At 37.8% G+C, this 140,005-nt stretch overlaps 3 protein-coding genes and 1 long non-coding RNA gene across 10 annotated transcripts; 3 read left to right on the forward strand and 1 right to left on the reverse strand.

Annotated features, from left to right (window-relative positions):
* The first annotated feature begins 657 nt into the window (after positions 1-657).
* Positions 658-7,001, forward strand: MLANA (melan-A). The gene is made up of 5 exons (XM_074855860.1): positions 658-708; positions 1,471-1,569; positions 4,121-4,217; positions 5,676-5,777; positions 6,727-7,001. The coding sequence occupies exons 2-5, from the start codon at positions 1,496-1,498 to the stop codon at positions 6,793-6,795; spliced, it is 342 nt and encodes a 113-aa protein (XP_074711961.1). The 5' UTR covers positions 658-708; positions 1,471-1,495; the 3' UTR covers positions 6,796-7,001.
* An 11,943-nt stretch (positions 7,002-18,944) lies between these two features.
* On the reverse strand, positions 18,945-74,587 carry BRD10 (bromodomain containing 10). Of its 3 annotated transcripts, XM_074855857.1 has the most exons (9): positions 74,523-74,587; positions 73,233-73,863; positions 70,592-70,792; positions 62,624-64,050; positions 48,451-48,527; positions 42,560-42,649; positions 29,301-29,416; positions 25,517-25,704; positions 18,945-23,317 (listed from the first exon to the last, which is right to left on the reverse strand). In XM_074855857.1, the coding sequence occupies exons 2-9, from the start codon at positions 73,814-73,816 to the stop codon at positions 19,674-19,676; spliced, it is 6,327 nt and encodes a 2,108-aa protein (XP_074711958.1). In that variant the 5' UTR covers positions 73,817-73,863; positions 74,523-74,587; the 3' UTR covers positions 18,945-19,673. The 3 variants fall into 3 exon arrangements, with proteins under 3 accessions (XP_074711958.1, XP_074711959.1, XP_074711960.1); XM_074855858.1 differs by lacking the exons at positions 73,233-73,863; positions 74,523-74,587 and adding an exon at positions 71,351-71,399; XM_074855859.1 differs by lacking the exons at positions 70,592-70,792; positions 73,233-73,863; positions 74,523-74,587 and adding an exon at positions 64,688-64,722.
* A 7,334-nt stretch (positions 74,588-81,921) lies between these two features.
* On the forward strand, positions 81,922-121,909 carry LOC141937591 (uncharacterized). 5 transcript variants are annotated; one of them, XR_012627012.1, is made up of 9 exons: positions 86,816-86,860; positions 90,058-90,222; positions 92,069-92,191; positions 94,255-94,302; positions 96,666-96,754; positions 98,275-98,367; positions 110,507-110,575; positions 119,731-119,854; positions 121,745-121,909. XR_012627012.1 is itself a non-coding variant. In XM_074855503.1 (7 exons), exons 2-7 carry the CDS (start codon positions 90,111-90,113, stop codon positions 105,803-105,805), a joined length of 654 nt encoding a protein of 217 aa, XP_074711604.1. In that variant the 5' UTR covers positions 81,922-83,929; positions 90,058-90,110; the 3' UTR covers positions 105,806-113,372. The 5 variants fall into 5 exon arrangements, 4 of the variants coding, with proteins under 4 accessions (XP_074711604.1, XP_074711603.1, XP_074711606.1 ...); XM_074855503.1 differs by lacking the exons at positions 86,816-86,860; positions 119,731-119,854; positions 121,745-121,909 and adding an exon at positions 81,922-83,929 and having other exon boundaries at positions 105,617-113,372; XM_074855502.1 differs by lacking the exons at positions 119,731-119,854; positions 121,745-121,909 and having other exon boundaries at positions 105,617-113,372.
* Positions 121,910-128,417: 6,508 nt separating this feature from the next.
* On the forward strand, positions 128,418-132,966 carry LOC141937725 (uncharacterized). The gene is made up of 3 exons (XR_012627037.1): positions 128,418-128,495; positions 131,456-131,643; positions 132,873-132,966. It is a non-coding gene; the product is annotated as an uncharacterized LOC141937725 (long non-coding RNA).
* The last annotated feature ends 7,039 nt before the right edge of the window (positions 132,967-140,005 follow it).

Below are 140,005 nucleotides of genomic sequence, written 5' to 3' on the forward strand. Positions count from 1 at the left end.
ACTAACACTGCTGGCCCATCATAGTACCCAGACTTCTGAATTAATCACAGACTGCCATTTCTTGCCTGGTGTTGGAATTACTGCAGCGTGACCACAGGCAATTCACACAAATCCATAGGAAAACAGGCTTCATTAGTTCTGCAGCCCATGGACAGACTCTCTTTTTGTTGCAGCATTTGCTTACCAGTACAAAATTAAACTGTACTTGCCCTAAGAAACTTTTATCATGGTATAACAGCATCTGTCTGTGAGTTTTACTAGTTGCCACAGTGTTACAATGGTGCAAAAAATGTGCATAAGCAAAGCTATAGTTGAACATATGCAAAACCATCAGCTGTTACAAAATTATCAGTCCTAAATCAAAACAGGTTTGAATTTAGAAGCAGTCTGCCACTCTAGGAGGTTGTAGGTAAAGGCAGGTAAAACGGTCTTGAGCCATTTCTCAGAGGGTATGTAATAAATGAAGAAGTAACAGATTTTTGAGCTGCTTATTAGGAGGGAAGGATCCGGACTGTAAGAAGAAAATGAAAAGTTGTCTCCTTGCCTCTTTCATGCTAATTAATGCATTCAGAAGCTGTACTGAAAGGAATTTAAACTCGTGATAGTCATAAGAGAACAGATCAAAGAAGAAAAAAAACCAGATCAAGTCGAGGAAAAGAAAGCTGTACATGCCTTTCAGTTAACAGACAGAATACAGGTCTGAAGGAGGTAAGATCTGTATTTTTTTATTCTACCCAAAATTTTCTATGTTGCTTCAGAATTATGCTTCAGAAGGGGCTTGACTGTCTCTAAGTGAACTCTGAAAATGTTTTATTTCCTTGGCTAGAATTCTTTTCAGTGAAGTCATTGGGTTTTATTACCTGTGTAAGGTAGGTAGATTAGCTGGATACTATCAAGTAGGATCTGTTGTGCTGTTTAAAAGACAGGAACATGATTACTTGTGGATTACTTCTTTACTATATTTGATCAATTAGATTTTTAACTGTTTAGACTACTTTTAACTGGATGATTATTCATTTAAGACTGGAAATTAAGATTAAATTCTCTGCACATCTAAGTATAGATTGTCAGCAGACATAAATTAGTATAACTATCTGAAAATCAACAGATCCCTGAGAGTTTATACTGATTGAAAACCTGTCCCTTGGGTGTTTACGGGAAATAACAGAAGAAACAACTACTTGTAAGGGCAGTATAAGTTCTTCTTCTTCTGAATAGTTTTTCGTGTCCAGGTAAATTGCCTTTCTTTCTATACTCCTAAGAAATTTTAAGTCAGAAGTCTGCCATCACTTAGTACCTAAAGAGACCATGTCAAATCCTTCTCTGTTGCACTAAGGTGCAAATACCTTGATGTCAGTGGAGCTACTCAAATGTAGACTATAGTTATAGTTTTGAGTTTTGCCTTAAGTTGGGACAGTTGCATATGTATATTCTATATATGTGTATGCATATGTATATTCTATCCTGTAGGTTTGAGCAGGACCAAGCTCACAAAATGCCCAGAAGAAACCACTATTCGGATGGCAACTTTTTCAGACGGAAAGGACACAGCTATCTTGCAGCAGAAGAGTAAGCATAAACCAAAACCTCTGTTAGCATGTAAGCTGGTGAAAAAAATTTACATTGAAATAAATGTACAACATAGTATCAGAAGAAGTCACCGTTGTATAGAGTGCATTTTAGCTATCCTGTAGTTGTCTCTAATGTTTGTCACTGCAGAATCCTAGAGCCCTCGATGGTTAAGAAGATCATATGATCAGAAGTCATTAACCTTTATAATAAAATTACCAGGTTTATTGAGGCTTATTTAGAAAATTCTTTTGAGGCTGTTGCAAGGTGATCGTTACATTAAGTTTTATCTCCAGATCCACATACATCTCTTCAGAACCTCAAAGGGACATAGTATCACCCTAAATAATTTAAGGAAAGCCCCTCCAAAATGGTAAAATACGTTCAAAAAGCAAATGGAGACATCAATGCCATACAAATGTGACTCTCAATAAATTGTTTCTGGGTGAGACTCCACTTAAGCAGAACTAATTCAAGCTAACATTTTGTTAGTTTTGGCTTACAATAAAATATGTTTGGTCTTGGATTACTAGAGATGCTATCCCACTGGTGATGTGTTATTACTTTAGACAAATACTTGGGATATCTGTATGTGGAATGTGTTTCTGGTACTGGTTTATTATTGGCCCCCAAACTTGGTGACTTGTCCTCCCCGCCCCCCCCCCCCCCCCCCCCCCCCGACCCACTGCAAGGTATTTCTTTCTCTGTCTTCATCCCTGGGCAGAGAGAATAAGCAAAGGGGAAGGCTCTCTCATAGTTCTTTCAAAGCATTTCAGTTCTCCGAAAGAAAAAGCTGGATAGTCATGTCTCAGCACCAGGAACTAAACACACTTACCTCCAATGCCACAAACTGCATTGGTAAGCAGTTTTCTAGATATGCGAGGGAAAAGTGACTCTCTCCTTCCAGTATCAGAAGTAGCATTCAAGATATAAGCACAGATTTCTAATAGGACAGCTGCAACTTTAACTGGAATTGCAAGAAATTGTGTATACACTTCTCATACCAGCCTCTTGCATAGGAAGGGAAGGAGTTAGATGGCAAAGACACAGTTAAAATCACCAACTCCAGAAATGACATACATTCTGTGGGCAATATAGGCTAATGGATGGTTAAAACTACAGAGCATGTGAAAAGCAGAAAGCAGTCTCAAAATGTAGAAAAGGCAGCAGTTGTTTGGAGAAGTAGTCTCTCCAAGTTTTAACTGTGCTGGGGACAGTAACAAAACCAGTGGAGCCATCTTGTAATTTTGAAGATCAGCTGCAACACAGCAGCACCAGGAAGCAGTGAATGCCGTGAACTGTGTTCCTTGGGTCAAACAGATCTCCAGCCAACACAGGTTTGAACGGGCAGGAGCAACTTGCAAGATTCAGGTACTTGTGTAAAAGAAAATCCCTTTGGCTCCAGGGGGGTTCATGCTTCAAAGAGCACACAGGCAGTTCAGACAAAAAGACAGCCTGTTCTGCCACACAAATCTGCACGCATCTTCTTTCAGGCTTCACAGGTCACAAGGAAACACTCCTTCATGAGACTCTGAGTCACTGAAAATGATAGCAAATAGATATAAAAGGTCTCTGGTAAGTCACATACTCTACTCCTCAGTCCCAATGGAAAAGCCTGATGGTAATTATTGCAGGGTAACTGGATATAAGACATATAAAAGTATGTTAGAATGAGTTTATCCTGACTCATGTGGTCATTTTTTTCCCTTTAAGCATGTTACAGACTCTTCTGTCCTTGAACAGGCAAAGAGCAGGCAAAAAAAAAAAAAATGGGGAGTGAATTCTGTATGTCTTAACAGAGAGGATATTAGCATAGAAGGAAGGGTTTTTGTTACTAGGAAACTTGCAATTACTTTGTCAGCTTGCTTTCTGACAGACAGTGGAACTGTGCTATTTCTCCCAAGTGCCTGGTAAGCAGTAGGAAAGATGTCTTGCAGCACAGTTTGCAAAGCCTATGTTCCCTAAATTGACCCAGTGACACCAATTCAGTGCCTAACATGTCATAAAACAAGAACTAAAGAATATAGAGCTCTTTCTGAATAATTCAAAGTTTGTTACTCGGGTTTTGAGGTTGTGTAGTGTTTTATGTACCCAAAAAAACCTTCTGTCATCAGCAGTTGTTGCTATATGATAAAGTTAGGACGCATTTCTCAATACGTGCCGCGTAAAGTAATTTAACAAATAAACATGAGCTGTGTCTCTGCAGGTGTGGCATTTATTTCACATTCTCTTGCAGAATTGCAATGCTGCTTGCTGGATTTACAGGCAGGGATTTTTTTAGAAGAAGTAGTCACTGGTAGATTATTGTCTTCAAAGCAATATATTCCTCATTTTTAAATGCTTAAGAATTTGGCAGAGAATTTAGCTAACTTCTTAATCTACAGAGACTGGCTGAAGTTATTGATACTTTGTCTATTTTCTGAAGTTAAATCTGCTCCATGCTTTTCTCTGATAATAGGATATTGATACAAATTTTTTCTCTAATCATTCTTGCTCCCAGAAGAATGCATCAAGTTCTGGTGTTAATTATTTTGTTTTGCTTTCCCAACAGAGCTCTGGGTATTGGACTCTTCATTCTGGTGCTGGCAATTTTACTTATCTTTGGCTGCTGGTATTACAAAAGACGCAGTGGCTATAAAAGTCTGCGGGTAAGCATGGCAGCTTACTTTCTAGCATGCTGTTATTTTGACAACATATTATCATTATTTGCATTACATTAATACAGAGTACATCGAATCTGTAGTAGGAGGTCATTAACTCAGGCAATATTTACACTGACATATACACAGGGAATACCACACAATATGAAACACACCTTGCATTGAAGAACTCAGGCGAAGAGGTAAAGAGGAAGCAGAAGCATAGGGAGATGGAGTCAGTTGCCCAACTTTGCACAACACATCAGTAAAAAAACTGATCTCAAGGAAGCATTATATTCCATATTTATGCAAACCCAAGATGTGTTCAGTGTATTTTCATTTAAATAAGATATTCACTACTCCTATGACTTACCCCTAAATAAGGACAGATATGATTAGAGTAAATCTAGGAAGAGGAGAAGAAAAATAACTGTTACAAGTAACTAAGTAAATATTACGTTCATGTATGAGTGATGCATGATTTATTTGTATAAAAGTTGACTTGTAGTTTTAAGATTTACAAAAAAGCACGGCAGATTTGAGATTTGCTTTCTAAATACTACTTTTAAAAAACTCTACTTTGTGTCTTCTTAAAACTATATAAAAAAAGCTACAATCCTTCTCATAACATCTGTTGTTAGAAGTCTCAAAGCTTTGTCTTTGAAGTTCTGCTCTCTCCTATGAAAGGTAGGCCACTTTTAACCCTTTAAAGTGACAGCTTTATCCAATTATATGTTTTACAGTATCTTTTGGTTATCCTAACATTTCAAAAAAGATGTAACCATCTGGAATTAAAAAAACATACCTCTCACCTCAGTCAGCAAAGCCATTTCCTTGCTGTTTCCGATAACTTTCTCCTGTTACCTTTCCAGTGATCTATCTTCATAGTGAAATGCTGCAAAAATGAAGGTAATACTCAAAAAAACCTTCAAAAAAGCAAACCAGAATTCTTTCATTTCTGCTTTCTACATCATTGCAAGAAGCACACACTTTTTTAATTCCTTCTCATTGCTGATTGCTGCTTTCTGGTTTTGAAAATCAAATTTTTGTTAAGCTTTTTGGCTAGGGGAGAACAGGTACAGAATGTATACAAAAGAAATGGTGGAAAACTGGGAAAAAAAAAGGTTGGAGATTAAAGAAAGAAATGGGTGGGATAAAAAGGAGGAGGCATTCAGGTATGTGAGGAGGTGTCAGTTCCTGCAGCAGTCCTGGACCTAAAAAATGTGATCCTCTTTTTCTGGCAGTGTAATTAGATAATACAGGAGGGATAGTATCTCTCAGCAGAGATGGCAGAAAGTGATAGGTAGATTAACTCTCTTACTTGCTGGCATTGTGTCTGGCCCTAATCCCAGTCTCTAATACATACTGTAAATGTGCTGTCAAATATTAAATGTTGCATAATTTTCTCCAACTTCACATTCTCTTTTTCCTTTCTTCTTCCCCATACTTCTTTACGATCTGTCACAGAGCAAAAACTCCAGTGTGGGCACAATACGAACCATGGTAGGTGAGGGAACAATACTGGACTGCAAAATGGCTCTGCAGGAGCACAGAAACTTTAATTCTGTGGTAAGTTGTAACTCAAGGTTTCATTTACTCACAACATAGTAAGATGTGCTGAGACAATCTTGGTAAACAGCTACTTGTTGATGATTTCTTTCTTGGGGTGTACTCTCTAGATTGGGTCTTCAATGCCTCTACATTAACTTAAAAAGTAGTATTTTGCCCCTTTTTACTGTGAAAAGGGTTTTTAAAATCTACTATTAAGAATTATTCTTTAAAAAAATTCTCTTCTTTCACCTACTTTTATTCTTAAATTGTACAATCATTATGCAATCTGTTAGAATGATGTAACACCTGAATGCTGAAATATACTGAATAAACAAACATCTCCCTAGTAGATGTTCCACCATTCTGACAAACAACAAATGGACTGTGTCTGGTATACTATACCCTGACAAGGATTATCAGGAAACATTGTAAAATTTCAAGGTTTTAGCTTCTCAAATCATTATGGAAAGATGAACGTTCAAACCTATAATTTTAAAAAAATTCAAATAACTTAATTGATAAATATGTATGTCAAGTTATGGGTGTGTTCAAATAGTTTTAGAATAGGGAAAAGGCTAATTTACAACCAATTTTAAATAAACTGCCCAAATTGTTAACATGGAAATCAGACAACATACCTGCATCAAGACTCTTAAAGTTTCAATATCAGTCTGAACTCTCAGTATAAAAAAAAATTGCTTTTTAAAAAAATTCCTGTCCTTATAACACTGAAACTTCTCTCTTTAGATGAGTGATACAAACAGAATATATTTAACCTGATGCAAAACCAAAAAACTTATTAGCAAAAACTAACCTTAAAAAAACCCCACATAATGAACAAGCTTAGCTATTTTAAGCTGTAGTACCATACCTGATATTAAGGTAGATAGCTTGCTGCATCCTTAATGTAATTTTCTTGTACCTCCATTGTTTTTTCACTCTTTCATACCTATTTTCCTTACCATAGGTGCCTGATGCTCCGCCAGCTTATGACAAAATTGCTGCAGATCAGTCACCACCACCTTATTCACCATGATAACAAGGAAACTTAAACTCTAAACATACCGATTCAATTTCCTCATGCTCTCTCTTAATTTCCTGTACATGCTTAACTTTCTTAAAGCTAAAATAATTTTTAAAAAAATCACATGCTTTCATTAGCAGTTGCTGAAATATTCCTGCTTAATTTACAGAACTGGTTCTTGAAATGCCTCAATAAATCTGAACATGCTTTTATTTTAAGTTTTTCATTTCCTGTGGTCAGATTAATACACTATACTCAAGTCTGGGCATCTTGCATCCTCCATAGTTCTACCAACAGTAAGTACACAGCAGTAAGTACTCTACTAGAGTAGAAAGTGTCAGCACCTTTACTTTCGTCTTTCCCATTTAGTCTCCCTTTCTTTAAAAAAGAAATAAACTATTCCCTAGAATGCAATGTACAAGAATCTGTCATAAAATGGACAAAGACTAACCATTCTCACCACCAGCAGTTCTACCAGTAGTTCTAAAACTAACCTGCAAAAAGTGACTATGCTTTACAACAGGCTTTTACCTCACATCACTTGTTTATGTGCCTGTAGTGAAATAATTCCTGTAAAACATGATCTAGGCAACCTAGGAATTTCTGCTTAGAGTCAATTTTATTTCATAACAATCAATGGGTATAATGATGATCACCTTTAGTTTCCTTCTGGCAGTCTTGTGAGAAAGCAAAAGAATTTGGTAGATATAGAGTTTTACGTGTTCTAACATGTTTTACGTGTTTTTAACATGATGAAACAATATGAGAAAATGTGTAAAGTCCATATTCCTTGACGAATACAGAAGACAGCAGACTAATTTTTCCAGGTTGCCAGAACGCTAGCAGTAATAGAAAAGAAAGAATTTTGATACACATAAATTAGGCTACATAGGCAGTTATTGTTTACTTAGACTTTTTTGGTTATTGTTTACTTGTCAGATACTTAAGATTATATGCAGATCAACAAATTTATACACAAGGCCTGATATCTCACAGCAGGAGACAGCTAAAACTGTACAACATTTGTTAAAATGAAAAGTAGTTACAGAAGAAAAGTATTTTCATAAAACAATTTTTAACTACTATTAATAAAGAATCCAGTCCTTTGCCATGAAATATGCAAACACCATAAAACAAAAAACCATTTTAAATACAAGGTAGATTTACTTGTGTAACATAAACTCCATATATGGTGATAAATAATAAGACATACATTTTTAGAAGTGTTTCTTTTGTAATAAAAATGTTTATATAGATAAAATTATATAGTAAAATTCCATACTTAATGGAAGGTCATAAATACCTGTATTTGCTGTGAAAGGTTATAATCAATATGTTTTTATAAATTTAATTGATGCATAAATTTAGTTGATATTTGTATTTAGAAATTTAGAGAGATACTTTAACCTAAAAAGCTGTCTTACATGTGTCACTTCCAATATACACCTTTAAGGAAAAAATTCTGTGGACTCGTTTAGTGACAGGAAGAAGACACAGGAAAATATACAAAATGCCACCTTATAGATACTAAATGCCAGAAGTGTAGAACATGATGGCTGCCTAATTGTTTTTGCAGAACTGGTAAGCTAAAGCTTGAGGCTAATGATCTTTAGCAACTCTGTACTCTGCAACTCTCTACCCTGGGGCAACATCCTTTCAAAAGACTGTGTGGTGCTACAGTTGAATGGAACTGACATACACATTCGTGGCTGAGAAAAAAAGTAATTTCTATAAAGATTGACTACTATAAAGAAGTGAAGTGCTTAGAGTTCAAAAATCTTTACTTGATCCCACACATTTTTCAGTAGTATCAGCATTAAATATGTTACTAGCCATGTGAAAATCTCTTGAGGAAGTGACACTGACTAAGTAGAAACATTAATTTATTTCCAGAACTACATAAGGCCACATTGTTGGAATTGCTCAGCAGCCAGACCTGGAACTATTGAACATTGACACTAATTTATAGATACTTAAAGGACAGATAAACCCTCTTGGAAACTTATGCTTAGTTTTCAGAAAGTATTCCCATTTTTTCTCCCTGTGAAAGCAGTATTCTTTCTTTATAGACACAGTTAGACAGTGGTCTCAGATTTTAATTAGTGCATGAAAATAAGAGCAAGAAATAGAGGTTCATAGAGTACTATATTACATAGGTGGATGCCTCATCACTCATGCTAAATATCCTCACAAATTTAATTTCTCAAATCTGGATCTATACCCAACGAGGGTACACTGGAGAAGCTGGCTGCTGATCCATTGAAAAACAGAAATACAGGAAAGGTCAGAACTTGAAAGCAAGACCTGTAATTGCCAAAGCTGTGTGCTGTAAGAACTGGCTATGTTATGTACTTTTTGTATTACACTCAGTCACACTGCACTTGACTAAAGACAAGCTAAAACTTTCTAGGATGCCTGTCCCCTTAAAAAGAAAGAGAAATGAATAGAAATTTCTCAGCTACCACACATGGAGAATAAGGGACAGAGTTTTTAAATTTCCGGGAAAGGCTCTCACATTACACAGTCATATGACCCCAGAGAAATAAATGGTCACCAAAATTTAGATTTATAGTTTCTCTGGTCATGTATGTACAGGGAAGATGTAAAAGTCAAAGATCTCCTGCTCCTCTTTTTCTACCCTCTTTGCCATCAGGCTGCAATCCGATGCCTTGTATTACAACCATAATTCTCAACAAACATGATCTTTGCACTTTATTTCCTCCCACCAAATGAGCAAATGAAGAAACCCATGGGCAACCTGAGTTCTTCCCCAGGATGCTGGTGAAGAGAGGTGGCTGGTCATAGATGGAAAAGGAAGCTCTGCTTGTTACTGGTCTGCATGAAACTGCTTCCACCAGAGAAGTAGACACACTATTATTAAAGCTTATTTGCACAAGAGGATCTTAGCAACATCTCTATAGCTATGCATACAAACCTTGCATAGATTAAATGAACAACTTGAAAACCAGGCCTTTCATTAATAGCATGTTTTGGTCAGATTGGTAAATTATAACAGCAGTAGCAGTTGTGCCATCTGTGTTTGGAATCATGGTATGATCCTCCTGGATCATCTACTTCCTAATGAGGTTACGAGCCTCAGTATGGCCTTAAAAGACTCCAGAATATTGGTCAGCCACCCCAGCCATTTCACAAAGGTGAAATGTACCAGGTCCTGATGAGTGCAATCTTCCCGGCACATTGAGCCACGTAGCAAAATGCTGACTGGGCCAAGAGCCATAAGGTATATACCACATACCTCAGAGATCTATGATAAAAGAAAGTACGAGGGGCTTTTCACAGGAAGAACTTCGTTTCTTAGAGTATCACCAGTCCAGTGTAACCAGACTGGCATATGCAGATGGTTGCCAGGACAATCCAGTGACATTCACCTCTGCAATCTCTGTTGGTTTAATACCTGCTGCAGCTGGGGATGTAGACAGATTATCTTGGCCTCACGAACTGTATTAGTATTATCCAGAATTCTTGTAATTTTTCAGTTAAATAAAACCTTGACAACATATTTTGATTCATGTTTATGTCTAATACTGGTAAAATATTCATTACTTTGTTCGTGTATGTCCATGTATTTATGTGACATAAGAGTACACTTTCCTGCCTTTAAAAGCAAAATTATTTTCTCTTCTTATGTAAAGGAAAAAGGTTACAGAGTTCCTCTGTGCTTTGGAGAAGTAGCATTTATTAATTTGTACTTTTCTGTTGACTGCATATTAAACTGTGCAACAAACCCAAAAGACTGTTGTGTATTCATGCCATTTCATTAAATGTATTTTGTTGTCCATTAGATCTGAAAAGTGCTTGAAAGTTTCCGGTGTTGTCTTTTGGCCACACATCTGCACTGAACGTTCCATGTAGTAAGAAAGGTAAACTAGTAGCAGTATAAAGTTAAGAAAGCTATGTATAGCTACTATCTACACATCCCATACATGCTGACAGCTAAAAACCCGCCCTTGTGCACTTTTTGGAATTGACTCTCCATATTCTGCATCCTTACACAATCCTGATTTTTACTTTACTCCTTTCCCCAGAAAATCCTTGGCTCAAAGGCAGCTTGGTTTCCAATAAACAGAAAGAACTAGTACTTCTCTTCCTGCAAAAATCTAGCTCTTCAAGACGTTTTGTCCACATAGGTTCTACTCTTGGCCCAATGCAAAAAAACCACATTTTTGGGGGTAGCAGTGTTCCTAAATGCTTGTGTTCATGGGAATACGAAGGACAGACCCTTGACCGTCTCATCCTCATCCACCCTGAACCACCTCTCAAATTTACTCATCAAAAGAGAACCAGAGACCACTGGGCCATATTTTACCAGGAAAAAAAGGGCAGAATGTAGAATCCACTGTGACACTACTGACACCTAAGCTACAAGCCACAGTTACTGCCTTCTCTAGTTCCCTGAGAAAACTCTTGCCATGTGATAGTGGTAAACCCCACTCTCGCGGGACTCACATGGGTCAAAACCTAAACAAAGACTGAGCAGCAGTGTGCCTTCACATTTCCAAACCATTTTAGTATAGTCTCAATTACATGTTTGGACCACATGCTTTATTTCCTCCTTCTCTGAGAGGTACACCACATGAGTCGAGTACAAGTCAATACAAGGCAAAGAGTGATGGACTAATATAAATACTTTGGTCTTTCAATACTAATTTTGTAAGGTCTTTTCAACTCTGCTAGCTTCCATTTCTGGATGGGAGAAACAGAATTTTTTGCTGCACATTCACTATGTTCTCTGCTTAGACAGAGAAGCAGCCTTCCTTCTTTCCCATTCTTTTTTGAATTTACCTTATCATCAGCTGTATTATTGTAGCTATTAGGGAAAAGAACTGACTCATTTTTGTGGAAGAGTATTTTCTAAGAAAAAGGTCTAATCTTTCAATTTATATCAGTTTGTCCTTTCCCATTTATCTTGGCAGAAGTAATTGATTTCTGTTTCTGCATACCATCACTTACACCTCAAGTAACTCTTTACTGACACTCAGGACCAAAACAGCTGCCCCTTTTAGACACTGTTCAGCACTAGATTTGCTGTCTGCAGTTTTCTGCAGGAGGAACTTTAGGCTTATCATCTGGTAAGCATATTCAGAAAAATCTTGGAACTGCTTCAGAATTTGCAGTAGAACAACAAAAATCATATAGTAAGTGTGAATATTCCCTGAACATTAATCTCCTGTAGAGGCATCCTTGCAAGGATTAAAAGGTATCAGATGTCTACCTTGTAATAAATTACTCCTGTTTCTGTTTCTCCAGAAATCTCTTCCTGAACATTTTTGGTGTTGACACAGATTTAAAAAGTCTGGCTTTCTTACATTTGTAATCTCCAGGATATGCAGTCCACATGCTCTACACCTCTTAGTTTTTGGCCTTACCAACAGGGAGAAAACCAATGATATTTCATAGCCAATTACTCATTCAACATTTCTGCTTTTCAGCAGGATTCAGGCATCTCTCCTACCACTTCTTAAACTGGAGAAGAAATTTTATGCTTTTATGTCCATTGTTTTTTCTGCTCAGCTTCTCTGAATTACCTCTTACCTTTTTCCAGTACCCAATTCTCTGGCTGCAAAATCTGTTCTTTCATGTCATAGACAAGTTCAGGCAGAGTTCACACAATTCTCCTGAAACTACTGTTGGAGGCTGTATATATATACTGGGGAAAATTAACTCATACTTGATCTATTTCTTGTTCTTTCCACTAAGCATTCTCTATTGGCTACTACAGTGAGATAAATGCCCAGTCCAAGGTGCAGCTCATACAAGACTGGACTGCTGTACCAGCCATATCACTTGCATTCCATGTGCCAAAGTCAGAAACTCACTTTTAAATATGGGCTGTTTTTTAACAAAAGGTTATGTTTTCGCATCAATTTCTTAGGCCATGGAAGGAGGAAAATACCTCAGGACAGGCCTCCTCCATTTTTTATGTTTGTCTATCAAAGGCTCTTCTATCGTCACCTTGCAGAAAAGCACCCTATAGGCAAGAACAGTATTTTGAAAGCATAATATATAGTTGAACTGTAGCATACTGGCCAGACAAGCCTCAAACAAACTATTGTGATTTTAATATTGGCATGTTGCTAATATGAATTGACAAGGTTTTTTACAAATAGATGTAAGCAATTCCTCCTCCCCAGTAGTTGAATATAATGCTAAAAATACCTGATTTTTATACTGCATAAATTGATTACATCATAATTCCACTCTTTATTATAACAAAGACACCCTGTAACCCAATCACTAATCTCTCTGAAATTTTATTTTACTGCTGCACGTGATTAAAAAAAAAGGAGTGAAGAATGATTCTACAAATACCAGTATGTTATGTGGACAGGATCTCAATGTATATGCCTGTACTAGGTGCCCATGACCTATAAATAGGCAAAATAGTCTGATCTTGTACATTTACTAGAAACAATCAATATGAACAACTAATTAAAGAAGTATATTGTCTCCTTTTTATGACATCAATATTGACAAGCAAAGTTCTAAAGCCTGAAGGCAATCACAAAAATCATTCATAGTGGTTGCCTTCCTATCTTGTTTTCCCATTGTATTTAATTTTTATAAATGCTACCTCTCAGTGCCACTAACTAATTGAAAACAATTTCATTTTCTAATTATTTTTTCTTCTTTGTAAAAAGCAAGAACAGGGGGAAATGAAGAAGTAATCTAGTTGTCTAACCTTTAGTTATGCATGGGATGCTGGAAGAGGAGTCGGGGGACCCAGGATCCTATTCCCTGTTCTTCCATGTTGCTATGAAAACTCTGTATTTCAGTGTCTTCATCTGAAAAAGGTGGAAAATCATATTTATGCACATTTTAATACACTGTGAAATAAACTTAATTTCAAGAAATATTATAAGCAATCAATTACATTTCCTTTATTTTGCTTTTACATACCATTTCCATTTAATGTGTTTAGTTCAGCTGAGATTGAAATAAAAGATATTTTAAGAAGAGCAACTTTCTGCAGAACTTCTGGACTAATCATATATGAAATAACAAAGTATCCTGGTTTTCAAGATTACACCAGACATCCAGGTATGACTATTGATCAGGAAATTCAGTATTTTGAGAAAAGAAGAAGAGACATGTTTATCAAGATCTTAAAGTGTGTTTTATGCCAATGTGGTTTCAAGGAAAATATTTAAAATACAACATAATCTGTGTCATATTTGCAAAAGTGGCCTCTTCAACAACTCAAAAAATTTTATTTGGGTGCTAATGCAAATAAAATGATCATGCACCTAATATACAGACTTAAGCTTGTATCCTATGCACAAAAATGAGAGCTAAAAAATCATCATGTTCAAAATCTTTACAGCAGTTTGTCCTTCTACAATTTCAAGAGAGCTAAAACAAACAAAAGTAAAAATCAGAGAGATGAGAGTGTCAGACTTGCACTGGTTTCAATAATTTGGTTTAAAGATCATGTCTTTACAGCCATGATGTTCTGCAAGTGGTATAGTCTTACAGGATGAATTGAATTTATTTTGACACTGATGTGTATTTTGTTTACAACCGATATTTCTACTAAAAAGTTAGCACAAAGCTAAATAATAGTCAGAAACCCACCTCAAAAATTGGAAATAATTATTAGGAGAGAAAAATCATCATCACACTGCTAAATAGATTCATAGTGCTTTTAGAACATGCACTATTCTGATCCCACATCTCAAGGATATAGTAAAACTGAAAAATGTACACACAGCAATGACAGTAACTAATTACTTCCATATAAGAAATAATTGAATTGACTATGTCTCTTTATTCTGGAAAAGAGACAACCATCATAGCAGAGGTCTACATAGGCCACATGGAAAAATGAATAAAGAGCAAAGGCTTATTGTATCTTACAATATAAATATTGTTTGCATCAAATGAAACTAGCAGGTGCAAGGTCCAGAAACAAAGAGATTTATTTACACACTGTGTGAAAAACTCTTTACCACAGTGTGATGGTCTGATGAAACCATAGTTATCCAATACAGAACTCTGGTAAAGGAAGCAGTTTTTGTGGAAATGCCAGGAGTGTGCAGGTAACATCAGGAAGACACAGTGAGAGAAGAGGGTCCCAGGGAGGTAGGGTCACACTTCTCTGGGACTGAACGTCCCTATCTTGAGCGACTCTGTAAAGAGCCAACAGAGAAGCCATTTTCATGACACATGCACTGAAAGGTCAGACAACGGTCACACCTGCAGGGAGTGGGGACTAACTCCCCAATGACCCCCAAGCCTCCTGACCCATTTCTAGAAGAATCTGAAGGTATAAACTATGTATGCACCAAAGCAAATAGAATTTGAGAAGCACAGACTGCGCATGATGCCTAATTAGCCTAATGAGTCTAAGTGCCCACCTGAAGGAGGGGCAAGGAATTATAAAAGGACACGAGACAAAGCCCTGGGTGGTGCCCCTCTGGAACTGGATCCCTAGGCTGTCTGGACCAATGCTGGAACCAGGACTGGTGAAATCTTTCTTTTTTGTCTTTCTTTCTCTCCTTTTCTCTTTCATTCTTTATCCCTGCGTATAAGGCAAGGCTTGTCAGGCCATGTTTAAGGCTTATTGAGGCATGTTACAAGATTTGCTGCTAGTAGGTGTATGTTGTAAGGTTTGAGATTTGTCTGTGTATGTTATGAAATTTGTCGCTTGTTGCAGAGGTTGCAAGGCTTATTGACAAAGTTTCATGCCAATATCTGTTGTGATTGAATAAAAAATGAGTTTTGTGAATTGAAGAATCCCTTGTGTCGTTTCACCTTAATCCTGATGTGGGAATTGGTGAATCTGAGTCACTGTCCCGAGAAACTGGGACATGACACACAGGACACCGTGGATGGTAATAGTTTACATGTGTTCAGCAATAGTTCACATGTGTTCAAGAATTCTAGAAAGGATTGGTCAATTTCATCAAAAATACACTGAGGGCTATTAAATTGAAAAAAAATCACAGCCGTCTGAGGAAGAGTCTGGCTCACAGATCGTGAATACTGGAAGAGTATTCAGGCCTGTTATGCTCTTTTGGACTGCTACTGTTGACTGCTCCAGAGACATGATGCTAGGATAGATGGAGCTTCAATCTGATACAGCATTACTAATCTTGAGTCAGTAAACTCACTTCAGGTGCAGCTTACAGAGAACAGGCTACATGAATTTACCTCTTTGTGAGCACCTCCTGCAGTTCTTTTTAAAGGAAACAGCCTCATCAGAACATTTATTTTAATAAAAATGATTAAAGACAATTTGAGCTACTAAAATTCTGTACTACTACAAAATACAAGAAAAAACAACTATGAAACAAACTCTGTGATGAGGCTATGGACTCCCTTCAAATGTCAGCTTTTAGTAGTCTTCTGACCTACATACACGAGACATTTTAAATAAGTTTCTCTTATTTATGAAATTTTGCTTCAGTTTTCACATTGTACTCTGCTATGTCACACAGTGAAATCGGAGTGGGTTTGAATGACTTGACAGGAACACACTTGGTTTGAACAGGTGCTTTTGACTCCTAATACTTCTGAAGTTTAACTGCTTCTAGTATGGTAGAGGCAGAATCCCTGGAAGAAAATGGCAGCACACACACATGGGTTTGCACAGTGAGGCAAAATGAGTGTAATTTTCTACTCAAAGTAAAGCAAAATTATTTTCCAGAATATGTCCATTTAGGTAAATACCAAAGATACCATCCAGAATGTTGAAAGTCGTTAATAAACCCAAAGTTTTGTATATAATATAGTGTCTGAATATCTATATATAATATCTGAAAGGGTCTAAAAACAAGGCATTTTACAAGCTTTGAAAAGTTGAACATGTTTTCTTCAAAGATTGATTTATATATATTTGTTTGTATGTGTAATTAAATGTCTTTTTAACTTGAAGTAAAGATGCAGGTAGTTCTGCTTTTTCATTGCATCTATGAATATAACCTACTTTTTGACAGTCCTTTTTGTGCTATAGGTAGCACGATATATTTGGTACAGAGAACAAAAGATATGTAGCAAATTGTCAATGGCTATTTACTTTCACTTGAAAGAAAGTCTTACTCCAACTGACATTTATATTATCAGTGACAAAATAGGAATTTTATTAACAAAATCCCTAAAATTTGTTCATACAAAATAATGAATCATGCAAACCCATCACATAGCAGTTTCAAGCCTTTCTCCAATAGGATTTGGGATTTGCACATGTGTCCACCAGAGAATAAAAGTCCATGAAAATTCTAATCGAACTGAATCAAACTTTGCATGTTGCAAAGTTTATGCCTGCCAAATTTTAAAATATTTATAAAACAATTATAAAATATCATACTAATTCGTAAAATTTATAAGAAATCATTCCGGTAAGTAGCTTGAGTTCTATTCTATTAGAATTAATTATAGCAGAAATCTTTACTATTTTGCACACAGAAAAATGTCACGCAAGACTTTTTTCTTCATCCAGGCTACCTGCAATAGTAGAACCTAGTCTTAAGCTTTCCAAACAATGTAGATACTCACTCTGCAACAAACAAAAATAAAAATTAAAAAGGAAAGACAGCCATTGAGAAAGAAGAGAAAAATCCAAGAAAGTCAGTCCCAAGGTTCCACCAGTGAAATGGAAATAAAATGAGTTGCTGTTATATATGGTTTTAGAGTACATACAATGTCCATGAAGAAACTGCCGTTCTCTGCCATCTTCCTCTGTTTGAAAAGTCACCTGCAGCATTCAACTGCAAAATGCAGGCAGATTTTAAAAGCCTTAGTATTGTAAACTCTGGCAGGCAGACATGACTTACTACTAAATGTCTTCAAAATCAATTACATAACACCTTCAGTGAAAAGTGTACTAGGTAGCTTTTTCTAAAATAAAAACAAACCTCCTCTCACCCCAAAACTGACAGCTTCCATCTTTTCTAGCTCAGAGATAAGATGGAGGTTGCTGATCCAGCAAGAGGCAATTTCCCAATTCAGATTTTTTTAGTTAGGGCAGAAAGGGAAGGTACCTATGGAAGGCACAAACCTTTCTTCGCCCCGCTTTCCCAGAACTCTAGCTAACTAGTTACCAGACTGTTTTTCAGAACAATATGAAGGGCAGCCAACACAGAGGGAGTAAGCTGTGGTCTTATTCTGCAACCCAAGTTCCAAACTGCCAAACTGTGCGTAGCAAATAGAGAAGGAGAAAAATCAACAGGATGAGGAACAAAAGCTTAGGCTTCATCTTGATGAAAATCAGTCTAAGACTGCTCCTAAATATAGATCTGTAAGCTTTTATCCCCCTTTGAAGTCATAGATATTAAAAAGGCAAATAACATTCATGAATTCTTCTGAGATCTTCCCTTCCAGTTTCTAAAAAAAACCCCCAAAAAACGGCAGACATACAAAAGTTTTAACCTAAGACTGGATCTTCCAAGCAACTAACAGAGATTATGATTTCATATTTTAAACCCCCGCTTCTAAAATCATCACCTTTCATCAAATATGAGCTGCTAGGTAGGCACCCTTTCTTTATGTGTTAAGTCTCAAAAGATACCAAAAACTCAGCTGGTTCTATGAACACTGCAGCAGGCACCTGTGAACTCAGCTGATAATCCAAGGGTTTTATGAGATCAAAAGATGAACCTAAGCCAACATATATTGAATACACTGCATAAAAAGGGAAGATTTATATAATATGTGTATTATTCCCACTCAAAGCACTAATAAGGCCTCCTTTAATACTGTGAGATGTTTTAGCACTATCCTTCCAGATAGACCATTTAAAAGCTAAAGAAAAAAGTACAGATCTAGGAAGCATGACTGGTGAAAAAAATGGGTAACTTGTTATAGCTAGACAGAAGATTAAAGAGTGACCTTGTTACAGTTATCAGATATGTAAAAATGCATACAAGGCTATAAAAGAGAGAATAATGAACTGTTCCAACAGATCTATGGCTTTATGACAAAACATGGTGGTCCTGATCAGCAACCAGTGTGACTTAGACTGGTGCCTGGGAAACCCATTTCTAGCCTTACCACATCACTGGAGATTTTAGGCAATATAACAAAAGATTTATTAAGAATGGATGAAGTATGGGTTATCCCACCCTGTACTAGGATGATCAACAAGATGGCCTTCCTTCCAACTCCTATCAAATCATGTGAAATGTAAACCACAAAGAAAAGCAGAAGATATTAAATATTTTCATTCTACTATATTCCAAAAGCTGAGATGCATTAAGTAGGAAGACGTATATATATGTATTGTGACACGGTGTAACAGATATACATATTTTTAAACTACTAGCAAGACAAAGCAGTACAGCAACTTGATTTATTATATGCAGATTCTTCTGCATTGTTGCTAAACAGTACACTGGTCCAAAGTTACTAAAATACTTAAAAAACTATACATTATGTAAACAAAACATAAATAAGACAGCATAGTTCTTTGTACATATAGTTTAGTACAGATTGTTAGGAATTCATCAATATGTACAATTCGATACCATAGATTGCATTTTTACAATGCATAAATATTTTTTATTTTACAGAAACAAATCAAAAATAAATTTGACAAATAAAAAGGAGATATATACTGTCATAAACACACTGGCAAACAGTCCATACTCTAAGATGGAACATGTGCAAAAGGCTAGATTTCTCCAAACTAAAATGTTTAATGAATTCATTGGTAATTTCTGACCTTTTTACTAAAGAATTCTCTGAAAACCTCTGACGAACTAAATAATTTTTTCTTCCTCCTAAGCCCCACAGGTAAACAGGAAAGAACTGCAATCTTAAGTAGTTTTGAGTAAATCAACTGTTTCAAACAACATAAGAAATTATTCAATAGTTACAACTTCTAAAGTCAGAAGAATGCCCCAAAATTTCAAAGTGGCTCAGTTGTGGTAAATTCAGGATGCAGCTTTGTCAGGTTTGTCAAGGCAAGATGACTGAGATGCAGGGAAGACAGTGGCAGGATTTTTGCTTGTGGACACAACAACAGGAGGCAGTGATGAAGACAGGGAAGAAACTTTTGATGCTGGAGTATTTATAGCATTCAGAATGGCTCCCTCTGGACTGACTAACAGTTTTTTCACAGAAGTGTCTAAGTGAAACACTGAAGTGTTGCTTGGTAAATGAGAGTTCAGAAGATGAACAGCAGAAACCACAGATGATGTAGTTACAACATTAACAGGAGATTTTATCACTGAAGACACAGATAGTGTTGCTGCAGACAGTGGAGTACATGAGCTAGCTGGAGCACTAAAGATCTGCTGTGTTGCATGTACGATGGGTAAAGCATCTGCAGAACCAAAAGAGTTCACAGTTTTTGTAGAGCTTTTCAAAGGATGTTTTGATAATTGCCAGTTTAATGAATTACTTGGTGCTAGCACGATTTTTGAGGTTATGGGATTAACAGTTGGTACACCTTGAGCCTCCTGACCATGGTTAATAATTGAAGGAGGAGTCTGTTTTGTATTACAAGAGAGAAGAAGAACATGGCTGCCAGCTCCAAGGCCTTGTGGCGGAACAACAAAACAAGTACCATTAATCATTATCTGAGTTCCAGGTGCCAAAGGCATACAGGTGTTAATGACTATTTTTTGTTGTATGCAAGGTTCATTCAACTGACCTCCTGCCTTGCTTGTTAAAGTTGGTGAAGCTGCAAACGTCTGAATGGTAGAAGCACAAGTGTAAGCATGACTTTGTTTCTCTGTACCAGGAGGCACCTGCTGGCCTCGTAGGGAAGAAGAACTGGGAAAACTAATGACTTTACCTGTACTTGGTGATGAAGGGGGCAACACACTCTGAGGTTTGTGAATACCTGCATTACTTGGCATAGCAGCTGAAACTGCTGGTGACTGAAACTGAAGCAGTGCAGGCAACTGGCTTTTTGGTACTGGAGGAGGAGCTGGAACTGCTGACAACTGAGGAACTGTATGTAACACTTTTTTGGGGGTGGCTGAAGATCCAGAGAAGCTAATGACTGGAAACTGCAAAGCAGACGCTAAGTTTTGAGGCGATACTGTCGGTTGTGTTGTTGAAATCAGCACAGATGAAGCAAGATGTCCTGTTTTTACGGTTGATATTCCCACAGTATTTCCAATATTTGATGTCCACAGTCGATTACTCAGAATTGGCCTTATTCTTGAGGGATCATTTCCACTAATCAAGACAGTGGGCTGTGTCCCAGAAGTCGTCCCACTTGATGTTACTGAAACAGATTCTACACATGCATTTGCTGTTGTTACTGTAAAGGCATTTTCAACTTTTGTTGTAAGACATACAGAGTCGTTAACTGACATGGCACTTTGACTCACAAAACATGGAACAGGAACCAAAGTACTACTACCTGTCAAAGATAGTGCCAAGCCCATGCTCTTTTTGTCTTCTTTAGAAATGGCAGGGTGTGATATATTAACTGGTGGAGCCTGTTGTGCATTGCCTTTAGTATTTACAATTGTCTGACCTATATTTAGTCCAATTTTCACATCCTTTACTTGAGCAATAGTTGGTGATGAATTTATTCTTATTGGTGCTCCTACTGTAGATGGGATCAGAACCAACTGTGGTTGCTCTGTGGCACTAACAAAGGTTTTGCTCATGGAAGACGGAAGTTTATGTTTCAATGACTCTGCAACTAGATTGGTGGTTGATGGGCCATTGGCAATTTGTGTGTTAATGAAAACCAACTTCTGAGCATTAACACCAGTGGATGATGGAGAGGGTATAATACTGACTCCTGGTGTCCCACAGGGTGATAAAATAGGTGGACTTGTGACTAATGTAAGTTTCTGGACTGGAGTACCACTGATTAAATCTCCATTTGTTGCTGAATTAGACTCAGATCGTATAACAGGATTTGTTTTAGTTTTAATATCACCTTGTTGCTGCACAGAAGAATTTGGGGTTATGACAGTGTTATTTTGTCCAATGCCAGTCACACTAACAGGACTGTTTGGAGTTCCTGACATCAAATTGCTAGCTAATGAAATGGAAGATAAAGGAGGAGAGGACACATAGCAGGAGTTCTCTATTACTTGACCCAAAATGCCCCCAACAGCAGGCTGCTGTAACGTGAATTTGATATTTTTCTCCATTGCCTGTGTAAAATCAGTTGGGAAACCTGGAATGTTAACAGAAGAAGCTGTTGAGGGGGCAAATCCAGAAAGAGACAATTGTCCAATATGTGGGAAACCAGACGTGCCTGTTGCTACAGATGGAAGAGTAGAGCATGATAATGCTGTGGTTTTTGGCACAAGAAAGGCCTGAAGTTGAGGTGCATAAGTGAGAACTGAACCAGAAGATAAACTACTAGGTGAAATCTGGTCTGGGTTTGTTCGCACTTTAACAATTCCTGTGTTTCCACCTCGTGTTGTGACCAGAATAGATTGTGATTCTCTTACACACACTGTCTTCAGCTCTTGTCTAGTTTCAAAGGAGTCAGTTGCCTGCTGCGATGCAAGGCTATGACAGGCAGAAACAGTGTTTGTAGACCCACTTAATGCTGTTGCTGATATCAAAGACTGGCTAGCTGTGGAAAGAGTAGGTAGAGTCAAAGACACAGGCAATGTGGCAGTTGAAATTGTAGTCTTGATTCTGTCAGTTTCAGTTTGGCTCACCTGAAATGTTGATGACGATAAGTTACCTGCTGAAGTTACAGCAGGCAATGGTTGTGTAGTGTTCATGGGACCAGTCACTTGAGACAAGTGAGTAATATTCTTGTTAAAAATTGTACTAGGTGACTGAGTGGTAGCATTTACAGAGCCTGTTACCAGAACAGGTGTTAAAGAAACACTGACATTTGATACTTCTGGTGAAGTTGTACAGTGCAGCTCAGATGATTTTTGTTGTAGTGACTGAATGTCCTTGGATGCAATTTTTCCTTCCTTCTGCTGAATAAGAAAATTCTTAGGTAAAATAACAACTTGTTGCATGACTTTTTCTCCAGTTTTAGGGTCAATCACAGGTTGTATTTGAATTTTCACAGAGCTGTTGTGAAGGTCTATTGGTACACATTGGCCATTTGGCATTTTGTATACCATTTGTAAAGGAGTCTTTGAACTGGTCTGGCAGGGCAATGCTGGTTTTATCAGTGATGATTCCAAAAGTGACAAAACCGGCTTTTCAGAAGTAGATACAGTTATGCCAGGAGGAGGTGACAGTTGATTTGTTAAGGTCACTTTGTTACCAGTATTCTTGGCAAGCAAGGCCTGGATTGGTTTGGTCCCTTTCAGGAAGTTTGATACCGATGTTGGAGGAGCTGTCAAGGAAAATGATTCAAGAGTTGACCCTTCAAATTGTTTCAGCACAGTCAAACAGCTATCTGGCTGCAGGCTACTTTCTGAACTGTGGACTACAGCCTCATTAGTGCTCAGTTTAGCTTTCTTCCTTGGTGAAAGCTCATTAGTGCTTTGATCCAGACAACTATTTTGCTTGGACTGTCGTTTAACACATTTGGGCAGTGTCTTCTGTATTTCTTTTGAGGTTGATTCTTTTTTCAGAATTCTGTTTTTTCCTGCAGGTAAATTCATCTCTAATAGTTTCATTTCATCTGCAAGGATATTAAAACAGAAACTGTCTTTTACACGTTTGCAATTGATACCTCTATATAACAATTTTACAGTGTCTAGCTAAAGGCAAAATGCTAGTTTGCAAGTGTAAAGATACATGGAAGGAGAGTATCTGCTTCTTTAAGGGCATCTGGTCAAGGACCTTTTACAATGCAAAAAGAGGGTAATAAGGAAAGGAGGAAGTCATAAACAAGAACATACAGAGACACAAACCTGACCAGCATGGGAGACAGTGAGGAAAACCAAACCTGGTCATTCGCACTAATTGATGAAGGAATGTGAGGGTGTGAGAATGTTTATTCCAGAAAGGTTATCTTGAGGGGAAAAAGGGAGAAGCTGGAAGAAAAATATACAGACAGATACCTAACAAATCAAACGAGGAGACAATGACAAGAAACAACCTCACCAATCACACCAATTGATGGGCTATCAAGAAACTGCAGGTGCCCCTTCCAGGAAGATCAACCTGGACTTTGCAACTGATATGACTGTAAACCAGGGGAGATCCTGGACACTGGGCTGCGAGGGGTGAGGGAATCAGTGGAGCTATATAAACCCATGAAGGGATGTGCAGAAGAAGGGGAAACTGCAAGGACAGAGCAGGAGGTCACAGCCTGTGTGCCTGCTGCTGGCTGCTGGGGGGTGAGTGTCTGTATCTTCCCCAAATCCAGTGTGCATGGGGGCAGTGTGTGTGTATGCACTGGCAAACTTCAAGCTGGACTAGCCAGTGAGCAGGGGAGCCTGGGGTCTGGGCTGGCATATCAGGCTGACTTGTGAGTGTGGAGTGCCTCTGGGACAAGGGTGTGAGTGCCACATGTTTCATACTGAGCACTGAGCTGGACCAGCCAGTGAGCATGGAACACATGAAGTGGGTAAGAGGGCCCAGGATGCAGGCAGGGGTGACAGGTAGACAGAGAGGCTGTGCGTTGAGGTCTTGGCAAGGTTTTAGCAGTGTGGGGCTGCAGGGCCTGTGTGAGGAAAGGCCAGGAACTGCCCTGTGACAGACACAGCCGGTTTCAAAACAGATCCAGTGCAGGACATGGCTGAGACCATCAGCCAAGCTAGTGATGCCTTATGGAAAATGCTGCACAAGAAGGGTGTGATAGAGAGGAGTGAGGAAAAAATGTTGGAGAAACAACCCTGTAGATACAAACGTCAGTGAAGAAGGAGGGGAAGAGGTGCTCCAGGTACTGGAATGGATTGCATACTGGAATGCAACCTGTGAGGACCATGGTGAAGCAGGCTGACCCCCTCCCATGGAGGACCATGCTACCAGGGAGAAGTTATCTACACTGCAGCATGTTGAGGACCCCATTCCACAGCAGGTGAACATGCCCTGAAGGAAGCTGCAGCCCATGGAAAGCTCACACTGGAGCAGGTTTCTACAGGAACTGTGGCTACAGGGGACCCACACAGGAGCAGTCTTATCCTGAAGGACTCAAGCCTGTGGAGAGGAGCCACATTGGAGCAGTTTGTGAAGGACTGTATCACATGAGAGGGACTCCACACTGGAGCAGGGCAAAAGTGTAAGGAAGGAGCATCTGAGACGAAGTGTTATGAACTGACCTCAACTCCCAATCCCCATCCCCCTGTGCTACTTGACAGGGGAAGAGGTCAAAGAAATGGAAATGAAGTTAAGCCTGGGAAGAAGGTGGAGATGGGGCAGGGGGAGGTGTTTTAGTTTTTGTCTTTGTTTCTCACCATCCTACTCTATTTTTAGTTGGCAATAAATCAAATTAATTTTTCCCAAGTGAGTCTGTTTTGCCTGTGACAGTAACTGATGAGTGATCTCCCTGTCTGTATCTTGACCCATAAGCTTTCCCATCTTAATTTCTCTCCCTTAACGAAGGGAATTGACAGAGTGGCAGGGTCAGCATGTGGCAGACAACCAATGTCAACCCACCCTAAACGTAAATTCTGAGCAGGCCTACTATGTCATCACAGAAATACTTAAGCACAAAAATGGCAAAAACTTGCGTTAATCAGAATTTTCATATTGTCATGCCTGCCCTCTTCTAGTCTACATGCGTTAGACATGCATAACAAACTATTTCAGTATCATCACAGTAGTAGTTAAAGTAAAAAGTAGAACAAACTCACATGGAAAAGTTAAGCTCCTGAATCAACTTGATTCAGCTCCTAAATCAAGTTCAAGCTATCAAATTCCAGTAAATGCTTACCATTGTCTGGGTGATCTTTTTTGGGAACTTCCACATGTTCTGCAGACTCTGAAGATTTACAGCATACCTCTGCAAAAGAGTCTTTGCCAGAATCAACTTCACTTTCATCATTACTCCACAATTCTCCAGCAAATTTATCATGGTCTGGATGTCTTTTAAAGTCATCATAGTCCTTCTTCAATCTAGACCTTGAAAATAACAAAACTAACTTTACTAAAGAACCACACTTTTTTTAACATATTTTTATTTGTGTTTGCTGCCACACAAGAAGTTGATGTAGAGTTAATTGCCTCTGCCCTTCAAAAAATTTCAGGGTAGCTCTGTCTGCAAGTCTCTAAAACCCAGAAAATGTGAAGTGACAGTAACATGCCTTCCCTCACCAAAACTGAATTCTATGTCAGTAAGTCCTGTAACAATAGGGAAAAAGTTTGAGTCAAATATCACCATCACTGTTTTACCGCATCCACCTTCTGTTTCTTTCTTCATCTTGCATTGTGACAGATTTACCTGTATGGACTTGAGTATTAACTGTAACAAGTCTATTCTTTCCTCTGAAGGCAACCCAACTAAAGAATTATGTAAATCTCGTTTTTCCTAAATGCATCATGCTTTTGGCCCAGCTATGGGACTGTAATGTAACTTTCTCTGAGTAAACTTTCTTATCTCTGAGCCATTAGAACAGCTGCCACTATCATTTCCATAGGCTCACACTCCACTAAAGAATGTGCATATGATGGAAATGCATAGCTGCTTTACTCATTTGAACACTGTCCAGAAACACATCCACTTACCTTGATACTCCTGAACTGCTGCATATTTCCATTGTCCCTTCTTCTAACCATTGTTTAGATGAGATCTAGGGGGTATTTTACCGTACACACACAGTGAACTACAGGATTCAGCTGGTGGTAACCAACACAATATTCAGGAAGATTATTTAGCAATTGAATAAATAGATTACAGCAATTAGCACCTTGTGTGGAACAGAATCTAATAGTCTGGATCTAATCCCTATGACACTAGGAGTAAGACTGTAAATTTACCCATTCTTATGTGTTAAAGTAACAGTGACTGCAGCAATGACCTGATGCTCCCTAAGGGATGGAGAGGGAAGTCAAGCATGATGCCACATATGGTAGGGCATGAGCCTCACCAGCCAGGACACCTGAATGAGGGAGCAGGGCAGGCTTGGGTAACTGAGTTCAACTAAGAGCCCAGATTAATAGGCAAATTTCTGGTGCTGAGACAAGTCTGAGGTCAAGGTGGGAAGTCAGTTGACAAATTCAGTTCAGGATCAGGTCCAGTGATGGCTGCCAGGGTCAGGACCCAGTCAAGTGATTTCTGGGCAGGTCCACAGTGACAACACAGGTCCAAGGTCAGTCTGAGGGTCAGTCCAGGTTAGCAGGGCCCATGGCCAGGCACACAAACTGCTGTAGTTGAACTGGAAACTGGCATTCCTACGGCAGAGATTGAAGGCTGCAGAATGACCTGAAATGGGGATCCTGGGCCCATGGGCAGGTGATGTGAATGGAGGCCCAGGTGATACCTAATAGTTTACTCACAGTTTTGACACTCTCACTGAGAAGACAACCATGAAGTCTGTATGAGGATGTGGATGATACTCCAACTCTGTCATTATGTTTTTGAGTTTGAAGTCTAGGTGTGAAAGAACACTAGGGAACCACTACTGTACTAAAGTTTCTGGATGGGAATTCCCTTTTTTCTTCTGAGGAACTTCTGCTGTAGGGCCAAGTGAACAAATGTGATCAGTGGATACAAATAACCTTTCCTTTTAAACCTTGCTGCTATTCAAATACCATTCACCATCACACTCTGTCATTTTGAAAAAATTAGAAAGGGGAAGGAAAAAAAAAAAAAAGAATTTTCATCATAAAGAGTGCTCCTACTAATTTAAAACAACAAAAAAGTAAGTAAGGAAGACTCTTATTCCATACTGAGGTCTTGCACTGAAGGAAGCTCTGCCCAGCCCTTGACAACCTAGAAAGCAAACACTGTCCTTCAATTAGTAGATGTTAGTAGCTGGCTGAGACACCTGATAGACACTGCAACTGCAGCTAGACTTGTGGTGGTGCTGCTGTTTACAGCAGCATAAGCAATCTTTACTCAATTGCTTTTTCCCTTTCACATGACACCCTTCTTCATCACTGTCAGTGATGCTATACAGCTGCCTAGCAGCTGCATAATGAACCAGAACAAGACATTGATCTAGCCTCCCCCAACCCATCTCTCTTTCCTCCCCATGATTCATAAAGATTGTTTTTCAGCTGGAGCTGTTCCCCGTATACTATGTGTCTGTCCAAACAGTTACATCATGGGAATAACTAGGCTAGCATTGCTGAATAAACTAGGAGAAATATGAGTTAATCTCAGAAATTATCCTCCACGTCAAGTGCATGCTTCTCTAGCTACCAGCACACGTACATCCAAGACCTCAGCTACCCAGCTCCTGACTAAAATTTACTGATATTAGGCACACCGCATATATAGTACTTCTATGCACTTTACATGACAGTTCTACTTCTGTATTCTATAACCACATTTAACAAACAAGAACTAATGCGGGACACCAAACTATTCCATAGCAGAATTTACATAAAAGATAAAACTGGAAACCCCACATACTGGAAACAGAAATGCTTTCTAACTGTATTAGCATCTGCCACATTTCCAAAAAGAGTCTGAATTGCTAGACAGGAAGAAATGAACAGCTAAGGAAAATGAACAGAAACTTGAATAGAAAGGAATAGAAAAAAAGCAAAACTTGTACTTCAGTCCACTATTTAAAGCAAAATATTCGACAACATCCTAAATTTCCAAATATGGATTTTAATTCACACATGATATCCATAAAATGAGCTACTAAGGAACCAACTCTTCGTTCTGTTTACTGTCTTTGCTGTTATGTTGTTGTTTTTTTAAACACAGTACCTTTTACACTTTTCAGAATTAGATCTGCACCACTTAACTGGGTAATTTGCTTCCTTCACACTCAACATTTAAGCAGCTGCTTAACTTTACCTATCATCTGACACAGCATTCAAGCTTCTAATCATTACTCGCTTATTAAATGTCTAGGTGGCAGAACTAAGGCATGATTATAGCAACAGTTGTATGGCTAACAGACAACAATGGCACCAAGCTTCAAAACACAGTGATGATACAAAGGCAATATCCAATCTCTCCAGGATTTATAAGCTGGGTAGCATCTTCATTGCTACTAATACTTGCCCTTACTAGACTTAAATCAGACACCACTTCACTGATATTTCTCTGACTCACCTCATTCCAGAAGCATTTCAAATTTACAGGGTTACAAAGACCTCAAAACAATGTTAAGAACGGCTTTGTGGAGAATTCATTAACAACCAATTTAGGTAGCTTTAGACAGTAAGCAGACTGACAAAGTATTTTAAGCAGCCCTGGTCTGGTTTTCCAGATACAGGTTTTCAGCACCTCTTAACCAAATAAACAGCAATATAAATCCTAGCTGGATTGTGATACAACTATTGATAGGCACACTTAAGGATTCTAGAGCATTTTAGAGGAAAAAAATACTAGCGGGTTAAACTCAACTTTTATTTAGAGACAGTAATCCTGGAACATAAAATAATTCTTCCAACTAAAGCATTGTCAGTGCCCCACTCCTCTCCTGAAAGTATTTTAATTGACTTGAGAAGCCAACTTATTTGTTAGTTTTTAAAAGGTAGATTTTGTTCTGTGTTCCATCCCATGCACTATTGTTAATAAAAGAGCAGCTAATTACCTGTTTCTTTGAAACGCTTTCATTAGCTTTGGTTCCCATGGTAACAGTTCATTAAGCAGTCGTATCAAGGTACCATGCAATTCCTTTACTGCTTGCTTCCGGTGGTACCATCTTCCCTGCAAACGTAAATACCATTTATTTATCATTGCATTAGACCTGAATCTTGTTATATTGTATTAGTACTACAGTAACCCTGGTACACTAATACAGTATATGAGGAAAATAACTGGCAGAAAATATTAGTAAGTTTCACAGTTACATCTACACTTAACCTACATTAAGACATGATACTTCTACTTTTTTTTTATACTACTGAAAGATAATGTCCTAGTTAAAAAAGCAATACTGCAAGGATGTTAATTTTTTACAGGTCAAACTTAAAACTGAAGTAGAATCCTATGAACACACCATATGTTTAAAATTACCTGAATTAGTAACCTGCATAGGTAGTAATCTGTTCAGGTCAGGGAGACCATGTACGTACAATTTTAATAGTTAGAGATAAAATTTCTATAGAAAATCTTACCATATTCTCACTTAATATAAGTGATACAATTTATATTATTATTATTATTTGCAAAAACAATTTACTATGATTTTCAGGGATAAAAAACGACACAGTTTTTGCATTACATTTTTCTATTTTATTCAGTTCTATATAAATGTTTTTTAAAAGATAAGTTTTGCAAATTGGTCATTTATGAAGTAACAGACTATGCAGCACGGACAAGTTTTCTGACATAAAAGCTTTAAGCTTTTAACTCAAATGTATAACTAAAAATGTTTTTCTTTTCCAAACTGTTATATGTAAACTTATGATCTCCCATGAAGAATTCATGTTTTAATAAATCTGGAGAGGCTAAATGAACATGAAAGATATTGGGAAATGACAATTAGCATGTATATACATATATGCAGCACAACCATGGTGGCCAGAATGATACAGAACACATCTCTTAACACTCTTAGACATACCTTATAAGTATTTTTTCCCAAAACTTTATTCTCTAGTTTATTACATAAAAGACTGAAAAATGCATATATATGTAACAGCTACAAAAAGAGATGTGGTATACTCTAGTACTTCTGCCACTCTCTAATTCTGTGCATTTTATGTAAATGTGGATTTTCTCTCTTGACTTGTCAGAGAGAGTGTAAGACAGTAAAGATACTATGGTTCTGCAAGAAAAAGCAGCCAGGGAACGTATTTATTTCATACACATATTTAGCTTTTGATAGAGCTCATATCCTTCACAGCTTCCTGTGGTCCAGCACACCAAGAAATGTAGGGGAGTAAAAGACGGATAAAGCTTGACATGGCTGCTTTTCAGCAGTCTACAGTAGTAATTTTTCTATGGACTTTGGAATAATTCCTTTCTACACATTTCTCTCCAACGTACAGCAAGATCAGTCAGGCTGAATGCTTGTTTGAAGACCAGGTATGTATTTTTTACGGATAATCATTTACCTGTTACACAGCAACATGAATAGCTGCTTCTTCATTCTTCAATTAAAATTACAAAAGCAAAGAATTTAAATCGGAAACTATGCCACATTACCACATAATGGTTAGTGTTGCACACACAGACAAGCCAAAAAACTGCATTCTAATTTCCTTCATTTGTGGCCAGTGATATCTGCATATGTAATACACTGCAGCATGAAACCTGTCACTGAGCACTGCAACAGAAAACAGCCCTTTTGTATACTGTAGCCTACCAAGGCATTTGGTATCACCTCCTGATGTTAGCAGGCAACAGAATTGCTAAACACATGAAAGAATATTATGTGCACAGATTTATCTTTCTTGTAAGATATATAAAACATTTCAGTTTTGAAAGGATGAAGTTATATACTACACAGTATTGGTGGATTGTATCAAAATAAAAATCAAAATGGCAAAAATAAACAATGCCATTACTCTCAGGATATACAAATGCTGTACATGCATTTGATATAGCAAAGAATGGGATGTGTGAAAATGCAGTATTAGATACGAAAATTTACTACAGAGTAAAAACAACAATAAATTATTAATTTCTGAGACTCATTTATCTTTAAATAAGGCTAAGATCTCAGCTTAAATAGGAAAAAAGTGTATTTATGAGCCAGATAAATATCAACTGACCACTGAGTAAACTTTGAAGTGATAACTGTATCATGCATTGAATAGCCAGACACAAACAGAAGGGTTAGTCAAAAGCAGACTTCAAGACTTTACTGCCTTCATTAACACTTCAAAGTAGAACACATGCAAGTCACTTTTCTCCTTGCTTACAGAAATGAACAAAAAATAACCAATCCCCTGCTCCCCAAATTCTAGAGCTAGTTTTTAATAAAAAGAGCTAGTTTTTAAAAAAATAGTGTCCTCTGGATATAATCTCTGGAGAACTCCAAAATTGCTTCCAAATAATTTAAATGCAAACATTACAGCAACATAATTTTAAAAATGTAAATTAATTATTTCCCTGTATTCCAATTACTCATTTCTCTTACTGGTGTTGAGGAGCTGACAATAAACCTGTTAGTGGAAACATTCACAAATTTAAGCCATGAGAAGAATTTTCATTCCTCAGAAATAGTTAGGACAGAACAAATATGGGCCAAAAAAGACTGGGGGGAAAAAAAAAAATCCTTATCTTTTCAATTATTGTGGTTCAGTTGGTTTTCTGTGCAAACACGTAAGAATTCTGCAGTGTCCAGATGCTACACAAGTGATCTGCTATTTTTCCTTAAATACTAAAAAAGTGAAAAGGAAGGGATATAAAAAAGAGTCTATAACCATAAGACACATCACTACAAAATCTAGCATTACCTTTCCTATGCAATTTCATTCTCTAACAGTTTTGTATTTTTTCCAGGGGAAAAAAAAGGCAAATGAATAATTGATAAAGCTATGACTTAACTCCTTACTTCAGCATCACACAGCTGCCTACCAACTTCTATAGATAATAAACTTGACTTTACAAACATCTGTGTTGCAAACTCTTCTCAGCAATACCAAATGATGTAATGCAGGAGAAGAGCTGCAAACTGAAGCTTAGGATGTTTAGGCTGAGCCTTAGAAGGTGTATTTTGATCAGAAACATATGGCATTAGAGCAGGTTACACAGAGAAGCTGTTGAATCTCCATTCTTTCTTTCTTGTCTTCAGGACTTGGCTAGTCAGGTCATGGATGCATGCACTGACAACAGTCCTGCTTTGAGGTGGGGAGACCTTCAAATGTCCCTTTCAACCAATGACTGCAGGGTTCCTTACAACGACATAGACCTGATGCGTTAGGGTTTAACAAATAAATGGAATGCAACATCTAATGGCACAGAAGGAACTGACGACAGCAGAACAGCCATGACTGTTCCACTCAAAAGTAATCAAAATATAGCTGTTCAGGAAATTCCACAAGGAGTGGTTTAGCAGAACGGCAGGGTTAGTACAAAGGAATAGCTACTACATGCCATAGTTCAGTCCTCTCATCAACAAGGGGTCTGTAGAAATGGAGATCTAAATGTACTGCCTTCCGTTGTTTATGAAATCCATCAGAATTTTATTAGTAGACATGAACTAAAATTACCCAGCTATATCAACCCAGGACAGTAATTTAGAGGTAAAAACAGTCTTTCTCCATCACTGAAGAGCTTTTCTTAATAGATGTGTAAAGAAACTGTTCCCCTTCAATTTACTTGAATTAATTCTAAGTTTCATAAGAGCCTGCATTCCTAACTGATTATTTAAATAGAAATATCCAGTACCTAACTTAGGCACGTACTGAGTTATGTTCACATATGGTAATTCACATTCCCAGCACCACTGCTTCTATACCTTGCATCTGACTTCTAGAATCATAGAATCGTTCAGATTAGTAAAGACCTTTAAGATCAAGTCCAACTGTTAGCTAACACTGCCAAGTCCATCACTAAACCACGTCCCTAAGCGCCACATCTACACATCTTTTAAAAACCTCCAGGAATGGTGACGCAACCACTTTCCTGGGCAGCCTGTTCCAATGCTTAACAACCCCTTCCATGAAGAAATTTTTCCTAATATCCAATCTAAACCTTCCCTGACATAACTTGAGGCCGTTTCCTTTTGTCTTATTGCTTGTTACCTGGGAGAAGAGACCAACACCCACCTCGCTACAACCTCCTTTCAGGTAGTTGTAGAGAGCAGTAAGGTCTCCCCTGAGCCCCCTTTTCTCCAGGCTAAACAACTCCAGTTCCCTCAGCCACTCCCCATAAGACCTGTTCTCTAGACCCTTCACCAGCTTTGTTGCTCTTCTCTGGATACACTCCACCACCTCAATGTCTGCCTTGCAGTGAGGGGCCCCAAACTGAACACAGGAATCGAGGTGCGGCCTCACCAGTGCCCAGTACAGGGGTAAGATCAATTCACTGTCCCTGCTGGCCACGCTATTGCTGATACAAGCCAGGATGCCACTGGCCTTCTTGGCCACCTGGGCACACTGCTGGCTCTTATTCAGCTGGCAGTTGACCAACACCCCCAGGTCCTTTTCCACCGGGCAGCTTTCCAGCCACTCTTCCCCAAGCCTGTAGAGTTGTGTGGGGTTGTTTTGACCCAAGTGCAGAACCCGGCATTTGGTCTTGTTGAAACTCATACAATTGGCCTCAGTCCATCGCTCCAGCCTGTCCAGATCTCTCTGCAGAGCCTCCCTACCCTCAAGCACATCAACACTCCCACCCAACTTGGTGTTGTCTGCAAACTTACTGAGGGTGCACTCGATCCCCTCATCCAAATCACTGATAAAGACATTAAACAGACCTTAGTTGCCATCTTGTTCCAGGTAGTAACAAACAAACAGTATTTTCTTCTGGAAACACAATGTAAGGTATTAGCAACAAAACAAAAGAGAAAAAAGGCCTAGACAGAGGACAAGTATAAAATGTGACTTTCAGCTTGTCAGGTAAATTTAAAAAATGCAACCAGAATAAAAATACATTTTAGATATGTGCTGAATGCTTCCATATAAACATGGAGAGACATCCAACACATTGTCAGCTGAAAACTTACCTTTTAAGATAAGGTTTCTGACATCCAGAGCAGCCAGGAAATGCTCACTCCACTCTCCGTGATGCCCCAACATACTCTATTCTGGCATACTCATCATGGAACCCCAAAGCAGACTGGAGCCAGGATACGGATATATGAGGTAAGGACTGAACTTTATAGGGGAGTTTTTGTTTTGTTTTTAAATAAACACACACACAACCACAATATTATGCAGTTTTATAAGATTTTCTTTAATCTTTACTTTATATCCCAGGGACATAAGATAAAGAAAAGTAGAAATCTTATAAAACCATGCAATATTGTTGAAAGGGGTGGTGGTGGAGGGAGAAAACTTACCTTACCCTTAATAGGCCTGCTCCATTCTGCAGCGGGGTTCTGTGGTATGTGTGACATCACCAGTCTAGTGTTTTCTAGTGATGTCACACAGAGAGGGAGTTGGTGATCTGCAGCTGCTTTGGACATCAGATACCTAAAGAAAAGAGATCGATAACTTTTTCAATTCAGATATGGATTGATGTTGAAGTTCTTATTAACCAATTTATGGACCAAACACTAGAATTTCAGACACTTACTTCAACAGCAATTTCGACTGAATAAGAATGCATGATGAGATTATGTATTCATACTACACAAACTCATCTATAATTGAAAGTGTTTTCATTTTGAAAATGCTTAGAGTTATCTTCTACAGTAAAAGTCAATGAAAGTTAGTATCTTATATTTTACCTTCAGCAACATCATTCTTAATATTAAAGATATCTGTCAACAACTTGAAGACTGGGACTGAATATAGTCAGGAAGAACGAGCTGAGTGAATTTGTTTTATAATTTACTACATGACATCTCTTAGTTTTATCTTTGAGCATTTACTGGCAACTAATGAAAAGATTTATCAGTCCATCAGCCCTCAAACTTTTTTTTTTTTTGAAAAAAGACTTCAGCTCACACTTGCATGATCTAGATATCTGATCACACCAAGTTATACCCTAAAATGGTATCTCATACTCTCTCACTAAACACTGCAAACAAATGAAGTAAAAAAAAAAAAAGCAACAAAATTCTTGCTACCGAGAGTGTCTTTATCTCATGATTTAGTTCACTATTATGAAATTACTTTTCATTCAGTCATTTAGCCACATCTTCTAATTTTCTTTAGGCAAAATTACTACACTATCATCACTGCTTTGATTAATCCACATTTATTTTAAAGATATAAAACACAAAAACACAGGAGAGAGTTTATCAGCATGATCTTACTATCATTTTGAATTTAACTCAGAACAGTAAAATTAGCCAGCACTGAACTGTCACATTTTACTCTTCATTAGAAGAACTTCAAGATATTAACTTACACTTCTGTAACTCTTGAAGAAACTGGATGTATGTAGTATCTTAAACTATTTACAAAAACCCTGTGTCTTAAGCTGCTATAGATTCTACTTAACTCCCCTTCATATAGCTGAATTTTGCACCTTTTTAACTCTGGGTATACAAGTATTTCTCTTCAGCTGAACATCTTAAAATCAGCTGTTTTGTTATAACTGTGTGCTGACAGGAATGCTTTGGATAATTTTTTCAAAATAATATACTAACTGACCAAAATCCAAAGCACTGTGAAATGTTCTGAATATACAGTAGTATTTCTAAGACAAAAACGTTCCAGATTAAATGTATGAGTACATATCCATATCTTTGATGCAGAATCCACACTTTCACATTTGGAACTGTAGAAAGGTACATAATAAAAGAGGCTTAAGGAAAGCTTCTTAGGACACATTTATTGGAGGGTTAGCCACATAAGGAAAGGCATGGAAGATCATGGGAAGCTAAGACAAAATAGTTGTAAAAAAACCAGACAATATAGACAGAAAAAGAGATACTGGAGAAGCTAAGAAAAACTGAAGACTGGGTCAAAAATACTGAAAGCTAATGAGATAAGCAGAAGACAGAAATACCAGAGAAGGAAGAGTAATTACTGTGATGAAGATTTCAAAATCTGAAGCCTAAAATTGGCTTTATTCACTCATATTATACAACTAATAGCTGGTTGGATTTCCAAAAGCTCCATATGCTCAATCTCTCCTCAGAAGCACAGGAAACCGCATGAATGTAAATGTGTATATTTCAGACACAAAATTTAACATTTTGGGCTCCTATCAGTATTTTTAAAAGATGTAGGCAAGCCAGAGAGAAGCAATAACATACTATTTGGAAGTGACTAATGTACAAATCAAGTTTTTGGGATAAAGAATGAAAAAAATAGTATGTTAGATACATTAAATATGAAGATGCATAGTAACACAGAACTTAATCTGAAATTAAAATAAAATGTTTCAGCTTCAAGCAGGTCTATTAAAATTCTGTTATCCTAAATATTTATTGGAATAAGGATCCCTTCATCTGCCATTTAAACCTTCAAATGTGTGTGCAAACACAGATTTCTCACACTATAATAGTACCATTTGCATGTACATTTATGTAAATATAGTAATACAGATGAAAACAAGTATAACTGAAAACTTTTTACATGTCAAAATCTCAAGCATGGTACATATTTCACTGCGGAGCTGGGGAAGAGACCAGGAGGAGGTAGGAATGAGGGGAAGAAAGTCCACCTCCCGCTAAAACATGAAGAAGATTTAACCCAGTAATAATTATGTTTCCACAAGGCCAAAATGTGAAGACACAGTAAGCTTTTCCACTTCATTGTTTGTAAAGTTGATGTCTGATTCACTAAAATCTAGTGCCCTAATTAAAGTCCTAATCTATTTTTGATGGTTACATGAATTTCTGCTGACCATTCCTGGGAAATCCCTGTACAGTCTTGTCTAAACACAGTTTCCCTACCGAACATTTTCAAATGTATGGCAATATTTTCCATTTCTTTACCATACACAGAGGAAATATTTTATAAACTTCTATTTAGTAAAGCAGTCATTTTGCATTATTTTTGCCATATATTAGCTGTGAAGTGTAGCAAGTCAACAAAAAACCCAGAAAACAGTCTCTTCTCTTAGTTCAGATACTTCCATTTCCTATGAACAAATTTAACAGCAGCCTGTTCAGAATTTCAAAATAACCAGACACAGCAAATACTATGTTCCTGGCCCAATGTATTCCTTTGGATAACCTCAGTATCCTACAAATTAATTTAGTCAGAGGTTCTAAATATTTCTGACCTGAAACCATGCGTTTTTAAATCTGAATTTTCAGGTGCACTTTGAAATACGTATTTCTACAGGTGACACAGCCCTAGTGCTGCAGAAAACCTCAGTTTGCTTTCCGCCCTTGACTCACCTGTTTAAAAGATATATCCAGTCTCAAGATAGACAAAGACATTCACCTGTCTTGGGAAGTACAACTGTCTAATTGAAACTTTCAGGAACAACATTAGAAGATGGCAGAAACCAAAACCTTTAATAAGGAAGTTTTTCCTTTTTTACTAAGTCAAGAACATCAGTGTGTTACACACATTTGCAAAATAATAAAACTTTCAATGCATTTTCTCCAAACCCTAATTAGTTGTGAACTTGGCTGGTGTCCTTTGACTAAGTAATTCTCCTTCCCCTCACCTTTGTCTGACTTTTCTCTCCCTGTAGGGAGAGTTTGGTCTCCTTCTCAGGAAGGTACTGCCCTTTATTCATTTCAACCTTATCAACTCAACTGTGGGAATCCTGGGCTCCAGCCTCCCTTCTCACTCCTCCAACAGCTATGCACTTACCAATCAGACTTGCAGGGAATGATTCAAATCCAATGGCACTAGCAAAATAAAGTCTTGCATTCCAGTAAACAAGGAATCTTCCATGTTTATGTTCTCTCCAAGACAATCTATGCTTTAACATAATCAGGACAGGGTCTAGAATTAACTGTCCTTGTGAAAACCCTCTTCATTTTACAATAAACATGCTTACTACAAAGACAGCTTGCAAAATGACATCTGCAAAAAAGCCCAGAGTTCATTATCTGATACAAGTATCTGCAATCCTGTCAGTTTCATACTACACGATGGCAAGAAGAGATTTAAAAAAAAAATCAAGTTCTGCTGTGATACGCAACAGTTAAATACATACAACTGATCTACAGAATACCTTAATTAACAGTTTCACACAAAAAACCAATTACTTCAGATCACAAGAGAAGCTGATTATCTGAAAGTCAGTGAAGAGATTTCCATTCACTCTGCAACTTCCACTGATTTTACCTGACATAGAAGACAACAGGGAAAAATGAGATCCAAAATGTCAGAAACTGATACTTGTTATCTTGCATACTGATTAGGATAGAAGGTGCTACTTTGCCATCTCTTCTCATAAAATAAATTTCATATAGTAGACAGATCCTTTATGTTATGCTAAATATACTGGCAAAATGCTTCACCACCATGTATGTTTGTCATAATTATTTTCTCATCAATACTGCTGCAAGCAGATTTTTAAGTGGAATTAGGCTACTTTGCATGTCTTGATCAATTTGCTAGTTACAGAAAATTGGTAAGAGCTCACATTCAACTGAACTGTCATGCTCACATATACAATCTAAATTCTGAAACATGAGGTAAAAATGCAATAAAATCTCAATAGAGTTTTCAGCCAATATGTTCTACTTCAGATTTATAATTGTCTGCTGACTGCATGTAACTTCCCCCATGTCAGTATTAGCAACAAACCAAATATTTTTACTAGAATCAAATTCTTGTTACTGTGAATTTTTTCTATTAATTCCATTTTTGCTCTTATTTTTAGTCATCCTTTCAAAATGAAAGGATGTCACGTCATATGTCCTAAGGAACATATCAAAGCTAGGAGACATTCTAACTTAGATATTCCTTAGGGAGCCACCCTCCATCCTTTCACTAGACACTGCGCAGAGAATTAAGACTCAAGTCCTTCAAGTTCCCTTTCTGCACCTCCCACTTTCTGATTTCCAGTCAGGCACTCAAAGAAATAGTAAATCTGACTAACTTATTATCTCCTCTTCCTCTTGCAATGTAGTAGGTGGTAAGGAAAGGAACTGCTTGTTAGCTGAAGGGATAGACTTTTTAGAGCACCCCTGATTGTAATATCACATACAACTTCACCTGCCACAAAATGTCACTTTCCCTGTCAAAAGCAGTCCCACTTTCTTTTGCCCCCAGATGCTCATTCCTGTCCTTACAATGACCCCTCAAACTGTGGCATAACACAAGTACAGGTATTTGTGCAACTGCATGATAAATTGCTCTAGAAAACTGATCTGGGTTACACACACCTCAGCAGCAGTAAAAATACAGTTAGGTTTATCAAAGACTAACTCTCTCACCATGCAGCTGAACAGAGAATTTTGCCACACTGTCTCATGGGGTGGCACAGAAAATATAAGCTGCCAGAGACACAGACAGTAGGAACGATTTATTTGGCAGCAGTTTTGGCTTATGTCTGTTGAAAACATATGCGAAATTGAAGTCTCACTTCAGAACTGTGGCTAGAGTTCCAAGGGTGAAGCAGGCCAGGAAGAGGTAATACTGAGTTGAACTTCTGTTTAAAATTAAAGAACTGAGGTTAAATTTCATTTTTCTCTCTAAACATTTATGACAAACTGGCACTAAGGCAAATCTCGTAATTGTTAAAACAAATTCACCAGTAATCAAGAAAAAGTGCATGACTTTTAAAATGGAAAAGTATTACTCATAGCTAATTCAAAAGACAATACAGGTGTACAAAAGAGCACAGAACCAAACTGTTTTAATCAACTAAACAGTGAAAATCCTTTCTATCAGGTTTAGTACTTCATCATTGTAGAAGAAACTGGTAGCAATGCCTACACTTAAAACTACCCGTGGCCTTCCATTACATAACCCTGTTCGAATTTGCTTTTAAATTGCCAAACAAAACTTGTGTGGGCTGAAAATCTCTCATGTCATTTGTTGGCTCGAGCTGATGTTCTGAAAAGTGTCAGATACAACTTGTCCAACTACAAAAAATGTGGGAAAACAGTAAGTTTACTCATGTTATAGAAGTCTTACAGCTCAGCTTTCATTACAGACTCCAGTACTTCCAAGTTCTGGAGAAGGAATTCCTTTTACATACTCTAGAATGGTCTCCTAGGAAACAAACGGAAGTTAGGACTAAGAAAAAGATTATACTTATAATATGTGTTAGTATTTAACATAAATTTAAAGATTGCCTTGAGGGTTTCTCCCAGTAGTATGTGCTAACAACCACTAAAACTGGAATTACTGAGCAGGTTAGTCACAAAGAAGAAAGATTCCTATGGTTTCACCTAGGCCACTATTGCAAACAAAAATCAATAAAGTTACCATGAAGTAGTAAGAATACCACCATCTTTAGGTCAAAACAAGAAAGAAGTCCATGAACAGCATCAAAATAATACCATCATATTAAAATAAGCTTTCACATTGGGTCAAATTTCCATCATCAAATTAGAACAACGTTTTACTTAACAGACTAGGAACTTCAGAAAAGCAGAAACATACTTTATTCAGTATGCTTCTGAAACTGCTTCTGTCATTTGTGCCAGAGCTGAAGAATGAAAATCTTAATTTCCTCCAGTTTTTAAGGTATCTAACCTAATTACACATGGTGTTAGACATCAGAAATCAAATTCTAATGACTTTTCTTGCAAAGTGAAACCTCATTTCAGCAAGTCAAGTTTATGGACTATTCATCTGATTTAAGATCTTTCCATTTGTATTTTTTAAAAGTGAGTATGAAATTTGCCTGATAATTATTTTTCAAAAATCAATACTTCACATTACTGTTTCCTTATAATGACTTCTTCAGCAATTAATCCTAGCCTTTTTTCTTTACATAAAGTTTCTAACACAAGTGTTTAGAGACCCAGAATCATGATCCAACAGATCTATATAAGCACACAGATTGTCCTTACCTCACAACTTCTGAATGCTGAATGAGTTGTATCTTAACTCCCCTGTACTTAAGTGTTTGTTTTAAGACGGTGCGACTAGAACTAAACATAGTATTCCTGCTGAAGTCATGCAACTTATTTACATAATGACATTATCAGATTTCAGTTCAAAGAGCAATTATGACATATTTAGCATTTGTCTACCCTTGAAGAAGTCTTGTGGTATGGTTTTACTAGTAGACCAAAAGTCTTACCTACACTAAGATCACTGAAATGCTGATGTGTACTCTCATTTTGGCTTTTTCTTCTATTGTTGACCTAGCCTTTCTGATAACCTCTTGACACTCTTACCATAAAACCAATTTGCAAGTTAGCAACTACAACATAATTTCAAATTAACTCTGTTTTTATTCCTTTGGTTATTTTAACAACCATTATGCTAAGTGTCTGCACTGAAATTTGTCTTCCAGAATCCTAATTTATATTGCCCCTCACATATCTCTCTCCCCTATTTAAATAATTTAAGAGTAAATTGTTTCTGCATCAGATTAAAGACATTCACAGAAATTATCAGCCTAACTTCTAAGGTATAGAAAAAGCAACATTTTAAAATACTACTATTCACAGAAATGCCAACCAAAGGTTTAATAAACAAAACTGCAATGAAAAAGAGTAATAAGAAAAGCTGGCTATAGAAGGCCATTTAAATGAGTACTATTCATGTATTTAAAACCATACACCATCTTGATGAGGATCACTGCCTCCTACAAAATGCCAAACGTTGGGATTCTCTTGTCCAACCGTTATACTTTTGAAGTTTTCAGCTGCACAGACTGAGTGATCCAGTGTACACCCGTAAAATTCGTATCTCAATCTGGTATCAAAAGCCAGACAGCATGCTTTCCTGTACAACCTACTTGAATAAAAATGAAACAAAGCCAATTTTAATAACGTACTTGCAAACAAAAGGAGTTAGGAATCCTGATATGCAACATAAGAGTCAGCTCACAAGAAGATCTGATCAGCACTGCATAGGCAGATATAAGAACTCTATCCTGTAACTGCTTGTTGTGCAAGAGTTTGTCCTCAGGGAAGAATGGTCACATGTTTAATAGAAATTAACTACTCCTAAGGTATTACCACTATCCACATTTTATTTTGGCAGTGAAAAGTGTTAACACAGTTATTGAATTTACTTATCATAAAACCACTGTGAACAGAGCACTATATACAGAAAAGATTACAGTCTCCAGGTATGAACCTTATAAGGCTTCATGCAGTTACTGAACAGGCATTAAATCTTCAGTTGACAGGCCTCAGCAAATAATTGGCACCGTTTTATACAAGAGAAAGCTTTTAATGTCACATACCGATTTCTTTTTAATGTCCTCCAGATCTTTGAGTTCATTCTCAATCTTTGTGATTAATTCCCTGAGTTCATCAAGATTAGTGCAAATAAGCTAAAAAACAAATGAACAAACACTTGGTAATGTGGGACTTGGAAAATGTACAATGAAGTTAAGTAAAATCTATAAGCACGTGGTATTACTTAGTGCCACCATTTAATTTTTATTTTCTTATAGCATTTTTAGATGTAAAAAAAAAAAAAAAGGACCTTTTGAAAAGAAGAAAATCTAATAAAATACTTCACTCTTCAGACATAAACCATACCTCTGCCTGTAAGCTTCCATTTCAAAATGTAGGTATTTTCTTAAAAATTCTGTGAATAACAACTACCAACTTTGTCTCAAGTATAGTAATGAGTTGGAACAGGTTTGAGTGTCAAACAACTCTTTGGTGACTTTAAGTGTACTACCTCTGGACTATGCTGTCGATATAACATAATTACACTTTTTCTGTTAAAACTTTTTCCTGAACATAACTTTATACATTTATACAGAGTATTCCTGAAAGATAACCTAGCCATGTACTAAATCTACCTACATCTATGTTTTGAAAAAGTATTATATTCTTCCTATTCCTGTCTTTAGAAAACAGCTTTTTACACTTTTCCTTTCAGAATATGGATGCTATTTTCTTGAAAAAAATCGAACAAAAGTAATCTGTATGTTTAACCTTACCATCATTTAGGACAATTAAAGACTTAATGAACTGGAATATGTCAGGTTCTTTCAGGTTATCATAATGTTAAGACTTCCTTCTTTCTGAACAACCTTAGATGGAAATGTTTTCATTACTACTGAAAACATGTTGAAATAATTTAAGAAAATCAAATCCGCACAGAAAAAAAACCACAAAAATGCTTTTATCATACAACTGCAAATTTTTAATTTTTTTCCCAAATCAGCAATTCATAACTATATTTTTACTTCACTTACACATGAAGTTCTAGATTTGCAGCAAAATCATATAAAAACCCCTTTGTTTCACTATTAAAATATAAAACTGATACTTTCAGCAAAATACATAAATTTCAGAAACCTCTAACACATAGATGCCATTATTTGCATAACACTTGTGTACATCTGAGAGCACTGGATAATCAGAGTGACTAAAACTGAAGTTTACAGTGTTCACGTTTATCAAATTTAAAATAGCAAATGAATAAACAAATTAGCACTGTCTTGCTGTAGACAATGTATGTAAAATTAACTTGCAAACGGTTTCTCTCTTAACCCAGAAAATAGTATTACTACCATTATATTGGCTTTTCTTTTCCCATCTGGCCTGCAAAGAAATTTATGATACTATATTATTATACAAAAAGGTGCAAGTTTGTCACATCAACCCTTGACAGAAGTCCGTAAAAGCATGGATAAAGACTTTCCCTACACAATTATAATCCACTCCTTTGATTATATACCTGACAATTCAGTTTTAAAATGTTATCACTGCTTTTTATTTTCTCCTACGAGACATGTTTAATTCAGCGTACCATGGATCAAAGATAAAGCAGAACTATGAACCAAAGAAAGATACTGTCTTCATTTGCTAGAAGTGGGTGAATTTCTCTCTAGGAACTCACTTCTAGAAAGATAAGAGTCTGCAAGGAGGATGATTTCACTATTGTTAGTTGAATGGTGTCCTGGAAATATCAACTCTATCTTTCACTCTAAAAAGCTCGTACATGTCATCAGACAATTCATGCAGACAAACTTTTCACAGGTCCCAGTCCTGTCCCACATTTTCAGAACAGTCACTTGAGACACAAGGATCTGATTTGATGAACTGTTAGTGTGTACCAATCCAAACTATGTCAATGGAAAAAACAATGCAAATATATAAAGTTTAGTTGTCTTGGGGTTGGAGGTGACAGGGAAGAGTAATCAAAACTCTAAGTTCCAATTTTCATCAGAAGAGGTGTACATTTGAAGTTAATATCTATCTGTGTGTCAGTTATCGACTGGCAAACAAGGAAGGTAACAGCGGCTCAGCTTAGAGGATTTACTGTCAAAATGAGTTTAGTATGTAAAATACTCCTATACTGTACTGAAAACCACTACAAAAAGGTTCAAGAAGAAATTTATATTTCTTCATTTCACCACAGGATTTAAGATGAGGTACTAAAGATGCACACTGATTGGGAAGAAGCTATTTCTGAAACTTGTCTCACCTGGTTAACATGTCCCATCTTACAGAATGAACCCAGCATTTCAAAGGAAAGATGAAAAGATAAAAAGTGTAGTGTATTTTGTATGGTCATTTTGATATGGAATCTAGCTGCTATTTCTCGTAATGAGACTCTAATGTATGTTTCAGTGTTCTTTGTTCATGGTTGTTAACTGACTGAACTTATCAATTCAATTTTCTGTAAACAGTACTGCCTTTCTAGATTGTTTTGTATGTTCTAACAGGTAAGTTAATGTGAAGGCAAAAAGAAAGGTATTCATGTTACATCTAATCATTCTGTCACATTCCAATAGTTCACTGGTAGTTTCACATACTGCTCTTGAAGAACATGCCTTCTAGTCACCTGTCATGAGAAAAAGAATCTGAAGAGAAAAAAAAATGTCTCCTTTACGACTTTTCGAAGTGGAATATTAGTCCCTACTCTCTAGAACACTACATGGTGGCTTAAAGATTCAGGTTGTAAATATTTCCATTAACGTCCAAGTCATGTAATTAGTTATGTACATGCTAACTACCACACAGACATTTCCACATCAGGCACAGTACTTCCTACATATCGTCTTAATTTTCATAGGCGATAAGCATCCTGTTTTTCAGTTGAATACAATGGAGGCCTCAGGTACTCAGTATTCCAGTAAATTTTCAAGTTTGGTGTTCAACTTTCCCATTAGGATACAATCTCAGATCTCAGTAATCTCTCAAAGACCCTCACTGACTGCTAGAACTTCAAGGAGGAAAGACAGGAAAACTCCTCTGAGTTCTGCAAAGAAAGACAGGGGGACCAAGATCTATTCCGGCTTGGGACTCTCCTGTGATCCTTTTCTCAGAATTTATAAATGAACTGTTTATCGTTACAAAAAGACTACCTCATCTGTGGATCTATTCATAACTACAAACCTAGTGTACTCACCAGATCACTGATGCCCCCCTCCTGGCCCCGCTTAACTTCAGCCAATCTTTTACGTAATATTTACTCACTTCAGTGGGGTCTTGTGCTTAAACTTCAGGTTATCCATGTAATGATTATAAATTATACTTTTATTTCCTATGAACCTGCTCTTTTACTGATGCTATCTCCATGTGGAAAATGTCCTGATAGCCCCCTTTCAAGATCTGTATTTAATATAGACCATAGCTGATTAAATTGAAACTGTTAAGACACAGCTAAACAGAAAAGCTGAAGTTAGCCCAGTTCCTTAAAATGTGTGCATTCCTTTTTAGCTTAGTTATAGTACATGTAGGTCTATATAGCTACATGTGTATATATGTGAGGGGAAAGGAGGAAAGGCTGAGACAAAGCACTTGTTACCAAACCTAAACGTACTTTGTAACTGGAAAAGAAACCCCAGAAAACCACATTAGTGTCCCTTCTGTACAGCAATATAATTACTGTCATTTCTTTAAAATATTAATGAGCAACAGTAATAATAACCCTGGAACCCAGAATTTCTTTTAAAAGGAAATACGCAACAGCCAACTAACTCATGATCTATGAACCTGTAAACTCACTCCTCAAATAATTTTCAAAATATTAAAAACAGGACATGTTTTTTATGTCTTTTTGTTTGGTAAAGAGAATTAAATTCGCATCTGCTTTTGTTTTGAGTTTGTTTTGTTTTGTTGCTTGTGGGTTTGTTTTTTTGTTGTTGTTTTTGTTTTGTGGTTTTTTGGGTGTTTTTTTTTGTTTTGCCCTTTTTTTTTTTTTAAAGCAGCCTTGAGCTAAGAAATCAATATAAGGTCTGAAATGACATATAAGGAAGGAGTGACGTTCACCAACCTATGCTTTTACTGCTTTGTCCATGACATTCAATCTATGATAGAGAGCAGAAAATCTGCGCAGTATGTTTCCTCAAAAGGTTGTTTAAAAATGGCATAAATGTTAGGATTAAGTAGTACAATTATCTCCTGAATTTTTTTGTTAATAATTGATTTTAATGTATAATTTGGGTCACTGCTCATACTAGAAGATTTATTAATACTCATTTTCTCAGTTCTAATGCCGTTATGATTTTCAGGTAAAGCATCTATACGTAAGTACAGGATCTAGTCTTTAAAAAAAAAAAAAGCCTTATGGCTTTTTTTTTTTTTTTAATTTGTAGGCTGCAGGCACATAAAACATCTTAATTTTCATTTATTTACTTTCTTTCCAAAAGAACTGATGCTTAGATATGAATAACAATATCCCTATTTATACCCTCCCTGGCATACCTCACAGGACCTGTATACACTCAAGCTACCTTACCAAATACTTGAAAAATATACTCTCACCTTCAAACAGTTAAATAATGTCATTAAGCTTAGTCATTCATGTATGTGGAGCAGAGTACCTTGAAGCATACTCTACTAGGCTCTAAATGTTTTAGCAGCATTCTAAATATGAATGTTTTAATATTTATTTGCAAATACTTCTAGCAGTCATACCAGTCCTGCCTGTCCTCTTGAAAAAGGCAGGTTACATTGTTAAAAAGTCCGCTAATAAGATTAAACTGCCAGTACTAACTGATCTTAGCTTCACCTAAAACAGAGATAAAGCCTAGGTTTGATCAAAAGAGTCAGAATTGTTTTGTTACATTTTAATTAAGATTCTACATAGGTAATCGTAATAATGTTAATTTTACGCTTAGATAGATATGTCAACATACGGTTTGCCTTGGTTAGATAAAAAGTTGGGCTAAATTTTAGATAATGTTTTAGACAGACTACTTAAAATGCAGTAGTTTAATACTGTAAAAAACTGATTTCTAACCTAACTCTGTGCATCCATGGCATGCAGGTAATGTGCTGGGAAAACATAAAATTTTTAGACACTGTACATATTTTTTGGAGCAGCTAGGAAACATTTTAGCCACTGCCATTAGAATATAGACAGAAGTCAGTGTACACTTAAATATCAGTCTTTTCTCAATATCAACTGTTTCTAACCCATTTTATCACTAGAAATTCTACTCGCTCCACCTGAAATACATCATCATCATGGAATAAATTGATTCAGTGTGAGGGTTTTAGAGAGCAGTCATGATTTAATGTGGGTCTACTGCTCAGAATAGCACAGATAATTTTCTAAAAAAAATAATTTATGGGCAAAGGAGAACAATCCAAGCAAGCATGCATATATAAATTGTTATTTAGAACTGAAGTACTGTAAAACTTCTATTACAGTACCATAAAAACACATTATCATAATTAGCATTCTTTTCTTAGTACTCTCTGTTCTAAAGGTCATGTGCAGATAAGGGGTAAAAATAAGATGAGCACAGGAACCTACAAATTTTTTGCAAGTCCTTCAGTAAACCAAGCTACATTTCAATTCAAGGACCACAGTGTCATACCTCATACAAAATCCAAGTAATTTTGTCCCAGACAATTATATCTACCTTAAAATTCCATGAACAACAACTCATTTTTACAGGTTTTGTCCTGTAATAGGTTTATCTGGGATATTAAACAGTACTGTGAAACTTTGTGTATGCTGCACATAATAAAAAACGCTAAAACATCCTCTATCAAGAAAAGGTGAAACGCACTGTTAAAAGTACTATCAAATTAAACCTTCTGAACTAGAAGGAAATTCACCTTTGATTAGGATTTCCAAGGTCTATCAGAAACTAAAGGATTTATTTTACAAACATTCAGATTTCAAGTGCTTAAAACAAAAAATAAAATAATTTACCTGAAATTCTGGTATGGTAGACTTTGTGACACCTTTCCTCTTCCTTGTGATTGCTTTTTTAGATACCGATTTTTTTCCTTGTAAGATTAAAAGAGAAAAGCTTCATAATGCTGTTTGTCGTACTTCATTAGTAAAACCAAATTACATACAGACTTGAAAGTTAAACTATAACTAACAGATGGCTGACAGAAAGTCACATAAACACGATGAATCAGAACTAGATTCAGCAAAAGCAAACATTAAACAAGTATCTGTGGTGTATGGCAGTCTTGGGGGGTGGGCAGAGGGGAGGAAGAAGGGAAAGAAAAACCCACTATAATATACCACCCAAAAATTTAAGTCATAAAAGAAACATTCACACCACTGTTCTGAAAGGAGTGAAATCCAGAACTTACACCACAAACTTAAGAAATACAGCATCTTACCTGCAAGACTTGTTCTCTGATACTGTAAAGTGAACCACACATTAGGGTCTGGGACCTTATCTGTATCTTATATAAAAAAGGCCCTCAAAGCACAAGCAATATCTGGAAATCCCCAAATGAACATGCTGAAGTTACCAATGAAATCACACTACTAATTTATTTTTTCTGGCCGGGGCAAAACCTAACATTTTACAAGAAAGCAAACACCTTCCTGTAACACCCTTCACACTTAACTGTGCTATATAAGAACACAGATGTAACTGAAAACCTCCTTGAAGTAAGGCAAGTGGCTCTACTGCCTACAGTATCAGGGTTCAAAAAATCACATACATTTCTCAAATCAAGTAGTTATGGCACCAAGCCAAATATGCAAGATAATGGAGTTCTTATATGGTTATTTCTACATTCACATGGTAAATTGAAACAAGCTCACTCTGACCTGGTCATTCAGACCAAAACCGTCACTCTAAGATTATCGCTGTGCTCACATTCAGCAGTCCTAGACCATAATTAAAAACCTTAAAAAAAATTTTAATTTAAAAAATTATACAAAGTATGTGGAATTTGTTGTCAAGCAGAATCATTACAGGCACTTAGTAATAACACAAATACAGGCAGATTTGATATTAATGAAAATACTGGCAGGAATTGCATTTATGTATTTTTCCTAATAGATTCTTGCTTGTGTGTGCAAATGCCTATATACATATACATACACCTATTCTTAGATGCCTAAGCTTCTATATTTTCAGTTTATTACACTATCTTATTTTCAGTTTGTTACACTGTGAGTTTCCTGAACATCTTACCTGAATGTGAAATAAAACACACTTAAGGGACCATGCACAGGGATCAAAGGATCAAGATTTGAAACTCCACATAAAATCAAACCATATAAAAATCAATAAATCAACTTAGATTTGAAACTCCACATATTGAACCCATAACAAAAAAGCCCTCAACTACCTAAAATAAACACTCACAGATTTCACATTAGAGAACAAATGACAAAAGAGAAGCATGTTTATTAGAACAATGACCCAAACACTTTGACAATGGGGAAACAAATCAGCATTTTTGTTATATAGTTTATGAATCCAGCTGCATTTAAAACATAATTGCTACTGCTGAGAACAGTGTCGTCCATTTAATGAACTAAAGCAGACATCTAATACCAGCTTTCTTGACAAACTGACTCAAAAAGGAGTCTCGTCATAGGTTGGTTCCTTGTTATAGCCCTGTAAAATAATGCTATCTGGCAAGAACATGAAGGGATAAAAACATGCAGCAGCTAGACTGTCTTGCTTCTTTACAAAAAGAAATTTTTGAATATGAGTAAAACTAAAATTTTCATATTTTTTTGAGTATTTTCAGCATACTTTTCAGCAAATATTTACTTGAATATTTCCAGCTTCAGGTGCTGCATGATGCAGCATACTTCAAAAAATAACAGTTAACAGAAATACACTCTCTTCTCCCCATTACTTCCTTCTGAAAAGGGGGAAAAAATTGTTAGGAAGAATTATAATTAATTACCCCAAAAAGGGAGTACGTATTTCTTCCTTCACAGCAGCATCTGAAAAGCGTGCAGTAGGGAAGATATGGGGTAACACAGAACAAGAAACAAGAATTAGAAAAACAGACTAGAAGCACAAGGAAAATGAGCCTCACCTGTGTAAACTGAATCAGGGAAAAAAAAAAACTTTGAAAATAGAGTATGACATATGGGTTATCATAAAGCAAGACTTAACACAGTTCCCAGGCTGACATCTGCCATGAACTAAGAACATTTCTGTACAAAGCAGCATCACAGTCTGTTTCCCACTTTGTGAATATACACACCAGCTACTCTATGGTGCAGGCACATACCACATACCAAAACCCAAGAAAACTCTACAGATACTTACACAATGGGAGAGAATTAATATATACAGCAAACTAATCTTCTGTCTTAATAACATCCTTATAAAATACCAAATTGAAATTCAAAAGAAGTTATAGCAATAGTACTGATAATCTCTCTTTTAAAAAGTTATCTCTGGTTTTCCAAAAGTAGTATTTCTTGTTTGTCAAGTTTCAAAAGAAAAATGTTCTTTAACAGTTTTTCAAGGAAAAAAAAAACAAAGATGATAAAGGAAAACTTCTATTTAGTGTTCCTGAGACAATTTACCTGTACCTTTGTCCAGTTTCCAAACTGACTTTAGTATCTAAAAATATTCCAATTCACTTACCTTTAAGTGGAAAAATCTTTGCATAAAATTAACCAAGGATCAGATTTTCACAATAAAAATCTATCAAGATCTGCTACTTTAGATTCTCAGACCACAGGCTGATACATTCAGCAAAAGCAGCAGCAATGGTAAGGAATGTCAGCCTCTACCAGGTAGCCTGCTACTGGCGCTGTCTCACGTAGCATAACCATGTGAACACTTCAGCCATGCCACCACAGAGCAGTCACTTAGCTTCAACTGCCAGGCTGAAGTGGGCATAGATTCTGTATGGAGAGTAAAATCACTAAGGGGTTGAACAGGCATCAACTGTGAGTTCCAACTTCTCAAACCACTCCACTGAGGTCTGCTGGAGCTCCTTTCCCATAATTCTAGGTAAAGAGCCTATTTAAAATAGCTTAAATTATTTCAGCTGATGAAGTAATGTTTCTGACAGCAGCTAGACGCATTTTTCAATCAGCACACTATACCTTTCAGAGCATACTCAACGTACCAGTACATTTAATTGCTAACTGAAAGGAATCACAGTTAGAAAAATGCATCTAAGAAATAATGAAGGAAAAAATAAATCTTTCTAATAAGGAGGCTCATATGCATTATCTCTTCAGGTCACCTATTCCAATTCAACACACTCTGCTTGCTTCCCACCTCTCAGTCCCCAGCTTTTACTAGTCATAATTTATCAATCACTTAAGAAGATGTGCTAGGTTTATCCGGCAGGATTTTTGGTAGCAGGGGAGGGGGCTACAGCGGTGGCCCCTATGAAAAGCTCCTTGAAGCTCCCCCAGCTCCAAGTTGGACCCACCTCTGGCCAAGGCTGAGCCAAGTAGTGATGGTGGTCACACCTCTGTAATAACATATTTAAGAAGGGGAACCTGGGAGGAGGAGTTGGAGTCGTGATCAGGAGTTACAAGAAAGACACCTCTGTGAACGCTGAGGTCAGTGGAAGGAACAAGGAAGAAGGGGGGATGTGCGCCAGAGCAGAGACCACCCTGCAGCCCTGGTGAGATGGCAGGGCCGCCCGCCCTGCCACCCATAGGGGTCCACAGTAGAGCAGATTCCAACCTGGTGCCTGTGGACCCCACACCGGAGCAAGTGGCTGCACTTAAAGGAGGATGGGAGTCTGAAGGGAGAAGCAGCCCCCACTGTTGTAGTTCAGTGCTGGGAAGACTGCAACATGTGGGGGTGACCCACGATGGAGCAGCATGGGAGCAGCTGCAGCCTGTGGGAAGAACTCACACCAGAGAAAATTCGTGGAGGACTGTCTCCTGTGACAGGGAACCACATGGAGCTGGTGAAGAATGCAAGGAGTGTTCCCCCTCCCCCCAAAGGAGGGAGAAAGGGACTGACCATAACCCCCATTCCCTGTCCCCTGCGCAGCTGGGGAGGAGGAAGTAGAGATATCAGGAACAAAAACTGAGCCTGTGAAGAAGGGAGGGGTGGGGGGAGGTGTTTTTAAGATGTGGTAAGGCTTCTCACTGGCCCACTCTGTTAAGTATTGTTGCTGTTAGTGTTAGAATTGAAGTGGTGTTCTTTTTCTTCCCCTAACAAGTCTTTTGCCCATAACTGTAATGGGGGAGTGACCCCTCTCTGTCCTTATCTCCCTTCCTGAGCCTTTTGATTCATTTTTCTCCTTCCCATTCCTGAGGGGAAAGGGGTGAGCAAATGGCTGTGTGGTGCTCAGTTGCCCTCTGGGTTCAAACCACAACACAAGAGTTCTACACATACACAATAAAGTAATTTCAGTGCAAAAATTCTCAGAGGGGAAAGGAGGAACAGTGGCTCAATAAACAGAAGTCCATCTTTAGAGGTCTTCAAGTCACAGCTGATCTGATCTGGTACCTGTGACAGTCCTGCTTCAAACAAGGAATGAGACTAGGTGACCTCCAGATGTTCCTTCCAACCAGCTTTTCTATGGCTCTGTGACTCTAAGACTGCCTTGCACAGTATAGATATATTAGTAACAAATACACAGGAATCAATAATGCAGGACTGCACTGCACAAAAGGAAGATAATGCTTTTGTCCGAACAATTTCTTTACAACTCTCCCTAATCAAATAAGAATGAAATGAGAAAAACATGCTTCATCAAAACAAATTTAAGTTTCTCAAACTGAAACAAGAAGTTCAAAGAAAATAACGATCTTGAAATAGCTGAAGAGGCCTTCTCCTTCAACAGCTGCAATGACATAAAAGCTACTGCTAGGCCTCTCATCTTGAGGCACTAACAGTGGCCTCCCTATCCAGCATCACTACATTATTTTTTGCTGAGAGAAATACTTACTTGGACAAGTACTTGATAAATGTTTTATAAATATTGATTTATTCTCATTCCTGTTCCCACTATAGGACAATAGTTGTAATAAAGATTAAGGTTTAACCTTGTTTTGATATAAAGTTTTATTTCAAATATAGTCACCACTTCTTTGGAAAAAGAGCAAGTTTTATTCCCCCTTGACAGAATTATAAAATAACATTATTGCATTAAAAAAATGGTTTGTATTCGAATATATACACATCAAAACTATATTAAAAAAACTCTACTTTGCTGCAAATGGAACTGTTCTAAAGCTAGGAAATATCAGCCTATATTATTCCTGTGCAATGTTACATTCACCCACTAACATGACTTTACTGTGCCACAATTACTAATTTTGTCTCCACACTGACTTTTCCAACAGGTTCCATATCTCAGTTGGGTTTCAGTTCAGAGGGTAAGAGACTACAAAACATCGTACCTTGGACAGAAGTTGTAACTATGCCATGGTTTGAGCTCAGAGGGCAATGGAGTACCACGCAGAAACTCACTCCCCGCTTCCCCCAGAGCACTGAGAAGGGGAAAATAAGCAAAGATGCTGCTCACTTCCCCCTTTTCTCCCCAGCGCTGAGAATGAGGGAAGCAGGAGATCCAGGAACATGAGATAAGGACAAGGAGGGATGATCTCATCCTTTAAGGTGCAGGCAAAAGACAGACTCATTAGAGGAAGAAAAAAAGAACATAAAATTTAATACAGACACTGACAACAATAACAACATGTAACAGACAGAGTAGGGCTGTGAGAAGCATTACCACACCTTGAAAACACCTTCCCCCACCCCTGCCTTCTTCCCCGGCTCAGCTTTGCTCCCTGTATCTCTACCTCCTTCTCCACAGCAGTGCAGGGGGCAGGGAATGGGGGGTGCAGTCAGTCCTGCCGCTTCTTCCACCTCCGGGGAGGGAAACTTCTGTCATTCCTCCCCTGTTCCAGCACAGTCCCCCTCTCACAGGAGTCAGTCCTCCACAAGCTCTCTCCAACATGCGTCACTCCCATGGGCGTGTGGGTCACCCCCGCATGTTGCAGTTCTCCCTGTGCTGAACTACAACAGTGGGGGCTTCTTCCCATGGAGTCCCGGCCTCCTTCGGGCACAGTCACCTGTCCCGGTGTGGGGCCCACCACAGGATGCAAATCGGCATCTGCTCCACCCATGGGTGGCAGCAGGGGCAGCCGTGCCATCTCACCAGGGATACAGGGGAGTCTCTGCTTCGGTGTACCTCCCCCACTTCCTCCTCCTTCCTTACACTGACCTCAGTGTTCACACAGATGTTCTCCTCATAACTTCTCCTCACAACTCCCCTAACTCCTTCCAGGCTGCCCTTCTTAAATACCTTATTGCAGCAGCGCAGCTAATTGGCCTGGCCTTGGTGCAAAGGTGGGTTCAACTTGGAGCTGGGGGAGTTTCAAGAAGCTTCTCACAGCAGGCCACCACTGTAGCCCCCTCCCCTGCTACCAAAAAACCCCCGCCACTCACTCAAACCAGAACAAACTATCATCCCTTTTGCCCCTCTCATGCTGCAGGATAGGATCAGCTCTTTTTATATCACCTCCAACATTGACAGAGAACTACGCCGTTACTGAGATTACAGAGGGGACAACTACAGACACCTAAGGCAAGAGCCCTTCCATACTCAGTAGACAAGTCCGGATGTGAGACAAGTAAGAGTCCTTCTCATTCTCTACCAGTGAATAAAGAGAAAATACACAATCACTTTATTCTTCAAGCAAACTGCAACAAATCTTATCCTAAATTAAACTATAATTCAGTTATCTGGGGATATAAAACAAACCTCTTTCTTGATTTGAGGTAATATTTCTCTCCAGTAACATGCTACCAACCTACACCTAGAGCTGGTAGCATCAGAACCCAAAAGCTCAATCTGCACATTTCCTGACTTTACCTGCCAAAACAAACCACTTGGATATTAAACTGAAACAAGAACACTGTCAAAATGCATGCAACCTGCAGTAAAGGACAGTGCAGTTTGTAACATTTTAGCTCTCACACCATTGTTTTTTCTGAATCAAAACAAACTCCATCTTGCAGCAGGAACGCAGTAAAATACAGGTTCTCTACAGTAATCTTAATTGAGCAAGCCCTTACTCATCTGCCAAAAAAGCTGAAAACTATTAGCAGACACAAGTAACATTAACTTGGATACTGCCCTGTCCACCCAGACAGTGTTCGGTGCTTGAAGAAAGATGAGGACGGAAACCTGTATAGTGAGTATTAGTATAAGCCAATAACTGAGGTTAGTGAAAGCACTAAAGTGAATGTGAAACAATGCTGTTCTGAGAAAAGCTGATTTCAAAGTAAGTGAACATCATATTGGAAACTACTGAAATATCTGTACTGCTTGAAATAGTGTATTTCAGGTTTCATGTATGACTCAGTCTCAGAGTAAAGACAGTATATGTAACAAACCAAACCTAACCCAAAATAAATAAAATTCAAAGGTGAAAAATTTTTACATTACTGCTTTTAAATTTTTAATGCTAAATTAATGTCGATCACAATAGGTGGAGCCAAATTAATGCTGTTCTAAGTTATCATCTGTTCTCAATTCCAAGAAATTCGATTATTTTATACTTTCAACTGATAGTTAAGAGCTGTTTTTTATCCATGTTCCTTCTATGTATTTGTAATTGCCATCAAGTAATTTGTTAAACAAACTCACTGCTGAAAGTAAAAAACAAATCCAGATCTACAGATCTTTCACATTTATTCCTTTTAAACAACACGACTGTTGGAACACTTCTGTCCTAAGATTCACTGGAAATCAACATTTCACTAGCCAAGAGACCCTTAGCCAGCTCTGAGAAAATTCTTAGATGTTATTTAAGTTCAATAGGTCCAGGTGTCTGGCTGCCCACAGGTTTTCCTTTCAAGCCAAAACAAATTCCGCACATGTTATCACAGGCGTGCAGGCAATTAACAAAGTAACATAAAAACTAGGGCCTGGACCCTAGTTACGAGCATCCAAAAAACCCACTAGGGAGATTAGATTCAACTAAAAGAGAAGCCATCTCAAGTTGGTCTTGCCATTTAAGGGTGAAGAGGGGGAAAATAAATAAATGATATTTCAGATCTCTTCTAGTCCTGTTTTGTTTTAGAGGCATAGAAATGTAGACAAATACAACACTAAGCCACAGAAATGCTCTTGACATTTGTAAATTACCGCAGCAAGGACAGTACAGCCCATTTTTAAGTTATCATAACAAATAATTTTGACTTGAAAACAGGAACATTTTTGTATGTCTAGTAAAACTTTTTGTATGAACTATGGTATGAGTCCTTGTGGTTTCTCCTAGAAGAACAAAAGTAATGTCAATCTGTGCTTCCAATTATAAAGTGACAACATAGAGCAATTTTAAATAAAAATGTATATTAATAATAATTTTTAATAAAAACGCAATTTTTACCTCATATGCAGCAGAGCCTCATTCCCCCAGATGGGGAAACAGATGTTTTTGACATCAAACACTGTCAGTAGTACTTGCCATGGTAAAATAAGTTAGCCCCCTCCCAACTGCAAGAATTCCTGTTTTCTCATTACGTTCTATTAGTATCGCCACTGTTCTCACGTTGAAAAAAACGGCCCTATTATTTTCCTGTTCACAAATTTGCAAGTAACATTTCATGTCTTTCAAAGAGTTGGCAACTACTGAGAATGCTCTGTTTATTCTTTATTCTCCTATCTACCTTGCTCCCAGCAGCTCCTCTTTTAGAAAATATAAAGTCCAATAACCTGGAAGATGAAGCATTACCACAGACTTTTGAAGTTTCCACACTGACACAGTGTATGCTTTTATATAGTCAAAACAGCAAAGCAGGTCTGAACAAGTGCATAAATAATGTTGATTTACAGAACAATAGAAATAAACCCAATAAAACCTCAGTGGTATATATTTCTGAAGATATGACACTGCAGCTGAACACATTGAGTACATTGTTACAACTTGGTAGAACACCTCATTTAATGTTTTCAACATGGTTAACAGGCTGTTCCACATCTAGAGGCTAGACAACATTACAGAGAAGTTTTTACAACTCTGAAGACAAAAGTGAAGTTTAAACTGCCAGGGACAGTACACCAGACATTACAAAACTGCTGCCAGACTACTAAATTAATTTCTTCACATTCCAGCAATGGTTGATTTTATACAGAAAATGTAATGGTACTCTAAAGAAATAAAATATACTGTGAAACAGACTTGAAGACGGTGGACTGCTTATATACATATATATAGTTTTTTATATATATGTATAGGGCATAGAAATTTACATCAAGGTTCTTCTAAAGGTGTATCCTATATTGGTACTTGGAATAAAAGAGATTTAACTTACACTTATTTCAACCTCTGCTTCAGGCTCACAATAGTTATTTAAAGAAGCCTCTGGTCCCTTCTATTTTCTCAACCCTGTGGATGTTCTGAATTTCATCCAATCCCTGTTTCAAGCACACAATCACAGAATTCTCATGCTTTTGTACTGTGCCTTGTACTGCAACCTTTGTTGGTATCTACTTCAGCATAGTTTAGTCCAGATCCAACAAGCCTACCACCATTGTTGCAGTCTAATTCAAGGGTTTATAGCCTAATTTATTTAACTGGAGTAACAACATTTAAAATCAAAGTGTAGCATGCAAGGTGTTTACAATCTCCGATTCTGTCTTTCCACCATATTCAGTACCACTCTGTCAATAATACTGACACAGAACACTGCCACAATAATAACTAATAACCATCACCTTGTTTCAAAGACACAGATTCAATAAGATGGTTACATCTTGTACATACTTGTAAGAAAACCTCATAACTATGGCAATGCTCATGACATGGCTATGTTCTTCAACAAGTTCTGCTCACAATAGCTATGGGAAGTTTTCAGCTAAAAAAACTGCACAACTAGTCTATACTCACGAACAGTATCCTTTGGGTACCACTGCTACAGCAAGCCAGGAATGTACAAATCATCTCAATATAAACATAAACTGTAACTCAGTTACATTTAGCTGCCTCAGAGAACCAAGAGCAGGAAAAAAAAAACCAACACCCTGTTAAAAAATAAGGAAGGGTACTAACTTTTACTTTCCTGATGCTCTTTTCTACCTCCTGTACTTTTAAACATTGTAAAGAGTGATTATGGCTATGATCAGTTTTAAAGTAAGTGGTTTTGTGAATTCAGAAAGTTTTACTAAATCTCACTTTTCTATGTTGTAAGGGTATCTTTGAAGAGAAAATAAAATTTCAGAAGAGCTTTGAGAAATACTACTTAGCCTTAAACATTATGAAACATTACAAAACAATAAGGCATTAGCATGAATGGCATCCTGGCTTGTATCAGCAATAGCGTGGCCAGCAGGAACAGTGAAGGGATCTCACCCCTGTACTCACCACTGGTGAGGCCACACCTCAATTCCTGTGTTCAGTTTTGGCCCCTCACTACAAAAAGGACATTGAATTACTCGAGCGTGTCCAGAGAAGGGCAACAAAGCTGGTGCAGGGTCTGGAGCACATGTCGTAGGAGGAGCGGCTGAGGGGACTGAGGTTGTTTAGTCTGGAGAAGAGGAGGCTGAGGGGAGACCTCATCGCCCTCTACAACTACCTGAAAAGAGGTTGCAGAGGGGTGGGCATGAGTCTCTTTAACCCAGTAACAAGCGATAGGACAAGAGGGAATGGCCTCAAGTTGCGCCAGGGAAGGTGTAGACTGGATATTAGGAAGCATTTCTTTCCAGAAGGGGTTGTTAGGGGTTGGAATGGGCTGCCCAGGGCAGTGGTGGAGTCCCCATCCCTGGAGGTGTTTAGGAGTCGGGTTGACATAGTGCTGAGGGATCTGGTGTAGTTGAGAACTGTCAGTGTTAGGTTAGTGGTTGGACTAGATGATCTTCAAGGTCTTTTCCAACCTTGATCATTCTGTGATTCTGTGATTCAATTCAATCCAATCCTACTCATTCCAGCCTAACAGCTACAGGACTAATGGACGCTTAACAAGTATAGGAAGAAAAGCTCTTTCTCGTAATACTGTAACCTTTTAGGAAAACCTTCTCCAGCAAGATCAAAATTTTCAGTGAAGTAGTAGTCAGAATAAGAAGGGCAATGCCTCAGTGTATTAAGAGATAAAGAACAAGAGACTACCAGAAGAAATAGGACCCTCCCAGGTCAATCAATTGCCCAGGACAATCAACGTCTGTCACCTGCAGATGAAAAAGAATGTTTTATGCCCTCTATCTGAAGGGAGACAAACATGTCATCGAAGTGTGACTTAAACTATCAGATCCAGCAGATCAAGTAGTTAGATACATGGGAAAAATAAATGGAGAAGAGTAATTTCCATCACTTCTCATTGAACAGACACACATGACATCACCATGTGCAGTCACAGTTACAAAACTGTGCAAACACCAACTGAATTCACAACAGAACACTGTTACTCTTTTCTGGATTTCCACCTGCACTAACAGATCTCCTTCCTGTCTGAAACAGACAGTGAAAGGGAGTAATACTACACCTGCAGTGTTCTCTAATGATGAAAATATGTATAATTAAAATGTAAATTCATATGGTTAATGGCATCTGGTAATCATCTACAGTTACAGATACAAATCCTTACAAAACTATATACTAATTATTTTCTATATTAAATTGCCTCTGGCAATGTTAAGCTCCTTATGACACAATATGGAACTGGAAAAAAATGAGGTAAATGGCATTCTACCACTGAATTTACTATTCAGTCATTTAAAACCACAAATTAAAACTGAAAGAACAACTGGTTTAACTCTCAGGTTTTTAGTGGTATGGAACCCTAGTTTGTTTTACAATAAGTTTCTGAAACATATTTGAGTCCCAAAATACATTCTAACAAAGCTCATCATAAAACACAAAGGATGATAACTTGATAAATAATCTCCATTATAATCCCACATCAGATCAGCATTAGATAAGCCTTGATATTAAGATATTCCAAAACCCAAACTTTTTTTAGCACTTCGGAAAACAAAACAAACTTATTGCAAGGAACAGAGGTCACATAATAGCTATACAGGTCAATATATGTAAGGTAACTGGGATAATGAAAAGCCAGGGATTTCTGTTTTCACTTTAGCATCTGTGCACCATATGCAAGATACAAAAGGGAAACTGAAGGGAAGCTCTCTCCTGATTCCAGATTTATTAATAAGCTTTATTTCCACTGTGTCAATTAAAAGGTATTTTGAATCAAAAGAACTGCCTGCATTTAGGTATTTGGATTAAGCATATTACAGTAAGCACTACAGTTTCCACTGACAGTGGAGGATTTAGTCTGGGACCTACTCAAGACCAAAATTAGAAATTAAAAATGTAAGAATTTTCACCGAGATTACATTATAGAATATATTTTTACCATAAATACATTCATTCTGTGATAGCTGTTCATGATGCATTTCTTTAAAAAAAAGTTTAAACTCACATGCCAGTATTTACAGTTCTTCTAACAGCACTTCAAAATTTGTCTCTTTTCATCTTTAAAAACAAAACATAACTTGTAACTAAAAAATACTTAATAGCATGTTAGCAGAACTTTATCAAGTATCAAGATGAAGGCAATTGGGCAGCTTTTTAAAATTTTTGTAATTTTATGACACATATAAGAAAAGCAGTTATTACAATAAACTCTATCAATTAACTTCAAAGCTACTTTCAAATATTGCCAGTCTGTTTTGCTAACAGTAGTTGTCTTTCAAAACAATGATCTATTAAAAAATGACACATGCTGTTCTATGAGCATTGCTTAATTCACAGAAAGTAGATTTTTTAAGCATCTGTTGTAAAATGAGGGTTACAATGAAGATGGCGACCTACTTTAAATACTTTCACTGAAAAATAAAGGACACTCGGTCCCCAATCTTTTATCCAATAGTTCTCTAAATTAAAGAGCCCATATTTGCAATTTGGGTTATTATTCATTTTGATGATGTTTGGTTTTAATAAGAATGAAAACACTGATAAATTTGGAGAGCTAACAGTCACAAAAGTGGATGTAAAATACAGTACTTCTGCTGAATATTACATGTATGAACTTCAACTGTAACTCTTAACATTTATGTTTAGATATGGGCATTGAAATATTTTGGAGGGAGAAGTTTGTGATTTACATGTTAAGACAGTTCTTTGGGTATTCTGCACAAATATTTGGAATCTAAACACTACTTGTTTTCTTAGCTTTAAATTTCCACTCAACTTCTAGCTAAAATGCATTGGTGTCAGATCTCTGAATTCTCTTACCCTTTAGAAGATGTTTTATTACACAGATTTTTTGGGTTTGGCTTTCTGCTTTTCAGCTGAAATCCAGTATTTAACTGTCAATCTACACTGTTCTGAAAATAAGCCCATCACTTCAAAAAATGTAATGTTTGAAGCAGTCTGCTAAAATCTAGTACATACAGCTTAGCCCGTGACTCAACAGGATAGCAGATCAAGCTTTATATGATGCCTCATATGACACCAAAAATACTACAACTACCTGATAATTTGAACTGACCTAAGGACTTTGTAACTTAACTGTTTTAAAATTGTTTTAAAATTTTTAAGTGAGTTAACTGAAATCTGGATCATCTATCACCTACCTGAAACTCTTACTTAGATGGCTGCCCACATCTGTAATAAAAATGTCATCTGCTTAAATTCTGCATCTCAATTGTCGGACTAAGCAGAAATGTGACCAGGCCCACAGTCAAAGCGGTACTGTTTGGTGACCTAAAACTGCCACTTCCAGTAGGAATGATTTTAGACTCATGATCTCATGTAATTACTTTGTGTTTCTTTGTAATTTGGATAAGGTAATATTATCAGAAAAGGGAGAAATATTTCTGCAATTGCTATGACCTAAGACAGCATAAAACAACTTCAAGCTACACTCTCTGATGCTAACTAGTCAGACTCATTCTCCTATTTTTTGTAACAAACTCTTCCAATGAATAATGCTCTCTAAAGATACATTCTGCAAATTAATCATAGTTTAAACAGCTGATGAGCCTGTCTTATATGCTTGTGTTATTGAAGGGGAAACTTTCACACTAAAATTAATATCATAAAAGTCTAATGCAGTAAGGCCGTCCTGTTTCACAAAATAAAATGTAGATTAATCAGGTAAGAAAAAAATTAAAACAAAAAAAAATCTGTATCCTTCTAAGTTTTACTACAGATAAAAATGTCAACTTACCAGATTTGTGCTTCTTGTGTTTTGCTTTCTTTTTAATTATAAACAACTTGCTCTGGATCTCAGATTTGTAAGATTTGAATGGATGAAGATGAATCTCACGCTTTCTTTGCAAGTCATCAAGTTTTCTCTGTAGATTTTCATTTAGAATATCCTTCAACTTCTTTTTTTTCTTTTTCTTCTTTTTTGCCCGCAACTTATTTAGTTTCTTAACATTTGGTAGCGAGTTCTCTAGCATTGTTTCTTTAGCAGATTCGTGGTAATTTATGTCTTGGCTGTCATGAGTGCCATTGACATGCATTTGGCAAGCTTTCAGCGTGTTCTCTTTGAATGGACTGATCTCAGCTTTTACTCTGGCCATTTCAGCACAACCTTGTCCATTCTCCACAGCCCTTATTTCTCCTGAACTGGGGTGACCACCCATACTAACAATCTCTCCTGAACTAATCAAATTCCTCAAGTTCTCTTTATAACAACCAGTTTTTTTAATGTCACAGACTCTTGAGGTCTTGATTTCACAGTTAATCTCCTCTGTAGTGACTCTAAAGCTACCTAAATGTGTGTTTTTCTCTGAACAGGTAACAGTGGAGTCCGCACTTTTCTCCACTTCTGTCTCGGAATGATGTAGCAGCTCTTCTCTACCATCAGAACTGACCTCTCCATTGCTTTTGCTTACATATCCATGTTTTACTTTCTCCAATTTGATACGTGACACTTTTTTAACTTTGATGGGAGGAGATGGGAATTCAGGAGCCTGAAAAGGTTTTTGTTTGTAAATCCGAACATCCGCACCACAGAACTGTGGAAAATGAACATACGCATTTTCCAAGTAGTCGTAACCAAGAATTACTTCTCTGCATTCATGGATAGGCTGACCTAGCACTGCATCCTGAACATCCTTTTGTGTTTCATACACGAAATCACAGAGACCTTTTAGCAGCCACACTTTTTGGTAGAATGGTAGCTCATGAAATGGTTTTTCCTCCAAGGGATTAACTTCTCCGAGGACTTTGAAAAACTGGGGACACAATCCAAGTTTTTCTGCAGAGCTGTTAGGATTGTCAGTCTGCCCTACAACAGTATACCAGTGTTGTACTTTCTGTCTGAGTGCGGCTTCCCAAGTCCTGTAAGAAAGGGTAGGCCTGCGATGTAATGTAGATCTGCGATGAGGAGGACTTAACAAAGAAGTCATTATTTTTGATAAAAAAGCATTACACTGAGGCATCAGAAGACAACGTTCCAATTCATAGAATACTATTTCAGGTAAATTTAAAATCTGTTGTGCTAAACAAAGAAAATGACCAATAGCTGGAATCTCCCACATTGTCTCCATCCTTGTAGGTGCTGCTTGAGCTAAAAGTGACTTTTCCCATTCTTCTATTTCTTTCTGACTAGCTTCTTCTGCTTCTTTTCTTTCTTGCTCTCTCAGCCTATTAAAAGAAAGTTCATGAAAATTCAGGTATCAGGGGAACAAAAAGAAACCAGGGAGAAATCAGAACTACAGCATGACAAACATACTTATCTTGAAGTAATAAAGAACACAGTACATAAAGTTTTAATTCAGTTTGTCTTACTTTGGATTACACAACGCATCACTGCACCAAAATGGGAAACTATAGTCTTTTATCTCTATCAGCACTGGTTTAAAAAAGGGGAAAAGGTAAGAAAAATCCTGGCAGATATCAATACTTTGTGTGGTTTAGATTTTTTAAAAAAAATGTATTCCCTTCCCCAATCCCTTTTTAGCAGGATTAAGTATTTCCAACAAACTACCCATGTAAAAATCTCTGAAAACAAATTCCAGATAAATCTTGCTTTCAAATGGTTGCCCTGTGGCTTGTGTCACCTGCCTTGTAATTCCCTTCCTCAGTACACAAGTATACATGCCTAACTGTTGAGTGCTTCATTCACATACAAAAGCCATTTTCCCTCCCACCCATAGGCATGTTACTAGTTGGTTTGCAATGGTGGTCAAAAAAGAAACAAATATCAGGATGCATGAAGAATGTGATGGAAAATAACACCAGAAATAAAATGTCATTACATTAATAAATGGTTTGCCCTCACCTGAAAAATTGTATTCAGTTCTGGTCCCCCTATCTAAAAAAAGGATAGAGCAGAAATAGTGGGTATTCAGAGAAAGAGGTTATCAGTAATCAGAGGCCTGTAAAAACTTCTGAAAAATCTGGGACTCTACACAAAACACTAGCAAGAGGACACATGACAGCAATATACAAAACTAATATGATAGACTAGGAACTTCTATTTGCAAATTCATCATGAAATTTAAAGACAACAAGAGGAAGAAATGCTTCCACTTCAGATAATCAATCATGCATAACTTATCTAACTTACTAGAACACAGGATATGTTAATTTAGTTCCAAAGCGAAAAATAGGACATCTGCATGAATCACAAGAATATCAAGGGTTACCAGTAACAGCAGGGATTTTTATTTAATGTTGCAATAGTAAACTAACATTTTTGCCTCAAGGCATGACCAGATTCCAAAAGATAGGATTAGGATACATCTGTACTTACAGAAAAATTTTTCTAGAGCTCATTCAAAGCTTCTCACATCTTTTTCTCTGAAGCTTCTATCACTGACCACTGCTAGAAACAATCACCTAAATATATCACTAAAGTGACCTGTTACTGGAATTTACATGTCTTTATTGCCAGATTGCTACCCTCCAATCATATTTCTTTATATACAAGTAGCAGATAAATCCCAGGTATTCATTCAAAGCATCAATGCTTTTCAAATTCAGCCAAAGAGTAACAGTACATTAAAATCTTTCTTTTGACAATATGAAGCTAACTGTGGCTTCTAGCATGAAAAATGTGTATTTAAAGCATTAATTATTGACTGTACCTCTCAATAATGTAAAAAATGCGACAAACCTAGCTTAGCCCACATTTTAGTATCAATGCAGGAGAAATATGCCATGACCACAAACTTAAAATTTGTATCCTGTGTATGCAAAATGACATATAATACAGTAAGATTCCACTGAATGCTTTATCTTATATAATTAAATTTCAAGTGACTTGTTACCATAATTTGAACAGAAATTTTTAATACCACATACATGCATCCTTGTTATTTATGCACCTATCAAATGCAGAAAGACAGATTTATGTAAAACATAAAATGTAAAAGAAATCAGGTCAGTAAATTCTCAACTTCATTCTCCCAATGCAGCATTTAGCGTATAATGGATGGGATTGAAAGACAAAAATCCCACTTTGCAGCACTGATTTAAACATATAATGACTGTGGTCTAACGACAAAATCCCATTTGCCGTTCTAGGTGAATAAACCAGTAAATTCAAGAATACTACTTGCATAGGTAAAGTGAGCATTTTTTTTATTCTGACTTTTGTTCTATTACCATGCATTAATATTGTATTAATAATAACTAAAAATAATAAAGTCGGGCAGAGGAAGAAACAATAGTAAGTAAAAAGTGTTCTCAAAAATAATAAATTTCAACGCACTCCTGAATCTCATTCCCTCCTCCCTCCTAACTGTAAAACATACTTCCAAATAGCCTGCTGCCTCCAAAACGTGTGAACTCTATTAAAATACTATGGAAATAAGCTTAAATATGAATAGATAGAGAGTGAGATAGAACATCTGTAGAAACAATCACACTTCAGTATCGTTTAATAAAGCCCACAGGCTGTACGTGATCTAAAAAGATTGTCTTTGCAAGCAATTTCAACTTATCAATTAATAATTTTAATTAAGGTAGAATTCTCAAAATAAATACCATTCCCTAGATTCACATCTGTCTTGCACTTCATAAAATTACCATCATTATACTATTTTAAAGATCTTTTTAAAAAGAAAAACATGCATTGTTTCAGTTGCAAATAGTTTGCCTTTTTTTTCAGAGCTATCATTTTATCCCAGTATCTGTAGTCATTCCCTTCTCAGTAAACATTCAAAAAGAAAATGTAAATAATAGCACACTTTCATATCTTCATTATTGAGGTCTTCCTACTAGCTGCCCGTCTTTTGAAGGGCATAGCTTTTCCCCAGGGTGTTTTTTTGAGAGGGAGGAGAGGGATGAAGAGGGGTGAGAAGGTGGTGTGAGGGAGCTGGGGTGGAGGGGCAGGGGGGGAGAGAGAGAGAGAGAAACATTTGATGTTTAGCAGGACAAATATCCTTACACTGAGAAATTCTCTGGACAAACATACTTGGCTTTTATGCTGACAGCAACTGTAAAAAACCTGTTGTTTGATACGTCTATTAACATTTTGCAGGAATATGTTTGCAGACATTTATTGTGTTTACAATAATAACACAACACTATTCTAAGGATCAGCTGACATTTCCAGACTACAGAGGACAAACTTATTCCTCGAACATGTCTGCAGCAGTTTTTTGCAGCTCTTGAGTAAATAAAACCATGACACCTGACCTTAAAACTCAGCAGACATGCTCCCCAAGTAGAGATAGCAGCTAAATCAGTACAGACATAACTCCCTTCTTTTCTTGCAACAAGAGATTTCACTTGGAGGGGAGAGGAGACAAAGACTAAATTGTACTTTTTCCCCCTCAATTACCACTTCTAACCCACCTGTGGATTAATTTTTCACAGGTAAAAGGTGGAACTATGGAATTATGATGACAAGGAACAGAGAATTGTTTTAATTCTAGACTAACTTGTTTTCCTCAAACTTTCTTTTAAAAAACAAACTAGAAAGCTACGTACAAAATAGCAATATTATGCATTATTCTAAATTAAATCAAGATTTAATAGTCAGAAGAAACTAAATTTGGAGATGCCCCTGTGACCTTGATTTAAAATTAAAACTTGGAGATGCTCATGTGACCTTAATTATGTATCCGCAATGTCTTACATCATATTAGGACATACTCTATATTCTTCCATAGGACCTTGTTCATTTCATGCTTACATCCTTATAAAAGGCAAAATTGACTGTATAAGCATACCTCATTCCATAATTTGCTAATCTAAATTACTAAATTGCAACCAGAATTGAATTCTTTAAATGTTTGAATGAACGTGTCTGAAACTTATCCCAGGATCAAATTCTGAGCTGCCTAGCACAATTTTCAACAAAGTCACTAATTCCCATTGAAATCAACCAGTTAATTAGCTGTCATTCACTGGTAGTTTTAAAATTTTAAAAATTTCAGTAGCAATCTACCCCTGTTTCGGTATCTAAATGCCTCTAAATAGGCAAGTATTTCCAATTATATAGTAATTCCACAATTATTTATTGTTACCCAATATGTAAGTTAGCATGTATATTGATGTTAATTAGCATATAAGCAAGCAGCTGAGTAGAACCTCATGGAAATGTAACTAATAATCCAAAGAAGATATTCAATATTTTGATAATTATAACAATTGAACAAAAGGAAATCTTATAAACCAGACTGACAAGAAAAGTACATTAGATGTTATATATATACTTGCGGCGGAAAAAGTGCTTTTGCTGCTGTACAGAAACTATTAGCTGCAAAATAGTGAAATCAGCTTTGCAAAGACGTCTCAGTTTTCATATGTTGATTCTACCATGATGAATATATCACTTGGGGGAGGTTATATAACATTAAAGAAAAAGTGAAATAGATTGTGCAAGAAATTAATAAACTACAAGAAAGAAAAAGAGAACTCTCTACAAAGGATAGCTAAATAACAAAAATAACAAAAGGATTTGGAATAGGATTTCCATGAAGTTAACTACAGAAAAAAATATAAAAAACACACTTCAGGATATTCTTCCGAAATATGCACTTGAAAAAAAGCTTGTAAAATCAATTTCAAGGATTTTGGAAAAGAAAAAAATCAGGAACTATTTTAAAGATTTCATTTACTGCCGTTCTTTTGACTCATCATAAGATGCCTGTGCCTTAAAAGAGTATCTAAATATCTAAAGCAAAGGATTAGATATTAATTTGGACTTCAGTTGGCAATTTCTTTAGGTATGAGGTTAAGTTTTTTTAGAAAGTCACTTGCATTTGCAACCTTACTTATCTGGGGGCTGAAAGTTTGTTAACAAACAGCGAGGCGGCTAAACTGTCTAAAGTAAGATAATTACTAGCTAGAAAGTACATGTATGCTGAGTGGTCAGATGGATGGCCATAAAGTGAGCACTTTTTTATGTTTCTGATAACTTATCTGAAAAAGGACAGCACTGTGCACTCCAATGAATCTACCCAAGTCTGCAATATTGCATACAGTTTTGAAAGTATTCTGTGCCAACCTCAGTGTGTCAGATATCTAAAAAAAGAAGCTGAATAACAATTTTCTCTTAACGGATAACAATATATTCAACGTAAGTTATATTTTAGCAATAATCCAAAGTAAGTTTACTAAATTGTAATACATTTTTGAATAAGAAGTGTCCCATCTTAGTGTTGCAAGTATGTACATTTATATATAAAATACTTTGAAAAAGCATATATGCTGTATCACATGATCTTCACTGGTAATGTATTATTAATTTTATACACCTTCCAATTTCCAAAGCTTTTTCATAAAATACCTCTATAATGTACTTTTGGAACATTAGCATTTTGGTGAGTTGGGAAACAATTGGTATAGAGAAGTCACAGTTACTTTGAAGACACAGTGGATCTGTTAGCAAATAAGTTAAGAAGATACCTGAAGCATGATTATTTGAGAAGATCAATAGCTTCCTAGTAAGTGACACAGTTCAAAATTTTAGGGCATAAAGAAGCAAGCTAGTTGTGATCTTTTTCTGTTACTGTAGAACATTCTGTAGAATCAACCACCGTGTAGTAGTATCCTTTGACCAGGATCTGGGACTCCTCAGTATATCCAGGTATACGGATTTAACTGTTAATTACTATAGTTTTGCAGGAACGTGTTTTAAAACAGGTGTAAGAAGCAAAATTTTTATTTCATTGGGCAATACGTTCTACTGACTCTATGGATGAATTAAAATCCAATCAAAATGTCCTTTTTCATAACAGCACTATCAAGTTCAGATCTAGAACACAGAGTTGAACACAAATCAAGAGAATTTTACCAGAGAAACAATAACCCTAGTGAACTTTGCTTTTTTGCAAAGTATGAGGGGGATTAGAAGAAGAAAGATCCACTCATTTCTAGAGAAAAAGTACCGGCTAACACTCAAGTCAGCCAATACTGTATGACTTCAGATCTGTTGAAAATGAAGATTACCTGCAAAATGAGAGTGAACTGGTTATATATTGGAAAAATATCCAAAAACTGTAAACTTAGAGAAAATCTGGAAATACTTTGCTTCCTAAAGCTAATACTGTCTTATCATCATGCTCCATGTTCAGACAGTCTCCCAGGTTACTGCTAAAGTATACAAGCTTATAAGCTTCATTCTCCTCAAAGTTAAACATACCACAATCAACACTAAACACTGTCTGGAATTATGCATCTCTTAAATTTATGAAAACCACAAAATCCCACAGAGTTAATTACACACACATTCTAAATTTGTTATCTAACTGACAAGCTGAAATGCCACATCAGTGAGATAACAGGAGTGGCACTGGCAGAGATAATTGCTTCTGACTATCAGTGAGGGAAGCAGTGACAAGATCACAGAATTAGACTGTAGATTAAAAACTACCAGAATGCTTAACTAATTGTTGCATGGAAAACAGTCCACGGAGCTCATGACTGAGCTAACAGGAAATTGCTGTGGATGCTTTCAGTTACTGTTAAACGTTTCACAATCCTAAAATAACAGCAGCCTTTATTTATTTTAAAGCTTATATGACTTTGGGAATTTTTCAAGAAGGTGGTAAATCAAAGCCAATTTCTTGCTTTGTGGATGCACTGTACTGATGCCCTAAGTCCATTCATGAACCTAAGACGAAGAGCACCACAACGTTTGTTTACCTACAAAAGTTTCTATGAGCTAGCTCCTGTAAAGAACTAGGAAGACAATTATTTAAAATCAAACCAAAACAGTTTTTCTTATTACCTCTTTTCCTCTTTAGCTCTCAGCTGTTCCTCTTGCCTTAGAACCTGAACCATCACAGACTCAAACATGCCTGTTGACAAGCCTACTAAATTGCGAGGTGTGGAACGACGTCTTGTTGAAATGCATGCTGTTCCTTTCTCATCTTCCAGCCCATAGCATCCTCTAGATGTTACAGCTATTGATGTTTTCTCTCTTAAATGCCTAGAAGAAAAAAATCAAGCCAATCCACAATTACAATTTCCCTTAGCAACGGCACTTCAATGCCTATGCTACCAACCACAGATCAAGCATATTTACTCAGAAAAAGTTATTTTCCACCTGCCATTTTTATCACTTTGAAAGTTCCTTTATGAAATTTTAAACTTAAAACCAAAACATGAGCTACGTTTTCACATCTGTTAAAAACGGTGGATATTAATCTCAAGTAATCAAATCTTATTTGGAGATTGAATTTCCTACATTAATCCATAAATATTTGGAAAGAAAGTACTTCCACAAGACCTGAGATAAGAAACTATAATTTTTAGAAGACACTTAAAAATTAGTTTGGGGGGGTGGGGTGGGGTGTGTGTGTCTGTGTTAAACAGCAGCTTAATTTGGTTAAAAATTAAAAAATATGAAAAGCAAGACACTGCAAATTTGGTTGTAATGTTACATTTCAGCTTATACTGTTTGAAAGTACTCCAGCAACACTGGTATGAGAAGCAACACTAGCACACAACCTCTGAAAACCCATGAGAGAAGGGAAGAAAATCCAACCTCCATTCAAAAGCGACCTCCATTCTAAGGTAATTTTTTGTTGTTTGTAATATCTGAGAATCATACAACCAACACTGATTGCTTCCCTTGAGTCACTTGATGGTGATCATTGAGCTAAATACTGCCCTGTAATGAAGCAAGAAAGATTATTCCAAGTGGTTGTTCTTGAATTTCATTTTACTAATAAAATTAGTTCTGTTAAACAGTTCAATCTGTCTGATCAAAAACTGTAAAAGAACTTTGAGGCTTCTAGATTCCATAATCCTTTCTGTATATAGTTCTTAGAAACTTTTACCAAGCTAGTGTACACAGACATATTGAAAAAAATCTTCACAAATCTCTGAGCAGTTAACGTAAAAGAAATTCACTATATACTGAAGTAGGATTATTTTTAGCCAGGTTAATACTTCTTAATATTTATTTGAACAAAGACTGCAATTGTGAAAGAATGACAACAGCAATTGAATTTTTGCAGTAAATTCATATATCGCTACTTGATGACACAGTACACAAACTGACTTCACTTTCTTATGGAGTTTCTAATAAAAAGGCATTGAGCATTCTCAGGCCCTATCAAATCCAATGAGTAGTCACATAATTCAACAAAGAGTCTTCAGTGAAACACCCTTCAGTTCAGTAAAGTCGAGATGCTAGTGTCACACAACATACAGAAATAAACTTGGCACAGATCTTCCCAGCTGCATTTAGTTAGCGATTTATTTGCCAGCAGTAACTCTTTTAAGCCAGGAATTCTGATTTTTTTTAAAAAATCAAGTTTTACTCAAGCAAAGTAGCAACATTCATGTATTAAGTTCAGCTCCTTCCCTTCTACTCCCAAACTGTCCCAAAACTGCCATTACGCAAAACCAGTTTCAAATACAGTGTTGCTACACCAACACGGAATACATTGACTCTGGCTTATTCAGTCGAGTTCTGCACCACGCTCCTCAAGTGTTCCTACTGCACGAGCTACTGGCAGCTAATGCTGTGTGTCACTAGCAAGTTTAAGGTTGATAGACATGCACAGCTTTATGCGTTTCCTAATACTGTTCCTTCTTCACCTTCACCCTTTGCCAAAAAAACCCTCTTGGTTTTTACATGCAAAATACTATCTCACTCAGAAGACTGGTGGACCTTTCCTTGTAGGAAGCCACCAGAGTTTTCTGAGTATGACTAAACTAAGCCTATGTCAAACTTATGAGAAAACATGTATTTCAGTTGTGATTTAAACAGGGCTTTCTACTATACAGCTTGACAGCTTTCTATGCTTCAGCTGCTTTGGCTGATAAACAAGTTTCTGCCAGGGACTTATATTTAAACATATCACAACTTCCATTTTGCCATTTAAGACTGTAACATGCCAAGCACTATCTTTCATTTTATGATTATCAAAAAATACGCCATTTCAAAGCAGGTACTTTGGCTCAAGATTTTATTCCTACTTGTTTTAAAGACTGTAAAAATTTCAGCCTGTAAAAATCACAATTTTAAACACCCAGATGTTCATGCAGAGTTTGGGTAGTTTCACTTGCTTTTGACAGCATAAAATAAAGGAGCATTTGACATCTTGTCTAAACAAGTGTGCCTCCATGTTCATAAAAGGTTTCTTTCAGAAGGAAAATCTTAGCCAGGAAATGATGTGCCCTATTTTGCATTTTGGTATTTTCGGGTTTGGAATCTCCAAAGCATTTTGAATTAAGAGCTGAATAGTTCCCAGTAGGAAACCTTCTTCTTTGTGGAAGTATTGAGAGTTTGAGTGGTTTATTGTGAGTTTTCTAAAAAACCCTGCAAATGGTAATTTTTACACAAAGAAACGCACCTTCCTGTTCTACTTTATGTAAACAGCATCTGGCAGGGCCCCTACAGAGTTTCCTACACCTACCGGGACAGCAGCGCCAGCTTCTGTTCCAGCATCATCTCCAGCTTCTGGGCCTGTTTGGAGAGCCAGTGATCTACACCATGGAGCCGGTAACATGTCTCCAGCATCAGGCGGAAGTCCCCCACAAAATCTGCTATCCCTGTGTACTGCCCACTAGAAAATTTCTCTTCCATCTTCAACAGCCCCATTCCAGCTGGCGACTGCTGAAAGGAGTGACTGCTGCTACGACCCGAGAGGCAGCCTTCTTCCCTGACGGATGCCTGATCCACGAGGGGCTTCAAAAACGGTGCTGTCAGAGGTCGGTACTTCTCCAGGAGAAACTCTTGCAAGATGCGGTATCCCTGCTGCAGCTCGGGATTCAGGCTCTGCTCTCGGGAGCTGCCGCCGCTCTTCCCTCCCGCATCATCTCCCTCCTTGTCCGGCTCCTCCTCCCCGCACCGAAGGCTGCTAGTCGCGGGCCGATCCGCCGAAAGGTCTCCGCCCGCAGCGCCCGCGGGCTCTGCGGAGTCCATGTCTCCCACCCCGCGCACGCACAGGGCCTTGCCGGCTCCGGGGGGGCTGCCGGCCCGAGGCCAGCTCTTCAGCATCAGCCGCACTCCCCCTCGCCCAACCGGCGAATCGACATCGGGCTCACCTACGCACAGAGACACGACTCAGTCCCCCGCCACGCTCCCCCGCGACGGCCTCAGCCCTGCCCCCGGCTGCAGGGGGCGGGCCGCGGCTGCCGGGGAGGAGGCAGCGGCCGGCCGTCGGCTGGGCCCGCCTCTCCCCGGCGCCAGCCTCCCCCAGCCTCCGGCCAGCGCGGCCAGGCCTGCGTCGGGCCCCGCCCGCCGGGGGACCGCGCCCTCTCCTTCAGGGGCCGCCCCCGGCGGCGGACACCAGCGCATTCCTCCTCCCGCCCCCCGGCGGCCTCGCTCCCCGCCCGTGCCGGGACGGGGCCTCCCGCCTCCGCTCGCCCGCGGCCCCCTCCTGGAGAGAGGGAGAGGGAGAGGGAGAGGGAGAGGGAGAGGGAGAAAGAGCGAGGGCGGGTGGGTGGGCAGCGGGTGCCGTTCCCGCGCTGGCTGCCACCAGCCAGCCCGTGTCTGCGCGGCCAGCGCTTGGCCGCCTCGGCTCGGCTCAGCTCGGCTCGCAGCCGGGCGCAACGGGACGGGGCGGGGCGGGGCCGGCCCAGCGGCGGCGGCGGGAGGCGGCCGCGCCGGACAGCGGTATCGGTTAACGGCCAGGGAGGGGAGGGGAGGGGAGGGGGCCCAGCGCCCCAGCAGAAGGGCGAGAGAAAGGAACGCGCCGCCTCACCTGGCGCGCATGCGCCCGAGGGGCGGGGGCCGTGCGCTGGTAGCTTCGGACACCAGGTGAGGTGGCGTCATCAGAGGGCGCCTGCCGCGGGGCGGGGCGCGGGGGCTGAGGGCGGCTGCGCCGCGCACGCGCAGCGGGGAGCTGTGCGGGCGGGAACGGGGGGTGGGGAGGGTCGGCGGCGGCAGAACTGCTGCCCGTAGCAAGTTCGATGAGGCCCTGCTCTCGTCACGGCGGTGAAGGCCCCTGGTCTTCCTCGCAGTTTTCACCCGGAGCGGTTGTCGATACGGGGGCATAGTAACATCCACCAGCCTCACCAAAGCATGAGGAGACCTTTGCTCTTGTGCTATGGGTAAGATTTTCTCCAAGGACACCCCCGTCACGGATTCCTTGAATGTTATAGGTGTTCGATTAAAGACACTCAGCGGTTAGAGTGCGGAAGTTTGTGAAAGCATTCGGTTCTACCTATTGAACGACTTACCCGAGGAGTTTGTGTTTTGTAAGTGGAAGCTACTAGACAGCCATGTTGAACCATCCTGGGGTGCACTTGCCATCTTTTCAGATTTGCTCCGAAGCGGCCTCCAGTTCTGCTCACCCCTATAACATACTGAGGAACGTGGCTCAGGCACCAGGGGACTCCACAGTAGTAGTATGAAGCACCTAGGAGACAATTGCTGAGCTTGTCCCTTCCAACATATACAACTCAAGAGCTCAGGGTACCTTGCTAAGAGAAAATGAACATGAAGGGGGCAGGGGGGGAAATCTATGTTTTCTTTGACCAAGCCTCAGCTTTAATAGGGGCATTCTTGTCTGTTCTGCAAGGTAACTTTCTGCAGAGATTACTCCAGAGACCTTGCTCATGACACCATCTTGATGGGAATAACATAAAGCAGTGTAGAACCACTCCCCTGTTGTTATTGCACTTTCTTATTCTAAGGACACCAGGAAATTTCCATCCCCTTCATCCCTATTTGGTCACAGCCAGCTTTCAGTAATGCTTCTGTCAAGCTGTTTTTGCAAAAAATGCCTGAGCAGAGGCCTCAGGCATGGTAGCCCACTCACAGTGCTATGCTTCCCATGCAGGCTGTGCCTACAGGATGGAAGTTTGGGACTCACAAGGTTAGCAAAATTCCCTTCTAGCCCTGTTGTCCAACCTCGGCCTACAAAGCCTTGGTACAATGTAATGAAGGTTGATGCCTGAGGTCCTGCCATCTCTCCTGATGACTTACTGATATTACAGCTACCTGGTTTTATCCTCCAAAACCTCCTCTTGAATTGCAGACTCCAAAGAAATGAGGTCAGACACCTCAACATGCTGGGAGTGGTTGGTTTGGAGCAGAAGCTGCAGAGTACCTCCATGTTGGAGGCAGATAATCCTGCCTGGAGGACTGTTGCGCATGTGATCCATGCAACAGCTGACCTGAAGGTAGCCAGGTACAACATGACCCTTAGGCTTGTGTTGTGCCATGCCTTTCCCATGGCCACAGGATAAACTCAGCCGGCTCACTGTTAGAGGATGGAAGCTCCCGTGTTTTATTGGTGATTACACCACCTCCATGACTTTGCTTCTAGCTAAAAGTGCAGCAAGAAGTTTTCATGTGAATATCATTTCTGTTTGACAGCAGAAATGATGAATAGAGTTGTTTTCTTGTAAGAAAATCCTCTAATAGATTGAATGACCGCAGTGTGGTAGCCCTGCCACAGACAGGGTCTTCACAGTGTGCCCTGATCAGAGGCCCATTTGATGCTGCTCTACTCATCTGAAATGCTCTAAGATAACAGTTGTCTATTTCTTTACGGTGTTAACTCTAATAAATTGCATTTGAAATTATATTTTGCAGAGTCTGAATGCCTTTCTTATGGGGACCATAAGGAACCAGCATATCCTGGTGCAATGGGATATTGCAGTGGGAATGCTGTCTTGTGTTTTCTTTGGTAACTTATCTCAGGAGGAGTGTTCAGCTTGTCTAATTCCCACTCCAAGTTGAAAGTGGAGGGTCATCATCAGGGCTAGAAGTGGTGGAGGGCTTCCTGCAACACATATGTGAAGATTAAATCAGCTGTAGAAAAGGCACGATTGAAGATGATGGAAAGCAGCCAGGCAAGTTACAGTGGGAATTTCTAGTTTTTCCCACAGGACACTCAAGCAGAAGCTTCCCTCCTCCCTTCAGTTCTTGGCCTAACAACATGTAAGGCCACGAGTCTTCACAAGTCTTGAGATCAGGCCTGCCCTGGATTAATGAGGATCAGCTCTCCAGTAATCTTCAGAATAAGGCTTTTCTTTCTTCAGGACTGTGAATGTCCTCCTGTATTCCAGCCCCACTGAGATGTGTGTAGCTTGCAACCTCCCTCCTGTGGGACCTGCTGGCAGCCAGACACTTTGCAAGAAATCTGTTAGCCATGGGAAATGGCAGAGTGAAGGAGGGCTTAGCAAGGCTATAGACAGTCCAGCTATTTCAGCTGGACCTAACAGGTACCGTTGGAGAAGAGAGGGAATTTTAAGTCCTGTTCTCGGACTGGGTACTGTGGTACTACAGCTTTTGTTAGTGAGCTCTCTGCCCTGTGTGCCTTGCTGTGTTTCTCTGCTCCTGGCTAACCTTCCTCTCCCTGACACTTACCTTATACTGATCTACTTGTGATTGCCCAACATGTGGGAGGTGTGCTCCAAAGGGCTTCTTTCTTCCTGAAATACAACTTCACAAAGACTAGAAATGGAAACAGTAAAGTTGATTTGACTTGTGTCGGCTAACCAGTTACCATCTCTCTAGCTGCCTGAAAGCTCTCGGTGTACAGGTGCCCATTATGATTTCTTTGAGGTGGCTGTCTTCTTAATGAAGGAAAAAGAATTTGTAGCCTCTGGAATATACAACTTGGTGATGGTGAGAGAGACCATAGTGAACTACAAAGCCAGTATCTGTTTTCCACCTTTTTTGTATTCCAGAAAGTTAGAATATTAGTTTAATGTTCCTCCTTTGAAAGTATTTTGTAGGTCTCCCATGTGAGTTGGAGCTGAGATTACATGGATGGTTATATCATATGCTGTATATCTAAATAAATAAGAGTAACTGTTTTCAATGTATGTTTAGCTTTCAACTCCACTTCTTTTTTTTTTTTTTTCTTTGAAGAAGAAGGGCTTGTTTGCCTGCAAGGTCATTTATACTTTCTTCAGCAGTACCAGGTAGCTTAATAAAAGTCATTACTTCTTGCTATACATCTTTGCCTTGAGGCTATGAGAACTTGAAGTCAGAATTCATAGACTAGTACCTGAGAAGCCAAAAAATGTGATGTCTGTAGATTTTGGTGTGATAACATTTCAGCTGTACTCAGGTCTGCTGTAGAAAACAGATCTTTTGGTCCATGGTGATGAAAGAAATACAGATACCAAGATTACACTCTGATATTAAATTTACAGTGAAGAATGGGGCCACATATGGCAAAACAGGATAATATCCTTTATTGGGAGCTGTGACTTGGATCACCAAAATATTTGAAAGAGGATATTTTTTCTAAGTATGCAGTCAAAGTAGGATACAAGAATTAAAAAAAAAAAAAAAAGGTAGCCAAAATTATAGTGGTGAACAGATCATTGTATCTATCTATGACAACTTTTATGTGTTATTTTGTCTTCTGTAATTAAAAAATACATTGCATTTAACTAATCCTGTAATACATTATCCATGTATTTTCTAAGTCTTGCCACACGAGCGCACTGTTGAATAAAAACCGTACCCCATTCCTGCTTTAAGTTAGAGGTACTACTCCATTTCGATGTAACCAGGAAACAACTGCTGGAGCAAAAGCAAATAAACTATAGAAAATATGTAACAGTGATAAAATGGAGTTGTGTTTTACCACATGCAGTATTAATAATAGGAGCTATGACCCAGATATCAGAAAAAATATTGTTCAGAATAAATAGAGCTGATAAATTTGACACTTCAGTGAGGGTTATTCTAATTTGTCTCCATACATCTGGATTTGATAATACAATTTCTGTAAAATGTCATGATACAGATTTACATCTTTTTTGACCATAAAATATAACTGCAAATGTGGATCTGCATGATCTTCTCTATGACAGAATGTTACACTAAATGAGCCCCTCTGCCTTCATGTTATCATAAAGATGGCAATAAATTTTGCAATTACAGTGTTATCCACAGTGTCGGAGGTGGTTAGGGAAAAGTGCAAATGTCAAGTGGATACCATGAGGGAGAAATGTGATATATGCTTGGGAAAGAATAATCTTCCATATGCAGTTCACAAAGGACAGGGTGATATTGTAAAGGAATAGAGACAACTACCCGACATGACCTCTGATACAATTGTTGGGTGAGGAAACCTTGGCAGGTCATGGAGGTCAAATTCAGAGATCTAAACTTAAGAGTATTTTAGGCTGACCATGAAAGCGTCCATGATTTCTACAGACACCCATTGGCAATGTAATTATTTAGTCTCTTCCTGAAACTTGATTTGGGTATTATTGTAATGTTTTTATAGTATTCCCTAACCTGATACTTTGCCTTTACATTTGGTCTCAAACTGAAATCAGTGTTATTAGACCATAAAGGAAAAGCTAGTGGCCACAAATGTTATATAGACTAAGATAAGATCTACTAGACAAAACCCAAAAGTTTTAACTCCCTGAATTACTTGTGGCCATTGTCTATATTTAACATCAGATTATATGTGCATTCACAGAGATTTATACATAATTCTCAGAAAATGTGTAAAATATTTTACAAAAACTACTCTAAACCTCTTAAATCCAAAGGCCCTTTAGCTCCGGTTGCTGTCTATTCTAACCTTTTCAAGAGGACTATACCATTTTTGTAAAGGAATATAACACTGTTCCACCACCCTCAAAGAATAAGTTAGGCTGGCAGAATAATAATATGCGTATTAGGACACTGGAAGGTTGTGTCCTAACAGGTCAGAAGCTGCCTGTTTCGGCGTGTGGGATGAAGAAAGAAGGACGAGCTCTGCAGCAGCAGTACAGAAACAGTGTTTAGGAAGAAGAGTAAAATTGTCTGTTTCTTTCTGTGAAGCCCTGGACTTTTCTGAACCTTGAAATAATGTTATCTGTTTGCTTCTGGAGCAGTAAAGAGGGATCAAAGAGTACCCTCCACCTTCAACTTTAGGTTATGTGCCACATAATCAGAAAAAATTGTTCTTTCTATAACACACATCCACTCAGTTATCATTTTCTTCTTCTCCTGCCAGTATCATAGATAGTGACTGATTAGCTTACTATTGCTTTTATTCTGCTCCTTTTAGTTCATACATTAAACCCAGAGGTCCAAAATTCAGTTTTCTGCTACTGATGACCCCCACTGTGACATACAAGACAGCCCACATCAAGGGTTCTTGGAGCTTTTCTGTCATGTGACTGAATTAACACTGCCAGCAGAAACAGTTGAACTGTGTGCTCGAATAACTGCATGCTCCTTTTGCTAACATAAACTAACGGTAAATAAAGCCAACACCAAACTCCAGAAAATAGTACCAAAGGTATTTTCTTCTGAGGATCTGCCACCTGAAGTTTCCTTTTTATCAGCTGCAGAAAAATTCTTGGGGATCAGGGTCTCTGGCATGTGAAGAAAATCTTTGAAATGTTCCAGATGAGTTATTCTGCTGATCTCTTCATCCTCTCACATGTCTCTCACTTAAAAGTAAAGCAGAAGTAAAATTTTACAGTATGTTGCAATGCATCAAAAATTCATTCTCTTACAAAGACTACGAATAAATATTTTTTATTAATATGACATGTTAGCATTCAAAATTCTGTTATGATGTCTTTTTAGAACTAGAGAAAGAATATAGCAATTTAACAAATTCAGATTTTTTTCTTGATTCCAGGTTGCCTGTGAGGTCCATTTCATGATCTAGTTACTTCTGATTAGACTGCTAAACTGGGCCCCTACTGAAGAGCAGTGTGGTGGAACCTGTCATCTTTATTCTATTCTAAAAGTGTAAAATTGTATATTCTTTCCCATTTCTATGTTTTGTAACTAACTTACCTAGTGCCAGCTACTTTTTCTCCATAACACTGCACTGAAATTACCTTTTGTCACCTAAATATGTGGCACGCAGAACAGAGATGTAGCTCTAATACTGTCTTCTGAACAGCAAAACTAGTCACAGCTGGTTCTGTGTGAACTGATGTGTACTGATATGAAGTCACTCTGCTGCAGTATCTTCACATCCTTAAACCTTCCCTCACTCCCTCCCCTACCTTTCACTAACAGTAAGGCAAGAGTGTCACAGCCCAGTGCTATGACTGGTTCAGCTACATATGTGCTTGCTGGTGTTACAGATGAAGAAATAAAATTTGAATGCTAAAGGTGGTAGAATAATGGCTGCATGTTGAGATGGTGATGAAACTGATCTTAGAAACTCTGAAGCACAAGCCTGCTACCTGCTAGCTGTGATTGTTATGGGCTGGCTGTAAATTTTGGTAATATCTGTAGAAAATAAAAGTGACATGTCCTGAACCTTCCAATTAATAAAGAGACAAAACTGCCAGTCAGGAGGCAGATCATGCATTGTGTTTTTGCGCGTAGACTATCTGGATTTAGAAAACTGAGGGCTTGGGGCCCTGGAAAGAAGTGCTGGCTCCAAAAAAGAAGGGTCCCTGAATAGAAGTGGTCTCAGAAAGTGGCAAGGGACCTAGAAGGAGGAAGGTGCAATCCTGGTTGGAGGAAAGATCCTGGAAGTGGGGAAGATCCTGGAGATCAGTGAGCTGTGTGGAGAGGAACGTGTGGGATGCCCAGCGACCTTGGCCAGTAATGCTCGAGACTGAAGGCTGCAGGAGGCAGCACAGCAGGAAACGACATGATTTTCTGCCCTACCATCCCAGACCAGCAGGGACCTTCCTGCAGAGAAGGCAAGTTGAGACCTGGGAACATGATGTGAGAGAGTGATTGTGCCAGATAATCAATCTGAAATAAACTCCAGTGTTCAGATCTACTGATAACTAGGTCCTTAGCCAAAGAGAAAGGGTAACAGTTGAGATTAGTCTGTAGTTTTTCACTCAGCAATGTATATCAGTCTGTCTGCTATTCAGCTGCTGATGTTCACAAAACTTGAAAGAATGTCCATTTTTTTCAGTTAAGATTCCTCCTTCCGTGCCCTCATCAAACTTGGTCAAAATTATTCAGCAGGTTCAAAGGTGATTGGAGAGGACAGAGAGACAGGCAGATAGCACTCCTGCATAAGCCTTAGTTCCTTGGAAAACCAGAGTAACAGGAATTTAGTAATCTCCAACTCTGTACATTTTTACTCTTCTCTGTAATTGTGCAACACAAGAAAAGAACCACAAAATTGCTTCATACAGACTTAACATTTATTTATGTGGAAGGTTTTGCAATTATAATTTACTATGTCTAATTGCAGAGCTGAAACTTGTTTTTCATTTTCCTGGTATTCTAGAAATGACAGTTATTTCCCTTTCGCATTGCTGAAGAGTGGAGAAAAAATACAAGGATACAATTTTAATAGTAAAGAGAGATTTTGAGAGAGACTAGATACTGACATTAAAAGTACATAGAAAGGCAATGTTTAGGTGACTAAAACATTTGCTCCATTCACTGCCCGTTCAGTTCCTTTATAATCATTATCCGTAAAGACCATGATCTGCAGTATCCAAGAAGACGTCTCACGAGCCAGGACTAAAACTGCAGTCACCCGGATATGAATGCCTGTTTCTGACAGGGGAAAAGAGAACTCCAAATGTGTTCACATTATCAACAGTTCTGCAGTATGCATTGTATGTCACTGTGCCTGGTGGCTTGTGTCAAACAAAAGAAGCCTTGCCAGTGCTTACTTACATCACACACTGAATACACATACAAGATAACACTTGTATCCTTCTGTACCTGTCCGTCAATGAAGAATAGTGGAAAGACTGGGCAATACTTGAAAAATATAAATTAAAAGTATGATCTGTATTTATGGATAACTTGGATAACTACAAATACCGATGCTTGTTCTGGAGCATTTTCACTAAAGTTGTAGGAATCCATCAGTAAAATTTGGTTAAAATGTAAGAGTCTTCAGCCTCATCCAACTACATCTCTTCTGTACATCTGTTTTGTCTCTACATTCAAAGAAAAAACACAGTTATTTCCAAATAGGAGATTTAGACATCTGGGCGTAAATCAATGAATGAATCAATATAAATAATAAACAGCTTTCTTAATATTAATTTCACAGATTCACAGGATAGTTGATGTTGAAACAGGCCTCCGAAGGTCTGTTACCTCCATTTCTCCATGCTCAAAGCAGGGACAACTAGAACAGCTTGCTCAGGCCTTGTTCAGTTGGGTTTTGAATATCTTCAAGGATGGAGGCTCCACAACCTCTCTAGGCAACCTGTTCCAGTTCTGCCAAACTGTTTTCCAGTCAATCAGCCCCAAGACTGTGCTAGTGTGGGGTGTCATTCCTCCCCAGGTGCAGCACTTTGCATTTCCCTTTGTTAATGTGACTCAATTTTGCATGTAAGAAAGAGAAGCTACTGTAGTCTGGGGAGATATCCTGACAACCTCCAGGTTTTCCTCTATATGCAGTGAAAGCACATGGGTTATAATGCCGCTGGGTGTTGCAACACTTTACTGTGCAGTGAGCCACTTTTGCTGAACCCTTCTTGTGGACCTATGTGTCCTCCAGTGAGTGAAGAGAGCACATCTTTTCTGATCTCAAGTTCAAGAGACGTCATCCTCTGTTATACCTGGAAGCACCAAAAATGTTGTAACCCATAATAAGTAAAAAACAACTGCAGTGACATCCATTGTAAGAACTCTAGACTTTGAGAAATCTTAAAAATTAGTAAAATGGCATTGGAGCAGAAATAGCTTCTGATGATACAGCACTGTTTTTAACTTTTGTGTGTGTGTTTTTAAGGACAGAGGTTTCTTAAAAAGTGGTAGACTTTGCAGCAGTGGACAACACAGTCATTACTGAATCGTTAGTCTTCTGTTGTATACAGAAACACATGGAGGTTTAAATAAGTGCCTGCTGTTCTGAGTAGTAGAAAGCTTCACTGTAAGTAGAACAACATTGTTTAATGACAGTTTGGAAGTACTGGGAGTAATAGATAGGCTGAAGTAGACTCAGTTTAGTCCTATATATGTCTTCAGCATGCCATGTAAACAGGATATGAAGTAAGATAAAGTGGACTGTTACAGGCTCATGTTAAAATGTTCTTAGAATATTAAAAAACCCTACAGTTTCCAAGAAAAAAATACATTGATAGATTGCCATGTCAGTTTGTCTGAGTAAGCTGCTAAATATATTCAGCTTGTTATCTTCATGCCTTTGGGGGAGAAAGACCTCAATGTGAAGAAAAAGAGGAACTTCTCATACGAATATTAAGATACGTTCGGGTGTAATACAAGCTGTATTCCTTAATAGTAAGTCACTGAATTTTAGACTAGAAACTTGGTGTTCAAAACTAGAGCAAGTATTTTTGACCTGACATCTCCAAAATCTGAAAATCCCATCTTTCACATCTGTTTTAATGTTTTCAATCACTTCCACTGAAAATATTTTGGATAGGCTTTCTTCAGAATATTACTATTTGTGATCAAACTTTTCCCCAGTGTAAATGTGGCAATACACTGTAGTCAGAACTAGAAATAAGTCTTTATATCTGATCTTTTTTCTGGTACAGTCCATTGGCTATGTTTCAGTTTTGTTCCAGCTTGAGAGACTTTGAGTTATGTCTCCTGCAAATTGTTTGCAAATTAACTGGCTGATAAAATGTAGTTGCTGGTATTTACTGTATGCTCAATATTATTCATGCAATAGCATGTGGTACCAGGAAACTTTTTCCTTTTCATTGTTGTAAATATTGACCTTTTGCAGATGAATATCCTTTTACCTAAAAAAAAAAAAAAAAAACAAACCAGTTTTAGGCAGTTGTTTTCCTTGTTACTTTCCATGCCAATAATTATACTAAAACTAATTTTATAGTAATTTTGTTGACATTTTTCTCAATATGACTGTTTTCTAAAGACTATTGCCTTTCAAGATAATTTAATATGAGATCTAATTTGAATTAGAAGAAAATGTTGAAGATATGTCCAGTGATGGACTGGTCCTAACATTGTAACTGTAGGGATACAGTTATTAGCAGGGTCTGTTGCTGATGAAATACAACTCTAATGGTGAAGCTAGGAAAATGAAAAAAAAAAAAAAGCCAGTAAGAAGAGTGAGAGACAGAGTGACAAAAAGGGGAAGGGAGACATAGGTGCCAAGAAGGAGAAAGAGAGGTGGAGGGAGGTGGGAGGAGGGAGAAAGAGACAGACAGAGAATAGAAAATGCTTCTCAGTGGCCAGCCAGGAAGAGAAGTGTGTGGGGCTCCCCAGATGAGTGTCCTCCTCTGGTTCCCTCTCCAGTGGAGCAGATGGTCCCCCCTAATAATGCTGTTCCCATGATAACTTGACATTTTTCATCAGGACCTGTACAAATTCCCTGTTGGTTATTCCTGCTTTTGATGCTGTTATTGCTGATGGGAGCACAACTGGTCACAGAAAGGGCTGCACAGCTGCTTCATTGCTGAGCTTTCTGGCAACACTAAGCTCTGGGATACAGTAAACTAAAAACTCTATTTATTGTTGAAGACCACTACTGATCTGGATTTAGAAAGACTCTTCAGATCCAGAAATGCTCAATGACATAGTCAACTACACTCTAAACAACAATAAAGTTTAAAATAAACTGTAAAGACTAAGATGGAAGGTCAGCTGCAATGTGAATGCATCCTCACTATTTACATGGCTTAATCTGCTCAGATTGTATCATCTATGATTAGTTTTAGATTGTTTCTTTTTGTGGCTGCTGGTGGAATATGTTATTACTTAGCTATTCTACAGTAGTTTTGGTGTAGTGCATTATAATGTTCATACAGTTGGTCATTTAAAAGAAAAAATTGTTCGGTACTGTGGCTGTAGGATCACAAACACTTCATTTAAACCTGGAATATTACCTCATGGCCCAGAAACAGATACAGCCTGTAAGGGTGGTTCATGTGACATGCAGTCTATATCTTGCAACCTGGATCCATCTGCTCCTTACCAAAAAATGCAACTGCTGCAGCATCATCAGATCTTCACCCAGTGTAGCCTCTGACAACTATATTAAAAAAAATGCTTTTGCCACATCATGCATTTTTCATTGCATTTGTCCTGTATTGAAATGACACTCTTATGTCATAACATTTAGAATCCTTCCCACATTTTTCAAACTGCTTGAGTAATAGCCAAAGACTTGAGATTTCAGTTTCACATTGCTTTGTTATTAAATATATCTTTTAGCAAAGTCTTTCTACCAACCTGATATACTACCAGTGTCCAGTGAGGGCTTAATGAACTAAAAAAGGCTTTTTGTAAACAAAACACAGGTAAAATATAGAACTTTCTTGACACAGTATACAAATTTTAGATAAGAGCAGTAGCTCCTTGATTTTAAGAAAACTCTGGCAAATAAAAAGAAGTTGTTTTTAGAGGAGTTTCATTGTTTCAGTGAAGTATATAAAAGTGTGATTCACTCCTTTAAAAATGCAAGGCTTGCTTATTAAAACAAAAGTTGTGTGTATAAATGAAGAGGACCAATAGGTGAGTGAAGGGTTAGGAATGTACGTAGGTGGATAGATAAAGCCAACTGAACATGCCAAATGTGATAATGAAAGAGTTAGTTCTTGTATGATAAAACCTTTATCTGGACTTTCTGGGCAAAGAAATGCAGCACATGCGCTTTAAAGAAGTCCACTCATGTCACAAGCAGTCACAACTATTGCCATTGGTGCAATGCCTGTAAAGCCCATTTAATAGCTGGGTAAATGTTTAAGCAGTTAACTTGTTTCAAATTCCCTGCAACTGAGGCTACACTCCTAGATTTAATATGTCTATATTACCATAAACGCAGCATTTGCCCTTGAATCAGCCTTGGAAGGAATGATAGATAGCAAGAACAATATCAGTGACGCAAAATATCAGAATAGTATTTATGAGTATATTCAGGCATTGCACAGAACTACTGGCTAAAAATTTGCATGCAGTTCTAGGTAAGACAGCTTCTGTGGCATCACAGAGATGTTTAAAATTTTATGCTTACTATTTCCAGCACTCCTGAAACTCCAGCAGCAGTTAGAGCCGTGAGAATATTGATGTAAATGAGTGAACACAGAGATCTAAAGGATTAGGGCCACGTCAGAGTTTTCTTTTGTTCAGAGGTTTGGCTTCCTGCCATGAGTTAAGGCAATAAATTGGCTGTAACAGAGCTTCTTCTAGGATTCTGCTAAGTAGAAGTATCCCAGTAGAGACAATAGCAGGCAAAATAAGGTAAGCAAGAGTGGAAGATTACAGCAGAATTTTCAATAGGCTTCAATTTAAGATTATTTTATCAGACTGCTTGTTTAGATTCTAACAAATAGCGTTTTTCAGCTGACTTTTTCTTCTGAACTCTTCCTTAGTCTAGTTTATGTCTATTTTTATGTATTCTTACATCTAGTTTATAGATTTTGTCTGATGTGAAAGAGATCATAACCTCACTATTTATCATCTACAGGATTCTAAAAGTTCTTTTTAATCCACTGTTAAATTGTAACAAACTTGGAGGAGTTACGTTCTTGGGAAGCAGGACTGTCAGCTGCAACCCAATGCACTCGACAAAACCATTCTGATCCTTTAACAGTCTTAGAGATACCTTTTTATGAATAGTATGAGGTAATATTTGGATTGTACCACCGTGTGAATGAACTCCAAAATTTTAAATTCTGTTTCCATGTACTGAATTTGATTTAATTTTATGATCAGGTGTGTCTGGGGGTTAAGTGGAAGAGAGAATGATGGCTAAGAACAAGAGAGATCACTAAGGGGGCAAGAGAAGCTATATAATAGATTTTCTTTGCTGCCTTCATATAAATGAATTGATATGGTCTACATAGCAGGAAAATTTTTCAAACTCCCTGTGCTTTTAGGGTGATCTTATTGCTATTGGCCACAAATGTGCTCAATAAACTGATTTCAGCAGTTTAAAGAGCTCAAAATTTTCTGCTTCCCTTAGATGCAACTTAGATGCAAATCAAAGCAGAACAGACCCAAGTTTCCAAAACAAACAGTGGTTGACTATGTCTGCAGCCAAGAACAGTACCCAAGCTCATCCTAGCCCTCTTCAAGCAGCATATACCTTAGAGAAGAGAGAAAAGAACTAAAGAAATGGGTGTGAAAGACATTAAAACAAAGAAATAGACATAGGGAGAGACACACAACATTAAAAACTGTGAGCAAGAATGAAAAAAGTGGGAGTACATGACATCTATGTAAGAACATGTCATGAGAGGAAAGGCTTATTGAAATGGGAGTATTTCTGTGTCACTCAGTCCTAAGGGACATGTAAGGAATTCAAGTTACAGAAGCTTTTGTTATTTATTGTAGAGAGATTTATTTGTTTTGGAGAGCTAACAGACATGAAGTTCTACCACAGACTCTTCCATTTTCTACTTGTTCAAACAAGCCAAAATTATTAAACTTAAGTACGGTCCTTCAGAATGTCAAGATTACCTGTCTATCTTTCTCTGTAGAAAGTATTCTAAGAATTTATCCACTTCCTAAATATGCTTCTGAAAATTTCTTTGAACTGGCCTGCCCTCTTAAGGAATTCTTCAGGGTCTTGACTTGTAATTATCCTTCTTTTCTTACAGTGGTGGGTGTAAATAATGCAGACTCTGAATCTAGGTGGTTTGCACAGTTTCACATTGGTTCTCAAAAAGAAAATAAATTATTTCATTAAGCATTTAGGACTAACTCAACATAAATTGTCATTAGAAACAGCAGTATGTGAAGGGCAAATACGTCAGAAAACAATTCCCTGACTGCTTCACTGGGTATAAAAATCAGGAATTAGGATCTTCAGAACTTCTGATCAAGTGCAGCCAAACTAGAATTGCACTTATATTTTCAGTAGGAATCTTCTATAAGGTATTAAATGTCTGGTTTTGAGCATCCTAGATCTAACAAAGTCTTGATGCTTTGTTCATGCTGAACTCCTAGCACACTAAGGTCTCTCAGGATCCACAAGCTGGTGTTGCTGCCCACATACTCTGCACAGCCTGATTCATCTAGATGTTTGCAGAGGTCAGGTCCCAGTTAGGACTGGAAAACCTCTTTTGTTTAGCATGCTCAGTGCTAAAGCAATTTCAGCGACATGAAGAAAATCCAAACTTGCTTTCTACCTCTGACTACAAGTTATCAGACATTTGAGAAATTAGACATATTTATTATGGAGAATAAGTTACTTCTTTCTAACAAATGTTTCACTTTTCAGTGATCTAGCTTAATGTTTAGTTGTGACTAAAGAGCCACAGAGAGTGAAAAAGCCTTAGTTAGCCTTCATAACCTAGTAACAAGAGAATTGCCAGGGACAGAAGTCTTTCATTTCTACCATTTCACATAAATAGTTAATGTGAAATTCTGCATCAGTGGACTGAACCAAATCAGAAGACAGAAGTCCCCTCCTCCAGGTGAATTCACAAGTCACTCCACTACTGTCAGAGCCATGATCTCTCTGGCCTAACTGATCTTTAGTTATTCTGTGCAAATCTGCATGGGGCTAAAATTACACCCATCTTCACTTTGTTAATTCGCCAGGGTACCAGACAGAATTGAAGTTCATTGTTTACTTTGGTCTGCACTTGCCATAAACAGTTGACTTAGGAGACTGTGTAGACTTAAGAATTCCAGTTTCTTTTTCTTCAAACCAAAGTAAGGTCCTTAGCTTTTCTGAAATGCAGTGATTTAAGCTGAGTCCTCAGGATATCTTGTTAGCTGCCTGGGTGATTCCTTAGTCAATATTGTTCCCATTCTTAGACACCAGCCTCTCCTTAGGATGTCTAGCCTAGGTAATGCTTAAATCCTTTTATTCATCTAGCCTTCAAAAACTGAAGAACATTATTTTTTGTAAACATAGTCACAGATACAACATAATTTGAAAAATGCAGAGCACATTGAAGTAAAATTAATGAATCGTAAAGGAAACAATTATTTGAAAATATGAATGGTTGCTAATGGTAGGAGATTGATTTATTTTCTAGTCACTTGTGATAGTCATTAATAATTCTAATATACTCCTCAAATTTCCAAACTCCAGTCCTCATTCCTGAGGTAATGTTTACTGAAAGTCAGATTATGCTTGTTGAAGTTAGCATCATTTTCAATCACTTATGAATACTTTGAAAATTATCTTAGACTGTACTCTGAAGGACAAAAAGAAAATGATTTTTCAATCCAGCTAGCAAAGTGTCACATAAACTGCTTATCTTTTATCTAAGGGGAAGTCTTTTAAAATATATTCCTTCAACACAACTGTATTCATGATAACCTGCATCTTAGTGGAAGTGTAGATAGCCGATTTACTGTCATTGGAAACATTTACTGAGTTTATCCTGCTTCCTCTGTCATTTATCAAAATTATTCTTTTAACAAACTTGCTTCTTAACTGAAACATGAAGTATTGTGACAAATTCTAACTCCTACTTTAGGGCTGGAAAAGAGAGGCAACTCAGATTATCAGGATTTCTTGAGTTCTTCCGCAATGCTGCTCCGCTCAGGCCGCAAAAAGCCATATGAAGTGTCTTTCCGTGGAAGGCAGTCTGTTAAGAGGAAATCTCTGCTGAGAACTGTGGAAACAGCTTCTGAGAAGTCAGGTAACTCTTTCCTGAGTGACAGGTATGTTTGTAATATTGGAAAGATGATTCCAATCCAAGGCAAAATTCAACCAAATTAAGTATCTGGAACAGCTTTTCTGGAATGAGGTCAAAAATAAAAATACCTGGAGGAACAAAAAAATTAAAGCTTTAAAACAACACTACAGAAATACTCCTCAAAACAGTGGTATTAGATTTTTCACACCACCAAATTCAGGCCAATAATTACTAAAGTACATCTATACCTCCCTGGAAAAGAGTGAATGACATAGCAGGCCTGCCAACCATTTTATTTTGGGCACTGCACTAGTTCCTTAATTCTAGTTAAAAGTAGTATTCTTACATTATAGCTATTATAATATAACAATTTTTAAGGGTTTTTTTAAGGGGTATTGATTATTATAGTTGTTGCCTTTTAGAACAATGCAACTTTTTTCTGGAAGCTGGATAGCCTTAGTTACCAGGCCTTTGAAGAGAAGGTCTTTGCCCACACATGTATCAGCTATGCATGTGCTGAAGGTCTGACATGGGACGTATCAGACCTGCCACTTCTGGAGCGTGTGACAGAGGCTCTCAGGGTGTGCATCATCCATCTCTTTTGTTGACTGTACATGCAAAATTTCTCAGTCTAAACAGGATGGAAAGAAAGCTTCTCAGAAACAAGTCTATTTTTCAAAATGTGTGCTTAAATACAGATGTTTCAGAGGAGTTACATCAATATCAAGTTTTTGTGAGGTCAAGCATTCCCAGAACATTATATCACTGCTGGTACATTTTGAGTATCCTGTTGTTTTACATGCCTAATTGTTCTGGCAAAGAAAGGACTGTATGTTACTTCATACCCTGGAGGTCTGTGTGGTCTCAGAAATGTCTTAACTGAATTTGGAAGTAGCAAACCTATTCCAGTAAAACAATGTTCAGCCTAACATAATCAATCATTCTGTAGGTGTCTGACACCCAAGTCCCTGAACCTACATCCTTCTGACATTCAGAACAGCACAGTTGTGTTCAGTAGTGATAGGGAACATTTTCCCTCCTGACAACTTTTAGCTACAAAGACCTGGGTTTTTTTCACTAAGACATGTCAGGTCCCCAAAATAAATGCTGCTATTTTAGGTAGCCGTATGCACTCTAACCTAAAATTCTTGTCTGCACAATTTTCAAAGTGCAAAATTGGAAAACAGGGAAGTACTTACCTACAAAATAAAAGAAACTTGTGTAGAAACAGTATGCTGCAGACATGCTTTCCCTACTTCATCTCTTCTTTTCTTCAGAATGAAAACTTATAACTTATCTCTGTGTTTTCCACATCTCCACATATGGGCTCCTGTGCACAACCTTGCTCTGGCTCTGGCTCCCCACAGGGCTCTCTCTCCCACTGTAAGACTACTCATTCACCAGCCAACTGCTAATTAGGCCCTCTCTCTCATGTTCAAATTCCTTCTGTCCCCATTAGTCTCATTCAACACAGCTATCTTCAGGTTGTCCACAATCCCCCTTCTTACACTATCCCTCAGGCTGTTGGGTTGGAAGACATTTTTTCAAGCTCAAGTTTTGGCACATGTTAACTGTCCAAAAAGTTCAGCATACGTCTCTTCTTCTCACTGAGATAATCTGCCAAGCAAAGAAATCTTTGCTTTCCTTCTTCACACCACCATCAAGCCCCGAAAACAGCTGCTGAAGCCCACTGTATAATTTCTATTACATATGGGCTATACTGTTCATAGGTCAAATATTCATAGATTGTCAAACAAAAATTGCTATAAAATACAGTTGGTCTTTTTATTATGGAATTTTACAATTTTTCTGTTGCTAGTAAAATTAATTGTAACTTATTTTTGATTAGTGTTCAGTCTGCGAGAAACACTGAAATGCTATATACTGACTGAAGATTCAAAAACAGTGCATTTTGACATAGATGAAGATGGTCATCATGAAATATCAACCAAGGATTCCCAATCCCATGAAGGTAGTGTGCTTTTTCTGCCAAAACTCACTAACCATATGTGGAGTACTACCGGACTTCTTTTAATGTACTGTTATGTGTACTGTGTTCAGTTTTGGGCCCCTCACTGCAAGGCAGACATTGAGGTGCTGGAGCATGTCCAGAGAAGGGCAATGAAGTTGATGAAGGGTCTAGAGCATAAGTCCTTTAAGGAGTGGCTGAGCGTACTGGGATTGTTTAGTCTGGAGAAAAGGAGGCCGAGGGGAGACCTTATCACTCTCTACAACTACCTGAAAGGAGGTTGTAGCAAGGTGGGTGTTGGTCTCTTCTCGCAAGTAACAAGTGATAGGACAAGAGGAAATGGCCTCATCTTGCACCAGTGGAAGCTTAGATTGAATATTAGGAAAATTTTCTTCACTGAAAGGGTTGTCAAGCATTGGAACAGGCTGCCCAGGGAAGGGGTTGAGTCACCAGCCCTGGCGGTATGTAAAAGACATGTAGATGTGGTGCTTAGGGACGTGGTTTAGTGTTGGACTTGGCAGTGCTAAGTTAACGGTAGGACTCAATGATCTTAAGTGTCTTTTCCAACCTAAATGATTCTATGGTTCTGTGTTTTCTGTAGATGTAATGTTATTTTGCATCTTTATGAATATTGATAGTGATATAAGAAAACTTTTATTCCAGTTTACAGTAAGTACATAATATACTTAAATGATAAGTTATTTTGTTGACTCCCATTTGAGTTAATGGGAAGTTCAGATGCTTAACTATTAAGAGAGCGAAAGCAAAGATAATCCTCAGAGGCAAGGGCAAAATGGAGAAAAATAAAGAAGTTTTTGGAATTTTCAGGATTATTTTATTTTTCATGGAACTCTTCTTGCATCTCAAATGGGGCTTCTCTAATTGATACCAAAAATTATATCACAGCTAACATCACAAAAGTGGTTGTTAGAAGATATTCTTTTGGTAGAGAAGAAGCAAATAACAACAAATGCAATTATTCTAGAATTATACATTTTCCAGAGATGTGAAAGTAGGGGGGAAAATTAAAACATATTTCTAACTGAAATACAGGAAAAAGTTAAAATCTGTAAGATAGCTATCAACCTACTGAAACTTTATTTCTTACAAAACCCCAGCTTTTACAGGATGAGAAGTCCATTATATATGCTTCAGATAAAGACATAGAAAGTCTTGTTTGATATATTTATAAACTAAATTAATGTTATTTTTATTATGTTAAACTGTGAATAATGACAGCTGCACTGATAAGATATTTAAGTGTGCTTTATATCTTTTGAAGAATCTTTTATTTGACAATGTCATAGAATTTTGAAGTAACTCATAAAATTAGTATTCATAATTTATGAACAGAACCAAAATCTGTATAGGTATACAATGGAAGCATTTTGTGATAGATTCATAATGTGACAATCTTGTTGTATAAGATACGGACGTTCCTAGAAGAAAAAGAAAAAAAAAAAAAAAAAGGAAATGCTATGTGATATTCTTGTATATATAAACACAAGCACCACAAACATATATTCATGGTGATACAGTTAAGACAACATCATATTAGAAACCTGGTGTAACGTGGATGTTTGTGACTTTGACCTGAAGTGGGTGATGCCTTCCCCAGATGGCTGGCTACATGATTCAGGCTGATGTTAGAAAAGCCAGAAACGTGCTGCTATTGTTGCCTGTTACTTTCCAATCTTGTACATTTCATATTAGGGTCCTCACATGTGCTGCCAAAGACTGTCAGGCTTCTCTTTGATAGCATTTTAGTCCTTACATCTCATTACTGACCTCTATTTTCTCAGGTGCATTCTCTTTTGCAAAAGATAATTAATTGATCAATACATTTATTAGAGTTCAGACTTCAGGGTACCTTCACAAGACTAACTGTAGACTTCTGAGGTTATATTAATTCAGAGACCTGCAGGAAATGAAGTATGATGCCTATTGCTGCTACACTCTTTCTCAGACTACGTTTTAAAACAATTCTTTAAATTGTTTGTGATGTTTTTAAATGTGAAGAATGTACTATCTAATTCCACATATTTGTTTAATATCTTCTATTTTAGATATTGCGTGGTTAAGCGTGTTCACAAAGAATGAACCAGCAGTTACTGGTAAGACTCCTGTGGGAATAAAAGGTACCATTCTCTTCGGTAGGGTCTGGTTTTGAAGAGGTGTTTGAGAGTAGGAAAAGAAGGTAGTAATGTTTTATACATAGACTTGACATTAGAAGTAACGTAATATATCAGATTTTCATTTATGTCAGATTGCTGGACAATTCTAAAAATGAAAGAGCCTTTCTGTGTTCCATAAGAAGATATCTTTGAAGTTGGAAAATTTGCCTTAGCAAGTTATGAGTAGTAGCTTGGATTGAAGACAAATGTATATGAAGAAATAGAATGTATACAAGCTAGAAAATCGGATTTTTTTAGAGGAAAGTGTGTGTGCTCTGTTGCTGGCATAGGTCTTAGCTGGCAAAGACCTGTTGTAACAGGAGAGGGAAAACAAAAATAAATGAATATGAAGAAAGAAGAGACACATTTTTGGAACTTTCATATTGTAAGCATAAGAAATGATTGGGAAAAATCAAAAGTATATTAGTTCCAGGTATTCCAGTAGAAGTGAAATGTATTCCAATTTCAACCATAAGGGGCTGCTGTAATAGATGAGAGCAAACCAGGATTGCACTTTGAACAATGGCCAAATGAGGATTTCTAGGTAACAATATAAAATATTGGTACCCTCGTAAATCCCAACACTTTGCATTTCAGGGACACCTCAAGCAAGAAGTGGTTTCTTGTATTTAGTTAATTTCCTTTGCATGAATTTTTAAAATTGCCCCTTAGTCTCTGGTAAGGTTTTAGTAACCAGAGAGGCCATCAGAGAGTGGAAGCATCACATAGGAAATCATGGAAAGGTTCCTTAGTTTCCTTGCCATTTGCTATCTGCCTGATAGACCACTTTTGTTTTTCAGAGGTGATAGGGAAAGTTAGACTCCTTGGATTTACTCAGGCTAAACAATGTATAAGCAAGTCGCAATAAACTCTACAGATGGAGAAAGCCAAGGATAATTAGGATGTAACTCGTATTGACATATGTCCCTGGTTGACTGGCTGGACTCCTGCATCCCTCTTTTGGTGCCACTCTTACCTGTAAGTCAAGACACTCTTGACTTGGATATGAAATCTCTCTTGCCTGCTGATGTGCCTCTTACATGCTGCAGCTGAAGTTGGACAATTGTGACTGAAGCAATCTAAGGTGATGTCACAAAATATAATAAAAATGGCAGAATTTTAGACCTTCTACATTCTACTATGTTTATCTGAATACATATGTAAACTGAGTAAAATACACTAGGGTGGAGTGTGTCTCAATTTTTAACAAGGATTTTTATGCTATTTTCATGCTATAGCTGACTCAGACAAAATTCCTTCAGGTGGCTTCCACAAAAGCATTACAGTTATGGTAAGTTAGAGCAACTAAAATCAGGGCCAGGATTAGAGCACCCAAAATCAGTCAGGTGGGATGAATATGATCTGCTGATTCTGAATATCTTTCAAAGGCTAAAAAATACCTTTGCTAATATGAAAAAAAAAATCTCCTTGACTGCAACTGTTAATGGATAATTATATAGCATAATGCTAACCTCTGTAAAATTTGTATTCAGTTGCTGCAGTGACGAACATATAGATCAACTGCTACTTTCTTTTATGTTTTTGTCTTAAACAGTACACCTGAGAGACTTTTAAAAGCACAAGTGGTATTATTTGAAGTAAATCTGCAAGGCAGTCAGAGAGTTATAGCATCACCGTATAGTTATTAATGTCACAGGTTTTGCTAAGTAATGCTCTTGTATGCTGTATCAGTTCACAAGGGGTACCTTAATTTATTTACTTTTTGCTGAGGCCTTGAAGCACCAAAAGGTAATGAATATTGCCAGTTTATCAGTCTGATGAGTATCCTGTATTATTGATATGTTGTTATTTCCTGCAGCTGAAAAAACAGTATTATCTCAAAAGGGAGTAAATCCAATGCACCCAAAATTATGATAGTGGAAAGATTTTGACCTAGAAAGCATGCAGAAAATAAAAGGGAAAAAAATTGTACATTTTCCATAGTGATGTATACACAGGTATATTACATAAACACGTATATTGCATGTATGCATTAAGTACTATTATATATGCCTTTGTGGTTCATATTATATATATTAATGTATAACTGATATTCCATACATTAATTATAAATAGATAGAAAAAATTTATGTAACTGGAAAACTTAAAGCATCATAAAGCTGTAGACTTTAAATACTTTACAGAAGAGAACGGTATCAAGAGTGCTTATATTTGCTTCTATTGCTATGTCTGTTGATGTAAAGTGAATATCAATGTTGTCTCTTTACAAAATATTTTAATCTATGCTTCATTTTATAAAGTCATACACATTTCAGTACAATATTCTCCTCTGTGTAAAACAGATTCTAAGAATTTGGTGATCCTCACACAGAGATCAAAGCTTAATGAATTTGTCCTATTGTGCAAGGGTAAGAAACAGCTGTCTCTGAAGGTAAGAAGTTATTTCCTCTGTAAATTGTGGGTGCTCTTTCTTACTATAGGACAATTTCCCCAACAGACCTTTTCAAATTCAGTTTCCTTTACTTACCACCTTCCACATTTCATGACTTCTGACTACCTCCCTCTATTCTGTCTGGGGAAATATTTAAAGTAGGTTATTGCAAAAATCATTGGGTTAGGTAGTTGACTACTGTCACTAGAAGACAGTCGGGAATGTTGGGTTCCAGTCTCTGTGGAGGGAGAGGGGTCTTTTAACCAGAAAACATGCAGGAAATAAAAGGGGAGGAAGAAGCAGGAATGCTGCCTTGGGAAGAGATGAGTTTAAGAGTGGAATTATTTTCTCCTAATCAACGTGAATGACAGGGCAAGGAATGTGGTGAAAAGAAAATACTGCTGAACACAGTATCCTGTTTTAAACATTTACCATCTGTTGTCAGAGCATTCTCATTTTCTCCAGTCTTGTGAAGGTTTGTTTATGGTAGGAAGAGCAGGCAAGGATAGTTTTCCCTGCTGGAGGGTTATAACCTTTACTAAAATCTGTCTGAGGAAGAATGTTATGTTGGAACTTACCCTCTAAAACAGGGCAAAGGTCTAAGAAGCTCTGTTTACATAGATTATATTGAGATAAAGAATGACCCTTCATCCAATGCTGGCCATGCATGATGGTGTAAATTGCCAAATGCTTTGTCAGATTAAGTCTTTGATGTTTTTCATTTGTTTTTAATTCACAGATGACTTTCCATAAAATCCATTTCCTGAAATTATCTGGGGAAATGTATGTTGCAAGATACATTAATTATTTTTATAGCCTATTATCCCACTGGGATTTTCCCTTCTGTCCTTTAAAGAGCAACTATTTTAAAAGGATTTTTCTGGTTCAGAGATTACCTTTTCATAAATTAATTGTTTGAAAAGTGTTCCACCAAATCAGAGAAACAACTGAGTGGTCAGCCCTTATTGATTTGACTTACAATTCCCTGTTTTGAAGCACCAAGTTATACCAGATTATGTTTCTTGACATGATTAAAAGCAGTTCTTATCTGAAAATGAGAGGAAACATATTTAATGTCTCCCAAATATGTAAAAACCTTGGAAAGATCATGGACCTTTATTTATCCAGCAGAATACAAATAATTTTCTTAGTCTCAACAGGAATTCTGATACACAAGATGACAAGGCTTCTTATCTGTGATAAAGTTTTGGTATTCTGTTACAACATGGTCAATCTTGGCTGCACTGCAAAATAGAATCCAGGCATTAAACAGTTTGAAGGACTGTCTTCAGTATTTTCTTTCAGCCCAATTCATTTTGCATTGCAAATGGTAAAAGAGGAATCTATTCATGGAAGTGTTTTGAGAATTTATCGATTTATTAATCCTGGATAATTTGAATGTAATCATTAATGCACTTTATTAAAAAAGAGAGTTTTCTTTAGAATTAATACTACATTTAGTGGATTAAAAGAGCAAAATATGAAGACAAAATTACCAATCTGGGCGGTTGTAAACACAGGTCTTAAAAGCATCCTGTTCAGAACCAGATTATCCTTCAGTGGAAAGATGCAACTTGAAAACATGCAACCATGAAGATCCCGACTTCAAACAGGTATATAATTATGATCAAACAAATAAAAACATGTGTGTGAGAGAGTGTGTATGCAAACATAGGTGTAAAAGAAGTGCAGCTAAATGCACCCTGCTCTTTTTCATTAAGTGACTAATTGTTTACTTTCCTACTTCAGCTGATTTTTACTGTTTTCCTCAGAAAAGGGAAAATAAGAACTTTCCCATACTGTTGACTTGACTTGTATGTGTGAGTGCATCCTTCAATCTGCAGGCAAAATATCTGACTTTCAATTAAAACACGAAAGATGGAGATGTTTCCTGTAATACTATGGTATATAAAATGCAGGGAGATACAAAGTAGTTTTCACTTTGTACAAATTCTTAGGCACAATCTAGTAAATCTGGATGAGTGTATTAGCAGATCTAGAAGGGTCAGACTACAAGAGTGATTTAAGTTTTTAAGAAATAGTGAATCCATCAGTCAAAAACTTCTGGGAAGTAATAAAACCATAAATTATATATAATTTAATTTAAATAACAAATTAGAAGTAAGCAGTCCCTGAAGTACTTTCAGACTGAATTCTGTATCAGCAGATGATTACAAATCAGGAGTAATGCATTGTGTATAGAAATAAAGGTAGCCAGTTGCTTTCTTAACATGTTTTTGTGACCACAGTTTGACTTTGTTGGCTCTTCTCTATACAGAAATGATAAAACCTTGTGAACACAGGAAGAAAACTACTTTAGTTGTTCTACAAGATATCTTAGACAGACATTCTAACCTAGAGAAAAAGAAAAACTAAGGAAATGTAGCTAATAATAATTTTTGTTAGGGTTGTAGTCAAGTGGATTTACTGTTCAGAGGGACTGAAAAGACAATCTTTCCAATTTCAGTGAGCAAAATTGAAGCTATCTGTGATCAGATAGCATTCAGAACTTCATAACAACAAATGTGAAACACTGAAAACCTGAACTTCCCAGCCTAATATTTCTGACTTTGCTAACATTTCTCTTAAATCAGAAATGAATTCTGGTAATTTGAAATTACAAGGAGTTTCTTGTTTGAAGTCATTCTGAAATGGTCTTTCAAAGGTATGAGCTACAGTACTATTCATTTTTTTTTTTAATAATTAATGAACAAACCTGCATACCAGGCCTGGAAAATCCAAGTGGTTCCTTCAGTTTACATTCCTGCTGAGGTACTTACTTGCTGCAAATATTCCTTGGCTCTATATAGAAGGAGAAAGCTATGAAACTTAGGAAATTTATATGGCAACTTCTTATCCCCTCCTTGTATGATGTAAACTATCACAGTCATATTGCATTCTTCTAAAATTTATTTCATACGCTTTTTTATAGAAAAAGATATGCCTTTTTCTGTGGAGCTGTGCATAGGGAAAGAATTAGTGTCTTGATGGCTGCAAGTTTTGGGGGACTGGAAAGAAGGGCTGTAACAGTTGCCTGGAGAGACCTATTAAGGACTCTGGGTTTCTAAACAGATAATTAAAATGAAAAATTCATTCTGAGAACCCATTCATTACCTAACAGAGAGATAGTGAACTCCTCATCATAGTTTCTTGCTGATACCTTCAATTAGTAGAAAAAAAAAGTTACTTCTTTGTGTGAGAAATCAGCAGCCTGCACTTGAACTACATCCACTCAGGCCAAGAGGCAAAATCATAGTCAAGTCTGAATCATGAAATTCTTAATAAATCTTCTAGAATGAGTGCACTGATCAGGAGATAATTTCTGGTGTGATGAATAAAGCCTCCACTGTCCTTAGGATGAAAAAGTGACTGAGACAGAGAAATACTTCTCATGGTCAATGACAAAGCTATGTGGTGCTGCAATGTGATATTTAGTCTGCTAGCTTCTGACAGTAAGTCTTAAAGACAGGCATTTTCCTTTTTTTATTGGAAGACTGCCAGTAGAATTACCAGAAACATGAGAATCTGTGGAGCCTGCTGTTACACCAGCAGGAAGAGTTGCACAGTGTGTTGTAAATTTCCATTTCTGTAACCAAGGCTTACGGAGACACAGTTCACAATCAATGTTTATTAAAATATCTTTTATTAATTAGGCTGTTATTATCACACTAAAATAATAACAGCTTGCAACAGCAAGTAATAGAGTATAATAACATCTTCTTCTGGCAGGGGACTAAGTGAGGAAGGTAACACAGATCACAACTAATATGTATTGCAACACTGTGCTGGTAAGAGTGGAAAACTGCATCGTACATGCAGTTACTTCCTCACGCAGTGCACACACACACGGCCGCCCAGCTGGAGCAGCAGCTGAGAGGCCAACCCCAACAGTTCACCCAGGAGCAGGCTTACATTTACTTATAACTGTAATTATTTTAACTCTGTAACAGAGCATACTTATCATAATTAATAATATCATACAAGCAAATGCAGTTAACCACACAACAGGATGAATAAAGAGATACAGAACAGTATTTCCCTTTGGCTCTGCCACAGAAAAGGTTTTTCCAACTATCTCCCCACAACATGTTGACAACGATGGGATGTTTCCCACCCCTTATATATAATTCTCTCACTAGTCAATACAGTGTCTTTTAGCGTAAGTAGGATTACATTTACAAACTTTGTCACTTGATGTAGCCTACGCACAGGAAAGTGTTAATCCCAGTCATTTCTGGAAAAAACAGCATATGGTTATGATGTTGAAATGAGTTTTATTTGGCATTCACTGTTGACATTAATGGCTTGATTTGACCCTGAGTTCTCAACTAGACTGCTACTGTTTCATGCCCTTCTTATCTTCTTGCAGGCTGTCTCATAAATTAGCAGTTTCCTTAGAAGTCTGGACCAAAATTATGCCATCATGTAGTATGAGAGCTGGGCCTGTATCCTTGGAACACAGGCAGCTAAACAGATCATAGGAGGAGGGAGTACAGAGGGAACAAATAGTAAAGGCAAGAGTTACCAAGGAGAGTTGTTCACATTCTGTGTTCTTACATATATACACAGATTTTAATCTTTTCATTTTAGCATTTTCATTAATTATATATAAATTTATGTTATTTCTTTTCTACACTTGCAGAAGTGCATGGTTTAGTGATTATATGTGGGTTATCAGAGAAGTACATATCTCCTTCAGTACATATCTGTAGTATCTCCCTTCAGTGTTATTTCTGTTCTGGTTCAAGCATAATATTTTACTATTCATGATACATTACCACCCACAGATCTTTGCATATGTATACTTAACCCTCTCAGCTCTTATTAAGTACTAGTAGCACTCAGTTTTCCCTCCGTTTCAAACCTTCCTTTCTCTTTACTTTTTCAGCTGATACCCCTCCTAAGTTCCTTCTTGACTTAACACATTTGCTTAAAAGATTACTGAAGTCAACAATTCCATCACTAGATCTGGCTGCTCCTCTTCAAATTGTTGTCTCTTGGCAGATAATGCAGGATTATTAGGTTATTAAAGCTGAACAGCATTTTCCAAAAACTTTGACTGGAATTCCGCAGCCAGGGTGGACTGAGATCTGAAGAGCTGCAACTCTCCAAGCTCCATTAAGAGCTGTAACAGTTTTTAATCTAGGGTCCTCTCTACTTTGCTGTGTAGTTAGATGAGGCTAAACAAGCTTCATGGTTGGACTTGATGATCCCAAGGGTCTTTTCCAACCTGTATGATTCTGTGTGATTCTGTGTGAAGACAGACAGATAAAGTCAGAGGTTAGCTATGCAGTCATGAAAGATCTTATTGTGGGACTTAGCCTTTACTCCAATTAAATAGGCCAAAATAAAGAAAATGAAGCTCCAAACAGGCAAAATCTGGCAAGTGAGGTCCACAGAATTACCTTGGTTCAGAACTTTTGACCTTGTCAGTAATGACAATGCCATGTTTACTGTGCTTGGTTGCTGGCTGAGGTCAACCCATCACAGTCCTTGCTGGCACCCAGCGTGGAGCTTGAGGGGTTTTTTGGCTCCATAAGTTGATTCATCTATTGGAGAACCAAGGAGTAATCAGCAAGATTCACTCACCCTTCCGTAGTCTCATATGGCCACTGTGAAAGTCTGATGGAGGATGTAAATTAACAGGGGACTACTCTGGCCTGAACAAAGTCATGCCACAATTGAGTTCTGCTGTATCAGATGTCCTAGAGCTCCAATATGAATAGGAATCAAATGTGGTAGAGTGTATTCTACAACTGATACTGCCAAGGCATTTTTCTTGATCCCTTTGGTAGCAGAGTGCAAGCCACAGTTTTCTTGCATGTGGAGGGATGTCCAAGACACCTGGAACCAACTGCCCCAGGGCTGGAAGCACAGCCTACCATTTGTCAGGACATGTGAGAAAATAAGCACTGAGGTCTGTTGGCCCTAGCCAGCAGGCAAGCCCCCACAGAGCCTCTCACTCAATCCCACTCTCCACCAGTGGAACAGGAGAGAGAATAGCAAGAGCAAAAGTAAGACATGAGTCAATATAAAGACAGTATAATGTGTGAAGATCAGAAAAAACCCCAAGCAATGCAAAAATACTTCCCTCCTCCTATGAGCAGATCAATGCCTAGTCAGTCTCTGAGCCACAACCACCTTGGAAGCAAAAAAAACCCCACCTCTTCTTCCTCTACGCCAGCCTTTATGGCTGACCGTGACATTATATGGCACAGAGTATCCCTTTGGCCAATCCAGGACAGTTGTCCCAGCTGTGTCCCCTCCCAGCCTCTTGCCCACCCCCAGCCTACTCACTGGAGCAGAGCGGGAAAAAGAGAAGGCCTTGATGCTGTGTATGCACTGCTCAGCAATAGCCAAAACACTGGTGTGTCATCAACCCTGTTTCAGTCACAAATCCAAAGCACCATATAATTAATTTGTAATACTTTTCAAGGTCCATAGCTTCTTTAATGTAATTGAGGTGACAGCTCAGTTTTACTAGCTTGCTTATTTATTATCATTGCATGACTCATGTAGTTTTTGATCATGTGCTCATTTCCTTGTTTCATCTGAGGCAAAATATAGATTGTAGTGTGCCCTATACTGCTTTGTGTAATGACAATGTCAGATGATTAGTTCTATTTCAGCTGGCCTTCATATCCATTCCTTTTTATCTTTTAGCTGCTTCCTGGTTTAGAGTGCAGCAGTTGAGCTTAGCCTGGCATTATGCTCATTGTGTCTTATTCAAACTGACATTAAATCATTTTTAGTCTATTTATTTTAAAACATTTGTAGCATTTTTCTAACATAAGCAGACATATGCTATTGCAAGTGGATTGTGGATCACCTGTGGGCCATGAGTAAAAGTGTATTTTTTTGAAACCTAACCTGCAAGTTGGTTTTTCATTTAATGCAATGACAAAGAAACAGTCAGATCTATAACTGAAAACCAGTGTTTTTTTCTTGAAACTTGCAAATGATCTCTCAGGCATGACTACTGCCATAGGAGCTGTTCTCAGGATAAACTTTATCTGGCAGTAGTCCACCGTATTCTCCAGGTTTTCTCATGAGCCTTCTTAACAGGCCATAATAGGAAATCATCTGTGTCATGAATTCTTGCAAAACACCTTGTTCTTCAATGACCTGCTGCAACTCCCAGCCCTAACAGTGTTTGGATATACTTCTACTCCCAGATCCTCCTACTTCTTCCAGTCACACATTATCATTCCCCAGATCATCTTCCTGTGATGGCTCTCCATCTATTTTTCCATCATTTCATGCAGATACAGCAGGTATTTTTATTTTTTACATCTCAATCTGCTTTTGCAAGCACCTACTTTTGGCTTCACATTTACCAGATCCTATCGGAGTCTCCCTTGCTCTAGGGTGAATCGCTGTATTGTACACATTAATCCCTCTCCTTGCTTCTGTAGGTTTTCTTTATTTTTTTTTTCCTGAAGTCACCAGATTCTCTTATTCCATTTCTATTTCCTTATTACTTTTTTGAGTCCCTAGAAGGTATTTCTTCCTTAAAGGTAAATTGTCTTCAACTTTCTTAATAGTATTTTTCAAAGCAGAATTTTTGGATTGAAGCTGAAATACTCTGCTGCTACACTGGCTTGATCAGGGCAGAATGTTTTATCTGCTTTCCGTTATAACTTTGCTAATACAGGAGGGGTGTCCTCAAGTTTCTTTCTTGTATTCCGCAATAACTGCAGGACATTTTCTTTCCTTTCCCTGTTGTCATATGGGTTGAAGGGACACATTCTTCCTTCCATGGAAAGGTGGTTATTGATAATGCCTTAATCTCTAGCATAGCTGGGACCCTTTTATATCCTCCCACTTTTTCCTAAGCATTCAGTTTCCTTTTAGAGGTTCCTTTAAGCATTGCACACAATGCTGATACACCAGACTGGTCAGATTTATAGAACTGTCTTGTGGGTAGGATGAGAGTGTTTAAACAGATCACTCAAAAGGGAAGATGAAGTAATTTGATTATGATGCATTCATTTGCCATCTTTCTTCCCCAAAAGATATTATAAATTCCCTGCTCCCTGGCAAGAGTTTGAGTTGGGGGAAACACAAATCTCAACCTTTTATTAATTAAGCTCTTACTATTAGCAGCAGATAACTATTCACAGTCTTCTCAGTTACTCCCTCACTCAGTGTACACACTCAGGAGCAGAAGCTCATATTCACGCTCCGGGGGCTTCTGGGCAGCTGTACACGATCACACATGGGGTCTTTCGTTTCAGCAGGTGTGCTTACATATACTGCCCTGTAGCCTTTGCCCACCTATAGCAGCCACTGCCTTTTTGGATATGTGGTGGGTTACATCATCTGTCGTGGGTGCCAGTGGGTGCTGGAGGCCTTGGGCAGGTTCAGCAGCTCCTTGGTATCCTAAGTTTATCAGGTTTTGCAGATTTAACAGGGTTTAATTTGTACCGTAACATTCTAATTCTACTCCAAAAGAGACAAGAAAAACTGTGGGTTTATATTTTGTTGATAGTGGCAGTTGACAGGATAGGTCTGTGGTAAGAAAATAACCAGATGAAAATCCTATATTATCCCAATAACAGGTATACTGCAGAGGAAAACTGTGCTGGTCTTTTCGTGAAGCAAAGGAATGCAGCTTTGGGTCTGGAAATACTCAGACCTTTGAGGGAGACAGGTATTATTTTATTCATAGTTACACAGAATTTCTCTGAAAATTATTAGGTGTTTTCAAAGATTTATCTAAAAAGTGGTAAATGTGTGTCACCAGAGAAAAGCACTCAAAATATAACAAGCCAGCAACATACATGAATTTTTGTCACATGAAAGCCTATAGAGAGGCTTTGAAAATATAACATACGTTCTTTACTTTGTGTGTTTTCATAGCTGAGTGAAGATAATCACTTTTTCATCATGCATTACCAAGGAGATTCAGTGCAGTTCCAGTGCTATGAAGATACAAGTTACTACCTGTATGTGAATGATGACTCACTTGACATTCGCAAGCCGGAAAACAAAGAATCCAACGAGGACAAAAATTTTTACTTCAGGGTGTCATATTTACAGGAAAAGTAACTTGTCTACTTTTCAGCAGCCTAAGTGTCCATACAACTCCTATAATAAGCTAACACAAGAGAAGGAAGGTTGAGATCAACTCATTTCCATTTTGGCTTAATTTTTACTTTTTTGTAATTTCTTGAGTCACCATTTTGCATGAGTAACATCCTTTATTTCTGTACTTTCAATAGGAAAAGACAAAGACTGTTTGAAAAGCATACTAACTGATCAATCTCTTTGTGTCTTACGTGCACAATTATGGTTTTAAGGAGCTGAATTCTTCTGGAAGGGGAAAAATACGCAGGGGATATTTCAAAGACAGGGAAAGAAGAAGGAAGCATACTTGGATGTGAAATACAAAGCACAGTTAGTTCTCCACATGGTAAACTTTTTACTTTTTAAAAAGTGTCTCTTATGAGCTCACCTGAACTTGAGAAGAAGACATTTAGATGTTATTAGATGCATATGTGCATGTCCTGTCTGACTGACTTTAGCAAAGGAGTGGAAAAGGTGTCTCTGGTCTAACTGAGAATAAAGGAAGAGTCTGAAGGTTAGACACAAGATCTCTCTGTCCCTGTAGCTCCAAGTCAGCTCATATACTCCATTATGCAATTTTAGCATCTATCCAGCATGGCAGCTCTCTAAAGAAAAGTACACAGAGCATCAGACTCACAACGTGCAGGCAGTAGGAGGGAAGCACATTGAACTGACGGGACATAACATGTGCCTGTGAACACTGGCAGAAAATTGCTGACATATTGGCTTCCATCTCTGAATCACAGAGGGAAATGCAATCATGCGTTCAGCTGCAAAGCAGAGTGCAGAACATCTATAAAATAATTAAATGTTCAAAATGACTAAATAAAATAAACAATAAGTGCTTATGTGGGGTACAGTGGAGGAGCAGTAAGAGTGCCTGTCTTTTAGCAGCAAAGTCTCTCAGTGTGAAATGGAAGATGCTGGCACTTAAGCATCCATAGACCATACCCTGCAAGACACAAACCATTTGAAATACAAGAGATGAAGCAAAAGTGTACACAGGATCACTGCTGTGCATGGAGTCCCGCTGTGATTCAGAGGCAATTTTCTTTGATGCAAGTAATTCATGAATGTATGCATATAAATGATAAGAATCATGCACCTATGCCAAGAAGTTGTCACTTAGTTGCAGTGGAACAACCTACAAGCTACACAGCACTTGCAGGAATTGTTCCATGTAAATATAATAATGCATACCTGAAATAGGAATCCTAACGTCAGTCAATCACACGAATGCACATTACAATAAAATAATTATCTATAGTAGACCAAACTCCAAACTCCAAAGGTGAGACCTTAAAAGATATTCCCACCCCCAGTAATGTGGAGTTTCTCTGCTGGGCTGCTGGTATTCTTCTAATAGTGAAAATCAGTCTGTGGCTTCCAATGCTGACTGAACAAAAGAGTGCCTTTGAGTATTCCCTAAATAATACTTGCTTAGTAATACTTCTGGATCTGTTAAGTGTTCAGTGAAGTCAGTGGGAAGGAAAAAACCCCAAACGCTGGATACTGACATCAGCATACATTACACTAGAATTAAATTATTTTAGTGCTATCTATTATGTTGCACAAGAAATAAATTCAATTATATATCAGGTACAATAATTTCACTAAGTGATACACTAACACTTCATAGTCATACATTTATTATTGGTAAAGTGATCACCTTACTAAATTACAGAACATGCTTTCTAGATGGTAAGTTGATGAGAAGATGACAACGCATCATAAAGCTTGTACAAAACATACTAATGAAATCAGCATTGCTAATGTCAGCAAAAAAGTAACCTTGACCTCAGTGAAATTTTAATCTATTTTACAGTTAAAACTTAAATTATGGTTATATGCAGAATTTTGTACTTTTACCATCTACTTAAAAATAAGATTTTTTTAAACAATTTAAGGGACAAAAGCCCTTATGGAAAGCAGCAGTGGTAATTTTGTAAAGTTTCATATTTGAGATATAAGACAGTAATGTCATTTGACAATTTCTCTCAGGAAACACAATAAATTTAGCCATCTTTGTAACTATAAATGTACATAGAAAAACAAAGCTAACAATTTCTGGATCCTATTTTTTCCTGGATTCTTTTTGTACTCATATGAACTACTCAAACCCACATTTTCAAATTCCCACTAATCTCAGTGTCTCATGAGTGGCAGAGAAGTTTTTATTTTGTGAGGTGGAAAGCATGTAGAAATTTTATTTAAAAATAGAAAGTGAAAGCCAGTGAGTCTTTTAGAAAAATATAGCCTCTAACACTTTACAATACAAAAAACATTTAACCATAATGTCTAATAGTTGAATATGAAATACAATAACTATTTCGCAGTTTGTTTTGAAAACAGTACTGATATTCTTTAACTTCTACTTAGCAGATATAACTATTAAAATACTAAAAGAAATATTTTGCTCTATTCTTTTCCTCTTCAAAAGCTGTGTCAGAAAGAAAATACCGTGTTCTGTTTGCTGCAGAACAATTTAATGCAAGTATTCTTCATATATAACTTCTAGTGGTTTGACCATATTTGCAACTTGCTAGAATAAAGCTTGTGAGAACATCAATAACTATAAAGAATGTGATCCTTATGCTAGTTAATCTGGCAAAAAGCTAACCAAAATAATATATGTAAAAGAGGGTACCATATCTTCTTAGGATCATGTACTAATTTTTCAGGAAAGCAGAGTTCTTTCAATAATGGAGAGGAGAATGGTAATTTATGGTAAAAAAAAATCATTTAAAGTAAAAAACACTGAAGACTGGTAAAAGAATGACTGCATTAAAGTGTGAGTTTAGGAACAATTGTCATATGTTAAAGCAAGAGACTGGCAGCCAGCCTTGCTAGCCCTGAAATACGTGACTAGTATACGCTGTATTACATACCACCTTCATTATGGGTAGCCAAAAGAACCAGAAATTAGAATTAGAAATTGCTAGTCTAATGAATGCTTTTACAGTCTAAACAAAAAATAACAATCTAGCATTAGTCCAATTGCAAGAGTACTAAAACTTGTAAGTAATCCAAATCATGCAGTTTCTATATTAAGGATCTTTAGTAACACAACACATCAATAGACAAATGGCTCTTCCCTGGTGTGAAGTTCTCACCCTTTCAGTCACTCACTGTCTGAAGTCAAGGGCCCTTTTTTCTTAGGTGGGATGATGTGATGATGTTGCCATTACAACAGATGTTATAATATATGTCTATCCTGTATTTCCCCGCTGATTTAGGCCGAATAGTATTCTGTCTTGAGTGTTGCTGCATCTAGATATATGTGGCATGAATTTTGATGTAGAAGGTGTGTATAAATAGAGATTTTTTTAATGTAATCTTGGTTTTGTTTCTATTTGTCTAACCAAAGAAATCATAGGCAGGCTAAATTCCTCCAACGTTTGTGTGTTTTAAATGTGACTCCTCATGTTGCCTGTGTATACGAATAGCTGCAGAGGAGCAGATTTTCTACCATCTTCTCTCTTTATTGTTTCTGGCAAATTACATGGGCTAACTAGTACTGAGGATGAAAGACAGCAGCTGTTAATGTACAGCTCCGATGTCAGCACACAGTTCATTGAAGCCGTACTTCTCTACCAAAATCTCATAGACTTCAGGTGAACAGTAGTATCCTTGTATCCAATTTTATTACATCAGCAAGCTACAAAAAGGTTCTCAGCAGCTGAAAACAAAAAATTTCTTTCTTTTTCCGAATCCTAGTATTTATTTCCAACTGATACAGGGCCTAGATCTCCTGTGTCTGGAGTGACTGAAGGGGGCAGCAAAGCAGGTCAAGGAAAGAAAACGTTCCCCTCTATTTGGCATTTGAAAGGCCATATCTACAGCACTGTGTTCAGTTTTGGGCTTTCCAGCACATACTGGAACAAGGCTGAGCAGAGGCATGAGGATGGTTAGGAGGATGGAGCATGTGAGGAGATGAGAAGTGTGACCACCTATCTGAAGGGGGATTGTAGAGAAGATGGAACCAGACTCTCCTTAGTGGTGCCCAGAAGAAAGACAATAGGCAGTAGTCACAGTTGTAGCAAGAGAAATTTTGACTGCCTTTAAAAAGAAAAAAAAAAAAAAAAAAAAAAGGATATGTAGGAATTGGAAGAGGTTTTATTATTATAAATCTTCGGAGTTTTTCAAATTCAACTGGATAATGCACTACACAACCTCATTTAATGCTGAAGGTAAGCCTGCTTTGAGCAGGTGGTTTGAGAAAATGACCTCCAGGTGTTCCTTCCAAAACAAATTATATTGTGATTCTATGATCCAAAGGCAGCTTCAGTGTCTTAGAACTTACAGAATATATAATGCAAAGAACAAAATTATTCAGTACAACCTACACAAACATACAGAAGAACATAAAAGCAAACAAAATAAACCCTATTGATTTCATCCAAAGCACAATGTTTTCATGACTACATGCAGACTTAGGCCCAAGGGAAAATACATTCAGTGTCAGAAAAAATGTCATAACAATTGAGATTCCCTCTTGATCTCCAGAAAACTCAAATTGAAACACATGGGCTATTTCAAAGCAGAAAACTGTACAAGGAGAACAAGGAAATTAAAAAGTACTATTTATTTTGAAAAATAAAAAGTAATTGCAATATGATTAGCAGGTGAATTTAAAGCTACTGTCATTTTACCTGATTGTTTCTGGTGTCATTTTTCTTGCAGTTATAGTCTTCTCAATATTTGAATGATCTCAAGGAATTCAGTAAGCACATCTCATTGTATTGAAATCTGGTAAGTTCTGTGAGGATCCCCTCCACCCCCCACCATAGCTATTAAAAGTTAAGAATACACTACAATTTTATTAAATAAATCAGAATGTACATTAGGTATTCTAATAATGTTACAAACTAAAAGATCTAACACACTTAGCTACAAGTATTACTCAAATTCCACAAGTTACTCAAATTACTACCAGAATAATTAATTCCTGTAATAAATAGATTTTTCTCTAATAGACATGGAAGTTGTGGCTGACAGACATATTTTCTGTAACATTAAGACTATCTTGTTAGGCACTACACCAGCAAAACTGACATTTGCACTGCTTTCTCATAAAAATATTTACAAAGAGAAAGCAATTAGATTTCCAGTATTCTAGTCAAATTTTTGGTATAGCGGGCTTCAAGTCTAACTGTTGCCAATGCAAGTAACTGAAGTGATTAGCAGACACTGACAAGAAAAACTAAAATGTTTAATATGTCTTTGCTGCCACTTTGTTGGTAAAGGGATTCTAAGGTGTTTTACAGAGACTGAATGTGAGAGGTACCTGAATAAAGGGGTGATAAAGTCTAGAAAAGGGATTGAAATTGGAGAGAAAAATATAGAGAAAGAGAACAGATGAGAACAGAAGGACACAGCATGGAGAGTAGAAAGATTCACAAGAAGAAAATAGCTAAAAGCTATAAAATGGAGAGGGATTAAGAAAAACTTTGAAAATGAAGCACAGAAAGAATAGCGTGATTCTGTGTGCATTCCTTCCTCCTTCTAGAAAACTAAATAGGAGAGTTAACTGCACTAACCTCAGGTAAAAATGTGTAGCCCTCACATAGCTGAGCAGAGGACAATGTCTTGAAATCTGTGTCAGTTTCAAAGTCCTTTTATCATAGCACCAATAATTTCCCAAATAAGTGCAAATCACAGTTCAAAGAAGTCATAAAAGTATGTTTAAACAAATTCTTTTACTCCTATGCTCACCTCTGGCCCCAGGTTATTCTACAGTTGTACAGGGATCTGCAAATAAGATAGACTAACTGAAATGGTGTCCTGGGGTTTATTTGTAAAACAGGTGTGTGCTCATACACAACAGAAATTAAATCTATTGCCTGTTGTTTGAAGATTTAGCTCCTCAGTGGACATCATGTTAACTAAGTGGTGTATTGAATTATTTTTTTTTTCTGTATGAGAAGAAATGCAAGAAAAAAAAATAAAATCAAATATAGCTATCCATGCATGTGAGATACTTACATTTTGACTATTTGTAAAGTCATATACTCTTCATTATTCACTGCAGCTTTACTAAAGAATTTGCAGGATCTCTCTGATTTCACCTTCATTTTTTGATAGCTTAGAAAGACAGAAAGTAGTTATTTAGTAATTAATTATGAGTTTGCTTTACTTTCAGTATGAGCTTCTATATAAAAATCTGTTATTTAGAAATAGGGATTATATAATTCAAAGTACAGCTTTGGAAGACCATACATTCTGACCTTTGCTGCTTGCTTTACTGGCAGCTCCACATTTTCTGTCTGAAATTAATATTTTCTTTGTAATTATGTAATTCTCTTGAATAAGGTCATTCTAAATACTAGACTACTAGTCATTCTAATACATTAGTATTAAAACTAGTATTAACCACTACCATATGTTGACTGCTAACATTATAAACAAATATGTTCTGTATTTACAAAGTTAAGCAAACTTTGCTGACAATTAAGCTTCACTCTTAAGATAAGCCTTAAAACTATTTTATGTGTTTGACTCAAGAGTTGAGAAATTAATGTTTCACCATGTCACACTGAGGTGCCTTTGTTATAACTTTTTTTTCCAAAACCATGTTATTGAGATGGTTACAACAAGCTATGCTTTTAAAGACCATCTGACAAAGTATCTAGAGGCATTTCAATATTTGAACGGTACTCATTCTTCTCAATTATCTATCATTTAAATGAGTCTAGTTATTAACAGGGATGTTTTTGAAACTGGAGTTTACAAAGTATAATCTGGATTCAGCACAAAATGCAGTTCTTTCAGTAGATGAAAACGAGAACTTTAAGATTTGTTCCTGATGATCAGATGGACCTCAAGATTAGCCATGAATTAGACAAAAAATGATGATGTGCATCACAAGTGATAATGTGTTCAAGTTCACCGTGCTTTGAGCAGCAGAGCTGACTACATGATTTCTGGAGGTCTCTTCCAACTTCAGTTACTCTATGACAACTGTTGGCGATTCTATTCGGAAGGAGGAATTTATGCCAGGAAAAATTGCTTCTGGGAGGAGCATCAGGAACATGGGGTACTTTGGGTAGGAATAAAACATGTTTGTATGCAGTTTTCTGTTCAGAAGGGCACTGACCTAAATTCTCAACTATGAACCCTATGAACCCCATTGTATTACTGTAAGAGTTCTACAATGTCTTCTTAATTCTGTGACCAGTGTTTTCAGTATGGCATTATCTATTTTTTTTTGGAGGTACCTGAAAAATTCATTCTGACAACGGTAGCTGTACCATCTGTACTAAAACTATAAATTTAGTTTCCTAACCCTCACTGTATTCATATACCTTCCCTAGGTATTACTGGATATGTATCATGCTTCAAATGTATTGACCCAGTAACACCACTGTTTTTTTTCCACTTATCCCACATCTTAGAACTGTAAATAAGCAAAACGGTTGAAGTTGTGGTATTGTAAACAGTGATATAATGTGCATTTGTATAGCCTGCAATAACACTTCACAATCTCGTAGTACTTCATGAGTCAAAATTTTGTAAAATATTAACATACAATAAAGGTGAATACAAATTTTATTGTGTACATTTTAAATAGAGGAAACTAGAGACAGAAAAATGACTTAGTCAAGACCAGGCAATAGCAAATGGCAAAGCCAGAATTCTAACTCATGGTTCCCCATCCTACACACATTCCTCCAGTGTTGTTCTAGTGCAGAATTGCAGCTTTGCAGTATGTCTGACATCCACACACATCTTTACAACTAAATAATAAGATTCTAACAGATTTTCCATAACTAACAGTGTATGAACACTTTAGAGTATGAATTTCAAAGCAAAGTGCCTTGCAAATGTATCAATCATGATTGATTTTAACCTTTTAGTATTGAATTGCTATTTTTGAAACTGAAATTAAGGTAATTTCATATGGTTTTTATTCTAATGAAATGTAACAAGTTACTGACAGGAAGCTAGGAAGGACTTCAACCTGAATATTTTTTGAAACTTAGTTTTAACAGATGAGATGATCTACAAGGTTTAGGTATATGTGTACTATATTAATCTCAATAAATTTAACAAGCTTTAATGGCGAGCACAAACTTGCCAGCACTGGGTTACAAAGTTTCATATATGATTCTAATTGTGAGAAATTGCTTAAAATTAGAAACATTATCTGCCTTTATTGTAATGCAGAAATTAATATATAGAGAAATTCAGAGAGTAGAGAATTTGCAAGTTTAACACAAGATTCATTTAGAAGACCACTGAAATTTGCTATCAAATAAGTAGTTGTCAGTGTTCTAATTATAAACTATTTTAGCAAACCCTGTTGAAGTAAACCTGATCTCTCCTTCCAAATGCAGGTTGTTGTTTTTTCTTTTTCAGAGAGACAGAGGAGAGTAATTTATTGCAAACTCTATCTCTGGTCTTTATTATACTCTTACACTCAAAAAGTTTTGATCAACTTATTTAGGTTAACTTGACTGTGAGACCTACAAAAAAACTTTTTGGAATTTGCATTTATTTTTATTGAAAAGCAGAGACACAATTTTGAGGCACTAATAACAGACACTTGGAGGAAGAAATGGCAGATAACCTGCCAGGGAGCAGCAAGGGTCAGCCTCTCTGCAAGGGAAAATGAGCTGACCTTAAATAAAAGCAGTCAAGCACTCAGTGAGGGGAAGAGCCTGCAGGAGGGGGGTGCAGAGAAAGAGGGTTACAGGCTTCTTAAGGCAATTGGAGCCTACTGATGTGTTCAAGGCACTGCCATAATCTTCCTTACAGAGACATAAAAAAATATTTAGTTTTATTATAAAACATTTGATTAAGTCAAAGCATATTTTATGTGCTTTGTCTTATTACACATAATTCTATTTCTTTAATTTTTTTTTGCTTTAATTTTAACCATAAAATTTAGCCTACATATATTTGTCTTAAGTCTGTTACAGTGTACTTTTTAATAGGTGACAAAATCGGAAAAATGAGCTAACTTTATGCAGCTTTGCTCTTGATTAGTCAAAACACATTTAAGGCTTCGATAGCTTTGAACTGACAATTTAGAAATACAGACACACCATATCTTCACTATAAGCCATCTGCAAACCTAAGTGGCAGTATATTTAGCTTCACGCTGAAGTGAGTATATCTTGGGTTTCAGTCCTGTAGTCTTTATGGTAGGACAGGGTCCAGCATTTTTATGGGCAAACAGACGATATGACAATGTTCTCTTTTGTCCTTTAGTCATCTGTTCAATTTCTGAACGCATTACTTTAATTCATGACGATGAACTAATCTTTTTATTTAAAACATAAGATTAATCTCAATGTATTTGTCATTATTTTTCAGCTTCCATTTGGTAATACCCTAAACCTAGTAATATGACATTGCAACGTTGACTTTGCAATTGAATTTCATAAGGTCAGAAATTTACTATGGATTGCTGAATTGTGAACTACCTGTGTAAATACAGTACAATCATGGAAATGCAAGGGATCAGCTGAGTCATAACGTCTGGTTGTGAAACTAGAGGCATAATAGACACTTAGTCATTTAGCCCAGAAGGACTTTTACTCCCTATGCTTCCCCTTAAATCACAAAATGCATTAAAATCCACAAAAGTATAATGCTCTACAGGAGAGAGCAGGTCAGACACAGAACTGTATTATAACCTTCATCCTTTCTTGCCTGTAATCCTATTCTATCATTTGTTATACTCTCTTATCATGTCTTACTTTAAACAGAAATCTAAACAAACCACGTTTAAACCAAAAAACATCTCAGTGAGGTCCCAGTTCTGACTACAGATCCTTAATCACTAAATAAATGCAATGAACCCATTTACTCTTTTAACAACTCTACTAATAACATTTTTTTAACAGTTAGGATGAAGTAGCTGTTGATAAGTGATTCTCCCACTCCCAGCATGGAGCTACTTTGTGGGCAATTCTGCAGTATTAGAGCTAGCGAACAGAACAGCTACTGTTTATCTAATAAGTTCCTGATAAGAGAATCCAGAGACATATTAGTGTAATTCCATTTATACACCTTATCACAGTGGGATATGCATTTGGCAAAGAGATTATTTGCTATACACTAAGATGTTAATTTATTAACAGTTAAAATAATTTTATTACATAAATCTATTCTGTGTTACTTAACTGTCGACGAAGGCAGAAGGCATTCTGATGAAGGCATTGTTTGGAGCAAAGACAGAGACACTGCAATGTGAGCTATAATCTGAGATGTAACAGTGGCACCTGTGATGCTTTTTAGTCAGTTCCCACCTCCCTGGGGTCTACACCACTACCCTTTTTTGTGGTGATGACCCCCACCTTGTTGGCATTTGGTCTGCTTCTGTCTGTGTTCAGCACAAAGAAAATGAAGACTTTACCAAGGTGATTCATGGTGGTAATGAACAACATTGTTCCTAATAGGAGAGCTGCCCCTGAGTCCTCTAGATTCCACTGCTGAACTGTAAAGTTCAGCTATGTTTAAAGATGCTAAGTACAATTGTACTGCTGAATGCAGTGGTACTGCCACCATCAGTTTCCTTGGGTCTGAATGTTATGCTTCAGCTTGTGTTAAAACACCAATGTTTTTCATGCTGCTCTTGCTTTGGACTGAAATAGGCCAAAACACCAATCACACTTTTAAAAAAGTGGTGCACACTGGTAATGCACAAGTGCCTGAGATAATTTAAAAAAAGCATATCAGTTTCTGGGCCAGATTAACCAGGGTGGGGTGGCAGGGCTAAGGAGTTGGCATTAAGAAAACAGTGTCTCTGAGGTTTTTTGTTTGGAACCTGCTAGTATTGGCAGAGGCAGACTCTAGAAAGGCTTTAGGGCTACTGTGAATTATGGTTTCTCAGATCTCCTAGTAACTGTTCCGAGTCTTGAAAACTTGCCGGTTCAGCTGCACAATCAAGACTGTATTTCAATCCTCATCTGTTTGAATGGGTCTTTAACATAGCAACAAGAGAATACATTTGCTTAAAACATGAAAATACGGTTCTAAAGCCTCATATTTGGCAGAAGAAAGTCAGAGGACGATGTAAAACTTGAAAATAATTTTAACTCATGTTTTGAAATCAATTTACTTTGAAAATGAGTTCCTAACTGGAATATGATTTCATGGACTCAAAATTTAATCTCAGAAATAAAGTGCCCCTTTATCAGGGTGCACTGTGAAAATGCTTTGTATTCTTCAGTAACTGCTAAGTTCAGCAAACAGATGAATCAGCTTGGTGCTGCTGCATGATCAAAGTCTAGGAAAAGATCAGCTATTCTGTCTCAGTTAACAACTCTATGGGAAGAAAAATAACTCTGAATCCCTAGATGGAAAGATATGTCCATTTTTGCTTTAGATGCTGAAAGAGATTATAAGATGGACTGGTTTACATTCTTATCTAGCAGTTTAGTTTCTGTAAAGGAGTTGCTCTTATAGTAGCTATGAATCCTATAACATACTGAAATATTTCTAACAGTAAAAGTAAGCCTATGAAATACATTCTATGACAGAACAGCCATTTTAGTTTTTTATTTATCAGCTCCACCATGGAAAATTATTACATGTTCTTAAATTACCATTTTTTTTAAAAACCCATTATTATATTCTAAAGTCAGACTGCTTCACCACCCCCAGACCTTTACAAACAGATGCAAGAAGGATAAGTGTTGGATTACTTACTCTCAGTTCTGCTGGAAATCAATACAGAAGGTCTATTTGTTGATCTTTCCTCCCCCAACATACAAAAAAGCCCAGTGTTGGCAAGAAACTGTATTCTTCTAGCCAATACTACCAAAAAAAAATGAATAGAAACAGAAAAAAACAAGAAGCAAAGAGGGCAGGGAATAAAATTACCATGAGAAAAGAGAAAGCACCATTTTCTATCTGGTTTGAGTTAGCAGGAAACGTGGCATGCAGTGTATACTATATCAGGTCTGAAAGCCTTGTATCTCAGAGCAGCATGAATTCTTTTGCCATCATTAATTAAATTATCAAATCGTTCCTTTTAAGTAAGTATAAGTTATTTACAATTCCTTAATGTTTGCTTTTTAAAATAGTTATTTACATTTATATAAATACATTTTAAACAGCCTAAAGTGGGTTTTATTGGACTCACAGAAAGAAAGGACAAAATAAAATGGCATTGTTTTATTTAAAATATAGAACTTCCTGTGAGATAAGTATGTGAAATATGGTCACTTTGCACTATATTTCAAGTTGTTCTGGACTTACAGTATAGCTAGATAACTATGGGAGGCTGTCCCTGGAGCAGAGGATCCTGACACATGACTTTCTACCTCACTTTGTTTAAATGAGAGAATTCAGCACAGGATTGCATTGTGAACTTTTGAATCAACACATGCACAACTCTGTCCAAATGCAATCCTTACCCATTGCAGCAACTATTATGAAGGTGTTGCTCTTCCTGATCAAAGGGATGAGCCTACATAGTGTGGTTTTCTTACAGAAAGGCAATTTCCAGTTTGGACTTATGGAATACCAGTAAACCACCTGAGCTGCACATGGCATTCATTTGGTGGATATGTAAAGAATAGGGACCAAGCTGCATTTAAGAATAGCACCTGCTCAGTTCTCTGTTACCAGTCAACTATCCCCAAACTACAGGGCAGTAAAAAGTTGAAAAGGAGGAGTGTTTCTCCTGGAATATATGATTTTCAAGTGCTTTAATTTCTCAATGAAAACAAATTATTAATATTAGTGCAAATATAAAAATAATTATCCAATCCAGTCTTTCTTCCTCTATGAAATATAAAATAACTCTGTTTTGAATGTAACAGCAGCAAACACGTTTTCATAGACTAAAGGAATGCTTCCAAAATAGTCCAACAATCAACCAGAACATCAGAAAAACACAACTGTAACAATTTAACACAATTCTAAGCACAGCTTTCAGCCAACACAGAAGTAAATAAATTGTAGCCAGGCTTTTATTTGTCTAACAGGCAAATTTGCATAGGCATGTAGGACAAAATTCACAGGAGGAAATTGCTGACCAAACTGACATAAGACTTTGCAATGCTATGTCAGCCGGAGCTATAGTTCATATACTACAGCACTAAGAAATTATACCCTGAACTACTGCATATGCACCTCTCAATTTTGTATGTGCATTTGTTTTAGACCCATAAGAGACTTATGGGCTTCCAGATTCTGTAGTAAAATAAATAAGTTTAAAAAGTGATTAAAACATCCTTAAAGCTCTCAAATTTGATATCTAAAAGACAGTGAAGTAACAAATAATATTACCTACATTTCTTATTGTATTCCTAATAAAAGAAAATAAAATGTTATGAACATGATCTCCATATATTTTTATTCATTGTGGAACTACATCAATTATTTGATAATGTATCCTGGCTAAATTCATAGTTTCTTCACATAGTTACGTAGACTACTCATGAAGATTATCCAAAATTTGCTTTGCTTACCTTTCAGTAAAAGGTGACTATAAAAATCCACAAAGTACTTGAAGTTGTCTGAGATAAAAAAGGACAGGCTTCCTTCATAAACTACACTTACTGTTATGTCAAGTGACCTTCAGCAAAAGATTCTGTTTTATACTGATAGTTTTTAATGGTGATCAGAGGAGAAACATGCCTCAGGAAGGCATGTACACTGTACAGGAAGGAATAAAACTTTGAAAGCCATCTCTAGTATTGTGCTGAATTCTTCCTACCTTTTCGATTAACATTTGTTCCGTTGCATGTTTTGATGACTTTGTGATTATATCTAACATTATAAGTATTTAAGCCATCCTTTACCAAGAAACAAAGTCAAGTTTTTTTACTGATGATCAATCCCTGATCAAGTTTTGATCAGTAAGAATGATAGGAAAAATCTACTACCTGTTATGTTATTGGGAATAACGATAAAACTTTATTTTCTTTTCCATTAACATTTTCTCCAAGCTTATGAAATACTGGCAATTTCTCCTTACTCCTTCAGCTATAATCTAAAATCTTCTGGACTGCGGATCTTGTGCTGCTATGAGCATTAAAAGTCATATTTTCCATTGCTTTTCAGTTTACTCTGGTAAGTGAACAAATCACATATAAATCATCCATAAATAATCTGTAAGAATCTTTTAAAAGAATCTAAATAAACCTCTAATGAGAATTTGGAAGCCTTTAAATTCAGTTAAAATATCGCACACTCAAAACTAAAAGCATTAGGATTAAACTGTATTTCCGAATAGAAATCAAAGGGATGAAGGAATATCTTCCAGCCTCATTTTTATATGGTACATTTCCCTTGCCATTACATAAACTGAAAAGAAAAAAAAAAAAAAAAAAAAAAAAAAGAAAGAAAAAGGAGCTTGGTGTTTACGATTTAATTGAATGAGTATTCTAGAAAATGCAGCTCCATATCCCGATCTTCAAAAACTTTCACGTTTTGGAGAAAATTAGTTCTTTACAATGAACTCAAAAAGTAAAGGAACTTGGCATTTAATAGTACAACCAGGTTTTGTACAAAAGCACAACACTCAACATCTTGCAACCAAAAAGCAGAAAAAACTCTCAGATTATTTAATTTTGATTTGCTTTGGCTGTGTGTTTCACAACAGTCCACTGGATGGCCCCCTTACCACTCTCTGGTTCTGCATTTCGTTGAGCACCGTATTACCATGTTGTAACTGCATGAGGCAAGTTCCACTGCCCCAGGAAACCTTCCTCAGAACAGATGAAAAAGATCTGCATTTGTGGTCCACAGGTTTGCAAATGCAATGTGTCCTCCCAAAACAACGAACTTCAGTTTCCTGTACAAAAGAGTGGCTGATAACGTGCAAGTGTAAAAGACAGTGGAACAGCTATATGTAACAACCACAACAAAAAAACCTGAAACCACGTGGAGTATACTGGCAAAAAAATAAAATTAATTGGGTTAGATTCTGGCACTTCCATCCTCTTATAATACACTACAGCAAGTGACAGACATAGTCATCCTAACACTAAGTGATCCATCCTCCTTGGAAACCTTTTAAAGGCAACATGGCAAAGAAAAATCAGGAACAGAGACATGTTGAAAATACTCAGCTTCTGGAAGTCAAGAATGATGAAAAGGAGAGGTGTTGGTCAGTGTACACATTGGTCCTTGCAGCAGTTCAAGTTTGCAGTTGTGGATTCATGTTACTTTTAACAGCAAGTTGATCCTAAACCAGGCAGCCCTGCTCACTCCTTTCTTTAGTTGCCTCTAGCAATGGTGTTACCACAGGATATGTCAGATCGAAGAGCTGATTACATTGAATTTTTCTGATATATTAGTTTTAGATCAGATGGTAAAATCTGTGATTGTATGTTCTCCACAATTTAACACAAGGCAGGGTCTGCAGTTACCATGAGTAAAGTGCAACACAAATTCACATCCTGTGTTGAAAAGCTAAAGCCTTTTTTATTTCTCTGTTTTTCCACTTGGTTGCATTTCTAGCAGTATTCCTAAAGAGATTTTATTGCAAAGTCTATTACCTGATAAAATCACCTACACGAGTTATAAAATTCCTGGATATCTCTGAAAAAATTCCTAAAATGTCTCAGATTTCTGGTCTATATCCCATAAAGCAGTATGAAATGACTTAATTCTTCCTTTTTGTGTCCGCTCATTCTGTTAAATACCAGACAACTAAACAACATTTTAAAATAAAGGGATCATAAAAATAATTGAGATAATCAGCTGATTCTGTCACCAGTCACAGATTCATTCTCTTGGTAAACCATCTTACATCCCTTACTCATATAAAACTCCACGGATGTCTAAGAACTATTCTACTGAATATTGTAATGTTACTATAGCATTCAACATTTACACTGGATTTTTTTCAGTCTTCATTGTTTCAATGCATTATAGTTACTATCTGATATGTTGAATGTGTCGCTCTGTGTGCACCATGGGGATATTAAAAATGTGCTTTTTTTTTTTTTTCCCCAGAAATGAAGGATGGCAGCTATGGTGTACAGAAGGCAGATAGTTTTATACCACACTGGACATACAAATGGTCAGAATGACATCACTGCAAACTAAAATCACAATCACTTATAGAAGCTGGAATTAACCACCTGGAAGTACTGTCTTACATTGTCTTTAGAAAGTGATACCTTATTGTACTGAGACAATTTTAGGGATTTTAGTTAAAGCAAACTTCAACCTATTTTTAGCAAACTGCCAGATTCCACAAAAACTGAGAAGAGCTCCCTGAATAATCAGCTCAGGTACAGAGTTAGGCTGCACCTAGTTTATAACTCTTTCTTTAACAAAGCAGATTACTTATAGAATGAAAAAAGATAACTGAGGATGGAAACAGAGAATCAATGTTATTATAACACAAACAGAGGCAAAATCTTGTCTACTTGCCTACAGCTGTGTCAATGCATGTTGAATACAAACTCAGGCAATGTCTTTATCTACACATATACAGAATAACTGGAGCAACAACGGCAAGACTTGATAAAATCCTTTACTTTCCAATGTGGAATAGGCAGTCTTTAGAATAAATCAGGACTAAGTGCCAGAGGCTTACAGACAGAACAAAAGCAGAGGAGGTCCAAGAGTGGGATGTAAGATATGTGACTATGAATATTGTCCTCTCTGGAATAATGTGCTTGTTCTGCTAAAAGGCTTAAATACCCATCTTACTGGAAGAGGCTGATACGATACTTGCAGCTAAGACATTTTTAAGTAGTGTAAGGTCAGTTGAACACCTATGTTTTTGTAGGGCTGGGTCTGTTGTGGCCCTAGCTATAAATATAATGTTATATAAATAACATTACATACAGCTATGAAAGTATTTAAGCTTATAATCAGATAGTGGAACAAAGTACAGAGACCTTGTGTGCAAGCTGTCATCAGAATAGCCATTAGTTAACGGAACAGGGTGCTTAATTTTCTCTCACAGGTTTTTTTTTAAATTGGTCTGTCATGGTGGGCATAGTAATGTGTTGTAAATAATTAGACTAGACTAGACTAGAATAGAATATTTCAGTTGGAAGGGACCTAAACCAGTCATCTAGTATAACTGCATGACCACATCAGAGATGACCAAAAATTAAAGCATGTTATTAAGGACCTTGTCCAAATGCCTCTTAAACACTGACAAGCTTGGGGCATCAACCACCTCTCCAGGAAGCCTGTTCCGGTGTTTGACCACTCACTCAGTAAAGAATTTTTTCCCAATACCTAGTCTGAACTTCCTGTGATGCAGCTTTGAGTCATTCCCACATGTCCTGTCACTGGAAGTACCGAGGCAGTTAAATATTTAAGACATATAGTACAATTATATTTCTACTTCAGACAAAAACAATCCCCAATTTGATTTACACAGCCATTGGAGTGTTAATATACCACAGCCCCGCAGAGGAACCTCCCTCCTCCTGATCAGCTGAAAATGTGTATCACGTAAACATGAGATCTGCAAGCTCAACTAATACTGATACCAGTTTGAGAAACTGCAAATGTTACTCTAATTCATATGCAGTGTTGCCTGTGCTTTTCTTAGCTTGTAGTTATATTAAAGTTGTAGCCTTAAAGCCCAGTAAATGCAGCATGCAAGTGCTTGTAATAGGACACAGATTTTGTGTTAAACTAACAATGCAAGCCTTAGGACTTGTCTGGATTTACTTTGGCCTACCTGGAGTTCTGCTTTTGTTTGTTTTATTCTATGAGCACTTATCTAATTCTTTTGGTAATTATCTAGTATTAGGTAATAGGTGACTACTACGTATTATTGTATTATACTTTACCTTTTGCTTAACATTACACTGCTGTGTATTGTAATGCCTACAGTCACACTGAAGTTGCAGCCTACTGTAACAAATTGTTGCCTTTTGGAACCAACAGATGGCACTGGGAGGTAATGAAATATCTATGACCCTATAATAAAACACAGCATTGAGGGCTAGAGAAACCAAATGACGGTAGAGGCTTAGCTACAGAATGATAGTGGGGTCCTCAGGCTATAAGCAACTCATCAGTCTATTACTGGTCATTAGAGGACTGCAGTCTTGGGAGCTGCATAAAACCAGTCTTAGTGGTAACAGAACAAAGAACAAGTATCCAACATATGTAAACCACATATTAGAGTACATTTTGATGTACCCAGGACTTGTGGTCTGATGAAGAAAGAGCAATGTGTGACATATATTAACAAACATATAAAAGTGATTCCAAACAGATCCTTGGGTGAGGAGAAAGAAATCATCATCAGCAATATTTTACTCCTGCTATCAAGGAGGAGGAAGAAACTCCACCATCAGTATCATGCTCCTCTCAGTGACAGGCTCAAGATGCAGTCCCCAAACTGAAGCCATTAATGCTTCATACTCAGAGGTTCAGTGTAAAGGTTAGCATCCGATCAAAGAAAGGGGTAGATACTAGAAAGTTTGCTTATATCAGTTTTAACTGTACATAGTCTGAACTATAAGTGGTGATATATATTTAAATAGACTAATACTAATTCTTGATTAAGAATTTACTTGGACTATTAAGATTTTACTTAGAATAACAGTAGCTTCTTGGCTTTGCATATCAGTTATGTTCTTTGGCTCACAACTGCAGAATTTCTGCAACTAAATGATGGAGATTCAAACTAGTCTGTAACTTGAGTACAACAAATTGATAATAAAATACCCACACATATGTACATGCATAAAAACTCATTATATGTCCCAGGAAACTTCATCTTGCAAAAGATAGCTTAGAAGAATGGAATTGATAACAACAGTATACCTTGCTGTCCTAATATATTCTTGACTTTTTTGTTAAAAAATTGGACTTTGTCCATATCTTTGAAAGCAATTAAATAAGCCCTTGTTTTTAGAAATTGGTTCCAGTAACTAAGTGGCAGAATTAGCTTTTTGATCTGTTTGTATTATCTGCAAAACAGAATTTAACGTTTCCCTTATTGTTTTTGTCCTTCTAGACCTAGACAGATACAAACTGTCCATACCGAATTTAAATAGCTCCCTTCTCATCATGCTGCCTGTTTTGGATGTCCTTCTTGGGCATCTAATTTTAGCGCACCATGTGCAGTTAGCTTAAATTCTTCACTCAGAGGTCTGCATTCAACACCAGAAGCTCCAGAAGTGCTAGGCACTGATATGAGGTTACTTCCACTTCTCCTACTCATCTTTACAAAGGTTTAGCTCTTTAACCAGAAAGTTTTGAGCTGTTCAGTGGTTCCAGTAAACTAATGGCACAACAAAGCCCTCCAACTTTCTCATAGGCCCCTGGGATAGCCACAAAGGACAAGGATGATCTGCATTTTCTGTGTAATGAGGACTAAATATGAATCATTTAGAAATGCCTTGCACTTTTCTGGTTTGGGTTTTACATAGTTCATGAATCACTTCTCTGATGGATAGTCAAGAATAGAAATATTTCTAAAAAGATAAACTCTATTGCCACTAAAAACTGCTTGATAAAATTACAAAGCTTTTCAAGAGGTAAAATAGATAGTAATCTTCTTTACAAGTTTATAATGTTATCTTTTAGATAACCAGTATTTGTAGCTAAAGTCACAAAAGACCCAGTTCTGAACTTGGCAAGGGACAGAAAGGATAACAAGAAGGGCTTCTAAAGGTATGTCAGCCAGAAAAGGAAGGTCAAAGAAAGTGTAACCCCACTGATGAACATGAATGGCAAACTGGTAATGATGGACGATGAGAAGGCTGAGGTACTTGACAACATTTGTGCTTCAATCTTCACTGGCAATCTCTCTTCCCACACCTCTCGAGTGGATGGACCATAAGGCAGGGACTGGGGGAGCAAAGTCCCTCCCACTGTAAGAGAAGATCAGGTACCTGAGGAACCTGAACATACATAAGTCTATAGGACCTGACAAGATGCATCCCAAAGTCTTGAAGGAATTGGCTGGTGTAGTTACCAAGTCACTCTCCATGATATTTGAAAAGTCATGGCAGTCAGGTGAAGTCCCCAATGACTGGAAAAGGGGAAACATTGCACCCATTTTTAAAAAGAGTAGAAAGAAGGACTCTGGGATCTACCAACCTGTCAGCCTCACCTCTGTGCCTGGGAAGATGATGAAACAGATCCTCCTAGAAGCTATGCGAAGGACCATGGAGGACAGGGATGTGATTCAAGACAGCCAGCATGGCTTCATCAAGGGCAAGTCTTGCCTGAACAACATAGTAGCCTTCTATGATAGAGTGACTACATCAGTGGACAGGTGAAGAGCTACTGGTGTCATCTATCTGGACTTCTGTAAGGCCTTTGACTCAGTTCCCCACAACATCCTTCTCTCTGTATTGGAGAGGTATGGATTTGATGGATGGATCACTTGGTGGATAAGGAATTGGCTGGATGGTCACATCCAGAGAGTAGTGGTCAATGGCTCAATGTCCAGATCGAGATCTGTGATGAGTGGCATCCCTCAGGGGTCTGTATTGGAATCAGTATTGTTTAATATCTTCATTAACAACACAGACAGTGGGATTGAGTGCACCCTCAGCAAGTTTGCAGATGACACCAAGCTGAGTGATGTGGTTGACACACCTGAGGGACAGGATGCCATCCAGAGGGACCTGGACAAGCTCAACAAGTGCACCCATGTGAACTTCATGAGATTCAACAAGGCCAGGTGCAAGGTCCTGCACCAGGGTTGGGGCAATCCCCAGTATCAATAGAGGCTGGGTGATGAGTAGATTGAGAGCAGCCCTGTGGAGAAGGACTTGGGGGTATTGGTGGATGAAAAGCTGGACATGAGCCAGCAACATGCGCTCGCAGCCCAGAAAGCCAACCATATCCTGGATTGCATCAAGAGAAGTGTGGCCAGCAGGTTGAGAGAAGGGATTCTGCCCTCTGCTCTGCTCCTGTGAGACCCCACCTGCAGTACTGTGTTCAGCTCTGGGGCCCCCAGCATAAGAAAGATGTGGACCTGCTCAAGCAGGTCCAGAGGAGGCCGTGAATATGATCAGAGGGCTGAAGTCCCTCCCTTATGAGGACAGGCTGAGAGATTTGGGGATGTTCAGCCTAGAGAAGAGAAGGCTCTGGGGAGACCATATTGCGGCCTTTCAGTACTTAAAAAGGGCTTGTAAGAAAGATGGGGACAGACTTTTTAGCAGGACCTGTAGTGATAGGACAAGGGGTAACGGTTTTAAACTAAAAGAGGGTAGATTCAAACTGGATATAAGGGAGAAATTTTTTACAATGAGGGTGGTGAAACACTGGAACAGGTTGCCCTGAGAGGTGGGGTATGCCCCCTACCTGGAAGTGTTCAAGGCCAGGCTGGACGGGGCTTTGAGCAACCTGGTCTAGTTGAAGATGTCCCTGCTCATGGCAGGGGGCGTTGGACTAGGTGACCTCTGAAGGTCCTTTCCAACCCAAACCATTCTATGATTCTTCAAAAACATACAAGAATAGGCATAATGTAATTCAACAGACCTTATATTACTTACATGTTTGCAGCACTTAGTCTTTTTTAGTACACATCCTCTTCATTTTGATTTCTGTTGATTTCCTTATACTGAAGCAATATTCAGTAGAGACAAACTGATTATGAAAGACACTCTAGTTCCTTTGCGAACATATTTTCTGAAGCTTATGATACTGAGAAAAAAAAATCTGGCCTTGGTACACACAGTTTCAGCTTTCAACTACTTGTCTCTCTTGAAATTAATAATCTGAGCACTATATAAGTACAAATACACACTTACAAATGAATACATTTTCAGCAGATCAAACAGTATATTTTATTATGCAACTAAAAACCAGCTGTACTTAAACTAAGTAAAAATTTGGCAAGCATGTGCTCCCTAATGAGGACTAATTGCTTCATCTTTCATAAATATATATCTTTATAATTAAGATATAGTTACCTGAAATGTTTTTCCTTTTTGCACTTTTCACTTTTTTAAGCTGCTAGACAAACAGGATTAAATAATCAGTGCTTGATTTTTCAAGTATTTATATGCTTGTTTCTGAGTAAACTGGTAAAATGTTGAACGCATTGTTTGAGAGCTACCAACATTATCTTTGTTTTTTGATGGGGCCAAGCAGATTCAGCTTTTTTTTCAGAACAGCACTGATTTTCAGAGGTGAGGATATGCACTAACATAATTGCAAAAGCAGAACCTTCAGTCCTAGGTTAACAGATACATAACAAGCAATTAAAGGCAGTAAAATGAGGTTAGCATTTCAGTTTGGAAAGAGAATAGCAAAGGGTGATGTTCAACAGTAAAGGCTGGTTCTGCTATGGGTGAAAGGCTAGATCAGGCTGGAAGCTGACTCTGCTGGGCTAGGGTTTCAGGGAGGATTAGCATGCTTTGTTGAGCTAGTGAAAGACCTAGAATTAGACTGATGTGATCCATACTAATATTTTCTTACAGATTTATAAATTATTGACACATGTCATTAGGCCTAGGTTTAGACCTGGAAGTGGTTTCCTGACATGCGCTATTGCTAGTGTTCCCACTTACAGTGATTGATGTACTAGGATTATAGTTATATTAATCTAGGAAGAAAGTTTTGGACTGATGAGCTAGGGTTAGTGCTGCCTTATTGGGAGCTGTTATATGAGTTAGGGTTAATGTTGTTGTTTTGGTTGACCAGACCCAGTTGACCTACAGTCATACCTGGATTCACAAGGATTTCCAATTTGGGTTAAATATGGTGCCATCATGTCAAGTTTGGAGAAGAATTGGAATTTGAAACTCTGTAAATTGACAAGGTGAGTCAACTTACAGATGACTTACGGTGAGATCATGGGACAGCTTCAGTCCTGCAGCGATTACTTCACAGAGAAATGGTGGTATCTTAGGTAGTAAGGCTCCAACCTACCTGAAGATTTTTAAAGGAAAAGTGACACTTCAAATTCAGACTGTAAACGAAACAGAAGTCAGTGGAAATAATGATTTTCTAGTGAGAAATGTTACGCCACAAAGAAATTACGGGATTCTGGGTCCAGCTTAATTTTCCGGATTGATCTAGAGTTAGTTGATCCAGTTTGATGTAGCAAAGCCATCAGTCATGCAACTACCTTCCATATAAAATTATCTTACATGTCTTGGCAAGGTACAGACATTAAAAAAACATACAGAATACTACTGTTGTATGATAATCTGAAAATAAAGACCACCCTTTACCCCTCAACTTCTGCTCATTAGAAACCAACTTGCCAGCCTAAAAATGATTCAAATTTTTCTGAAGCTTTAATTTGTCCTTGTGGGACACTGTACCTGAACTCATACAGTTGTTATTTTCTCACTTTTTCCACCTGTTGTCTTTAGCCCTGAACAAGTCAACCCTTCTAGTCTTCTCAGACAGGTTCTCTATTCTGTAGACTATCCCAGAAACAGTATTCTGTATCTATCCCTAGTTAAACTACGCTGTCCTGATGATGTTAAACAGTATTTTATATAAGATTTCATATGAGGTTTGTACAAATGGGGTCTCTATTTGAGTCCTTTTGCATGTATGGAAAAACAACTCTAGATTTATGTGGTAAAAATATTCCTTCGCAAACTTCGGAAACTTTTCCTGAGGGGTGTGAATGACAAGGCTTCCACACATCTTTTTTGGTTAATATAACCACTTAAAAGATTATTTTCTGATTTGTTTCTTTAAAAGTCAGCTGAAAAACTGTTGAAGTACACTTTTCTCTGCATTACCAGGAGTGCAGAAGAATGCAGGAGTCCTCTGTTACATAAAACAGCAATTGTGCAAGAAATCTACAACAGCTTACACCAAATAATTTTTTAAACTTTATTGAAAAATAACATTAGCATTGGATATTGCAACACCCATATAATTACATTTACCTTGATGTTTCTGCTATTAACCTGTTTTTGTAGGTTTATTATTTTGCAATAAAAATTCTCATTGTGATTATTTTTCACATACTCTCAAATCAGAAATATTTTTCCACATTTCAGCCACCTCACTAATTAAAATACAGTTCGTCACAGTGTTGAAGGTGAGATGAGTTCTTTTAATTGATTATGCAAGAGTTGAATGGCATACCTAGAGATTTCAGAAACATGAAGGAGATCATAAAAGATTTTAGAGTGATCAGTTCCATTCAATTTTACAGGATGCAGTTCTTCAATCTAAAGATCTGGAGTGATCTTTTAAAACAGTTGGGAAACTGAAGCTGAAACCCCTGCCATTCTGCATGTCCCATATATAATAAATCTAGCTGTAAAGTTCTACCACTTCATTAATCCAACCTTAGTGAAATGAAAGGAGATGAACTATAGATTTGCCACTTCTGAAACTTCAATACAAATGTTCTATTGGTTTACAAGGAGCAATTTTATCAAAATCTAAGTCAAGACAGCTTTATAAATGCTCTACTGATTTTAAATGAGTTTTTCTAGAAAGCTTGGTTCAGATGCAACATAAATTTTACCTTGCAATTAACGGAAGACTTCACAACTGCTAGTTTGTGATTCCCTGGAAAAGTTCAATTAAAACCAATGGAAGACTTGATTCGCTATACTTTCATGAATTTTACATGAGCCGTTTCCAGTTGCTAATCCTCCAGATTCAGTTACGGTATCACAACAGTCTCTCTTCTACCTGTGCAATGCCAACAACAGTGACACGCACCCTGCTGGTAACACAGGATGCTCACCTGAAGCAAAAAATGTAGTAGAGCAATAAAAATCAATTATGCTAATCATACAGGTTCAGATGGAAATAGAAAGATGGGATTATAAGGAAAGTTAATGTTTTTTTATAAATTCTGCAATTGAACAGTAGCTTACAGTAAAGTTCAAGTTTTAGTCACATAAGGACTCTATTAGTTGCTATCTCTTTTATCTCTATTATTTTGCTAGCCTGAGCTAGCTCATAAGATCACCAGCTACAAATTCAAATAGCTTTAATTCTCACCAACAACAGAGTGACATTATTTGGAAACACAGCTGTAGGAGTCTGGGCCGCGCTGGGAGAAAGTTAGTGCAGACAGAAGAATGCAAGGACGAAGACAAGGCCAGCAAAATAAGGCTGGCAAAAACACACAAGATAGCAGATAAGTGAGAAACACCTGTGGTCAGCAAAAGCACACAAGTCTGAGCAAAACAGGGTATGAGATAAGGGAGTTTTGGCAAGTTTTGGGCTTTATGTGCTAATTGCAATTAACCAATGCAAATGCTTGTAGAGGCGCGTGAACAGTGCGTGTAGATGACCTGTAGCCTATTAGAAGATAGATGAGTGCGTGTACGGAACTTAGTAGAGTATAAATGTAACCAGAAAAGGAATCGAATATATTATATTAGATAATAAAAAAGATGGACGACCTGATCATCACATTGGTGTTGTGTCGTTTCTGTTCCCGCACGGAGAAATAAGGACCCCGCCTAATGGTGACCCCGACACACAGCAACTTATTTATCCTAACTCTAGGCCTACCACAATGAAGTCTGTAGCTTCAGGAAAGGTTTTTAATTTTACCTTTGAAAATTTTATAACTTTGCAAAGTACCCTGTCACATTGAGAAAAATGTAAGAAAATATCATTAAGAAGTGCGAGAAAAGAGTCTCACAAATCTAAAACCATGGAGAGAAAACACACAGACTTCTAAAAAAACCCAAGGCTTTGGTGCTTTTCCTTCTAATTAAGACAAGTTTTGAGGACTGGATATGACTCTAGGATAAGACTGTGTTTACAGCTCTCTGTCTTTTACAGAGAAATACCATGTACATGAAAGATAATGGTACTACGGAAAGCATTAAATGGCCCCATACATCATCCTTTCATATCCTCTCAAAAATAACAGAGGCTCAAACTTGCAGAGGCTGTCACTTCTGAGTCAGAGAAAGAACGGACAACAGGACATAAACTAGATATGTCTATCTCCTTTTACCTAATAAAATGTGAGTATTTTTGACTGGGTCTACTCTTGATTTTCTAACTTCTATGCTTACACAATGAGTTCATCCTTAATACGTAAAAACTCACAGTTGACTAAGTATTAGTAACATTACTTGACATTTAAATTTCTCAAGCACTTATTAAATAATTTAACATTTATCTGCCTTGCTATAGAAGACTGGTTTTATCATACACATAGAATATTTCTCTATATTATAACTATAAACTATAGAACTATAAATACTATATATAGGGAATGCAATACAGTTGGATCTGGACATAATACCACAGAATTTATAAATGAAACCTTGAAAGAAAACATGTCTCATTACCCATTTCAGTAGTGTAAGATTTGAAACACAATTTTAATACAATAATTCTTGATAAAATCACTGCATTTCCATCAAAAAATCAACTGCACTTACATGTTGTAATATATCATACTGATATCTAAATTGAAATGAAAAATTCAAACTAAGAAAAAAATCTCAAATCATATATGGAGAAAAGGCTGTTATCTCATTAAGTGTTACTTTTCACTGTAAAAATTACTGACATCTGAAATAATTAAGGATGACAACTTTATTAACATGAATTAGCTAGCTTTTAAAAGACAAAAGTATATACTGAGTTAAATTCATTCTTAAAGAAACTTTTCTAGAATCAACAGAATTACATGAGGAAACTGTGGACTTTTGATTTAGCTCTGGTTGGGGATTATTAGAATGATGCAATATCCTTACTTCTTTTTACCTTTTTCACACTAGCTACTGTATAAAATTATATAAATACACATTATATAAAGTATAATTTAAGGCTTACTTTACTTCACTGAGCTCTAAGTACATCACTCCATGAACAGGTACAATGTATTAAAGAAACAGGCAGCATCTGCTCCAGGCTGTATGGTCCTCAGGACAGGGATTTTCTCACTGCAAATAAAAACAAATATAGGTGGCCTGTTTTATAATATGTTTCAAAATATTTCTTAGTCAGGGCAAAACACTCACTGCTCTGTTGCCCTGAACGCTTACCCTGCTTAGGGTAAGTCTAATTCTAGCTGCCATAGAACCCACACTTTCTAACACCTCAACCCTTCTGGCAGAAGAAAAATTGCCACATATAAAATCTTTAATAAGGCAGAGTTGTTAGCAGTTCTGTTCCTATCATAATCAAATAAAAGTATTTATGTTATGAACTCTTACTGTCACAACTTTTCTGTCTTTCATAGCTCTCCTTACACGATGGAAAGAACAGTCAGCTCTACATATAGGATACCATTCTTATGCATGCTTGCTGCATTATCTGCATTTGGTTTTGCTCTCTTCATCAAGTTTAAATAAGGTTAATTAAGTCAGCCAGCCTTGTTTTCTCTCTCAGTATGTTTCCACCGGAATAGTGAAGTGCTAAGGCTTGGACAACTCGGCCCAAGCCAGAGTTGACCTATAGATGAATCCTGTATATTTTATAACTGATAACCATTGTGCTAATAGGTATTATACTAAGTTATAACAAACCACCTATTCTGATGTAAAAGGTGGAAGTATTGAAGCCTGAGCAACGGGCCCTGAGCCAAAGCTGCTACCTCAGTATGTAATCATTAGTGAAATATGTATGGAAGATGTAGCTCTCTTGAATGTATCTTTATCTTTCTTTGTGTGTGGATAAAATAACAGGGCCATGGAGACAGTCGTCTGGCACTGTGGCCTGATGTGAGACGTTGCGCCTAATCCAGTTAGATAAGCAGAGGAACTCCCTTAGCTTCTCCCTTGAGCCCTGGCCAGGCTCGGGGGGAATCTAATGTGAGATTGAAAACAGATATTTCCGCTTAAAACAAAGGTGCCAGCTATTCTGGCTTGCTGATTTTTGGGTATATAAGGCTGGACCCACTTACAGCGACTTTGGAAGCCTCACCTACGGGTGGACGCACCGCGTAGGACTTCGGACTTGCCGGGACAGGCTCTCCAAATCCTCGCTGTAACCGGGGCTGCCCAGCGACTGCAGATCTGGGTGATGGTAATGTATGCAAGTGGTGATGGATCTTTCTTAATCACTATTCTCTCTCTCATGAAGTAATGATTTGATGCATTACCCTGTATTTTCCTGTTTGTTTAAGTGCACTATTCTGTCTTTTCTTATTGTATGTTTTCTGTATTATTCTGTTATATTATTTAGTTATTTCTAGTAAAATACGTTCTTTTCACTCTGGTGTCTGAGTTTAATTGATATCCCTAATCAGCAAAACAAATAGTCACATTGACTTCATGGGAGTCAAGTGACACATTTCTACTAAGTTCAGTCGACGGACAATTTCAGTTTGCTTCTTCTCTTCTCCTTCTCTGGAAGGCACATCAGCACATCTGAGCAAAACAGTAATGAAACATCCACCCAGGTTATTACATTGCCTACAAGTCATTAAAACGCTCACTAGAAAAATAAGCCTGTAGAATGATTTCCTGTCTTTTCCTTCCTGGCTTGCTGCTCCTCTTGCACAGCCACTCCTCGAAACCCAGTGGCACACGTTTCCCTCTTCTGCTGGCTTCTTCCTTTGCTGTGTATTATGCTTCCATTCTTCCAACTCCTCCTCATGTGTCCTACACATTTGGTTCTTTGTCAAGCTCATCTCTGGCTCCTTCTGTCTGTTCCCATGACTTTATCCACATTAAGGCCATTCAATCAAGAGGTCTCCTATTGACAAACATGAAATAAATAAGACAATCTCCAGAATTTTTAAGAATTCAGACAGAATTTCAAATACCAGAACAAACATAATCTCAAGCAAGTAATTATCTTTATTTACATGCTAAAGCAACCTACCTTTGGAAAATTACGAAAACGCCTACACATGCAAAGGCCCCATTCTAATAGCTCCCATATTTCACGCCATAATTTTAAACCTTTGACTATTTTATCTCACAAAACCCCGAATTTGCATCACTGTTTGCTTTCGAACGTCTCATCATAAAAAAATCTCTTAACTTCAAAACAAACTCATGCTTACCATTATGTCATTCTCAATTTTCACTTCAAATTTTAATTTCTCATTCTTGTTCTACAGTTTTCCTCTAAGACAACTAGCATTGTCTGATCTCCTAAAATCTCATTTCAATTTTTCTTTTTCTATGCACATTTATGCTTTTTTGCCATAATTTCAGGTTTTGTCTCCGATTAGATCTTTGCACTTTCCTCACTACTCGCATGTTTTACTTTCATATTCTTGACACCTTTCTTCTCTGTCCTGACCATTCTAGTAATTCTTCTGCTACCGTTACCCCAGTCCATCATGTATACTATGCTGCTCAGTCAGTTTCTCCTTTAATTTCCTCACCAGCATAACAATATCCCAAAGAGGACGCCATTGCTTTCTAAATAACTAGCTTGTTTTTCCTCTAACCTCCTCAATAACTGCCCCTCTTCACATCCTCTTTCAGACTCCCAGTCGAGAATTTTTACACATTTTTTTCTTATTTATATTCTAGTCTCTAGTCCATACTGTGCATTATGAAACAGGCCATGTGTAATCACTCCATAGCAAAGTGCTCTTTCTCATTGGTAACTCCTGTGCCAGCAACCTGATCTGCTTTTCTTTACAATCCCAGTTAGATAACGTATTTCCAGGTATAGTGTTGTAACAAACTGATCCTCTTTCATTTTCTTTCTCCATATCATAAAATGTCTTCTGTTCTAGGAACTCGATCCTGCACTTTCCATAAAGTCTCCCTAGCACAAACTGATGCTATTCTCCCTAATGTGGTAAAACATACTCCATTTCAGAATTCTTTCAGATCTTTTTTCCCCATTTCAAAAGACAAATGTTTTACTACTTGCTTCAACAGAAAGGCTGTATTTGGATTATGAGACTCTATTTCTTTTAGTGTAGAGGTGGAGTGTAACTAAGATAAAGCTGAAGATGATGGCTTGATTTATCCTTTTTTTTCATATAGGACTATTAAACCACATTCTTACTGTATTCTTCTGTGTTAAATAGTCATTGAATGTTTCAGTGAACCCAAGAAGGCTGGGGGGCCGAAAGATCACAAAAGGTTGTGTGCACTACAGCCTTTCTGTAGTCTGAGACTGCATTACCACCAACAGACTGAAAACTAAACTCTGAATTTGTGTAAATGGCAATTTGGTGACATGCTGTGACAGCAGCAGTAAAGAAGGTTGTGTGGTATCACAAGAGCAGAGATAGATTAACAAGGAGGAAGAGGAAAGGAACAGATTTGCAAATTAATTCACAAACTTTTAATTGTTCAGCCGCCTTTGCACATGCTCAATACCCCAAAATCAAGTCTTAAGTAACTCCCTCAAAACTACAGTGGGAATTCTCAGACCTGAAAGTAAAGTACAGGAATCTTTGTTAACATGCTGTGTCATAAAAGCTGTGTTTGTGCAAGTGGGCTCTACAGATGCGTCTGTGTGAATGAAGAAACAGTTACCAGACAACAGCAGGATGAAGAAAGGAAAAATACATGCTGGGAGACACATCTGAAAGCCTCCCAACAACTCAAAAACTGGTATGCTCAGGAGACCAAGATGCTGCTGAACCTGCCCAAGGCCTCCAGCACCCACTGGCACCCACGACTGATGATGTAACCCACCACACATCCAAAAAGGCAGTGGCTGCTATAGGTGGGCAAAGACTACAGGGCAGTATATGTAAGCACACCTGCTGAAACGAAAGACCCCATGTGTGACCGTGTACAGCTGCCTAGAAGCCCCCAGACTGTGGGTATGAGCCCCTGTTCCCGAGTGAACTGCTGGGGTTGGCCCTTCTGCTGCTGCTCCAGCCAGGCGACCGTGCATGTGTGCACTGCGTGAGGCAGTAAATGCATACACAATGCAAACAGTTATCTGCAATGAGTAACAGCCTAATAAATAAACAGTTCTAATAACCATTGGTTGTGATCTGTTTTTTCCCTGACTCAACACCCTGTCAGTGATATTTACAACACCCAGTACAAAAAAGCCACAAAAATACATAGGTGTTACCTGGATCTTGTAAACGTATATTTTAATCCAGCTGCCAAAGTCTTAGACAATAAAGCTGCTCGGAATTCCTCCTAAAGGCATCCATTATTGCATCTCCTGGTTTCTAGTGAGCCTTGTATCAGACACATTTTTATACTATTTTACCAGTATCCATGGGATGGAGTGAATTTTCTTCAAAGTAGATGGTTTGGTGTTTTGGATTTGTGACCAATATGATGTTGAACACAGGGATGTTTTAGCTGTGGCTGAACAGTGCTTACACAGGGTCAGCAATGTTTCAGTTTTTCACACTGCCTTGCCAGCAACTAGGTTGGGGGTGTGCAAGAAGCTGGAAAGGGACCCAGCTGGGACAGGTGACCCCAGTGGTATCCCAGACCATACAATGTCATGCTTAGCAATACAAGCTGTGAGAAGAAGAAGGAAGGGTGGGACATTAGGAGTTATGGTGCTTGTCTTCCGAAGTAACCTTTACATGTGTCCCGATCCAATATCGGGGCGGGTTCTTAAACGATCCCAAGAGCGAGATTAAGACGCAAACGAGGTCAGATGCTGTATAACCTTGTGAACTTTATTTGCTATAACAATTAGTAATAGCGATAGGACAGAGAGGAAAAGAAGGGGAAAGTCAGAAACCCTAAGCAAGAAAGACGGTAGGTGTGCAGCTAATTACCACCACCACCAGGGATCCAGCGATGTTCCGGTGGCTCGGACTCGGTGCAGGTGGTGGTGTTCCAAGCTCCGCTGAGGTCCTGGCCCCAAGTAGCAGGTGTTGAAGAGGGGAGCCACCCGGGAGGAGTACGCAGTCCTTTTATTGTCCCAGTCCCCTCGATCTTTTCCAAGGAGTCCGCCTATTTCGTGCCAGCCTGCACGTCTCACCCCGATCATGGGGCTCCTGGTCTCATGGTCCCCCATGCGCAGATGCCCAGGCGCTGGTCATGCTGGCTGGCGCATCTCCCGCATCCAGATTTAGCTTCGGGCGGATGCTGTGGTTTTGTCTGGGACCCTTCGTCTCCTTCAGGGCGTACTCCTCCATGGCAATGGGGTGCTGGGGCCAGGAAATGGTGGTGGTGCTACAGCAATGTTGAGACAAAAGTCCAACACAGTTCCTTACAACATGTGATGAAGCTCTGGTTTCCTGGAAATGGCTAACCATCTGCCAGACAATGCAAAGTACTGAATCAATTCCTTATATTCCTTTGCTTGAGCACACAGCTTTTGCTTTACCTGTTAAACCATCTTTATCTTGTGTCATGTCCCGCTCAGACGAGGGAGACAAGTGACTCAGATTCGCAAATCCCCAATGGAGTGGACAACAAGTCTCCAAGTCCAAGCATTTATTAACTAACCACAATGTACTGATTGAACACACGATAATTGGCTGAGTATATAGCAAGTTGTGGCAAGCAATACAATATGCCTTGCATTGCTTAATGGGAAAGGGAAAAGAGGGAGATAGAAGAAATGGGGTGTCACGTCCCGCTCAGACAAGGGGGACAAGTGACTCAGATTCACAAATCCCCAATGGAGCAGACAACAAGTCTCCAAGTCTAAACATTTATTAACTACTCACAATGTACTAATTGAACACACGATAGTTGGCTAAGTATATAGCAAGTTGTGGCAAGCAATATAATATGCCTTGCATTTCTTAATAGGAAAGGGAAAAGAGGGAGATAGAGGGAATGGGGAAATACAGATCACCGGTCTGGGTTTCTGCGCTGATCCTGCCGACGAGGGTTCCGAAAGGCACAGGAGACATCCGTCTTTTTCGCTGGCATCCGTCTTCTTCGCTTCACTGCACTCTCTCTCTCCCCCGGCCGCGCCCCCCCCCCCCCCCTTCTTGATTTATACACACTTTCCTTGGGTCCATCCCCTAGGTCGACCCACATACCTATGTATCCCATGTACGGGGAGGGGTAAGGTTTTTCATGGGATGATGTAATTAGCATGATCATGTTAGCCCTCGTTAGCATATTGAGGGGTGTTAACTTTAATATGCATTTCGTGGATAATGAAGCAAAGGTCATTCACCGGACAGATGGCCCTTGAAGTTTTGGCCAGGTGCACCAGAGCAGAGCCGTCCTGTCTTCACAGGGCTCCCTCCTCCAGTCCCATCTTGTGTTATTCTGGCAGCCTTATCAGCTTCGACCTCCACAGAATGCACCCTGTGACTCATAGTTTTGTCTTGCGAGTGTTTGAGGCATTTCTTTGATCAGCCTCAACTTTTGCTTTCTCAGGCTGTTTTTCTTAGTTTCTCACAGGCCTGGTTTCTCGTCTCTCACATGGGGAAATACAGATCACCGGTCTGGGTTTCTGCGCTGATCCCACCAGCGAGGGTTCTAGGAGGCAGCTGTCTTTTTCACTGGCATCCATCTTCTTCACTTCATTGCACCCTCCAGGTCCCCCCCTCTCTTCCCCCCCTTTGATTTATACCCACTTTCCTTGGGTCTGTCGCCTAGGTCGACCCACATACCTACGTATCCCATGTACGGGGAGGGGTGAGGTGTTTCATGGGATGACGTAATTAGCATGATCATGTTAGTCTTCGTTAGCATATTGAGGGATGTTAACTTTAATATGCATTTCGTGGATAATGAAGCGAAGGTCATTCACCGGACAGATGGCCCTTGAAATTTGTCCCAGTGCACCAGAGAAGAGCCGTCCTGTCTCCAGAGGCCTCCCTCCTCCAGCTGCATCTTGTGTTATTCGGGCAGCCTTATCAGCTTCGACCTCCACAGAATGCACCCTGTGACTCATAGTTTTGTCTTGGAGTGTTTGAGGCATTTCTTCGATCAGCCTCAACTTTTGCTTTCTCAGGCTGTTTTTCTTAGTTTCTCACAGGCCTTGTTTCTCATCTCTCACATCTTGACCCACGTCTTCTCACTTTGCCCTTCTGATTCTCTTCTCCATCCTGCTGTGAGGGAGTGCACAAGTGGCTGTGAAGGACTGTGGGAATACAATGGAAGATTGGTGAGGAGGACTGTAAACACGCTCAAGTGACTTGCAGTTGAGGTGCCGAAAAAAACATGTATCACACTAATTGTTTAGGTCTGTCTGCTTGATGGGTAGAATGTCTGCGCTTAGATAACACAGGTCTGTGAGAGGCTCAGACGCACCTTACTGAACATCCCTGAGATTCCCTACTGGCTGTGGGAAAGATCAAAGCGCAGTGGAAAAGTACTTCTGTGAAAACCCCGGATATATACAGCCAAAAGCAGCAGGCCCAAGATCTTTTCTTGCTCCTCCTTTTCCTGACTAACAAGGCCTGAGCTCTGTGGTGCCTGCATCCCTGCTTGTGCGCCTCTGCCCAAGTGTTGCTGCAGAGATCCCTCGGGTCGTGAGGTAACGAGAATAAATTTACTCTTTGCA

The sequence above is a fragment of the Strix uralensis genome, chromosome Z (genome assembly GCF_047716275.1).
Source record: "Strix uralensis isolate ZFMK-TIS-50842 chromosome Z, bStrUra1, whole genome shotgun sequence".
NCBI classification, from domain to species: domain Eukaryota; kingdom Metazoa; phylum Chordata; class Aves; order Strigiformes; family Strigidae; genus Strix; species Strix uralensis.

Excerpts from the sequence above, each read along its gene's own strand:
- MLANA (XM_074855860.1), top strand. The coding sequence starts at position 1,496 with ATGCCCAGAAGAAACCACTATTCGGATGGCAACTTTTTCAGACGGAAA. Across the intron at positions 1,570-4,120 it reads AGCTATCTTGCAGCAGAAGA|AGCTCTGGGTATTGGACTCT; the intron begins GTAAGCATAAAC and ends CTTTCCCAACAG. Across the intron at positions 5,778-6,726 it reads ACAGAAACTTTAATTCTGTG|GTGCCTGATGCTCCGCCAGC; the intron begins GTAAGTTGTAAC and ends TCCTTACCATAG.
- BRD10 (XM_074855857.1), bottom strand. The coding sequence starts at position 73,816 with ATGCTGAAGAGCTGGCCTCGGGCCGGCAGCCCCCCCGGAGCCGGCAAG. Across the intron at positions 64,051-70,591 it reads AGAGCTAAAGAGGAAAAGAG|GCTGAGAGAGCAAGAAAGAA; the intron begins GTAATAAGAAAA and ends TTCTTTTAATAG. Across the intron at positions 42,650-48,450 it reads CTACCATACCAGAATTTCAG|CTTATTTGCACTAATCTTGA; the intron begins GTAAATTATTTT and ends TTTGTTTTTTAG.
- LOC141937591 (XM_074855503.1), top strand. The coding sequence starts at position 90,111 with ATGCTGCTCCGCTCAGGCCGCAAAAAGCCATATGAAGTGTCTTTCCGT. Across the intron at positions 90,223-92,068 it reads AACAGCTTCTGAGAAGTCAG|TGTTCAGTCTGCGAGAAACA; the intron begins GTAACTCTTTCC and ends ATTTTTGATTAG. Across the intron at positions 94,303-96,665 it reads GAATGAACCAGCAGTTACTG|ATTCTAAGAATTTGGTGATC; the intron begins GTAAGACTCCTG and ends TGTGTAAAACAG.